Genomic DNA, 133560 nt, shown 5'->3' on the forward strand with positions numbered 1-133560 from the left:
GGTTATCTTTCCTTCGCATTGCATGCCCTGCCCAAGCCCACTATTAGAATAACACAAATATGCATGTACGAGCAGTGTGAGGACTGCAGTCTGGTTACAACACACAAGCAACCCGGACCCATGTGATGATTACTTACTATCACTCTACCTGAATGAGACTAGGAAGTGATTTCGGGCTTCTTACGCTTGTCTGAGCAAAACAACTTGAGAAACAAAAGCTTTCCCTGCTTCCTTCAGTAATAACAAAAAACAAACGGAAATCGCCGCCGCGGTGGCTCAGTGGCTATGGTGCTCGGCTGCTGACCCAAAAGACGCGGGTTCGATCCCGGCCGCGGCGGCTAGAATTTCTTTGGAGGAGAAATTCTAGAGGCCCGTGTACTGTGCGATGTCAGTGCACGTTAAAGAACCCCTGGTGGTCGAAATTTCCGGAGCCCTCCACTACGGCGTCTCTCATAGCCTCAGTCGCTTTGGGACGTTAAACCCCATAAACCAACCAACCAACCAAACGGAAATCCCCCAACTGTGGGAAGTTCACGAAGTTTCATGATGGGAAATGCCAATCCAATCGGCACTGGCTGAAATGCTGTGGTGCCTCTCCATAAGGCCAAGTCATCCGATGGGAAGAGAAGAAGGGGGCAAAGGAAGGCACCCAGCTTTGCTGTAGCGATATGTGTTACAAGGCAGGCAGGAAAACTGCTACGCCACTAATCTCGCGACCACTGCGTTTCGAAAAGTTCGCACTATACTATGAAACACTGAAAATTAGCAACCTTCAAAAAAAGCAACCTTCTTTTCCAGAACACACTCACCCGAGCAGCTTTCATTCATTTATCATCATCATCAGCCTGACTACACCCACTGCAGGGCAAAGGCATGTTTCTCCAATTAACCCTGTCCTTGGCCAGTTGCAGTCACCAAATTCCCACAAAACTCCCAATCTCATCCGACCCACCTAACTCTCTGCCGTCCCCTGCTACGTTTGCTTTCTCTTGGAATCCACTCCGTTACCCTTAAGGACCAGCGGTTATCTTGCCTTCGCATTACATGCCCTGCCCAAGCCCATTTCTTCCTCTTGATCTCAACTAGGATGTCATTGACCCGCGTTTGTTCCCTCACCCACTCCGCCCGCTTCCGATCTCTTAACGTTACACCTATCATTTTTCTTTCCATAGCTCGCTGCGTTGTCCTTAAGCTGAACCCTCTTTGTTAGCCTCCACGTTTCTGCCCCATAGGTGAGTACCGGTAAGATACAGCTGTTGTGTACTTTTCTCTTCAGGGATATTGGTAAGCTGCCATTCATGATCCGAGAGAACCTGCCATATCCGCTCCACCCAATTCTTCCTTACTGTTCTAGTTATTTCCCTCTCGTGTTCCATGTTCACTACCTGCCCTATGTAGATGTATTTCCTTGCACACTTCCAGTGTTTCGCTAGCAATCGTAAAAGTGTTGTTCTCTTCCAAGACTGTCCAACATTACTCCGTAAACCGAACCCACACACACAGTGCGTCTCATTGGCTGTGCAATGTTCTCAAAGATATTCATCATCCAATTTCAGGCAGTGAGTTTGTTTCCTGCAGCTACCCAGCAATTAAAATGCGGCAAGTTTTTTTTTTTTTCTCCAGACATTGGTTTTGTTGGACTGATAACATTTTGATCCTGTTGTAGAACCCATCAAGCCTGAAAAACGTGTTGGAGACTGAGTGGAAGCAACGACATCATCTGATGATCAATCTGCACCACTCTTTTATTGACTGGGAGCACATGGCACATCCAGTTGACCAACCCTGCAATGCGTTTCATGTTCACCTCATCAGCAGGACGGGCAAAGGAACCAAATTTTTCCACTTTTACTTCTGGGCTGCCTGCAGTACCACATTTCACAAGCAGGACCGAGCGCAATACAGTTGCCTCTTTTGGAAGAAACTTCAGGTTCCTTCATTTTTTCTTTCCCTTGCATTTAATCACCACATTTGGCAAGGCATAACTCTGCCTTTTCTTTAATGCAAATAAGGTGCATGTTGATAGACAGTTGCTGCATCATGTCCTTTGCTGAAAAACTCATTTTCCTATAAAATTTATGATGCAAGCATTCATCGTACAGCATTTCACGGTGGTGTAATATGTGCACACGTCTGTGGATGGGTAGGTGTTAATGCACCGAGGCACAGTTACGCTTTACATGTGAGCACCTTAAGTGTCTCTGATGAATTTTTTAGTCTTTTAAATAACCTGAGTGCTTTGAAAACAGTAAATCCCTCTTTGAAGAATAAGTCATGACCATCAAATGATCACAAACACCTTGAAAAAGCTATTACATTCTTACCTAGAAACCGACATTGAAATCCAAACTTTGACATCATCGAAGCTCATCTCGCTTTTGAAAGATATCATTTAAATCAGCCTGGTATATAATGTAACCATGTTGTTTATGTTTTCCTCAGTTCCAGCATTCTGCCAATCTACAAATGGGGCCAAGCACAACTCAAGCGGCGAATTTGCAGCTTTTACCTTGGCTTCCTTTATTTTCTAGTAAATGGGCCTAAATAAATGAAAAATAATAAAATGAAACTACAGTTCCAGGACTAGTTGTGTACTGCAGTCAATTTCACGCACATTACTGCCCAAACAGCCGGCAGTCGTCATTGCACCTGCAAAGTCAGGGTTGCCAGATGCCAACTACCAAGGAGAAGAAAACTTTCTGTGCCCAAAAATTAGTATGTTCTTAGTAATGAGGAGGAGGGTGATGAAATCGTTTATCATTAGACTGAATTGTAAACAGGCAGCCATATAAAGAAAGGTGACGACACAGGAGTGCTTTCTTTAATCGCCATCAAAAGACATAACAGAGAGGCTTACGGCTTATAAGATTTTCATTCAAGCAATAAAACTTCCCTCAAAAAGCTTCAGCTAAAAATAACAATAAAATAAAGCGCAGCTGAAAAATGGGTATCGAACAAGCGGTGAATCTAGAGCCACAAGACATGGCTGTACGGCTTGCACTGTCCATCACCGACTTGGGTTGACTCGAATGATGCGAAGTTACTGGTCACAATTTCCACGAAATAAGCAAGAGTCCATTTCTGGGCTTCGCAGTGTTTGCAAACGCTACTACAGTCGCAAAAGCCCTCTACATCACAGTGATGCAACACACTGCAGAGGCAATCCGAAAATAACGCGCACACACATCCTTCTACCGAAATCCTCTCCAACTCTGGCAAGCAGTTGAGAGATCTACACCCCACAGTTGCCAGCTGAAGGCTTTCCCTCGTGGCACACTTCCTCCAAGGCAATGGGTCTGTTGCAGAGGGGAGTTAGGCTTGCTCTCGATGGAAACACTTTGCGTCAAATCTTTGAACACTGAGTCACGTGCAATCTCATGTCCTTCTGAAAATAAAAAAAAATTTCTAACAGAAGGAGAAAGCGACACTCCAGCCTCGCATTGGTCAACAACAAAATCCCCTGAAGAGCAACGTTTGGCAGGTAGGCGTCATTTCGCAATAACAATAATAATAATAAACAAACGAGAAACTTAGTACTACTACTGTCCTGAAGTGCACCAGGAGTGGCCAATGACCCACCACTCTGATCCATTAGCTGTTTAAAAAGCCACGCGACAGTTAGGAAGCGAGAGCAGAAGGTGGGGTAACATCCAGCACAGCATTTGTCTCTCGCATGCGTCCATGCCATTTGTCACAATCACGCGGCAAATAGGTCCACACATCCAAATAGGCCCACAATTGTGTGAGCCAAATAGGCCTATACAAATAGGCCAAATAGGCCCACATTCAAATACGCTCACACAAATAGGGCCACATTTGTGTGAGCCAAATAGGCCCACACCAATCGGCCAAATAGGTCCACACATCCAAATACCGTATTTACCCAATTCCAACGCGCACCTTTTTTCGGGGAAAATACGTCTCAAAATCGCATGCACGTTGGATTCGAGTAAAAACCGAAACTGCCCCATAGCTGCCCATTGTCATCACCATTATACAATGTGGGAGCTCACTAACTACTGGCAACCATGGGAGCACGTTTGCTCGTCGTTTTCTGCGTCGCAGGACCGGTATGGTGCTTGTCATTTCTGTCGGTGAGCATGGCACAAAAAATTCATGGGACGAAACACCTCGCCTCGGTTTTGCTACGTTTAAGACGTGAGTAGCAAGCTATAGCGTTGTCCGTAGCACACGGTGGTGTTCTCTGGCAGGCTCTCCGTGCGATATCGTTTTTGAGAATGGATGCAGCGGCCACGAAGAGACGTCGTGTCCGCCACGAGAATAGCTGTAAGCACAAAGTTATTCTGCACGCAGAACAAAGCGGCAATAGGCATGCTGCCCGTCATTTTGGTGTGCCAGAGACTTGCGTTTGCGACTGGCGAAGACTGAAAAAGTCAATCTTAGAGTGCAAAATGTCAAGCAAAGGTCGCCACGGTCCACAAGCAGGGAGGTTTCCCGACCTTGAAGATGAGCTGGCTGACTTGACGTGGCAGCTTCGTGTGGACCACAAGCCCGTCAGCACCGAGGTGCTTTCAAGAAATGCGGAATTTCTAATGCCATGGACGGCACTCAAGATGAGACGTTGTGGTCGGAGAGTGAGAAGGAGCTGTCTGAGAGTGACAGTGAATGAAGTTCGGGTGAATAAAAAGCCTGTTCTCACCTCAAAATATAAAAACGGTTTCAAATTATTTTCATTCGTGGAAATCACATGCATGTTAGAAGCGGCGGGGCTTGTAGTTTATTTTTCGTTACCGATATCGGGTGCGCGTTAGGATCGGGGCTTGAAATTTTTTTTTGTGCCGTAAATTGGGTGCGCGTTGAAATTGGGTAAATACGGTAGGCCCACATTTGTGTGGGCCAAAAAGGCCCACATCCAAATACGCCCAACAAATAGGCCCACATTTATGTGAGCCAAATAGGCCCACACCAATAGACCAAATAGATCCACACATCCAAATAGGCCCACATTTGTGTGGGCCAAACAGGCCCACACATATAGACCAAATAGGCGCACATCCAAATACGCTCACACAAATAGGCCCACATTTGTGTGAGCCAAACAGGCCCACAAAAATCGGCCAAATAGGTCCACACATCCAAATAGGCCCACATTTGTGTAGGCCAAATGGGCCCACATCCAAATAGGCCCACATTTGTGTAGGCCAAATGGGCCCACATCCAAACAGGCCCACATTTGTGTAGGCCAAATGGGCCCACATCCAAATAGGCCAAATAGGCCCACATCTGCACACCGTGTTGCGCACTGTGTTTGTGCAATGCTCACTTCCGTGGCAGTCCCGTCTGCAATGACAGATAGAGGAAGTCGACAGTCCCACGGAGTCAAACACACGTGCGAACAAAAAACACAGCCAGCTGTGATTTCCGGCCAAGAAACGCCAGAGACGATACCGAGATCCTCTGTCACACTATCCGTTTGTCCTCTCATCACGGGTGTTGTGACAGCTTCTGCTGGGAGAGGTCGCTGTCGTGGCTGGACGATGACGAACTGCGCCGGTCGGTGTTGGCGCTGCTGCTGCCGTGCTTGGAGGTCGCCGGTGCGGCCGTCGAGCCGGGCGTCTCGAGGCACTGAGCTGGGCACTCAAAGTGGACACAGTGGAACACCTGCAAGGGGGGGGGGGGGGGGGGGGCACAGGCCGGACTTCATCTTCTCTTCAGTTTTTGTACTTTCACTGCACTGACAGCTGCTAAGGGCACATTTCCTGCTTCTGCAGTGTTGGTGCAACACAAAGGACAAACATTTTTCATGTGCACCGAGCTCATTAAAACTATTACTTTACAAAACATTGGTCCACTCTAAATTGGAATATGCTTCATCGGTGTGGAACCCTGGGGTCGAATCTCTCATTTCTGACTTAGAATCAATTCAAAACCGTGGTTGTCGCTTCATTCTTTCCAACTATCATCGTACTAGTAGTGTAACTGCCATGAAAGCTCACCTTTCCCTACAGCTTCTTTCCCATCGCAGGTCAATAGCCTCAGTATGTACTTTTCACAAAATTTATCACAATCCTCATCTTAAAGAGAAGTTATTAAAAAGACCACCCTATATTTCAGCACGCATTGATCACCGCCACAAAGTTTGGATCCCTCCGTGTCGCACAAGATGTTTTCATGATTCATTCATACCCAGAACTTGTGTCAGCTGGAATCACCTTCCCCACAATATTGCTGTAATTACTGATACTGCTGCATTTCGTAACACTGTTATTAATTTTATATAAGTATCTGTCCATAACTTTGTTAATTTATTAGCTGCTGTTTTCGTTTGTGTTTTGTTTTGTGAAATGCTGCCTTTTGTTATATCTGTAATTGATTTTATGCCAGTGTTTGCTGTAAATATATTCAATTTTTCTAGCTGCTGTTTTGTTTTTGGTACTTGCATGTACTCCCACTCCCCTCTGTAACGCCTAACGGCCCTGAGGGTAAATAAGTAAATAAGGAGGAAAGGCCAGTGGTGCCCTCTGGGTGCAGTAGTGGGAACTAGTGTTGTTTTATGTTGGGTTTAATGGCGCATAGGCATCTAAGGCCATCATGCGCCAAGCGCAAGGTATAGGAAATGTTTTCTGTGGGATTTAATAAAAATGCAGAAAGCAATCAGTGCTGTGAAGGGCCTAGTAATAAAGGAGAAAACGAGATTTAGGAATGGCTAATGGCAAAAGGTTTAAAGAAAAGGGTCAGGCAGCCTCAGCGGCCATCCTTGGCTGGCCAAGGATGTCGAGGATCCCAACCAATCAAATAAAAGCCTCAGCCTCCTTCTCAGGAATGAGAAAGTGGCTGAGGTGTATCATGCAATAAAGCGAGCCAGTGGTTCAATATTTACACTTTTTCGTGTACACCTGCTTCTTTTAAAAAGCTAAAAATAGAAGGTATGTTAACAATGGCATTATCATCTAAAAGCAGTACTGGATGAAAAGGAATGCATTCATTATAAAATTGACTAAAGTAATTTTTTTCTTTGTTTTTCAAGTTTAACACAAGAGATTAAAATATGGTTAACCGTAAGTTCATCTCCGCATTCTTTGCAAACAGGTTTTTCTTGTTTGGTTAACAGGAAGTTGTGCGTAAGGTGTGTGTGGCCTATTCGGAGACGGCATAGGATCACTTCCTTGAAACGTTCCTGGTGCACGCACGACTTAATTTCGCCTAAAACCAGTTTTACCAAGTGTAGTTTATTATTTTCTTCACTGTTCCAAGCCGACTGCCATTTTCCCCTTATTTTCCTCTCTACTAATTTCATACAATCATTAAAAGGTGTATCTACTTTTTTTATTTCCATGGCACGAGCTTTAGCAGCACACATATCTGCTCTCTCATTGCCTTTTATTCTGACATGACTCGGGACCCAGCAGAGTTTTATGTTTTGTCCTCGAGCTGTGGCTGTTACTATCTTGTGTATGATGTCACCAAGTATAGGAGTGATTGCGTTTCCAGAGTGGAGAGCTGTAAGTATGCTTAAAAATAATACTGTTTGGGAGGTTCTCGTGTACTATTTTTTCTACGGCCACACAGACTGCGTAACTTTCTGTATGGTGGCAACTAGTGTTTGCACCGTTAACGCATGCCATCAATCCTGGTGAGACGGCGCAAAGAAACGTGAAGGCATACTGAAGCCGTCACTGCATCTTTTTTTTTTTTTGATGTTTCGGCGTCGAGCCGAAACATCAAACATCAAAGTGTTTGAGTTGATGGGATGCAGCGGCCGGATCGCACAAAGACACTTGCACCAAATGCCCTTTTCCCTACCTGGCGTAATAATGCACAAAAATTTGTCACTTTGAGTTTCCAACTCTGATGCTGAGCATGTGCTCTCCTGTGTTAACATGGGAAAAAATAGATGCGCAACAAAATGAAACTCAAGAGCCTAATGGCGATTCCAAAAGTTCAATCCACACCTTCAAGACAAAACAGCTTCAATGTCCCACTGGGTTGTAGACTAGAACCTGACAGAATTACTCTGGCAAGATCACACTACCTACACGCACTGAGCGTTTCATAATTCATTTGTTTACCTGCAACGTACCTCGGCCTTGAAGACCCGAGAAAAAGGGCCAGAATTCTGTGCTCTTTATTCCGTTCGTTGCACTGGTTCAAAACGCTGACATTTATTGCTCTTTGATAACAGCTGTATTCATAATATCACTTCTGTTCTATCTGGCCACAAATGTGGTGCTAAGATTGCATGGCAAGGCTGCTTTTAGCTACTTTCAAGCTCAAGTTTTGGCTCCTTTTAAAATGTACCCAATGGCAACCCTACAAATTATATTCGTAGCCATGTTGTATTCGTGCAAATGCGGTAAAAGACAAACAAAATAAAAAAACACAGTAGTACAAAATGTGACAAATGAAAACAAATGATTATCAGAAAAGAAACAATAACAGCAGGATAGAAGGCATTTCTGAGTGTCTCTTTTATAGCTGAATATATATGTGCTCAAAATAACCAGACAGCACCCTCGAAACCAGACCATCACCAAAAACTGATATACAGTGAAGAAGACACTGACATAGTAAATATTCTGGAACTCCAAAACATGGAAACACCAAAACTCCGAAAATCTAAAACTCCGAAACTCCAAACTTCAATAACTCCAAACTCCAAAACTGCGCAACTCCAAACTCCGAAAATCTAAAACTCTGAAACTCCAAACCTCAGTAACTCCGAACTCCAAAATTTCACAGCTCTGAACTTCGAAACTCCAAAACTCCGAAAATCTAAAACTCCAAAACTCCAAACCTCATAACTCCAAAAGGCGTACTAGTGCTAAAAAATGGAGACGAAGAAATACGTTCCAGAAATACTTTGATTTGAGCTAGTTGGTTGTAGTATGACATGTTTATGCAAAAGGTGTACTAGCGGTCCGTTTTTTGTTTCCGTTTTTTAGCGCCAGTACGCCTTTTGCGTAAACATGTCATGCTACAACCAACTAGCTCAAATCAAAGTATTGCTTATAACTCCAAATTCCAAAACTTCACAGCTCCAAACTCTAAAAGTCCAAACTCTGAAAGATTTCTGCTGGTCCAAGTGTCTCTGCTATAGAGAGGGGTTGTACTGTACACTCATTGTGAGACTCAAATTCGTTTACTTAGCTCGACTCCCTGCCATCTTTCCCGCAGTCCACATCCCCCACCACGATGATACTCTGCAAAGACCCCTGTCGTCAGTGGACACCCACCTCGTTGGCGGTGTTGTGGGTCCCCACGATGCGCACAAACACCACGGGCTGCCGGGGAAACCGCAAGAGCTGCCACGACCTGCACACACACACACCCACACCCTAAACACACACACTGCAAGCATCTCCCGACTCTCCTTTGAGGAAAAACGAGGGAAAGAAAAAATGGGACGGATGTTGCTGGGATGGGCACAGGAAAATTCAGGGGGCACACTTTGGCTCTCTGAAGCGCTGCAAGGCAAAAAGTGGCGCACTGTTGGGCATTGATTTCTTCATGTTTTTTTTTAATTATTTTTTTTTTATTTTTTATTCTTTTTTTTTAATTTTCGCATTTTTATTAATTTTTGTTGCTTTTTAATTTTTTCATAAGGAGAAGGGAGGAAGATGGGAGTGAATGAAGACGCCGTATTCACTAGACGCGCCTTTGTTCATTCCAAACCATCGAGCTGGCATGGCGGAGTGGATAGCATGCTCGACTCGCACTCCGAAGACCGGGGTTCGATGCCCCAACTCGACCAATATCCTACTCGGTTTTATTTATTTATTTATTTATTTATGAAATTAAATTACATGTAGAGCAAGTCCTTGCGCACTTATGCATTATGTTGGGTAACTTGTACCGAGAGTTTGAAAGAAATTCTGCTGCAGGGAACTTGTTAAGACTGCATGCCATTGGTTTCTCTTGACATCAGGCTATGCAGTAAGGGTAGAATTATCATCCTGCCTGTTATAGAAGGTGAGTTATAGGATTTTGAACTCACCAGTTCCTTCCCGTTTGTGAAGTGGCAAATTCAAAACCTTGTGACTCAACTCCTATGATAGGCAGGATGATAATTTTGCCCTTATTGAACAGGCTGATGTCAAGACAAGCCAATGGCATGTGTCCTAGCAAGTTTCCTGCAGCAAAATTCATCGAAACCTCCCGGCAAAAAGTTAACTAACATATTGCACAAGTGCACAAGGACTTTTTTCACATGAAATAAAGTTACATATTTGGAATCAGCACGAAAAAATGCGTGTTCCTTGGAGATTCCATTATTGCGACTTCGTTAACAAAAGTTTCTTTTCTAAGGCCCTCTTCCCCCCTTGAATCATCATCGTCTGTGGTGATGGTGAATTGAACTAACCAGCTTCCACAGTGATGGTACAGGTGGCGCCATCTTGTGGCCAATGCAGGAATGAGCACTCTATCACAACAGTCAAAGGGCAAAAATGCCACTGGGGCCGTTCTTGCAGCAACTGCAACGAACTGGCATTTGCTTCTGGCATTTCAACCAAACAGATGTCGCGAAGAACGATGCTTCTGAAATATCACAACTTTGGAATAAAGCCCTGATGCGCTTTTGCCTGACAATAACTTCTTGACAAGGTAAGTTGCTGGGCTGAAGGGAAGAGGTTATTCCATGACTACAGCGCAACGAACAGGACAAGAAGAAGGACACGGGCAGAGACACAACACAGCGCTGTGTTGTGTCCCTGCCCGTGTTTTCCTTGTTGCCCCGTTCGTTGCAATGTAGTCATGGAATAACCTCTTCCCTTCAGCGCAGTTTATTTTTTTTCCTCTCATTTTGTTGCTGTCGCGAGTGAGTGGGATCTTGGACATTTGCAAAAGCATAGACGGGGGCAAGAGGCCATGCCACAAAAGAGAAACAAGATGGAAAGCACATTTTTCCAGTACGTCTTTTGTCCAAGAACAACCGGAGAATGGAATATAAACTGTTACCTCCAGTGATGCGTTTTCTGCACTGGTGGAATATCCCCTGTACTTGAAAGACCTTGTTTTTTGAAAAATTAGAATTTCTATCTGCAGGGAAGTAATGCTGCTGTATCACTTTGGTTTTTTGTGTGCATGGACAAGTAGGCATCACCCCTGTGTTTTCTTTTTGTTGTTTGGAGCCTCATCTATTTATTTCCGCGTTCCGAGCAATAAACCTTTAGTTGCAAGTCAGCGCCTGTCTGTGTGTATTTTCCGTTAGTCCTAGTCTATTTCGCGCTGTTCTTATTGAACTTGTTTTTTGACAATGCTGCAAGTTTTGCTGGTTGCTTACCACCTTTTTTTGCTACCTTTTGAATTCTTTTCTTGACCTTAATCCTCCTCTGTTGTGCCACATAACACTGGGGCAACTGTGAAAAGTAAGCATTACTGACTAATCCAGGCCACGCCCTAAAATATCTCACCACAGCTGATGCGTCCTTCTACAATGGTGTGCCTCCATTTTGCTCTTTTGAGGGGGAGATGTGGGGATCAGATCACAAAAATTATGAAAAAAGTCGATTTCTGAAAAGTACACTTTTTGGCATCATCTCCAACACTGTTTCTATGTTGCACTGAAATATTTCACCCAAAAATAAACTCCAAGTGCTCCAAATAAATATATTTGTCGGCATCTACACATAGACAGTGTGTGCTAGCTTAGAACTTCCAGGATTGTTTTCTCCAAAGTTTGTTCTGAGCTTAATACCTTGCTCGTGGAAAGCGTAGCACAGCAATGGGTGCATGGATTTTTACCCCGTTTGTTTTGTTGTGATCACTGCAATGTGGTCTGCGTCAAGACAGTCTCAGATTTACGATTTAGGCTCACATGTTTTTATTACAAGATAATTAGAGCATGATACATTCTAAACATAAAAGAAGGTGCATATTGTGTCCTTTATAAAAAAGAGCAGAGAGATTTAAAAAAAAAATTAAGAGAGTCTTGATTTACACCACATTTCTTAGTAAATATTACAAGCATTTACAGACCTGTAGCCTGTTTTTTTTTTGTCATGCTAGGCTGTCCACAAGCAAGCAACATGGGGACAACACATAAACAATGATAAAAAGGAAACTACTAAAGCTGTCATTGTGAAACTCTGTATCTGATTGTTTGATGCTGTTTTAAGCCAGTCTGCAACATTTCATCGCTCTAAGTCAAAAAACAGAAAAGTTGCCCTCAATCCCCTCATACCCCCTTAACCTCACTTGTAAAATAAATACAAATACCATATAAACATGTGCAAGGGCTATACTACATTTCCCAGATTCAAGGGACAATTTTCGGGGTGCGGTCCACGTACGCGATGTGCGAAAATGATTTTTTTTTTTCCCTCAATGCATCGTTTGGATTGCATGATCGTCGAATGCACTTCTCATAAATGTACAATTCCCTGTCCATCGCACACTTGCCATGCTTGAAAGCAAACTCTAATACTTTCAATTTACCACATAAGCGCGTGTAAAGGCCGCACCCTGTTTTCCCAAAGGAAATATTAGAAAAAATAAAACAAGATCCGTGCAAGGGCCGCACCCCAACTTTGTACGACCCACGCGGGAATAGGCTTCTAAATGCAAGGAACGTGGCCTCCGTGATCAGGTCCGGATGTGAGCGACACGATCCTTGATCACGGAGGCCATGCATGTGCACGGAAGCTTCCAGATGCCGCCCACAGATGGTGCCCGAGGCCACAGCTCATCATCATCATTGTCAACTTTTTCCCCCGCCACGAGCTTCCTCTATCCATATTGGCATCACTATCACCAGCTCCAGCTGCCAAAGGCACGGGAATTACAGTGGCATGTTAGTTGACCATAGTTGTGGGCTTCGTGTACTGCCGCCAAGCGTAATAGTTTTAGCACGATGTGAAAGCACCTTAATAACCACGCGGCTGGGAGTTTGCTCTCAAGCACGGCAAGCGTGCGGCAGGCAGGAAATTAGGTGTCACCGAGAAGTGCGTCCGACGATGGTGCAACCAAAAGGATGCATTCAAGAACACAAGCTGCGTAAAGCGTGCTTTCCGAGGCAAGCCGTGCGAGGTTCCCGAACTGGAAGAAGAGCTGCTCCTCTACACGATGGAAGTGCAGAACAAGGGCTTTGCATTGACAGCGGATGTGCTGCATGGCTTCTTTTGGGATGGTCGCGCACCAGAGCACAGCACCAGCTGAGAGTTGAAATACTCCGCGAGGGACCAGTGAATGTAGAATAAACGCCGCTCATTTCGCACATCACACATATGCGCTGCACCCAAAAAATTGGCCCTCGAATTTGGAAGAAAAAAGTGCAGCCCTTACAGGCATTTATACGAAAATTGCAGCCATGCAGCTATTAAGATGCTTGCACATCGTGCTAAAAGTTCAACGCCCAGCGGCAGTGCATGAAAAAAAAAAAACAGCCCACAAAAGCCACAAAAAACTAGACAGAACACCAGCTTGGGTTTGTTGGTTATTCATCTTCAAGTAGCAGCGCAAAAACACAGACGGGACACACATAACGAGAACACACAACAAGCACTCGTTGTGTGTTCTCGTTATGTGTGTCCCGTCTGTGTTCTCGTTCTTGCGCAAACACACAGACGGGAGTCTGTGTGTTTGCGCTGCTACCTGAAGAAGAAACTAGAGCTGATGATAGCCGATATGAATAGCGGGAGTTCGTGAAGGGGGAAAAAAGAATTCACAGAGATAATCATGATGATGCTGATGACCTCCACACCCTTGTACCATACGTGGGCCGTTCCTCGAAGCTCCTGAGTGCGCGCATTTCGAAGGCTACTAGTGGGTCGTGGAAAGGTTGGGTGCGGCCTTTACAAGAATCCTTTAGTTATTTATTTCCTTCGGGCAAACAGGGTGCACCTCGTACATGCGTTCATATGGCACGTAACAAAGGGAACACCAAGGACAAGAACCGAGACCAAATCACCTGCAGAGCTCGTTGCGCTTGTCGGCCACCATGTTCCAGTTCTGCTGGTCGACGGACACCTCCACGTAGTAGCTGTACTGGCGCGAGTCACAGTCCCACAGCAGGAGCCTGCACAGGGGATGCCAGTGACGCAACCTCACACCACCGAGCCAGGCTGTGAAACAGTCCGACCCCCAGCAAACAACCAAAGAACCTTATCAGGTCCTCGGGGGGCAAACAAAAAAGGTTTGGTTTCATATGGTCTAACGTCCCAGAGCAACTCAGGCTGTGAAGGACACCATACTGGATATTGCTCTGGAATAATTTCGACCACCTGGGGTTCTTTAATGAGCACTCACATTGCACAGCACACAGGACTCGAGCCTTTCTGTGCACCTTCTCTGTCTGTACCACTACAAGAGAAAAATACAGTCGCCGACCGATTTTTCGGACTCGACGGGACCTGAAAAATGGTCCGAATAATCGAACAGTTTGAACAATCTGCGAAATTAAAAAAAAGCAACTTTTCTGCGAAAAACCGGCTTTAAAAATAGTGAAAATTGCGACTCCCCATGTTCCGTCCACAAGCGATAATATTAGACTCTATCTGAGTCATAATCCTTGCTTTCTTCATGTCCGCGCCCTATCACACCATGATACCAGATTGTGCGACGCGGCCACGGTCATGCCGTGAATGAATGCACTCGTTGCGCAAAGCAAGAACAGTCAGTTTGCATGGGGCAATGACGTACGCAAAGACCGAGAGGTAACCCATGGGTAACCCACGGGAAGACATGAGCGCAAGAGAGTGCCTCCGCATGCAGTCTCCCCCCTCCCCCCCATCTACCGTGTTTGCTGCCCCGCACCGTGGGGGGGGGGGGGGGCGTCGTCCAAGCCGCTGCGGACACTGGCCGCATTTGTTTTTCCAGTCCCGGACTACTTGCTGGCAGGTCTCGGCTTCCGCTCGGACAGGAAAAGCGTCATGGTCACATGACCTACTTGCCATAGGCTGCTTTCGAACACGGCGCCAGAGCCGGGCTCCCCCTCGGTTACTGTACAAGGACGCTGTCATCTGCTAGCAGACGATGCAAGCCACGGCCACTACGACGCCGAAGCAACGCCGTGCGCTCGATCATGATACTGAGTCGATTTAAAGACTGTACTGTCAGCTTAGCGTAGGTGCATTACAGAACTCTGCTTCGGAGGTATGCTCGCCGCTACTGCTTGCGGCGAAGTTCGCACAAAGTAGCCCAACTCGTTGCGGAAAGGCGGATAGACGAAAGCCTCCGCAAAAATGTTGACAACAAGCTCTATAGCTGCTCCAGTATACGAGTGGTTCACCTGCGACGCTTTCAGGTAACCGTACAGACAGCATGTGGCAAAACAAGCGAACAAGAACCTCTTGACGACACGAGCAAACAATACGCGCTCGCAGCTCCGAACGCGCGTCCGTGTGCGGTGGATTTCAAGAAAATAAACGAAGATGCAAGAACAAAAAGTCTTGCGATGGCTCAGAGAGGAGCTACGGAGCTCATGTGGAGGTTTAACGCATGATATCGACCTCCAGGAACACGAAAAGCACTCAAAATGCACACGGAGTCTAACTTAATATGGCTGCCAGCGCGGCGCGCAGCTATCGTCTGCTGCCTTCTCAGCAGCCCCAAGCAGCCCGCGGACTGCCATAGGCTAAAAACGAACGCGTTGCTATGGCGATGCAAGCAGGTGGGCGGAGCTTTCGGGCTGCCCGAGAAAAACAAATACCGGACTCGAGTCCGCAAGTAGTCCCGGACAGTCCGGGACTGAAAAACAAATGCGCCCACTGCAGCTTCCCCTCGTTGAACCTTATCCTACGTCGTTCTTCAGCTGTGTGTGCGTGTTTTTTCGGCGCTACTGTTTTCCTTTCACGAGAACAACGAGCAAGGCACATGGAGAGCAACACAGCAGCACAGCAAAGTGCCGACTGCCGACAGAGGAGACTGACTGACCGCATGGAGTCGACGCGGTAGGGCTGTGCCAGCTGCACCACGATGGCCCCGTTGCCCAGCTGGTGGCAGGTGTAGCCAGAGTCCCAGTCGTACTTGGCCGTGTCCCCATTGATGAGGGCATTGCGGCTGCGGCTCACCCCCTCCACCACGTAGGCCGACCGGGCCACGGTGGCCACGTTCTCCCGGGGCACCACCAGGCCCTCTTCCAGCTCCGGGAAGGGCTCCTCTGCGTCCTCTGGGGACAGGGCCACTCCTCCGCCGCCTCCGACATGCTTGCACTCGAGGGACACCGCGTGGAACACCCGGTTCACCGTGTTGTGTGTGCCCTGTGCGGACGGGGGATGTGTCACTGGAGGCGGGTGCCATAGAGTTTCTTACTACAGTTGAACCCCTCAAGAACGAAATTCTCGCAGCAACGAAAAGTTCTGGCTCCCCCGGCGAACCCCCATAGGGTTCAATGCATTTGTCCCCTCTCAACAGTGAAGGGTTTTAAAAAGCAGTCCCGCATTAACGAAAGTTTGAGTTAGTGATCTCCAACATTTTTTCGGCACATCAGCCAGTTGAGAACATAGAATGGGCAAAACTGCAGCAGCACACTCATCCGACAAGTCGGGCCCGCTCATTTCACCTGCCAACAAGCACCAGCGCAGCCATTTTTGTTTACTTTCGGTTGGTTCGGTAATGATGATGATAGCAAAGCAATTTTTTTTTTTTTGCCCACTGAAAGCTGCTTTTTGCTAGCCCGTCTGGAAGGTAATGGGTGTGCTTATTTGTCCATTTTCGCGACAGCGAAATTCTCACGACAACGAAAAGGTTTTCCTTCCCCGGCGGTTTCGTTATTGCGGGGTTCGACTGTATTTCATACTAAAGCTGGTGGCGCTGCACTTCAGCCACCATGGACGCCCAAAGCATCACGGGGCGGTGAGCTACTTGTTGCGGCGCAGTCGTAATTTTTTGGTAACATGGAGTGGCATTACTGAGACGTTTCATTCCGAAAACGTTGTTCGTGCATGCGCAGACAACTTTCACACGAACGCAGTGTGCAAAAGCCATAGTAGTGAAAACGCAACGACACACGACGCCAATGAAAGGTTTCGCTTTTCTGAAATGCCATTAAAAAACCTTTTAAAGTATCTAAGCAACAACATTTTTTTTTTGAAAACATATTACCTTTAAAATATGCACCTGTTAATTACGAAATATTAGTTTTTGTAGATGTTCATTACTTGACCAACAGGAAAGCTTAGCCATCTCTTATTATGGGCGAACTTTGCATTTAGATGCTTTTCTGCTCGTTTGTTGCAATCTACAGGTAGGATATCGAATGTTAGGACATTCGTAGTTATCGAACAGTGTTTATTTCTGCATTATTTTTTGGCCAAAAGTTGTGCTTCTGCAGTCAGTAGCTCACCGTCCCATGATGCCTTGAGCGTCCATGGTGGCTGAAGTGGTCTCGAGGGGCCTCCATGCAAACTCCCATAGACGGGTTGTCAGCTTTCCCTCTAGGTAATAGTAGGAAACTCTATGGGCGTGCAGCACAAAGGGCTGCCTCACAGGAGGCCATCACCACTGAGCCATGGACACCATTTGGGAGTAGCTTCAGCTACCCACAAAGGAGCAGGCAGCCACAAGCCAATTACACATGCACGCAGCCTTCCACTGAGTGCCGTGTACCATAGAGTTTCTTACTATTACCTAGAGGGAAAGCTGGCAGCCCGTCTATGGGAGTTTGCGTGGCGACCCCTCGAGACCACTTCAGCCACCATGGGCGCTCAAAGCATCATGGGGCGGTGAGCTACTTGTTGCGGAACTGCAACTTTTGGCCACAAAATAATAGAAAAATAAAGTTGTTTGATAACTACAAACGTCCTAACATTCAATATCTTGTCTAATGATTGCAACAAACGAGCAGAAAAGCATATAAGTGCAAAGTTTGCCCAAAATAAGAGACGACTCGCTCTCCTATTGGCCAAGTAGTGAACACTATAAAAACTAATATTTCGTAATTAACAGGCGCGTTTTTAAAAGTAAATATGTTTTCAAAAAAGATGTTGCTTAAATACTATAAGAGGTTTTTTAATGGCATTTCGGAAAAGACAAACCTTTTATTGGCGTCGTGTGTCGTCGCGTTTTCACTACTATGGGTTTTGACCACTACGTTCGCGCGAAAGTCGTCTGCGCACACACGAACAGCGTTTTCGGAATGGAACGTCTTAGTAGTGCCACTCCATGTTACCAAAAAATTACGACTGTGCCGCAACAAGTAGCTCATCGCCCCATGATGCTTTGGGCGTCCATGGTGGCTGAAGTGCAGCGCCGCCAGCTTTCCCTCTAGGTAATAGTAAGAAACTCTATGCCGTGTACGCCTAAATGGCAGCCACAGTCGCTTGATGGATTAGGTTTGGTTTATGGGGGTTTACCGTCCCAAAGCAATTCAGGCTATGTGAGACGCCGTAGTGAAGATGTCAGGATATTGTGGGCGGCTTGATGTTTGATTGGCGCCGAAGTTATAATTATTCGGGCCAACCTGCCCACTGCTGCACTCTCCGTAAGTTTGGAGGGGGAGGAGCAACAAACCTCTCCACCCCGCGTGCGGAAGAAGAGGTTCGACTGCTGACCGGCGATAGGGGCCACGCCTGATTAGCCCTTGACCGGAGGCATGAGGCGTAGGAAAGTTTCTTTAGTAAGCAAGCACCTTTACTTGGGCAAAGAACAATACGAAAGTTACAAAACAAAGCCCAACGAAGTAGCGTCAATACATAAGCGCGACGCAAATTACAAACACAGAATGAGAAAGCAGCACAAACAACTATTAACAAGAAGAAGGAAAACAACAGGGCGATTACTATACAGCACGTTACAACAACAAAGCAATACTGTACAAAAGAATAGGACGAGAACAGCGACAAAACAAAGAAAAGAGCAAAGCGAGTGGTGAGAAACGGTGGCTTAGCTGCGTAGTGGCAAGGTCCGGTCGCAGGGAGTGTCGGGCTGCGGAAGCGCGCGGGGCTGATGGGGGGTTGCGGATACGGGCGAACTTGGGCCACGCGTCTTCGGGCCGCCGTTGCCGCGCTCTACGCGTCAGACCCCCGCCTTAGCTCGCTTGCCGACCACTTCCCTGGCTGACCTCACACACGTCCGCACGCACCGAAATCTCCAAGCCAACTCCTCGCTCGCGGTTTTCCCGCCACCGTGTTCCAGTGACAAACAACAAAAAACAAACAAAAACAAACGAATCCTCTCGGCCCCGTGCACCAACGATTTACAGATGTTGAGAAGGGGGAAGAAACACGAAGAAACTGAAGGGGACGCAAAGGAGAGCTACGGTCCTAACGAGACGCCTTCGAAGGTTGGGAATCGGGAATAGGGGGTGGGGGCATTCAACCGGCCGCTTCCCGTCTGTACCTCGTGAAAGCACTCGCTTCCCGGCAATAATCCCAGGGAGGGGGCGGAGTAGCCTTGACCCTCCCATGTCTCGAGCAGTCAACTGGCCCCGCGAGGGGTGCAAAATTATCGCCGCTGCGTCGCGACATGCTTGCGAAGAACGGGCGCCGTGGCCACTTCGGTCGCAAAAGAAAAAAGGAAGACAAGCATGCACGCACTTTGTGACAGAAGAGCTCCGGAAATTTCGACCACCTGGGGTTCTTTAACATGCACTGACATAACGCACAGAACACGGGCCTCTAGAATTTCACCTCCATTGAAATTCAACCACCGTGGCCGGGATCAAACCCCCGTCTTTCGGGTCAGCAGTCGAACGCCGTAACCACTGAGCCACCGCGGCCCACAGTCGCTTGAGGAAAAACTCCTACACACACAGTCAAGCCGACTCACAACAAACATGACGGCGGCAGAAAGTAAGGTGGGTGGATGAGATTAAGAAGCTTGCGGGGACACGGTGGCTGCAACTGGCAAGGGACAGGGGAGGAACAGTACAAAGGCCTCTCCAATGTCTCTCCATTTAACCCGGTCCTTTGCCAGCTGCGGCCACCGTATCCCCGCAAACTTCTTAATCTCACCCGCCCACCTAACTTTCTGCCGTCCCCTGCTACGTTTGCTTTCTCTTGGAATCCACTCCGTTACCCTTAAGGACCAGCGGTTATCTTGCCTTCGCATTACATGCCCAGCCCAAGCCCATTTCTTCCTCTCGATTTCAACTAGGATGTCATTAACCCGCGTTTGTTCTCTCACCCACTCCGCCCTCTTCCGATTTCTTAATGTTACACCTATCATTTTTCTTTTCCACAGCTCGCTGCATTGTCCCTAACATAAGCTGAACCCTCTTCGTTAGCCTCCCTGTTTCTGCCCCATAGGTGAGTACCATAAATTAGATTCCTTTTTCTGCTGGAAGTGCTTGGGACAGGGTGCTCCACATATTGATCACTCATATCGTTCTACGGCACAACACTGCGGCTCGAAGCGGCCGTCACTTATCAGTTTGTGGCGAAATGGGGATCGGGCATAACTTGCATAGCGCCCCAGATCTTCAAATCAACCGAGCTGTTGCAGGCCCTCACCTCAAATTATCCAGTCAAATTTACCTAAGAAGTTATGAGACCCAAGATATCCTTCGAGTTATCCAGGATAACAGAGTTGGGATTATTGAGGCTTCACTCTACATGCGCCTCACTGGGCGCAGGAATTTGCAATGTGCAGGCATACTTGAGGTAGGGAAAAACTAGAGCCAAGCCATGCACACCACGAGAAAAGAACAAGGACGAGACACAAGTGCCTGCGTCTCGTGCTCGTTCTTTTCTCGTGGTGTGCATGGTTTGGCTCTAGTTTTTCCCTACCTCAAGTACAGTCTAGCCCGGTTCACTGCATGTGATGCAGTCAAGCAACCTTTCGCTCTGCAGGAGAGCAGACGACGCCACGAAAGGACGCCGTCAGCCGAATTTTGCTCTTATTTTCGCGGAAAAAATCGCCTCAAGGACGCAAAAATGTGTTGATTGGCAGATTATTTTTCGGTTGGTATTAAATCTCTTCGTTATATCCGCTGACGCGCTCTTATTTACTTCCGTTAAAACCGGACCCAAAATGTATTGAAAATGCAAAAATGGGAATGGGAAATTGAAATCCCTTCGTTATAACCGCTATTTCGCTATAAGTGGCTTCGTTATAAACGGGCTAGACTGTATATGCCCCAACTAGCCCAAGAAGAGGGGTTAGTGCAGGCACAACAACCGCAAGTGCCCAAAGCCTCAGAGGAGGAGGGAGGAACGCACCACGATGTGGATGTACTGCACCACGCGGGGCTTGAAGTAGAGCCGCTGCCAGGAGCGGCAGAGGTAGCGCGAGTGGTCGACCACGCGCACCCAGTCCTGCTGGTCGACGGAGACCTCGACGTAGTAGGAGTAGGCCCGGTTGTCCTTGTCCCACAGCAGCAGCAGCAGGTGGCTGAGGATGCAGGGGGCCCCGAGGCGCACCAGGATCCCCTGCTGGGCGGCCTCGTCGATGGGGTGTCGGGTGAAGCCCCGCTCCATGTCGTAGCCCTGGGTGTCCCCGTCCAGCAGGGCCGACCGCATCTCCCCCTGCAGCACCTGGGCCCCGTGCAGCTGGGTGGCCACGTTCTCCCCCGGCACTGCAGCACAGGCACAGGCACAAACCCTTACTCACTCTTAGGGAAAACCCAGAAAATGGATTAAGGTGGATTACAGTGGGGGATTAAGTAGGACCACCCCAGAAAATGGATTAAGGTGAATTAGAGGGGATTAAGTAGGCCGACCCCAGAAAATGAAGGTCGATTAGTGGGGGATTAAGTAGGTCCACCCCAGAAAATGAATTAGAGTATATTACAGTGGGGGATTAAGTAGGCCCACCAAAGAAAATTGATTAAGGTGGATTAGTGTTAATTAAGTAGGCCCACCCCAGAAAATGAAGGTCAATTAGTGGAAGATTAAGTAGGCCCACCCCAGAAAATGGATTAAGGTGAATTATAGTGGGGGATTAAGGAGGACTACCCCAGAAAATGGATTAAGGTGGATTAGAGGGGATTTGTAGGCCCACCCCAGAAAATGGATTAAAGTGGATTACTGGGGGGATTAGGTGGTTAAGGTGGATTCCCAGGGATTCAAGGGTGAACTGGGGTGGATTAGTCGGTGGATTAAAGTGGAAGAGGGGTCAAGTTAGTATAATCCCGCACGATAATCCAATGGAAGGTACTTGAAGGTTTTAGTCCTCAGAATTTCAAATTTGGCAGTGCTGATGACGTCAAGGACCCTCTCGACTAATCAGGGAATTTCGTTATGCAGAAACCCGCTGGTTTATGCAGACAATAACCGAAGTGCTATCGTACTAAAACATTACCGCTATCATAGCAAACTGCACTGGTCCCCTTTGCTTGTTTGTGCTGGGCTTTGAGCCCCTGAGACGTGTGCAGTTCAGCCCTTACTGCAATTCAGAAACATCACCGCTGCAAATGCTGATGTTTCCGCAAGAGAGGAAGCTACAAGCAAGCTGCCTTTGGTGAAACCGACATAGTTTCCTTCTTGTTGACCCTTCACTAAAATGGCATTTGGATAAGCTGGCATTTCTCCCAAAGCAAGCAGAGTTGATAATGGATGCAATCGAATTGTTTATATCATAGTCAAAATATTCCCTTGGAAAACCCGTGCAAAAGGCTACCACTACTGTTTGCATTCATTGAGCTTCCGTTCAGTGCAACACTGGATATATCGAACAGTGCGCTGCACCCCTATAAGTAGTACTTCACCTAACGACACTCCCACAATCACTTTTTGTGCATGCGGTCAATGCACCTGTGTGCCTTCAGGCACCTGCTGACAGCACTGGCGACATGGAGATGTAAAACAGCGCGATGTGGAGAATGTGGGGTGTAGTTGTGGATAGCCAAAAGTGAGTGCGCATATTTTTAACGCAACACTGCTGCCATGCAGCGAATCCACCCTGGCCAAACGAAGGATTGCAGTGCCTCTCGCATGGCTTCCATCGCTGAAGGTGCTGCGGATATCAAATGTAAGTTAACTTTAATGAGATGTTGTACAGCTAACAGGACAGGCCAAAGCATCGTTCATCGCGACTTTGATACAAAATGAGTTAGGCGCGGTGTTGCAAGCTGCCTCCTAAATCCTGGAAAATATGGGTGGGCCACTCCCACGTTCGAACATGTTCCAAAAGCGTCCTCAGAGCACTGACGTGACAGCTCGTGGCCTTGACAGCCACGCTGCACAACCTTGATGAACACACTAAAAACTAATATGCTAAAAACATTATATTGTGACGAAGACGAAGCTGGCAGTGGCGCGGGACGGAGCGCCCGCGCTAGGCCAGCGGCCATTAAATCATCTCATAGCCATCGTTCACCACGTCTCATTCTTCGGCTGGCCGCCACGTTACATTTGGTGTGAGGTGCGGGGGTCCCTTCATCGCCATCCTGGTCACGGAGCTTCGGCGTCCGGGGCCTGCCGTGGACGTCGGCCATGAGTACCTGGTCAGCGCCGCACGGCCGTGCCCCAGCCCCGTCCCCCGCCCAGACCACACGACACGACGACCCAAGACCCGACGGACCCAAGACCCCACCGCCCCAAGACCCCACCGACCCAAGACCGCACTGACCCAAGACACAAACGTGAAGGCACCGCCCCCCTGCCCCCGCTGTTCGGTGCGTCCAGAGACCTCGGCCGTCAGCTCCTGGCACCGTACGGCGCGGATGCTTCGTGGACCGGGACTCATTCTCTCATCTTTCTCATCGTGGCGGCCAGCACTGCACCATCTTCGACATCCTGTTCAACCCCCCACTCAAGACCATCGCCATTTCGCCGTCTGTTCGTCACCGATCGGGACGATCGCTCGGAGGCCCCGGGTAGTGTGACGAAGACGAAGCTGGCAGTGGCGCGGGACGGAGCGCCCGCGCTAGGCCAGCGGCCATTAAATCATTTCATAGCCATCGTTCACCACGTCTCATTCTTCGGCTGGCCGCCACGTAACAATATTTCAGTTTGTTTCAGTCACAGCTGACATACTGTATTGAGGCCTGGGGCCTTACATACCCATCGTATATTGATCCCGTGGTAAGGCTGCAAAAAAGGGCTCTTAGAATGATCAATTCTGATGCACCTAGAACTCCATTGCAGCCTTTATTTAAACAAAATAACATTATGCCACTAACTAACCTAACAGACTATAGTTTAGCAATTTTTGTAAACAATGTTATTTGCAACCCTAACACCTTTCCTTTAGTTTCATACGAGGCCCCTGCATTCAGTTCTCGTTCAGCCGCTCACGGAAACCTCTTACAGTTAAAACTCGATTTAACGAAGTTGAGGGGAGCCGTGAATTATTTCGTTAAATCGAGAACTTCGTTAAATTGAATGAGGCATTTCTTGGGCACATAATTCGGTACATTCAATTATATGGTATGGCGGCATCCAGAAAGCTACCGCAGCATCATATTTGTGAAGCGTAAATGCTCCCAAAATGAAACTGCAGACCGCGGAAACGACCGGCGCCGCTAGCGCGTATGAAAAGAAACAACAAAAATTGTTACTCAACAAGAAAGGCCCGAGGGGACTACAAATTTATTTTCCGCCAAAGAAGTCGGTGATCTTTGCCTGCGTGCGCTTTGTGAGCAACGGCCGCACCGATTTCTCGTAGGTCTGAAGTGCGTCCAGCGCGTCTTCCGTCCCCTCGTGTGCGCCGGCAAAATGTCGCAGCAGATCGAGAGCATCCATCACCTGACCTGGTGTCGGCACGGGAGCTTCGGCACCTGCAGGGTCGTCGTCAGCGTCTTCAGCCGTCACTCCCTCCACGCTTCCTACAAGCCGCAACATATCGGCATCAGTCAAAACTTCCGTTGTGACTGCGTTTGCGTCGGCGTTCACGTAGTCGGAGAAACTTATGCCTGTGGGCACTTCATCCACTGAGTGAAGGTGTTCCCGAGCATCTTCATCCTCGTGCACGGCGCTCGCGCAGTCCGGACCAGCTTCGGCAGTTTCAGGGCCTAGCGTACAGAAACCGGCAGTCCTGAAGCAGTTGACAATTATCGACGGCCTCAGTGCTCCCCAAGCCGCCGCCACCATCTCAATCGCCATAAAAATATATATTTTCGTCTCGTGCTTCAGCTCCAGGTTGAGGAGAACTCTGTCGACGACTCGACGCTTGTATGCGCACTTCACGCTATTAGTTATCCCTTGATCCAAGGGCTGAACCACGGACGTTGCGTTTGGGGGGAAGTAGCGGAGCTCCACGCTGGTCAGCTCGACCTCTGAAACGTAGTGGGCCGTGCAGTTACCCAGCAACAGGCACACTTTCCTTTTTTGGCGACACATGTCGCTGTCAAATTCCTTCAGCCATGTAGCGAAAATGGCCCGCGACATCCAAGCCTTTGAATTGGCAACATACTTCACAGGAAGCTTTTTGGTGCCTTTAAAACAGCGCGGCCTCGCACTCTTTCCGATGACAAGCGGGCCTCGTTTGTCGGTGCCGTCCATGTTGACGCACAGCAAAAGAGTCAGCCTTTGTTTGCTGTGTTTGCCGCCGTGGCACGCCTGCCCCTTCAGGGCGAGTGTTTTTTTAGGCAGCAATTGGTAGAACAGACCGCTCTCGTCGGCGTTGTAGACGTCGCTGGGGGCATATTTTCCCAGAATGTCGGGCACGTTTTCAGACTGCCAGTCGCCGGCTACAGCCATGCTTACGCTGCTCGCTTCATCGCTGAGCACTTTCCCGACGATGCCGTGTCGTTCTTTGAATCGCGACAGCCAGCCGGGACTTGCCTTGAACTCGTTGTCGCCCAGCAAGCACGCAAAAGAGCGAGCTTTTTGGTTTGGTTTGGTTTGTTGGGGTTTAACGTCCCAAAGCGACTGAGGCTATGAGAGACGCCGTAGTGAAGGGCTCCGGAAATTTCGACCACCTGGGGTTCTTTAACGTGCACTGATATCGCACAGCACACGGGCCTCTAGAATTTCGCCTTCATCGAAATTCAGCCGCCGCGGCCGGGATCGAACCCGCGTCCTTCGGGTCAGCAGCCGAGCACCGTAACCACTGAGCCACCGCAGCGGGGCAGAGCGAGCTTTTTGTTGGAGCAGGTCTCCCCTCACGGGAATATTCTTCGCCCGCAAATCCATAAACCAGGCGAAGAGGGCCTCTTCCATTTTGCTTTGAGGAGTAGTCTTCAGCGTTTTTTTGCGCAAGAGATTCCCCGACAAAGTGGCGCGGAGGATGTCATCTTTCCCTTTCAATATTGTGGAGAGAGTACTCGCTGGAATGCCACGTGCTGCAGCCACGTCACATTTCTTCTGTCCACTTGTCACAGCACAAATCATGTCCGCTTTCTCGTCCAGGGTAAGCCTTTTTCGTTTCTTGCAGGGCTCCATCTGCTAGTCAGGACGGTTAGCGGCGCGCTTGCTCGCACACACCACGTCCGCGTTCACGATAGCAAGGCTAGACTGATGGAGGCCTAACAAGCTGAGCTTGACAAAGACGTGCGTTCAAAGGCACGGGGAAATATCCGCACAAGAGCGAACACAGAGCACAACACACAAACACACACAAAAAAAAACGCGAACTGCAACAGCGCCATCTATGAAATGTGGCACGAAACTTTTTTACTGCTGGCGTCATCTCATGAGCTCAACTCAAAATTAAAACTCGTTTTGCGCCGCGCAGTTTGAAAAAAGCGGCGGGCCGAAGATGCTCCGCGCTGTTACCGCTGACTCGCAATCAATAAATTTTGGGGTGCTGTCTACAAAATAGACCAAAAATTAACACTTTTTCACCTTTATTTCTCGAAAAAAGGTTCATTAAATCGGGACAGATCACGGAATCGGTTTCGTTATTTCGGGTTAGTCAAAGCATTGAACCCTATGGGCGTCTGAGGGGGAATTAGGATACCTTCGTTAAATGGACTTTTGACTGTACTTCCAATACCTAACAATCATTATGGTCATCGATGTCTCAGTTTTGGTGGTGTCAAAATTTGGAATGCTATCCCATGCTCAGCCACATTTTCACCTAATACATTTGAGCATTGAAGAATTTTTTCGTTCGCATAGAAGTGTCTCAGTGAAGCGACACTATATGCGTCTGTGGCGTGGCATATTACGGTTAATCTATTGAATGTGGCAGTCTGAATGTAGAATGACCTTTCTTTTTTCTTTGGTAATATGTATGTCATTCGATAGTGTTTCAGTTTGTATAATGTTGATTTGTATTGCAATTTTCTACACCGACAAATATGTACCGTATTTACACGATTGTAAGTCGACTCGAATGTAAGTCGACCCCCCCACATCACAATTCTGAAAAAAAAAAAAAACAAACTTGGAGGTGATTTAAATTTGACCTTTAATAGTAGAACGCGACAGTACTATTCTGTGGCCTCCGCTTACCACCAGCCGCTATCGGCTGCCGCACAGGGAGTGCCCGCGGGCACATTCCAAAACAAAAATGTATTAGTCACTGGTCTACTCGTCCACACTTGCGCCATCGTCCTCGCTAGTGCTGCCGTCGTAATCGCTGCTGCGGTCCCACAGCTCGTCGTTCTAACATCGTCATGCAGCGAAATCCTGCACTTCGCAAACAGCCACATCATGACGTCGCGCGGAACAGCTGAAAATTTTGCCTCGTTGTAGCTGCCACTCCTGTATCACTCAGTGCGAAAGTCGAACTTGCGGCCCGGCGTGCAGTTTGTTTCTTCGGCATAAAGAATGACAGACATCTTGAATGTAGCCGTGAACGGGCACCGGTCGCTCACCAGACCTGGAGCACAAATGACGAATGACGAAGCACTACATTAAAAACTTGTGAAACGCAGCCGGCAGTAGTCGAATGCATCAGAGCCAAAGAGAAACTACGCGCGAGCGCCGTCGGCTATTACGTCGGCTACTGACACTCCCTGGCGCCGCTGAGGTTCCGAGTGGGCATGCCGCCACGATTGGAACAGCAGCCCTTCCATCAACTACTGACACTCCCTTGGGCGCTGAGTGCGTGGTTGAAAGTAAAAAAAAAAAAAAAAAAACTTGGACGACGCCTATTACGAGTAGAACGTGAATGCGTTATCGGTCCGCCGCCGCTTATCAGCAAACGCAATCTGCGTCCACGTGTGGGGAGTGGATTGGTGCTGGTTTGCTGCTTATCGACAGCTACCATCGGCCGGCCGCCTCGCGCGGGGCGGGGATGCCGGTTCTGCGCGTTGACACAGCAGCTGCTCAAGGTCAGCACCAAGAGCGATGCAACAGAGCCGGGTAGCAAAAATGCAACCACACTGATATCTCGTTTGTCTCGCCTTTAATTTATAGTGCGATGCTTTGGTTTCGATTGCAAGTCGACCCCCCAACTTCGGATTTTCAAAATTTGAAAAATAGGTCGACTTACAATCGTGCAAATACGGTATGTCTTTTTTTTTATCTCCTGAGTCGTCAGTAGACTTATTTGTATTCATTTTGGGATCCATGACTAGCCTCTGGCTAAGGATTCTTGAGGGTCTTTGTGTAATTACATGTGTGCTTTGAAAGAAAGAAAGAAAGAAGTCTTCGGAGCAATAGCGCAAACCGGACAAGGGACCAAGAACGAGAACACACACACAGCGAGAAGAACGGGAAGACACACAGCGCTGTGTGTGTCTTCTCGTTCTCGGTCCCTTGTCCGGTTTGCGCTATTGCTCCGAAGTATGAACCAACAAGCCCGAATTTCAACGTTGTTAAAGAAAGAAGGGTTTAAAAGGGTGGGCTTCAACCCGTACAGGCAGTTGGGGAATTCAGCCCCTCGGGTACCTCACGTGAATGTGATCGTCTGCCGTCCCTTGTACACGTCTCTGCTGCAACTGCACTGCCGTCAACTCCAATCACCACCGTGACCACGAGGTGCGAGATAACCTTTTTTTTTTGTCTCACACATATATTCCTGATAAGCTTTGTGTGTGTAAACTGCAGTTTGTGAACTTCTCTCAATCCGCATGACACACAGGCCATTCGGCTGAACTAAATTACTGCATCTCAAGGCTGCGTAAAAATTACGAGGAACTTTAGCGGCGAAAGTGGTGAAAGGCGAAAGCCTGAGTGCTGCATTCTGCTACGCGATTGTTCACTTCACATTTTGTTGGTTCAATGATTAATCAATTAATGACGCTTAAGCTTCGCCTTTAGGAGTGGAACGCGACAGGAGTGGAACGCGAACGCGACAGCGACAGCGCTACCAGGCAGCCCAGGGAACACCACCACCCGTTCGGCGCGATGCGTTGCCCTTTGAATGCAACGCTTTTTGAGGAAAGGTTCTACACCTTGCTCGTGGGTAAATTGGTTTTTGAGGAAAGGAAATGTATCTGTCTCTCATATCTCGGTGGACACCTAAACCTCGCCGTAACGGGAAGGGAGGAAGATGGGAGTGAACGAAGACACCATATTCCCTAGACACGCCTTTGTTCATTCCAAACCATCGAGCTGGCATGGCGGAGTGGTAGCGCGCTCGTCTCGCACTCCGGACTCCGGGGTTCGATTCCCGAGCTCGGCCAATTTCCTACTCGGTTTTATTTATCTGGTCTGACTAGAAAGGTTATTTAGGCTAATTGGTTAAGTAAGTCCCACTAACTTGGAGCATCACTATACAATCCCTTTAATTGGTGGCATGGTTAGTAGCCAAAGTACAATTGGCCCCGTTTGAAATTCGCGCACTGTGACGTCACGACCGTTTCTACCAATTGAAAAGCGTGACATTTCTGTCGACAACTTCTGCTTACAACTATGAGGCATTAAAGGCTTCTGCCTTAAAAGGAAGGCAAGGATCTGTGCCTTGAAAAGGCACACCGGTCTTAGATCTATTTTTCCTTATTTTTTGTTCAATCCTAATGAAACTGCACCACCTTACTCAGTTTATCTATACTGATTTCAACAATGAAATTACCTTTCTCATAAATTAGTCTGTTCGAAAGATAATTAATTTTATTCAGTCAGTTATCAGTACCTCGGTGGAATAAAAACTGGCCTATAAAAAATAATTTTAATTTATGCCTACATAGTGTGGTGAGTAAAGGGTGCAATAATCAAAACCACTTTTCCATTTTACCCTCATTGGTAGTTTTACAGCACTTGGAATATCTATGTTCAAGGTGTGCATGTAGTGCATCGATAAACTTTGCGAAATTATATAAATTTTTGAAGTGCGATTGAACAAATCTGCTTCGATTATGGCACACACTGTGCCTTCAGCTTCCCTTAGCAAACAGTATGACATCTCTGTCTGTCCTAGATGTTGAGACATCGACACACTGAGACAGCCAGAAGCCCAAAATTTCCACGCCATTAAACTGACTGCTGCAGCATAAATCCAGCGCACATGATGATAAGAACGGTAAACTGGGCTAGTTGGTAGGAATTCATTGAAAACTGCGCAAAAAAAAAAAAAAAACGAAGACACAGAACGACACAGACACAGAACGTGTCATGCCTTCTCGTTCTGTGTCTTCGGTTTTTTTTGCGCAGTTTTCAGTATGAACCACATGATGTGAATTTAATGTTGTAGCCAAAATGCTGATTTCTTGAAGGAAAAAATTGGTACAGTTGGAAGATAATGGCTGTACATCCCATGAATGTCCTTTTTTGAGAATCGATTTTTCTGTCATTTCTTTGTCTCAAAGACCAGTGTCCCCCTTTAACCCGCTTGAGGCAGACGTTCGTGAGGACTGGTGTGCTGGCTGGAGGCACGTTGCTAGCGTGTGTGCACCGTACTCGGGCTTCTAGGTAACACATCAGCTTGTCTGCTCCCACACATCGAACTACTTCGCAGTCTCCTGATAAATACTATGGGGTGGTCCACAGTAGCTGCGCAAGAGGGAGGACAGAAAAGTGAGGAGAGAGGAAGAAGAGAGGGAGACTGACGCAGGCACCCCCGGTAGGGGCGGTCGGCATCGCGTGTCTCCGTGCGGAGCTTGATGGCGTCCAGCAGGGTGTTGGGGCAGACCAGCCCCGTGGGGCGCACCACGTTGAGCAGCTCCTGCACCGTCAGCAGGGGAAGCCGAACCTGCAGGGGAAGAAGACCACCCACTCAAAACAAGAACACTGCACCCCCCCAAACTTGACAGAGAGACTCCGTTGCGCTCTCATATAGTGTGCAGATTAAACACCTTAAAGGTTCAAAAGAAAACATTCAGTGCACCTTAAAGGTGCACTGAAGAGGAATCTGAACTTGTCTTTTTGCCACGGGAACTCGATCTACACGTTCCCAGCATTCTTAGAAACTTCGATTTATTGCCCTGTGTGGCCAATTTCCCTAATTAAATCGAATTAACGTCTGGCTCCCGCCTTTTTTTTTTTTAATTCTGCCTCGTATGGTGGGCGGAGTCGACCAACGCGTGGAGTGCCTTTCACCCAGTCCCGTGGCGGCTTGCCGCTCTGCCATCGGCGGAGTAATACGTAGTAGTCCGTAGTAGCAAATAGTCCGCACGTATTTTTTATTTCTGTGGGCTTATTTTGCGGCTATATTATCTGCGAATGAAACTATTTATTCATGGAAAGCTAAAAAACAAAATAAAGCGAAAGCAAAGCCTCCACGGAGCTGGCTGAAAGGTACTTCACGCGTTGGTCGACTCCGCCCATCGTACGAGGCAGAATTAAAAAAAAAAGGGCGGGAGCCGGACGTTAATTCGATTCAATTAGGGAAATCGGCCATACAGGGCAATAAGTCACAGTTTCTAAGAATGCTAGGAGCGTGTAGATCGAGTTCCTGCGGCAAAAAGACAAGTTCAGAATCCTCTTCAGTGCACCTTTAAAGGGGGGATGAGGGGATCAAAGGCAACTTTTCTAGTTTTCCACTTGGAGCGATGAAATTTGGCAGACTGGCTAACATTGACCGTCAGTCTACAGCAAGACATTTATTTGCAGAATATGATATTGTTAGCTTTGACCATCACTGTGAACATCGCTTGTTGCATGTTTTCTATTTTTCTCAACATGACACTCAAAGTTTCCTTCTTTCTCTAGCGCTGCTGCAGCCTAGAGCTACTTCTTCAACTCGAATTTCCCAACCCTGGTTCGTTCCATTTTTTCGCACTCAGTACAAACTGCAATCATTAAAACACAACCTACCGGTCTTGCTAAATAAACTCAAACAAGTAACCTTCAAATCGCCAAAGCAACTACGAATACACTTTTCACAGTTGTAAATGAGAGTATCATTGCAATAACAAATATTCTACCATGTCTCTATTTCCTCGTGCATTTTTGTTCATAGCGTTGTGAATATTTTCTTGTGCTGCTCGAAACCGACGTCTGCTGTTGCCTTTGTAGACGGCTCCAGGGCCCAGTCAAGTTGCTGGCTGCAACTTTTAGCCCTGGAGACCGTCCAGTATTCTGGTAAATAAATATGAATTGAATTGAAAACAGCATCATACAATCAGGTATAAAGTTTCACAATTACACCTCTAATAGGTTCCCTCTGATCACTGTTCATGTGTTGTCCCCATGTTGCTTACTTGTGGAATGCCTCGCATGACAAAAAAAGCAGGCTACAGGTCTGTAGATGCTTGCAATATATTTACTAAGACGTGTGGCGTAAACAAGACACTCTAAATTTTTTTTTAGCTTCTCTGCTCTTTTTTTTAACCCTTTGAGGGACAAATTATTTTGAAGAAAACTTTCCCAGGTGGTCAAATTACTTTATTGCGGATCTTGAATCTACAAAATGTATATAATCGAGAATAAATAGTAACAAAAATTAGGAACAGTACTTTGGTGACAGCATCACTCACAACTGGAAAATGTTCAATAGAATAGAATAGCAACGGTGATAAGCAAGCTAAGAGCAGCACCAATAAAGATAGAAATCAACTTTCGCCGCCTCTGCAAAACAGTGCCCACAAAGAGAAAACACGTTTCGCGTGACTCCGTTGCGATCCCGCGGCGGAATCGAAACCGCGTAGGCGCGTTGCCACAGAGGGCGAGAATACCTCGCGAGCAACGGTGGCAAGCAAGCTAAGAGCAGCGCCAATAAAGATAGAAATCAACTTCGGCAGCCCCTGCAAGATAGTGCTGACAAAAAGAAAACTCAAATTTCGCGTGACTCCGTTGCGATCACGCGGCGAAACCAAAACTACAAAAGGGTGTGTTGCCGCAGTGTGTGCCACCGCGCTAAAGCTAGACATAAGTTCTGCTTATCTCCGTAAGAAGGCAGCACAAAATTCAAACACTTCTTGTAAGTCCCAAGAGGTGGCAGCACCCCCCAGTGAGCACACATTGTTCTTTTGGCGCAAAATTTCAAACGGAAGATCGAAACCGTACCCGTACGGCAAAGACCTTGTGGGACATATTCGGCAAAAACCTTCAAAGGGTTAAAGGAGACAATATGCACCTTCTCTTCATGTCTAGAATGTATCATGCTCTAATTACCATGCAATAAAAACATGCGAGCCTAAATAGTAATTCTGAGACTCTCGACGCAGACCACATTTCAGTGATCACAACAAACCAAACGGGGTAAAATTCCATGCTTTCCATGCTTTCCACGGGCAAGGTATTAAGCTCAGAACAAACTTTCGAGAAAACAAGCCTGAAAATTCTAAGCGAGCACACACTCTCTACGTGTAGATTTTGTTTGGAGCGCTTAAAGTTTATTTCTGCGTGAAATATTTCAGTACAACATAGAAACAGTGCTGGAGATGCCAAAAAGTGTACTGCTCACAAATCAATTTATCCTAATTGTATATCATAAGACAAACAAATTTTCTGCTCCCTTCAAATTTTCTGCACCGTATTCTTGTCGGATCCTTGCGTTGCAACGCAACTAGTCCTTCCCAGACCAAATGACTTTCTGGGACGGGGGACGGGGTACTCGGAACGCTGGTCCTTTACCTTGTCCAGGATTGGCCGGGGCTGGACGTTCGGGTTGTGACCGGCCCAGGAACAGACGGCCCGGAAGATGTCCACCTCCGGAGCAAAGAACGAGTCCCGCCCAATCATCTCCTCCAGGACCGACTGCAGTGCAGGTAAACAGGAAGTCAGGGCAGGTTTTGGCAAAAAATTTTAAAACCGAATTCTCTCGGCAATAAACTCATTTTCGTCTCCCAGACAAATTCTACGCGTGTCAGGGGAAAACCATGTAGCTCTTCCTCACTGTGTTCACACACCGAGCGTTGTGTCACTGAAAGGAGACGCCTCATTTTATTTGCACCGTTTCTTCATCATCATCATCGTCATTTATTTATTTATTTGTTTATCACACCCTCAGGGCCATTACGGCATTACAGAGAGGAGTGGTTACAAAACAAAAAAAATTTAACCAACAAACAGGAGTTAAGGAAACAGACAAGGTACAAGCATGACTTCTACACATACTTTATTAGCTAAGGCATTCAAGAAAATAGAAAAAAGGGGGGAAAAAACGATAACACTGTATAAAATGAATCTTAGTTAGACAATGTTAGCTATGACATTCTTGAATAAATGATGATGGGTGATGGCGGCCGTCAAAGGAAGGAAGGTGAAGTTGAATGAGTGGTCATTCAATGTGCATGGTACGAATGACTGGAAAAAAGTTTTTGATCTGCAGAAAGGGATGTCAACCTCATGAATGTGATTTAGTTTGGTGATAGGTCCTGAGGTGGTGAGATAAGTTCAGCATGAAACTGCAGGTGATAGAATAATTTGTGAAAAAAGCCGCCGCGGTGGCTTAGTGGTTATGGTGCTCGGCTGCTGACCCGAAAGACGCGGGTTCGATCCCGGCCGCGGCGGCTAGAATTTCTTTGGAGGAGAGATTCTAGAGGCCCGTGTACTGTGCGATGGTCAGTGCACGTTAAAGAACCCCAGGTGGTTGAAATTTCCGGAGCCCTTCACTACGGCGTCTCTCATAGCCTTAGCCGCTTTGGGACGTTAAACCCCATAAACCAACCAACCAACCAATTTGTGAAAAAGGCACAGGCGAAAAATTTTGCGACATGATGATAAGGATGGGCTTGGGCAGGGCATGTAATGCAAAGGCAAGATAACCGCTGGTCCTTGAGGGTAACGGAGTGGATTCCAAGAGAAGGCAAGCATAGCAGGGGGCGGCAGAAAGTTAGGGGGTCGGATGAGATTAAGGAGTTTGCGCGGGCACGGTGGCCGCAACTGGCGAAGGACAGCAGCGTCAATTGGAGAGAAATGGGAGAGGCCTTTGCCCTGCAGTGGGTGTAGTCAGGCTGATGATGATGATGATAAGGATGGTAAGTTACGGCTAGATTTCATGGCACTGATGCTTGCTGTTCTGGCATAGTTTGAAAGAATGAAGCGACTAGAATTGTACCCTTAAAGGTCCCACCTGGGACATTACATAAGGGTTGGTTGGTTGGTTTATGGGGTTTAACGTCCCAAAGCGACTAAGGCTATGAGAGACGCCGTAGTGGAGGGCTCCGGAAATTTCGACCACCTGGGGTTCTTTAACGTGCACTGACATCGCACAGTACACAGGCCTCTAGAATTTTTCCTCCACAGAAATTCAACCGCCGCGGCCGGGATCGAACCCGCGTCTTTCGGGTCAGCAGCCGAGCACCATAACCACTGAGCCACCGCGGCGGCATTACATAAGGGGTGGGGAAAGACAGTGGTGTGAAGCTAGCATACAAAAGCATGTTAACATAAAAAAGAACGAAAATAACAAGTTTGACATCAAATTAACATCAGGTAACCCAAATAATACGAAATATGTGACAAACAAAGTAGTAGGATATAAAATTAAACCTAAAATGCGCGGAAATTCTTTCAAATGATGCATTAGATATTAGAATACACAGATCCTGATGTGGTGTTTGCTGCGACAGCGAAACAATTCCCAACTGAATTTCTTCTCTCATCCTGTTTCAGTTTCGTCAAGTGAACGATGGCTTTGATGTGCAGTTGATCTCTGTCATGTGACACATGAAAAAAACCTGCAATATGAACATGGATATGCAGTTTGAATTCACTCACTTAGACCAGCCTGCTTGAAGAGCTGGAATGAAAACAGACCAAGTATCAGCAGTTGGATATCAGCTTTTTTTCGTGCCTCAAGTGACCAACTACACGTCACAGGCATCGTTTGGTTCATCATCATCATCAGCCTGACTACGCCCACTGCAGGGCCTCTCCCATGTCTCTCCAATTAACCCTGCCCTTTGCCAGCTGCGGCCACCGTATCCCCGCAAACTTCATAATATCATCCGCCCACCTAACTTTCTGCCGCCCCCTGCTATGCTTGCCTTCTCTTGGGATCCACTCCGTTACCCTTAAAGGACCAGCGGTTATCTTGCCTTCGCATTACATGCCCTGCCCAAGCCCCCATTTCTTCCTCTTCATTTCAACTAGGATGTCATTAACCCGTGTTTGTTCTCTCACCCACTTCGCCCTGTTGGGAATGGGTGTCCGAGCCAGGAAACGGTCGAGGCGACGGAGAGTCAAATGACTTTTATGTACAGTATGTACAAGGGCTTTTACATGATAAAAGGGTCAAGAGCACCACGGGCTAGCACAAAGAAGAAGGGCGGCCCCGGCGGCGAGCGTAGCTCCGGCGTGATGGCTCTTCTGCTGCCCGTCTGCTGCGCGGGTTCACCGTGGCTCCGTTTTTAAAGCCGCCCGTGTCCGTTGCGGCAGCCAGCAGTTCAAATCCTCCAATCAGGTCACGGCACTGGCCACCGTTCAAATTAGACCAATGGTCGAGAGGCGCCGGAGGAGCCCGCACCGACGGAGAGGAGGGGAGGAGGAAGGGTCCGTGTCGGCGCCGCGGGGGCGGTATGAGTCACACTGCAAGCCGGGACATGTCCGCTAGAGTCTGGGCCTGCTTGGAGCGTCGGCAAGCGCGCAGCACTGGTTTCCAGAGAAGCTAGCCAGCGAAATGGGAGCTCCGGCACTACAGCTTGCTTTGGTTGATGGAACCAAAACTGAAACTGTGTCAGCACGAGATTCAATTATAAACTACTTAGTGGCCGAAAGCAAATACCATGTGGTGATCCATGTACTATATTGATGAATTATTTGAAATAAGAAAACATGGAAGCAAAAATTTGGCGTCTACAATGCCTAAAAAAATTTTTTAACCGACGCTGGTGTTCTTATGTTACCGATGCTGGTGTTCTTAATCTTCTGCTCGGTCTGGACAGTAAAAAAGCAAGTGGCCCAGATGAAATTCCAAACGCTTTTCTAAAACGATATGCTGAACCCTGCAGCAGGTACCTAGGTCTAATCTATCGTAAATCTCTTGCCACCTCCAGACTACCAGAGGACTGGAAAGTCGCCAAGGTATTACCGATCCATAAATGAGGCAATACTTCTTTGGTTTCTAACTTCAGGCCTATATCAGTCACTAGTACTGCATGTAAACTACTAGAACATATAATTTCAAAGCACCGAACAGAGTTTCTAGAGCACAACAACTTACTATCGCCTCATCAGCATGGATTTTGCCGCGGCTTATCAACAGTTACTCAATTAACTGAAGTTGTGCATGGCCTAGCTTTAGGTATTGACAATAACAGCCAAACTGACATCATATTACTCGACTTTGCCAAAGCCTTCAACTGCGTATGCCATTCCAAACTAATCGTAAAACTACGGGGTTACATCGGTGATGGGGAACTTATGGCTTGGATTGAAGATTTCTTGCAGCAACGTTCTCAACTCGTTTTGTATCACAACATTCAATCTGAAACGGTACCAGTTACATCCGGAGTTCCTCAAGGCTCTGTCCTTGGGCCACTGTTGTTTCTTATATTTATTAACGACATTACCACCGACACTACCTGTAACATGAAACTCTTTGCAGACGATTGTATAATTTACAGAGAAATCATAAGCCATGAAGATCATGCCATACTTAACAGATCACTGCAAAAACTTTTGGACTGGTGTAATGACTGGCAAATGTCAATTAACAAGGTGAAATCTGTAGCAATTGCAGTAACTAGAAAAAAACAACCATCAAATTTCTCGTATAACATCAATGGTACTCCACTGGCCTTCGTCAACGAACACAAATACTTAGGAGTTACATTAACTAACGATCTTAGGTGGGGCAAACACATTGACAACATCACTTCAACTGCATTACGAAAGCTGTTTTTTCTTAAAAGGTGTCTTCGTCTTACGCCAACTGAGACTAAACTTTTAGCTTATAAAACGTTTGCCAGACCTGTTCTAGAATATGCTAACACTGTTTGGTTTCCTCAGTCTGTAACCAATATTTCACGACTTGAAAAAATTCAACATAAAGCAGTGAGATTTATTCACAACAAGTACAAAAAATGGCCTGGCTTAGCTTATGGTTAAACCTAGGATGCGAAGCATAGTAGCCTAAAAGTTCCCGCTGTTCAGGAGTTTCTTCAGCACGCACTTTCCGTTTGGTAGCATTTCGCCGCTCGAACCGAGTAGAAGTACTCGAAGCTTCATCCTTCACCTCGGCATCGGTTGTCGAACGCTGCCGTCTAGCTGCATACTGTGCACGTCGCTTGGCAAGCCGTACTTCTCGTTCTTCTCCCGTTCCCGTGGCTCTTTGTAACTTGCGCTTTGCGGTCTGGCGAGCCGCCCTCTCCCTGGCCGACATGTCGCTGCTCAACTGACTCAACGAGTGCGTCGCCTTTTGCGTGACGTCAGTATCTCCTAGCAATAGGAGCGGGAGTTAGGCCGCCGGCGGAGGCTGCGCGTCCGCACGAGGCCCCAGCTTTCACAGCTCTTGTGACGTCATATCACGTGGTGCGCCGATGAAGGTCAAGTGGTAGCAACGCGGCCGTGCGCGGCGCAGCAAGGAAGAGCTCGGTTGTGCGAGTAATATGCTTCGCATAAAAACTGACTCGCCAACACAACTAGCTCACCAACACAACGGGCTCGAAACACTATCAACAAGGGCAAAGCGCACGCGACTAAAATTCCTTTATCAGCTTCTTAACAACACTTTTAAGATTGATTCATCAAAGTACATTTCATTGTCACAAAAACGTGCATTAAGAAACCAGCACGCGTATATGCTAACCGAATATCCTTATCACAGTAACACTTTCAAATATTCTTTCTTCACGCTAGCAACAAGGGAATGGAACCGTCTAGACGCATCTATAACTAACGCTGATTCATTTTCAAATTTTTGTTCTGAACTAGAAGGCGCGTTTTAAAACTAGAGTTGTGGTTAGAAAGCTTTTTTTTTTTCAACTTCAAGGAGTATACGATGTGTTATGTCCATGTTTATATTATGTTTATGTTTCTGAACTAGCATGCTTTTTTCTTTGAATTGCTTGTGGAAATCTGTCAAACTTCTTTTCAGTTTTTTTTGAGCTATGAATTGTCTACATTGTTGTTGTCCTTTGTACAGCCGCTTTTTGAAATGTTTATCCTTTACCCTGTATTATACATGTAATGCCCACCTGCTAAGGTCTCAACCAGAGACTGGCAGTATTTCAAATAAATATCAGCTAACCTGTTCACTTGTTCTGGTTCAGATTTCACACAGAAGTGGGTTTAGTGGTATGCTTTGTTTTATACTACATCTGGGACACGTACTTGCTGGACCAGTGAGAACTGATTGAAAGTCCGCATCGTATGCAGCGACGCCAGAACAAAAAAAACAATTTTGTAATGGCTGTACTGGCAAGACTTTCAATTCGCACCGATTCAGGCAAGAACCACACCCAAACGCACCACAAAAAAAAAGAAAAAACCTTACCACTAAATGCCACCTGTGCACAATTTTAGCCTAAACAAGCAGCATTTAAATCGAGGTATTTTTTGTTTTGTTTTTCTTTTTTTATTTTCAGTTTTCTTTAAGCCACACAACACTCAGTACGAACACATACGAAGGAAGCCAACAGCTATCAAAACCAAGGAGCGAAAGGGAATTTTTTTTTTTTATTGGCCACTGTGAAGGGCGCCATCTTGGATTTAAACGGAATCGGCGGGCGCAATCGGACTGGCTTGGCTAGGCTTGGCTATTTGTTCTCCATCGTTGCCATTCGAGATAATGGGATGCTCTCCGTTGCTATCGAGATGGCCTACAAAGGACGTGTGATTGCATTGAAAACAGTACAGCGGGACAGCTGCAGTGTCTGCCACGGCTTGGACGACGCCCCCCACAGTGCAGGGCTGCAAATGCGGTAGACGGGGGGAGGGACTGCATTTGAAGGCGCTCACTTTCGCCCGGGTCTTCCTGTGGGTTACCTCTTGGTCTTTGCGAACGTCATTGCCCCATGCAAACTGACTGTTCTTGCTTTGCACAACGAATTCATTCATTAACGAATTCATTCATTCGAGGCATGACCGCGGAGCGAGGACCTCGGTTCTGGCAGCCTTGATGCCATAGGAAGCATAAGAGGGTTCTCACACAGCTTCCACCCTCTCCGTTCGATGACGTTCTACGTCACACCTGCGGTAACTCAGGACGTTCTACGTCCGCCGCTTACGAATGTGGGTGGCGCTGATGAACACTCTCAAGGTTAGGTTACTTGTAAACATAAATACCCCCAAAAGCAGAAGAGCTGACAGCCGTCGCCGTAGCTCAGAGGTAGAGCACTGGACGCGTAATTCGGAGGTCGTGGGTTCGGATCCCACCGGCGGCATGTGGTTGTTTTTTCTTCTGCTTTTCTAATCAATTAGCTTTAAGCGACAACATATTCAGTAATATTCTTACTTGATCAACACCACAAAAAAAAATAAATTAAAAAAAATCCCCTGTGCTCCTTGGTTTCTGTGGCTGTTGGCTCTCTCATATTTATAACGAGCCCCTCATTCCCCTTCCCTTGTTTGCTTATCTGGTATCAAGGTGTGCTAGGGCGCGGACATGAAGAAAGCACGGACTATGACTCAGATAGAGTCTAATATTATCGCTTGTGGACGGAACATGGGGAGCGACGATTTTCATAATTTTGAAAGGTGGTTTTACGCAGAGAAGTTTCTTTTTTAAGTTCGCGGATTTTTTGGACTGTTCGATTATCGGACCATTTTTCGGGTCCCGCCGAGTCCGAAAAATCGGTTGGCGACTGTAACCAGATTAACGATGAGTCAAGACGACTGATCCATGCCATCGGCTGGAAGGTGTCCTTTGAGGGGCCCTATGTTCTTGAGTTGTATCCAAACATAGCTGGTCTGCGAAGCGACTGTCAAAGTGACACATGGGGCTGCCACTTATACAACACCAATAGCCACAGTAGGCTATAAGTAATTGGGCAGATTCGTGGCCGGGGGGAAGTGTACACTGCATCAGGGCCACGGGATGGCACCTCTGGTCCAAATAAAGCTGGCCTTCGCAGGATGGTGAGCACAGTACAGAGCAGCTGTGCCCCCGAGCTGACAACTTGTACAGTACGGTCCACTGTTAAAGGGAACATGGGATCGCGTTACCCCCACGCTTCGCGAAGCCCTGCTGCCTAGAAGCGGCTAGAATGGGCAGAATCAGATGCATGAACTGAAAGACCAGCCGCCATGCTTACTGCACAAGCGCATTTTGCCGGCAGTTTCCGCAAGTCCTCGGCGGGAGCACTTCGCCAAGTGCGGAGGCCACGCAATTGCATGTTCCCTTTAGTAGTAGACTGTACTGTACAAATGTACAGAGCTGTCTACTTGTGCCATGCGGAATAGGGCGTGCAGACGGGACGATGTTGACAACAAAGCCTGATACAGCTATACTCCATTTCATACATAGCAGGCAACCGCTGCCAAAGCTAGCGCGAGTGTTCGCGCCGGCTAAGTATGTGCGCAAAAAGTAGTTCGCCATACAACCAAAGCGAACACAAGCATATTTCGTAGCAACAAATCTTAAGTGCCTTGACTGGCACCTCCCGGACTTCATTTTACCTCTTGCCACATTTTCGTCCAGCGACTCGTTGAGATTTCGAGAAGCAAACAGTACATGTGGTGGTATGATACGCGGTTGGTAGGGCGAATCGCTTCTACTAAATCCGCGACCAAAAAGCAGTTCACTCTCCGTGAAAATTATGGCCAGAGATCCCGAACACTTAGCGCCTCACAGCTTCGACCAACCATCATTTTCAATGCTACCACATCTTTTACTGCGAAAGCAATACTCCCATGAATGGCCTTTCGCGTAGCGGGGGCCACTTGGCACGTCTGACCTTTAGAATGACCCCTGACGTCATACCATGCCTATTGAGGTCACAGCGTGATGTCATACCAGGAGTGAGAGACGGGCTACCAACTCGGCTCGTCGGGTAATGGCGGCCGCTTGGCACGGTGCGCTGCGCTCCTCCCACTGGAGGCGCTGCATATTGCCACCTAGCATTGCCAGATGGTGCATACAAAGCAGGGCGACGACGACGAAGTAGGGCTCGCAGGTACCCGGCACCTCCACCAGACTGCAGCGTACTTGCTGACGAAGGGGGCTTTAATAGCAGGCACGAAGACAGAGAGGGCCAGGCAAGCTGGGGCAGCAAAGGCGACAGATTCCTCACGGCGCGAGCCCTACTTCGCCGTCCATTACAATACGCCGTTACTTCGCCGTTACAATATGCAGTATAAAACACCTGCTTTCGCAACCTACCAGGCTTAACCAAAGCTAAGCCCCCGCCAATTTTTTATACCGCTCTTTGTATTTGTGCAAACAATGATCGGAGTTTCGAGAAGAATGAATGATGCGTGGCGGAGTAATATGGTAGTTTCGCGGATGCACTACTTCAGCAACCTCCGCAGTGTTGCCTGCTGGAACAGAGTACAGTGCTGTGATACGAGCGAGGAGGACGCACGGGCGACAGCTGCAGGAAGGCGTCGCTCTGCAGGATGGCCGGGGCGTGGCGGTCGGCGAAGCGGCGGCACGCCCTGGCCAGTGGCGCCAGCTGGTAGAGGCAGGCCCGGTCGTAGATGCGGCACACGTTGCGCACGCCCAGCACCCGCTCCAGGTAGCCCGAGACGCCCGCCTCCAGCTCGAGGAAGCCGTACTGGTGGGCCAGCTCGAGCACCTCGAGCACCACGCACTCCTGCAGCCCCGAGAGGCGCAGCTGCCCCGTGTAGATGTAGCGCAGCAGCAGCTCAAAGGCCCGCAGGGGGGTGTCCTGCAGCACCACCTCCGGCTGCTTGGACTCCCGCATGCCCCCGTACAGCAGGGCCCTGCACAGCAGCGACAGCAACGATGAAGGAGGTTGTGCCCAGTTTCTCTCCCGCATGTCCGGCATCATATGTAACGCACATCCTGCGTATCTACTACGGATGCACAACAGCAACGACAATGAAGACGCATGTTTCCTGTCCTGTATGACCCGCATCATGTGTATCGTACATCCTGCGTATCTACTACGGATGCAGAACTACCTGTATTATCAGAATAAACTAACAATAGAGGAAAGAATTTTAGTTGAGCACATATCTCGACGCCCGACACGCTCTTACCATACTAAGAAAGTTGCCGCGTTTTCATGTAAAACAAATGTTTTTAAGTACTCGTTCTTTCCCCATACTATCACTAAGTGGAATGGTTTACCTGCTGACGTTGTCAATTGCGAATCGGTAAGTTTATTTTTACAAGCTCCAAAGGATGTATAGGGCTCTTATCTATCCTTGTTTTGGGCCAAGTCCGATACCTTCGTTCGCTGCCAGGTTCGATGTCATTACATGTTCTCTGCCTTTGTAATCGATTTTATGTTGTATATTCTGGTTTTTGCTCTGTTCACTAGCTGCTTCTTTTGCAACGCACTTGTCATTTTTGTCGATATGTCTGTACCCCACTCCTGCCTAAGAACTGTAACACAGGACGGCAGTATTTGCTAAATAAACAAATGAATTCAAAATTTTGAATATCCGAAATACACTTAGAATATTAATCAAGTACGTTTTTTTTTGTTCACATTCAATAACAGGCGTAGACAGCAACGATGAAGATGGATGTTGTGCTAAGTTTTCTTGTAAAAGCAACACTACTGGAGCCCAGCTCGGCTCGTTGCGTATGCTCGTGGCGGTGCGACCACCAAACGACCTTGAGTCGCCGTTGCCTAGCAACCGCTTCAGCTGCGCTCCAACAGATGGCGCCGCTGCCGCCTACACACCCAGAGGGCACCACCACGGCCGCTTGATGCAAAGCGCAAAGCGAGGTGCGGCCAGCCACGTCGCGCCGCCGACAATGGGTGAGCATGTCCTGGCGGAGTTTACAGTCGCGGCCGCTGTGTTCGGTGGGGGTGCCACTGTTCGGGGACAAGTCGCCCGGTTTCCTGGGAGTGGACTCCCAAAGCGCTCTTTGCTTCGTCGTGTTTGAGCGCGTTTGCCTCTTGTAAAACCGCGTTTGCCTTCCATATTCAATGCAAAATAAAAACCACTACTACTACTACTCACGTTCCTCATGTCTGCAGTGCTTTCTTTGGATTTTCTGCTGTGCGCGTGAGTGAGCACGTTTGCCTCGCGTCTGCAGTGCTGTATTTGGACTGTTCGTGTGCACGTGAATGAGTGTTTGCCTCGTGTCTACCGTGCACGCTTTGGGCTTTTCGTGCATGCGTGTGTGGAGGTCAGTGACGTGTATGGGGCCCGATGCCGCGCATCTGCTGTGTGCCACTGTCCGTCACAAACTCCAGAAAACAGCCAACTGTGAGATATCATGAGTTTCCCTCCGAACTACAGCGTCAAGAAGCGTGGCTGAAAACATCGCTTGCCAAGGACTGTCAGCGAAAGGAAGCAAGTGGGTGCCAAGCGACAGGTCTCTGGTATGTTCTTTGCATTTTACAGAGAATGACTACAAAAAGTAAGGTCAAGGAAGGTTCTTCGTCTGTGAATGGTTCCTTCTTTTCTTGTATGACCATGCAATAAAAGTGTCAAGTACTTGGTGGTTTTCTCGGCTGCAGGTGGGCTTATGAAGTTCAACAACTTCAGCTATAATGACTGTTTTATTTTCTTTTTTATAAATTGCAATAACTTGTGTATATAAGAGCCAAAATTCGACGAGACACGAAGCGAAAATTTACTCCATGTGACCAGATGTGAGTGTCCGTCTCATTCACCGTCTACATGGGGTAGCGAGAAGTGAATAAAAATCAGGGAACACTTTGACGATCTAAAGTGCGAATAGGCGAAAGCCTTTAACCGCCTCTGTCGCTGCCCTCTGCTTGGCGACTGTTGAAGATCGTTTGGCGACTCGCGCTTCCGTACGGCATCGCAGGCGCGTTTCGTAGCGGGCGACATTGGAGCGCGCGCGGGCTGCATCCTTCCTCGATCAACGTTCAGAGACCACCTGAGAGAGCTCTGGGTGATGCACGTCAGTGTACATGCGCCGTTGTTAAACCACCTGAGGATTGCGCATGGGGCACTGCGCATGCGCAGTGTGCGCGTTTAGTGGGTATCATTAACTAATCACCATTACTGTTCGTACATCTACTACTACACCATTAACTATCATTACTGACTTTTCAAGTAACCATTATTGACAGCTGCCGCGGACGCATGGACGGACGGACACGCTGGCGAGTCAAGGGCCATAAAAGGTTTTCGCCTTAAAAATAGAATGAAAGCTTCAGGCGCATTAACGCTACATCCTGAGGTAGAGCCGCTGGCCCGGTCGTGCATAGTACAGGCGGCCGTTATGGACAGCGTTCAGGCATACACTAGAAGGGGGATTCCCACCTGCTGCCGTGATTTGTGGCATAATCGGCGCTTTCAATGACGACTTAAAAATGCAGTCTTCAATGAGGCACTAGGAAGCGCACTGTTTACGCCCTCATGCAGTGAGCAACGGGCGTACCGACGCAGCTGTCGCGGCGTTTCCCTGCGAGCAGTTGTCCCCAAGCAGTGGCGCCGTGGCGGGCGCACGGAGAACTAGGCCCAAGACGCCGTTTCTGTGTGACGTGGCAGGCTGCACCTTGCTTTGTGCTTTGTATCTAGCGGCCGTGGCACCACCCTCGCACAGGCGCTGGGTTTCACAGCCCATGACAGCGTCCCCTGGCCGGCACGAGCTAAACCAGGTGCTTAACCACAAGCGTATTGGCAAAAACGACACATACGATCTGGTGCCATTGCCTAGCAACCCGAGTTTCTACCCGAGCTTACAAGAGTTACTCGGGTAGTAACTCGGGTAATTTCGGACAAGGGTCGTGCCATCTGTGCGAGAGGTTGCTGGGGAAGAGCAACATGGGTCGCATTATGTTATCTTGTAACATGATTATGTTATCCTGTCTTCAACTAACTGTACAATCCGACGATCCTATTGCTGTACCCGTGACTCTTATGTATTGAACCTTAATTAAGTGCGACACTGTAGTCGTTTTATATTGCCCTTCAATCCTTCTTCTTGTTCCCTCTTTGTGTGCATTATTCATTGACGTTGTTGTAGTTTATACTTTGATATGCCTTATTCCAGCGCCCTTCCTGTTAAAATCCCCAGTGGATTGGCAGTATCTCTAAATAAATAAATGAATAAATAAATAATCCCGATGTCTGGCTGGGATAGAAACAGCCACCTACCAGTGCAGTGGTGCATCGCTTAACCGCTGCGCCACTGAAAGTGGTATATGAGGACTCGCCGCCATCTATGTATCTCAAGCAGGAATTGCCAATTCAGCATACATGGGCATTGACCCACTACAGATATCGTGCCACGCCCCTAAGGCGGAGCTCAAGTGCCCCCTCCAACTAAAGAATGAACACCTGCTTTCGCAGGTCCACTCGGTTTAACTACGCTAAGCCCCTATTTTCTGTCCTGCATGTCCCACATCATGTGTATCGTATACCTTGTGTATCTACTTTGGGTGCGGAACTATTTAAAATTTCAAATATTCGAAATACACTTAGAATATGAATCAAGTACATCTTTTTTTGTTCACATTCAATAACAGAAACTGATATTCAAAAATTTCCAAATATTCAGTGGCAAATGAATACTGCCAACTTTCATTCATCCAAAGTATGCCGAAACCACTATATCCAGGCAAATTATCCGAAGGTCGAGTTCAGAGTGCCAGGAAACCAGAACAAGGGTATTCTCTTTGCCTCCTTTTTTCCTATCGTTTATCGCGTGGACCAGTCACAATCGCATGTCAGGCTTCACTTTCATAATCGTCACCATCATCAGCCTAACTTTGCCCGGAGCCCTTCACTACGGCGTCTCTCATAGCCTTAGTTGCTTCGGGACATTAAACCCCACAAAACCAAACCAAACCTAACTATGCCAAGTACATGACAAAGGCCCCTTCGACATCTCTCCAATTAGTAACCCTGCCCTGTGCCAGCTTATCCTGCTAACGTCCTAACCTGATGTGGTCACCTGAATTTTGGCTTTCCCCTGCAATCCTTGCCCTCTCTTGGAGTCTACTCCATCAACCTTAACGACCATCGGTTATCTTGCCTTAGCATTATATGCCCTGCCCAAGCCCATTGGCTGCTGACCCAAAAGACGCAGGTTCGATCCCGGCCGCGGCAGTCGAATTTCGATGAAGGCGAAATTCTGGAGGCCCGTGTGCTGTGCAATGTCAGTGAACGTTGAAGAACCCCAGGTGGTCGAAATTTCCGGAGCCCTCCACTACGGCATCCCTCATGGGCTGAGTCGCTTTGGGACGGTACACCCCCTAAACCAAATCAAACCATTTCCTCTCGATTTCGACTAGGACGTCAGTAACCCGTGTCTGTTCCCTGACCTACTTTGCTCCCTTCCAGTCTCCTCTCATTTCCTTTCCAGCAGACTTGGCCCTAGCTTAGAAGTACCGCACACGCTCGCCTAATGAACCCACTTTTTTCCCAGAAAAGGTGATATCAGTTTGGGGGAAGGGTTCATTACGCGGGGAAAAAAAGTTTCGACAGACTTTTTTGGGAGCGTTGAAATTTATATCCTTCCTTCCGTCATCAACAAACCCAGGTGGTCAGATGCATTTTGTGTCGCTGGTGATCTTAAATTTGACCCAATTAACAATTTTGTGGTTTAGACAGCGGTGCCAGCCAATCCCAGCAGCCAGCATGCTGAGCACCCGCCCTAAAGGTCAGGTGCATATTAATGTGAGGTTAAAAAAAAACACACAAAAACAAGAAGTACGACGGGACAAGGCAATCGTCCCATCGTACTTCTTGTTCTTGTGCTTCGTCCTTAGTGCACTGCTAGCATGGATCCTTTGTTCTACCACTTGTTGGAGGTCTGTTTTTCGGCTGTGTTTTTGTGCTTCAAAAATGACATGTAGTTTGAGGAACTGGACTCTAGAAAACTGTTCCCTAATATGTCTACGTGTTTGTCAGTACTTGTTTGTGCACCCAGAGGCTGTCAGAAAAGGAACTGTGTGGGAAAAGAAGCTGTCCTTTAGCTTATGAACTTGCTACAGTCGAACCCGGATATATCAAATTCAAAGGGGATCGGAAAACAGTTCGATATAGCGAATATTCGATATACAGATATAGGCTAAAACTGCACTCCTGATCATAACAAATTGTAGCTTACCATTTGAAACAGCCGCGAATCACATAGTATGGGCACGCAATGTGAAAGCGCTTTATTTCGCAGAAAAAAATCACTAATTTTGGGCTGCTTTTTCCCCTGGGAAACGAAGTTCAAAACACTGGTCTCGATCTTCTCGAGACTGTCCAGGTGCGAGAGCCCAGTGCCTTCCATTTCGCCACAACAGCACCGAATCAGGCTGAACACTGACGCCAGTTCAGTGGCTGTGCACGGACGCGTTTCTTCAACAACACAGTTGCCCTCGTCGTCGCTAGAATCGGCGTCTTGAACGCCAGCTATTCCGGCCACAATGTCCTCAACAGTCACTTCGGACAGAACGGCACCGGGAAAATTGAAAACGCGTCGTCCAAGCACTCGTCGTCGTCTATATCTTCCGGACATTCATCTCCGGCAACTTCAAGGCCAGGCTTGCCAAAACAGTTGGCTCCTGTGGCCTGCTTCACTTCGCGCGTTGAAACATAGGCACACACAAGAAAAGCACGCGAGGCACAGATGCAGCGGTCCGAGCGAAGCCTATGCGAGCGGCAGTCAACGCGGCTGCGAAGGAATGACAGAGGGAAAAGAAAGAGCAGGGAGAAATATCAACGCTCTGGGCTTCATTTTTTTTTTTTTTCTGAGCTCTCCTTCTCACCAGACCCACGAGCGACTGTTTTCCCTCTCCTCCTTTTCCCCAGGAAGCATGGCTTGGAAACGTCGCCGCGCGTCTCCATGCCACGCACTCTCTTCGCTGAGCTCCAATGACCTTGACCAAGCACACGCCGGCGGTACAGGAGGAGCGGGAAAGCTCGCGCTGGTGGGACGCAAAAACGGGAACAAAAAAAAAAAAAAAGCCCTGCGCCTGCTGACTGACTGCGGAAATGTTCTCCGCTGAGGCGGCTGAGGACCGGACAGGAATGTCTTTGGGGAAAGCGCGGCGTTCTATATATCCAATGTCCGGCGAAAATGGAATTCGGTATTCAACGCAACTGTCCTATACTTTTACATAGTATTTTCAAGGACGTAATCTGTGTGTTCGATAGAGCCAATAATTCGAAATATGCGGGTTCGATATATCCGGGTTTGACTGTATCATGTTTCTTTCAATGCGAATGAACTGTTTATGCATGACATATAGCTTTGCCAGCAAGTTCTCTCACAACACTGCGATGGATTTACCATGCTTTAGCTCCAATGGTTTTAAATTGCTAGGCGAGGAGATGCCAGTGAAAAGAAGATGCTTTTTCTCCTTTGTCCTAGAGCGGAAAAAGGCTGTCAGTGTGGCTGTTTTCATCGGCAATTTTAAGGGAGCAGAGAAAGCTAAAGTAAATGTACGAAAACTGCAAGCAAAAATTGAAGGTGTTGGTCAGCACAGCAGAAGAACAGGCCAGTTGAGCATCTTCAACAGCCAAGAAGTGCATGAAAGTTGGCATGTAGCTACATGGGACCCCGCTTGGTGAAAACACTCATGCATGCAGGATGCATGTGGCGATTCGAACATACTAATTCTTTGGCATCCTTATAAAGGAGGAACACACAAATCTCTACCCCTTCATGATTTGGGCCATTTCGAACTTTTGCTTCACGCTGTGGGGCGGGAATGTTGAGGCTAACAAAGAGGGTTCAGCTTAAGTTAAGAACAACGCAGGGAGCTATGGAAAGGAAAATGATAGGTGCAACGCTAAGAGATCGGAAGCGGGCGGAGTGGGTGAGGGAACAAACGCGGGTTAATGACATCCTAGTGGAAATCAAGAGGAAGAAGGCAAGCGTAGCAGGGGACGGCAGAAAGTTAGGTGGGTGGATCAGATTAAGAAGTTTGCGGGGATACAGGGTGGCCGCAACTGGAGAAGAAGGACAGGGTTAATTGGGGAGACATGGAAGAGGCCCTGCAGTGGGCGTAGTCAGGCTGATGATGATGATGTGGAGTGCCTCACCGGAAGTAGCTACTGCAGGAGGCCAACACAAGCCGGTGTGCTGGCAGGCGGACATCCTCGACAACCAGCGTGACGTCGCTGTACTCGGGCTGCAGGCAGAGGCGCCCAATGTGCTCGGCCAGCCAGCCCACATGGTTCAGCTCCCCGTAGGAGGACTCCCCACCGGCATTGTTGGCAAGGCCTTCGCCACCCACCCGGCCGCCACCCAGGAGCCGCTCTTCGGTGGGGCTGGAGGGACGTCCCCCCCGTGACCCTCCGCCCAGGGACGCCGGCAACCCGCCCCCTTCAGGGCAGTGGCTGTCTCCCATTGGTCGGCTGGCTGCCAATCACACCTCCTCGCCAAGGCAACCCTGCGTCTGGGTGTGGAGACAAAGAACACTGAACATGCAAGCCAGTCGGGGTAAAGCCTTCAGTAGTCATTGTAGTCTGTGTATTGTGGGGTTTTAATAATTGGAAGGAGATAAATACGTTCTCCCCACTTAACCGCGGCTGACCCAGTTAAAAACCGCGCGGACCCCACAACGTGGTCGCGTATGCTACCGAGCACACGCCAACCACGGTGAGCCTTGCTCTGCAGGAACAAGGGAACGACACACTGGCTGACACAAACAAGGCATTTATTGCTAACACAACAATAACGCCAGCTAGCAACAAAATACGCTGAGGAATCGAGGACATCTGACTCACCAGAACGGTTACGAGCGAATGTTTGCCCATGGTAGGGCAGAGGGAAACTACGAGGCCGGACAGGACGAGATGCGGGGGGGAGCGTTCCTCCTCATGAGGGTTTGCGCCAGCCGGCGAAGAGCGGAGCCTCGCACCAAACATCAACGTGCTTCCCCGGCCCCAAGTAGAAAAGGACCGTCTCTCTCCCCCGTGCGCGCGCAGCAAACACGCCATCAGTGGCGCTCGTGTCGCTGCGACGCCAGCACCCTCCTTTGCTAGTTAAAGTAACCCAACTAAGGAGGGTGCATTGCGGAGAAGCGAACCACCAGGGAGGAGTTGAGGGTGTATTGTGGGGAAGCGAACCACAGGGAACGAGTAAGTGCGTCCCCACAGTATGCATCGGTGTCCTTTTCCCGTTTGTCATCGACCTACCAGTGTGTCACTTTCAAATGCATTTTGTTTTGTTGTAATGTTTTTGCTAGTTTCAAAACTACTTCTCTGTGTAACAATCTCTCCAACCATAAATATTATAATTTGTTTTCTATAGTGTGCTCGTATGCGACCTGAAACCGTTGTATGTGTTTGTTTTATTCTTTTTTGCAATGGCTTTTAGATGAGCTACAGGCGTCTTCAAGCTATTTTCTTTAGCTTTTGTCCTGAAGCTTATTCTAAAGAGTGTTAGCACTTTTCCAAAATAAAGTGAATTTATGAACAATGCCTGTTGCAAGCCCTGCAGATTTGAATGCGCCAACTCCCCTATCATTTTGCTTTCCATACCTTCACAGCATTGTCCCCAATTTAATTTCAAGCTTCTGGCTAAAAAAGGCCTGAAAAAAAAAAAGCACTCACTGACATCAGACATATCTTCGCTGTAAGCTGAGACAGACACGAGGGAAGACACAACGCGGCCTCTGCTACATGAGTAGAATCCTCATTTCTTTTCCAAGTTACCCCCGGGCAGGCGGTAAAAATATGTCCGAGCAAACACAAAAAATTGCGAGGACACTTTGGCAACTAAAGTGTTGAGAGGCGAAAGCCAAGGACACCATGCCGTGACGACTTCCGATGGATGTGACATCACACCGTTCCCGTGGCTATATCTATACCCAAATTATACATCTTTCGTGGATCTTAAGTGTTTATTATGCTTCATTACACATTTTTCCATCTAATTTGACACACACCCGACGTTTTTCTGACCATTCTATGACAATTTTCACTATGCCGTGACGACTTCCGGTGGATGTGACATCACACCATTCCCGTGGCTATATCTATACCCAAATTATACATCTTTCGTGGATCTTAAGTGTTTATTACGCTTCATTACACATTTTTCCATCTAATTTTACACAAACCCGACGTTTTTCCAACCATTCTGAGACAACGTTCACTATGACGTGACGACTTCCGGTGGATGTGACGTCACACCGTTCCCGTGGCTATATCGGCGTTCGCGCTATTTCGACACAATTTTGACATTTTTGACTATAATTAATTGACTAATTACTCTACAGTCATAAAACGTGGCTTCTAGGTTCATTTTTTTCCTCCTCTATCTGAAGCAACCATTCGTTTCCTCCTATCCTTTTTAGTTCCCAAGTCAACAAGAGTTAAACGCTAACGGATGACAGTATGAGCCATTAAAGGGAAACTGCATAGGTTTTAGAAATCAATGAGCTGAAGAGGGTCTAATGTGTGAAACTTGCAGGTCAAGCATACGAAGTCTTTTTGGGCTAGCACTTGAAACAGTGAAGTAATCGCCGATTAAAATCCGGACGCTCTTCAAGCTTCTCCGCAGCGCAAAATGCCAAGTGGGGGGTGCATGATGACATCATCGAAGGTATCGGTACATTTCCAATGCACAAATGCCTGCTTTGAAGGAAAAAAAACCAATGCCGCCGAAGGCGAACCCTGCCGAGAGTTGTTTGGCAGCATCTAACGAGTCAGGGCAGGGTGTGGCTGACGACAGCGGTAATTTGAAATCATACCTTCCCCGACGTGACGCTGAGTTTCGCTGCACACCTCCGGTGCATTGAGGAGAAGCACAAATTTCAATCATTGATTACATCCCTATTTTAAATGCTAGTGCAAAAAAACTTGGCATGCTTAACCTACTGCCTACAGAGATTGGAATCCTTGAATATCGTGAAATTCTCAAAAAAGTGCTGCAGTTGACCTTTAAATAAAGGCTTTGGCCTTAATAAGAAGTGGAGGACTCACATGGCAGTCCGGATGTAAGAAACATGCTATATCCATCCAGTGTTTTCAGCCAGCTGGGAACTGAACCTACTCATGCACTGCAGAAGAAACTTGGCCACAGCCGCAGCTGATCCCTGCTTCAATCACTGTCTATGGACGAGCAAAACACCCCACAGTACTCTAAAGTTATAGTGTACTGCTACTGGCAATGTAAAAGTGCCACGATACGACTAATACCCCTGTCAGACGAGCAAGTTTAGTGTCATTTTCAACGAGTGACACTCGCCTGTAGTGTCATTCGCATCGTGTCACACGATGAACTTTAATGACACTCGCTGCTCAACGCACTCGGCAAGAAGTGAGTTTGGGGAACTCACTTCACTTTTCCCGAGGGGCGAAGTGTATAGCCTCGGTAGCAGCGTTTCGAAATTAGAGTACAACGTTGGCAATAAAAATGGCGTTTTATTGAAGGCAGCTAATTTTTTTTTGCCCTCTTGTTCATGTAAACTTATTTGTGTTGCCATTAAATATATATACTGCACATATTCCGACATTCTTGTTTTCAGCTGCAATAATTTTTTAGGCAGCCGCAGCGGTATGGCTATGGCGGCTAGCATGGCGACCGTATAGCAACCATCTGCAACCGTTTCGGTGTGACGGTGCAACAGAGCAATGTTTGCAATCCAACGAGGTTCTTTGTCAGTGCAGTGAGTGTGTGCAACATGGAGTTCTGCGCAGCGGCTGATGCAAGACGAGAGCGGGCGTCAGCTGCGCAGAAACGTTATCGCCGTGGGTCGCCATGATGCTTCAAAAAGTGAAGTACTGCTCCTGGCTTGTCTCGTCTTGCGAAGCCTTTTTTTGTAATCGCCAATATTGCACAAAGCTCCTTGATAATCATAAAAAATTGCTTGCAGTTTGGAATCTACTGTACATTAACTGTACATTAAAGCTCTGAAGTGCGAAAAGTAATATTTTTCGTACCTTACTTGAAAAGCCATCGTCATCACCATCAATTCCGAATGACACTTTATTTATCCGTGTAGCAGCACGCCCCGAAAGTGTCACTCGTTCTGGAGAAGTGCACTTCATGAAAGTGTCACTAAACTTGCCCGTGTGACAGGGGTATAAGACATACACAAAATGATTGTACTAAGAAAACTTCATGGGCTCACTATGCCCGCTTCTATTCAAAAACACTCCAATGAACTATGTTGTATCACCGATCAAAGTGCCCTACCCACATGCAATTTTCAAAAATTAGAAGCCCCATTTGCTCCTCGAGATTGGTCCAACACTGTTAATGTTCACTTACACAATATTTTGTTCAATGCAGATAACATTAAACTGAAATTCGAAATCAACGGTTCCCAATTAGGGATCCACGTGTCCCTTAGAGTCCCCAATGATATCCACAGGGTCCCTGGCACTTCCAATATTTAATTCTTATGTCCCTACATTTGTTGGACGGATGACAAGACGATGCCCCCACGTACCAGACCACACCTATGCAAGCAGGCAATGGAATACGCAACACACAGCTGACCCCGCAAAGCAAGCAACTGATGGTACTTAGTGGCATGCTTTCGCGATTCTAAACTAATTCAATTCTCAGCCAAATTCAGCAAAACAATAGGGGATATTCAAAATTCCACAAGTGCGCTTTCCCGCAAAACAATGTTGTCCCAAACAAGATGGCTGACCATGCGTTTCCAGCTGAAACAAAGCAAGAAAGACTGGTTTTTTGTTTGATTGTTCCAAAATACGTTTCTTACATTCTATCCACACCTTCAGCGCCTGTCCTGTAGCCCACGTAGTTCCTTTATAGCGAAGTCGGCCATCTTGTTTGGGGCAACATAGTTATGTGAGAAAGCGCACTTGCGGAATTTTGAATATCCCCTATTCTTAAACGGGATGCAACCGTAAAAAGCAACGTCAATCAGCTCACTTTAACAACTTGCTTGACTCGCATAACACTATATGTTGTAACATTCAAACCCACACTTCATCGGTGTGCTGGTGTAGTCTATACGTGTTGTTAATGTTGTGGGGACGCCTTCGTCCCCTGCGTTCGCTTTCCCGCAACGCACTAGTTCCCTGTGGTTAGCTTCCCCGCAACGCACTCCCCTTAGTTGTGTTTAACTAACAGGGGAGGGCGCTCGCGTCGCAGCGACACCAGCGCCACGGACGGCGTTTTGCTGCGCGCGCGCGGGGAGCGACGGGGTCTCTTCTCCCTGGGACCGGGATAGCAAGCGGACGTTTAGCTCGCGGCTCCGCTCTTCATCGACGGGCGCCTCGTGGTCGGAACTTGCTCCCGCCACCCCGTCCCGTCTGGCCTCTGAGTTTTCCCCTGCCCTACGGTGGGTGAACGTTCGCTCGTAACCGTGATGGTGAGTCGGACATCCTCGATTCCTCAGTGTATTTTGTTGCTAGCTGGCGTTATTGTTGTTGTAGCAATAATTGCCTTGTTTGTGTCAGCCAGTGCGTCGTTCCTTTGTTCCCGCAGAGCAAGGCCCGCCGTGGTTCGGCGTGCGCTCGGTAGCGCTCGCGACCACGGGGTGGGGTCCGCGCGGTTTTGAACTGTGTCAGCCGCGGTTAAGCGGGGAGAATGTGTTTATCTCCCCTATTTAAAACCCCATAACGTAAAAGGAGCAGAAGAAGACATAGGCACTGCTACAGTCAAAATTTTTACTTCAAGAAGCGTGTACATAAGTACAGATACTGTAAAACACCGAACAAGTGTTCAAAAAGAATAGCGCGAAATAGACAAGGACTAAAGGAAGATACACACAGACTGGCGCTGACTTGCAAATAAAGGTTTACTGCTCAGAATGCAGAAATAAATAGATGAGGCTCCAAACAACAAAAAGAAAACACAGGGGTGATACACACTTGTCCATGCACACAAAAAACCAAAGTGATACAGCAGCATCACTTTCCTGCAGATAGAAATTCTGATTCTTTTGTTGACAACGCTGAGGAGGGCCTACTGACACATGCGTCCTTTAGCCAGGCGATTTCAGTGGCTTCAGTAATTTCCCGAGTCAGCGTGTTGTGGTGTCTACTCAACACTTTTGCTTGTTGGAAGTATGGCTGGCAAGTTTTGCTTTCACAATCACCCCACAACTGGTGGTGCCATCTCTAGGAAGCAAAGAGTACCAGTGTCCAGCGGCTGCGCACAGGAGGCTCAGCCAGCTCCGTGGACGCCGTGTTTATGAATGGCGGCACACCACTTCGCAGCAGGGCTCCACAGTGCTCTGTTTGTGTGGACTTTCTTTACTAATTTAACCAGTGAATGAAACTCTCGCTGTACTTTCAAAATACCATCCCGAGCTACCTTTCTAATTACTGCGATAATTGTTTGAGAAATTGCAACAACCCAGCTTAAATACTCAAAGGACTATTTGCTGTCTTCCTTGGCCCTGATTGGACGAGAGAGCTCTACCTTCCACAGTACAGAAAGACACATGCGAGATAAGTGCGGTATTCTGTAGGTGAGAAACCTTCACTGAGTGTTGCTTTTCGGCATGCGCGTTAAGGACATCCTAATTGAAATCAAGAGGAAAAGGTGGGCTTGGGGCAGGGCATGCAATGCGAAGGCAAGACAACCGCTGGTCCTCAAGGGTAACGGAGTGGATTCCAAGAGAAGGCAAATAGTAGCAGGGGACGGCAGAAAGTTATGTGGGCGGATGAGATCAAGAAGTCTGCGGGGAGACGGCCGGTGGCCGGAACTGACAAAGAAGGACAGGATAAGTTGGAGAGACATGGGAGAGGCCTTTGCCCTGCAGTGGGCGTAGTCAGGCTGATGATGATGATTGCAAACCATCCTCTTCCACAACTCTTTAGTGTTGTGAGCTGAAGCTCAGAAAAGATTTTGCTACTTTTTGGGTCCACTGTCAGCCCACACGCCGTGCAGTGAAAAAAACAGAAAGGTCCAAAAATTACAATTAATGACTTCCGTGCGACCTGCTCAGTCCCAAGTTGGCTGGAACAGTGACCCACGTCATTGAGGCACCACATGGACGAGGACAGAGACGTAGAAAGACAGAACAGTGCCTCCATAACATGGATCTGTACCAAACCACCCAATTTCCCACCCTTTCGGAACAGTGAGCGGTGGCGGGCACGCGCGGGCCGGACACAGCAGGTCACGTGGTACCTGTAGCTGTAGGCACTGCTGCTTGCGATCCACTGTCATACATTTGTCAAAACGAATGGAAATGGCCAAAATTTGTTCAGCCACAGGAAATTGCATTCTCAAAGTTCTGAAAACTGATACGGCTAATCCTAATGAGCAGCTACACGTCTCTTATTGCAACCAGGCAATTAACTGCAACAGCGACAAAGGCAACTATCAGAAATAGATTTAGCAGCTTAGTAGTCAATATGATTGACTTGATTTCTAATGGCTACAGACACAGATAGTATATGCCGTAGGAACCATCTTTACATCTCAAAATGAGTACTTTGTAAAAATTAGTCACAAGCTTTGGTGAAACACCTGCTACAAAAAAAAAAAAAAAGAATGTTTGTGTCTGCCCTCATTTGTGGCCTCAAAGCATCCAAAGCCCGATAGTCACCTTGGGATGACATCCTGAGATGTCATGTTGGCCAAAAGTGCAGTTCAAAATGAGGATGGCCACAGGGCTGCTTCTATGAAATACGTAAAATACACCTACCTCTCTAAGGCCCATGCATTAGAAATGTCTGATAAAAGCTACAAATGCCTAGGATTGATGAAACTTGCAGCGCCAACTTTGTATCTCTCTTTGAGGTGCTACAAGTTACGTCACGACGAACCAACTCCCACGAACAGCCACCCTGATCAAGTCCAGAGTTTCATCACTAATCATCACTTCATTGCAAAAATGTAAAAAACTGGGAGATTTATGAAGAAAAAGTTATTACTGTATAATTAAACTAAGCTGATTTTGATGATTTCTGAGCATCCGAGCATACCTCGGCACCAATAGAGGTGGCTCAATTACACTCACACTCAGGGCCACTCGCACTCACATCCACTCATTCACACTCACACTCATGTCCACTCACACTCGCAACCACTCACTCACATTCCCACTCATGACTACTCGCACTCACAACCACTCACTCACATTCACGCTCATGACTACTCGCACTCACTCGCACTCATGACCACTCGCACTCGCAACCACTAACTCACATTCCCACTCATGACTACTCGCACTCACAACCACTCACTCGCATTCACGCTCATGACTACTCGCACTCACAAGCACTCACTCGCACTCATGACTACTCGCACTCATGACCACTCGCACTCGCAACCACTCACTCACATTCCCACCCATGACTACTCGCACTCACAACCACTCACTCGCATTCACGGTCATGACTACTCGCACTCAAAACCACTCACTCGCATTCACACTCATGACTACTCGCACTCACAACCACTCACTCACACTCGCACTCATGTCCACTCACACTCATGACCACTCGCCCTCCCAACCACTCACTCACACTCACAACCACTCACTCTCATTCATGCTCACTCACTCCTTCCTTGTTTGCTAACAACGGAGGGGTTGAGAGATTTACTGCTGCAGCCGACTGCCCTCATGGCTCCCCTAGCATAGCCTGTGTCGCAAAGATGTGGTGCTGAGCGGCCCAGGCTTTGTCGGGCCATTTGGCCAATTTTCACAGCTTCACTGCTCGATGAAAGTGGTCACTGATCACGCATATTCCATGCACTGAATGGCATGCACATGCACTCCCGGGCTTGCTTCTGAGACGATGAGTGCCTGTTCAGCCTCAGCTAAGATGCTTAGAGAAGTTTTTGAATGGTGTCCATAGGCGTGCGCAGGGTTCTTTATGAAAATGAGCCATGTTTCAGCGCAGTGTCCCCCCACCCCCACCCCAACCTTCTCTCCTAGGCCCTTACGGCCAGAACGGAGCGCAAAGGTGAGGAATGATTACAGAACATTTATTTCCATGCGATGTAATTTCAAACTTGAAGGAATTGTTGAGCGCTAAAAAACCACGGAAAAAGGACGAACACACGGGACGAAGCGCTTCGTCCCGTGTGTTCGTCCTTTTTCCGTGGTTTTTTAGCGCTCAACAATTCCTTCAAGTATGTATTTCCAACTAGCCCCAGTAGTAGCTCTTTTGACTGTAATTTCAAAACATACAAGATATTATTCAGCAGTAGTTTTTATTTTAATCTGTAACATCGGCAGAGGAGTACATGGTATAGAGAAGATAAGCTGCTGGTTCCTTCACACTCAAAATGTGAACGAAGGGAGGGTTTGGTTTGGTTTATGGGGTTTAACGTCCCAAAGCGACTAAGGCTATGAGAGACGCCGTAGTGAAGGGCTCCGGAAATTTCGACCACCTGGGGTTCTTTAACGTGCACTGACATCGCACAGTACACGGGCCTCTAGAATTTCTCCTCCAAAGAAATTCCAGCCGCCGCGGCCGGGATCGAACCCGCGTCTTTTGGGTCAGCAGCCGAGTACCATAGCCACTGAGCCACCGCGGCGGCCGAAGGGAGGGGAAAGGTTTCCACAAGAGGTCTTGTCTTCATCCTAAGACAGCCCTCTTGTTGAAACGTTCGCAAGCTCACTGTGGCTTTCGGCTCCCTTGTTCACCACGTGAGTACCGGCAGAGGAAGGCATGCCACGGCGTCGCTGAAGTATCAATGTAACATCCCGCTTCCAGAGTAATTTCCATTCTCTCTGAACCCCAGCAAAAGTGACAGATTTGTTTTTTTTTCATTGTCACAGCAAAAAAAGAACCTGAAAAGCTTGCCTCAAAATGACCCGGCCAGTAAACAGTTCTTGAACGCAACATCATGGTTCTTCGGCCACTAAAAAACCTGATTGGACATAGCACTGCACTGTAAACTGTGACGGAACAGGTCCGACAAGTAATTGTATGAGGGAGACTTGGCGATTAGGGGGCTTAGACGATTGAGGGTGGGGGGGGGGGCACCTACCTCCCTTGTGCGCGCCTATGACGATGTCTAAGTAACAATAATGATTTTGTCTTGACAATAGTATTGGAATAGTATTGCATGAACACATTGGAGTCAAATGGCAACTATGAATACTTTTCGCGGCATGGAAAATGGAGTGTGTTTTTCAAACGATCGAGTGATTTCCTCACGCAAAGGAAAATGGCTGCAATGGGCCGCAAGTAGAGGATTTCCCTGCATAATAACGATGCTAGGGGGAGTTGTCATTAGCAATCTATTTACATAACCTCCTAAGTGACTATGTGTGACCGATCTGTGGACATGTCTGCAGTGCAGAAAGTTTTCTGCATTGCACATAATCCCTGTCTGGAGGAGGTTTTACAAACCAGCGCGATGTTTTTGAGGCTGGTGCGTGCAGAGACCACGTGCGCATCTGCGTGGTTATAGGGGGCGCTTACATTTCACCTGATTATTCTTCAACGTCGTTTGTGGAAGAATACGTATGCAGGTAACTTGTGAGCCATTTTGTAGCACGCGTTCTTCTGAAACTAAAGGACTTTAGTGGGAAAAAGCGCTATCCAGAAGTTCTCAGAGGAAATCGTAGTATCCGGTTCAAAAGATACCTCATGCTGTCCAGATATCAGTGTGGGTAGGATTGCGGAAACCGATGCGTGCAAAGAGAAGCTAATTCACTTACTTCACTAAAAACACGAAAAATAAACAAAATTGCATTTCACAAGCTTCTTTCGATTTCACTCCCCCAGTGACAAACCTTAGGCGCCAAGTAGGTCAGGTTTTCGCGTGGGTCCGGCCCAATCAACAAATTACAGCCAGAGCAGAGCTCTGCAATGCACACACCTGGGCACACACAAAAAAAAAAAACTAAGAGACCACTGCAGCACTCGAGATCCCATCTTACGGTAGTTATTGCCAAGAAGCGGACAGTCGTTGTTTCAGCAGTAACCATCGTAACTCTTGTGTATATGAGGTCGAGCTGAGCGGGGAGCGTGGCAAGATACACCTGTCTATATTTTCAGGACTGGCAATGCGAAATTCGATAAAGGATCTCACAAAACTTGTAGCGGCTCATTGCATCTGTGAAGTGTCTGCGCCCGTGCCAATGGTGAACTACAAATGCAACGAAATATTGCCGTTCCTGTGCCAGCGGAATCCTCTGCTTCGGTTGTCCAAAGACACGAGCATGATGCCTTATGCTGCCTCGAGCGCCCTCAGTATTTGCTTCCCTCAGCTGTCAACAACATGAAAATAGCTAAGCGGGTATCGTCTTCGCGAAACATACGTGACAGGCCGCTGTCGCGTCCACCCACCACTCACATCCACTCATTGCCACTCACAACCACTCATTGCCACTCACAACCACTCACATCTACTCATCAAACATGTCCACTCACCACTCACCTCTACTCACGCTCACATCCGCTCACTCGCACTCACACTCATCTCTACTTACACTCACGACCACTCACTCGCACTCACACTCGCGTCTACTCAAACTCACAACCACTCACTTGCACTCACACTTGTGACCACCGACACTCAAATCCACTCACTCACACTCGCACTCACGACCACTCACTCACACTCACTGACGTAGGTGTGAGGCGATATGAGTGCACTCATGAGTGAGTGTGCCGACCTATGCATCCGAGGTTGATAAAACTGGACGTAACCATGCAGGTACATACAGTAAATTATGAACAAAATTTAAAAACGCTACAAAACTGCCCATGTCGCAGTATGACCACGAAATAAATTTCAGGCTGTTGTGCCGTTAGGGTTCACTTTTGTTTCAAATTATCTTCCAGCAAACCTCCTGCCTGTCTGCGGCAGCTGACAAAGTACTTTGCTTTGGTAAAAACGGCGAGAAGGACGTTTCGGCAAGTATGTGAGCAGTTCATGTAGCACTGTAACCAGAAATTAAAATTATTTGCTTTTTTACATCCTACAGTACACTCTAAATGGAGAGGAGTGAAGTGAGAGTAATACCCGTGCCACACGCGCACAAGAAATGGCAGTAAATGCTTAAGGCCTTAAGTTTGTTAATGCCATTATTTTCGGGGTTGGTGCGACACGTCCACTTTTAATGCCATTATCGAAAGTGACAATGACGATAACGCTTGCAAGGTAGTCAAAAGTTTCATCTTAATATAAACATTCCTATTGAGCAGAATATATCGGGAATGATGTTCAAATGCAATGTAAAAACGATTTTCCAGAAAATACAGACTGTTCCTGCTTTACAAGTAAAAAAAGTAGCCATAAACTCGCATGTCAGCACACAAGCCGAGAGTACCAGTCAATAAGGCTGGTTAAAATGGCGCTCTTCGCATCGAAAATGCAGTTTAGGTGCCTCATCTGGCTGAAAGTTAAGAATTAACCATTTTATAGTGGGCTAGGCAGCTGTAACTGACAAAGCTGCATGCTTTTCTGCGTGTGGAATGGGAATGAGAGTACACATTGCACGGGCGAATGAGTTGTGGCGAACTCAGTAGGTCGCGAATGGCAGTAAGGCTAATGCCATGAAATTTATGCGTGTGGAACCGCACGAATGCCATTAAAACTTAAGGCAGTAAGCACTTAATGGCATTAAGTCTGTCCGTGTGGCACGGGTATAAGCTGTCCTCCAGCGCATCCGCTTTTACAGAAGAGAATGTGCTAGTTTACTCCCTTTCACTCCCATACAGGCGTATTCATGTTTAGAATGCGATACGCTGCAATCCTTGTAATGTGCCGGGCACTACAGTACTAACAACGCACTCCACATCCTTGTTGCTTTATTGGGGTTCAACGTCCCAAAGTAACTCAGACTATGAGGGACACCGTAGTGAAGGGCTCCGGATAATTTCGACCACCTGGGGTTCTTTAACGTGCACTGACATCGCACAGTACACGGGCCTCTAGAATTTCGCCTCCAACGAAATTCGGCCACTGTGGCCGGGATCGAAACCGCGTCTTTCGGGTCAGCAGCCGAGCGCCGTAACCACTGAGCCACCGCGGCGGGTTACAGAACTAATAAGAAAGGAACAATATCATAAATAAATAATATGAGTGTGGCTTCAAGAAAATTCATCTGACTATTCCACTGACAGACCAAAGTGTTGCTGATGCAATCTGTTAATTTGTTTCAATAAAATAAGATTTAATATGCAGATGGATGGATGAAACTTCTTAGACCTTACTTGTCTGTCTGTGACAATGCATTGTGTTCTCCTACCTGTGGTGTTCATTTTGAACGTTATGCACCCAAGACCTTTCCACACCTAGCTTTTGTCCTCGAACAAAATTCAGTCGAAAGCTCGCCTGCCTGTCTCATGAGTGCCTGAAATGCGCATCCCATCTCACTGTTTCGACGGAGATAGCTTCTCCAGCAGGTTATTATTATTAATTAATTTATTGAAACAGCAGGCCAAAAAACTGGCCCTAGCAGGACGGACAATACAGTAAAAGGTGTGACAATGCAAAACAACAATAAACAGTAATGAGAAATAATGCTGGGTGTAGCAGTGTTACTGAGTCAAGTACCGTCTTTGTCAAAAGTAACCAGGCTGCATGGTTTACTTCTAGTTTGCATAGTGGAGCCCTTGGGGCTTTCCTAAAGATCAAAAGGTGTTGGAAGGTAAGAAGACCTCCAGTCCGTCCCTTTAACGACCATTTAAGCTTCAGGGAAGCTGTAAGGGCTCCATTGTACGAGCTAGACGCAAACCATGCAGCCTGGTTACTTTTGACAAAGACTGTACATTCTGGCACTAGAACAGTAACTAACAAAACATGGAGTCGCACATGCGAAATTACAAAGAGGCAGGCAATTTTTACGTGAAACAGCAGACTGTTTTGGGGGAAAAAAAGACGTCACAGAGTGAAGAAATCAGGAAAACGTAGTAAATGGCAAACACTGCTTTTGTTTCAGTTAGTTTATAGAAGAAAAATGATTTTCTAGCTCTTCTGCAAAGTTTTGTGATTGCAATACCTCGACAGGTATGGAATTCTATTCGTGTATAGCACACGAAAAAAAACTATTCATACGGAATTTTGTTTTAGAAAATATTTTTAGAAATATTTTTAGCACGTGCACTACCTGGGCTGAGTTCCTAATAGCAGGCTTCTACTCTAACACATTTAAACATTCATCCCGCTATAATCCCATGGGTTAAAAGTTTTCTTTCATCCAGAGTCCAACCTGTGTCAATAATTCTAATCCCAGTTTAGTCAACATGACTTCTGGTGTACCTCAGGGCAGTGTACTGGGTCATTTGCTGTTTGTAATTTATATTAATGATTCACCCAACTCTCAGTCATTCCGAGTTCGACTGTTTGCAGACGACAGCGTAATATATTGTAACATTTTTTTTTTCATCATCATCATCATTTTATATTGTGAAACCAATACATCAAAACTTGATTGACACCCATAGCCAGCTCGACTAGTGAAAGGTCCAAATACAAGATATTCACACAAGAAATGGCAGACATTCAAACTACATGTAGAAAAAGAGGTGAGATACTACAATCATGGCATTGCAAATATGTAAGTGCATACATATTCTGAAATGTACAAACCCAAACACAAACGTATTTAGTCCCACAGCTCTGGAAAGAGAAGAAATATGTTTTTCATCATTATCAGCCTGACTACACCCACTGCAGGGCAAAGGCCTCTCCCATGTCTCTCCAATTAACCCTGTCCTTTGTCAGTTGCCGCCACTGTATCACCGCAAACTTCTTAATCTCATCCGCCCACCTAACTTTCTGCCGTCCCCTGCTACACTTGCCTTCTCTTGGAATCCACTCCGTTACCCTTAAGAACCAGCGGTTATCTTGCCTTCGCATTACATGCCCTGCCCAAGCCCATTTCTTCCTCTTGATTTCAACTAGGATGTCATTAACCCGCGTTTGTTCCCTCACCCACTCCACTCTCTTCCGATCTCTTAACGTTACACCTATCATTTTCCTTTCCATAGCTCGCTGTGTTGTTCTTAACTTAAGCTGAACCCTCTTTGTTAGCCTCCACGTTTCTGCCCCATAGGTGAGTACCGGTAGGATACAGCTGTTGTATACTTTTCTCTTCAGGGATATTGGTAAGCTACCATTCATGACCTGAGAGAACCTGCCATATGCGCTCCACCCCATTCTATTCAATGTTTTTCAATAAGGCCGAAAAATTATGTTTGAGTTTGATGTCATCGGGGATCTCATTCTGTATCTGAGCACCATTGTACTCTAATGGCCTTTGACCGTAAGTGTTGTGACAAGGTGGTAGGACACTGCGACACTGACCACCATTCCTGACGAACTGGCCTCAACACCATGGTTGCACAGTGCTCGTCCTGGCGCATTTAATGCAAGCAGCAATGCAGTCGCACTGGCATGATTTGAGTCATCAACAGGACCGCGTCTGTAAGCTTGATGCTGGCTCACGATTACATTTGCCATCTATGGTGGTGCGACGTCATGGGACTTTACTCCACCGGCTACGGTTTGGCGTTGCCTACACCAAACACTATCTTCACAAGATCGGCATCGAAAGTAACCCAAATTGCGCACAGTGCCACACTCCAGAGACTATTGGACACCTTCTTTGCGAGTGCCCGAACTATACTGCTGAAAGAAGAACATTGGAGGCGACCGTGAAACAACTGGACTCTCGCCCTCTCTCTCAGGAAACTCTACTGGGCGCCAGGACGAGACGTTCTGATTGGTGGCGTGTGTGATAAAGGCCCTGCTCAACTTTTTGTGTGAAACAGGCCTGGATACTCGTCTGTGACTGCCTGTGCACAACCTACATGGGTAGTGACATGTGTCGGTGTTTGTGTTGCAGACACCAGTTTTATGTGCGTCTACTAACCGCGATGCCAGTGCCAGCCAGTGTGGTGTGTGTGTGTGTGTAGACATCAGCCGTGAAAGTCATTGTATTATGCCATCATCAGCCTTCATTCGCACTTTCCTTTTCCTCCTCTTCCCTTTCCCCTGTGTGGAGTAGCAGGCCAGGGCTATGTTACCACCGGCCGACCTCTCCGCCTTTTCCTCATTAAAATTCCTTTCTCTCTCTCTGGCTTTTTTGGCACTTAATGTCCCCAAAACTAAAGTCATGACTTCCACCAACTAGTCCTCTCTGATTCCTATCACTTGAATGGAAGCACTACCGATCATACCAGTACGTATGAATATCTTGGAGTTCACTTTTCACCTGACCAAGCATGGAATCACCATATTAACCTTACGCTAGCTTCGGTTAATATCTCTCTTGGTCTTTTAAAACAAGATCTTAAACAAGCCCTTTCACAGCTTTCGTCATCTTTCTACGCTGTGGTCACCCCTTCAAAACAAGGGGTGTCGCATTCCGCATATCCCTGTGTTCTAAGTCATTTATTCCATGCACAATAGTCGATTGGAATAACCTGCCATCAACCAATGACAGCGAATTAAACATATGCAAACTTTAAGAGCTCTAAAGCTCATTTTCTTAGGTTCAATGTTTGCCAGCTTTTTTATTTTTTGTTTTACTGCTGGTTATGTTCTACTTTTTTTTTTTTTTTGTAGGCTGTACATATTCTGCATTGATGCATACGTTGTCTGTTGTCTATTACTGGATTGTTATCACGTTCTTTTTATGTAATAAGTATATTTATATATTATGTATTGTCCCCCCTCCCCCCCTTTGTAACTCCCTCCGTCGAGGGCCTGTAAGGGTATACGGAACAAATAAATACCCCGCAATCAATATCCGACGGAGAAAAGTCACCGGCGTTGGGGCCATTTTTCCCACACTGGTTCCCGAGACCAAAATGCGTTGCGTCACTGCCTTCAGTTGCGTCACTGACGCTTCAAAATGTGCCACTTCTGGGTCCCGGCGACGGACTTCGAAAAAGTCGGGGAGACTTCGACTACTACCGGGTTTCGGGCTGCCTCCGAGGGACGCGAAAAAGGCCAAGCGAAGTTAACACACTCGGATTAGCGACAGGAACTGAATGTAGCCGCCGCGGCTGAGTCAACCCCGTGTCTCCGGCCTATTTTCCTCGGGCGCTCAACGCTATCACGCCTCCAAAGCGTGTTCGACTACAGGACGGAAGCACTCTCACAAACCTGACACATCCGTTTATCACTTTCGGAACGCTGCGGAAGAGAGAAACGAGATACAGCGGAAAGCAAGGTAGTGGCTCAAGCGTGTCACAAAACCGGCACACCACATATGTGGATGCTAGATTGAAAAGAAACTTGCTGTGTCGTCAGCGCGTCACCAAGCGCTTTCTGAGTACAATTCGCGAACCAGCAGCGGCGCGTCGAAACAAGCGACTATGCAGCTAACGGTCCCGAAACTTCCCGGTTGTGCCGCCGGCGGTAAGCGACTTGTCAGCGCATCAAAACATGGCTCCAAGTTTTGCGTCAGGGGAAACGACAGCTCGAGGAGAGAGCGTGACACTCACCATGCGAAGTGCCCAGACAACTGCAGAGGTGTAGCGACGCACAAGCTAGCGAATCCTGCGACCGGACCCAACACGGTAGCTCAAATGTGGACTTCGATGGCACACGCACGGAACACCTAATCCAAGATTTCTCCGTGTGATTTGCATGGATACAAGCAATACAAACACAGGCTGATTTGCTGGGTCGACTTGGCTTGATTGCGACTTGCTGCAATCAAAGCAGAACCGACCTGTTTTTAAAGCAACGCCAAAACATAATTAAAAAGTAAAAATTGACAATATTGTATTAAGAATAAATTCTTTACGACTTCATTTTTCGAGTTCTGTCAGCTTTATTCGCAGCACGCATCCACCATCCACACCAAAGCCGGCCAATTAGAAAACAATATGGCGGCGGAGAATGGCTCGTCTCCGGCCGCGCCACCTTCAGTGCCCGAAATAGGCACGCGCAAACTGGGACCACGCGTGTCTCCGCGGCAGATGGAGATTCTGCTGGAGTTTCTCACCGAGCACCCGTACCTGGCGAGTACCTCCAAGGAGAAGAGCAAGGAAGTCGAGCCGTGGGAGCGCGAACGGCTCTGGGAAGAGGCAGCCAACAAACTCAACGCCAAGGGGCCGGCTGTCAAGTCGCGCTCTTCGTGGCGCAAGTTCTGGTCCAGCCGATCGACGCAGATCAAGAGGACCGTCGCGCGGATCGCCAAGATGAGGTGAGGCCCCGCTGGGACCACGGAGGGACCGAGACAATGGTCGGGCCCATAGCTCGCTACTCTGCGCGGCATCTCGCGCTTTTGAAATTGCCTCCTCGGGACCTCCGCGGTTCGTCGCGCTACTGGCCACGGTATGCGTCCCGCGTTCGTCCCGGTGGAGTACGACGTTTATTGCATTTCGTAGCCGCCGCTGTTGCGGCGATCGTGGCCGAGTCCCGTTAACATGGAGTCTTCGTCGCAGATGCAGTCTTGTCCGCCGCTCGTTGGTCGGCACGCCCTTGGCGTCACTGGGGCCGACTGACGTCAGAGGTGGACCGGCCAATGGGAGCGTCGCAGTGTGGCCACAAACTGGCAGTTGTCAGAATGCGGGCATGAGGTGTCGTCGCGTTGTGTTCCTCGTCGCCGCCAAGTGATGCGGAGCAGCCGCGCCGAGTCCTACTGGGATCATGTGTCCCGCCGTCACCCGATTTACGTGGCGTGTGCTCGGTGCGGGAATTTCAAATACGGTCCCGTGTTTCAAATGGTCATAGAAATAATTTCTAATATGGAAAAGCAATAGACCGCGTGTTGACAGCGCGTTCATGTTGTTGTTGTTGTTGCCATGGTGGCATGGCACATACCCACGGGGGGTGGGGGGGGTGGGGAGGGGGTAGGTAGAATAGACATAGCTTCACCAGCGAAAGCACGAGACACCAGGAATAGACGAACGCAGGACAACGCTGGACTAACAACTGAAGCTTAATCGAGAAACGGCCAACCTAGGTCACCAGAAGATGCATGCGTATCAGACACACTAAAAAAACAAACAAATACTTAAGTGGCAAAATACCAAGGAGTATATTGTTGCGGAAGCGACACTACGCGAGTCACCGAGCCATTTCGCGGAGCTGAGCAAAGCCATACTGCGCATGCGCGAGGAGCAGTGACGTCACACGGCGGACAGCTGGCGCGCCGCCGCCGCGCTCGCCAGTTTTGCGTCGGCGTTGTGATTTTCAATCAGTGTATCCATGCCTTGTGTAAACCTTTCTAAGTGTAAGACCACTTGTGTATTTGTCATTGTTTACGGTATTTCTAGCAGGGCTACGTGCTTCGAAAGTTTGACTAAAGCTATCAAAGCTCAAATTAATGGAACTAACATATCTGCAGCATAGGCAGTGAATGCTGAAGCTTTCGATTGCATTTGGAAATTGTTGAGGCCTGAGGAACTCTGAGTCTGAACACTCCGAAATGTTTCGGCATGTGCCTGAAGCATGGATGTTTCCAGCTGTCAATAAATGCCTCATACATAGCCATCAAAGTTTGTTAGGAATCAGTGTCATGGTATTTGCTGTGGCATATTCCTGACGTATAAGTTATGATTAAGCCATTTAAGGGCTGTAGACACCTAATTTCATTACGTGTTTTCTCATAATAAATGATGTGTTAGACATTAGAATACATGGATCACAGCATGTATTCAATGGCTAAATATTTTATAATTGAATGTCTTCTCACATGCTGTTTCGGTTTCATCAACCGAACAATGGATGTAGTTGAACTTGTCACGTGAGGCACGGAAAAACTGCAATAGAAGTGCTGATGCATAATTTTGAATCAATACAGCAGTTAAACCAGCCTGCTGGAAGAGCTAGAATTACAACAAAGGATGTATCAGCAATTATGTTTGCTTTTTCATGCTTCATGTGACCTAAAGTTCAACTACACGTCGCAGTCATCGCTCAGTTGATGAAACTGAAATGGCGTCAAGAAGAAATTCAATTATAAATTATTTAGGGGTCGTAGGCGAATACCACGGGCTGCTAAATGTATACCAATGTCTAACGCATCGTTTGAAAGAAGAAAACACAATAATTTGCTGTCTGTAGTCCTTGAAGATTTGCAGGTGTACCCAGTGCGATTCAGTCATCCATTCGTATCAGGAAGTATGTTTGCAAAAAGTACTGTCCTTACATGTCTGATCAGGAAACTATCCAGCCTACGAAAAGTGTTATTCGTGTTCTCTGTTATAACCACTAACATCAGCAGAACTTTTTCCTTAGCATGTCAGGGATGATCTCTCCTGTGTAACCAAAAATCTTGCACCTAATCAATTTTTGCGAGAAGTACCTAATCAAGTACTTTCTTAATACTGTTCTATTTTATGATGAAAATTTCTGTTGCAACTCCTGCAGTGTTCCAATGTTATGGGATAGGATTATTTGTATGCTGAGAAATAAAATAAAAATATACATAACAAGACAGATGTGGAATTGGCTGCCTTAGGCACTTTTCTGGTGCACCGAAAAAAACTGGGTCCATTAAGTTTCGTTGTGGGTCCCTTCAACACTCCACGCTTCTTGTGAACAATGTTTGAGCACTGTTCTTTTGTATTTGGTGGCAAAAGAATGGCAGTAAACATTTATTGATGAATTTTTAATGTTTGTGCAGAACAAGCTGTTTTCACATTGTTGGAAGAAAAAAGAAAGTTGATGCCTTTCTGGTCATTAGAAAACGTTTTACAGCTACATGTATAACTTTTTAATCAGTAGTGTATTGTTTATTCGTGATGCTTCTAAGGTTACACGAGTACTGTCGTGGAGCAGAGGCAAAAGGCGATATCAGAGGTTGCCCTAGTGCCATGAGAAACTTGCAACATTTCTCGCGCAGTAGGGAAAATGTAGTTTTAACAAAAACAGCAAAAGACAGGATTGCTGTATACAGTTGCTATTAGTTTGGTTTGGTTTATGGGGTTTAACGTCCCAAAGCGACTAAGGCTATGAGAGACGCCGTAGTGGAGTGCTCCGGAAATTTCGACCACCTGGGGTTCTTTAACGTGCACTTGCTATTAAGTTGCTATTAAGTAAAAAAAAAACATTATACATTAATATATTAACCCATTCTTTAAACATTGATGTCAGCCCATCAATAAGCAAACATTGCATATAAAATAAAAAACTTTGATGGAAGGGAGAATCAGTACTGTACACAGAAAAATACAGGGGGCACTTTGGCTCTCTAAAGTGCCACAAGGCGAAAGACTTTCCTGACGCACTGGTTTGCATTGTTTTTTTTTTCTAATTTTTAATTTTCACTTTCTAACTTTTTATTTTTCTTAATTATTTATTTAGTTTTTTATTTTATAATTTCCCGTTACGGGAAAGGAGGAAGATGGGAGTGAACGAAGACCACGTATTCACTAGACGCGCCTTTGTTCATTCCAAACCACCGAGCTGGCATGGCGGAGTGGTTAGCGTGCTCGTCTCGCTCTCCGGAGACCCTGGTTCGATTCCCCAACTCGACCTATTTCCTACTTGGTTTTATTTCTTTATTTATTTACTTTATTTATTTATTTTACTTGGAGCATCACTACACCATCCCTTTAATGGGTTGCATGGTTACTAGCCTTGCTAAGCCACTCAGTACAAGAACTGCAAAGCATGATCAATCGGCTAGACAGGCAGAGTAGAATGGTGGGGCTAAGAATTAACATGCAGAAAACCAAAGTAATGTTCAATAGCCTTGCAAGGGAACAGCAGTTCGTAATTGGTAGCGAGGTGCTGGAAGTAGTAAGAGAATATGTCTACTTAGGGCAGGTAGTGACCGCAGATCAGGATCATGAGAAGGAAATAACTAGAGGAATAAGAATGGGGTGGAGCGCATACGGCAGATTCTCTCAGATGATGAATGGTAGCTTACCAATATCCATGAAGAGAAAAGTATAAAACAGCTGTATCTTACCGGTACTCACCTATGGGGCAGAATCGTGGAGGCTAACAAAGAGGGTTCAGCTTAACTTAAGAACAACGCAGCTAGCTATGGAAAGGAAAATGATAGGTGTAACGTTAAGAGATCGGAAGAGGGCGGAGTGGGTGGGGGAACAAATGCGGGTTAATGACATCCTAGTTGAAATGAAGAGGAAGAAATGGGCTTGGGCAGGGCATGTAATGCGAAGGCAAGATAACCACTGGTCCTTAAGGGTAACGGAGTGGATTCCAAGAGAAAGCAAACGTAGTAGGGGACAGCAGAACGTTAGTTGGGCGGATGAGATCAAGAAGTTTGTGGGGATACAGTGGCGGCAACTGACAACTGACAAAGGACAGGGTTAATTGGAGAGACATGGGAGAGGCCTTTCCCCTGCAGTGGGTGTAGTCAGGCTGATGATGATGATGATGGTTAGTAGCCAAAGTACAATTGTCCCTGTTTGAAATCCGTGCACTGTGACGTCACGATCATTTCGACCAATTGAACAGCGTGACATTTCTGTGGAAAACTCCTGCTTACAAGGAGGAGGCAGTAAAGGCTTCCCGCAATGGGCCTCACCGCAGAAAGTGGATTTCTGTCACTCAAAGGCAATCTGAAATGGTTTTTTGAGAATTCGAGGTTATTCAAGAATTTGTATCTATGAAGCTTCTAGGTAAAGCATGCAGAGTGTTCTTGCGCTAGTGTTTAAAGTGGTGACTTAATCGGATATAAGCAGGAAATGAGCATTGCCCTTTTTTTGTGATAGACTGTTAATGGTTTAGTGGTTAGTTAGTTGGGGTTGGATTTTTCGGCTTCAGCCGACATAAGCTATCAAAGTACGCCAAATTCAGTTTCGGAAATTTGGTTTTAACTAAAAAAAGGTCAGTATCCTTGGCTTGCACTCTGCAGCTAGCTGGCTATTGGGTAAGGGTTGCTTTCATTGGAAGGGGAAAATTGATGATTGCTTAAGCGAGGGGCGTGGTGAGATGAGGCACTCTTCTACTAAGTAACGCAGTTGTGGGTTTCAAGGGATTGGTGTGCAGACAGGGAGGCTCCATCTTGTCACTAAACTTCATCCGCTAGTGTGTAGCACTGTTGATTTTGAGCTCCTGCTTTTTGGCAGTTGCTTAGTTAAAGGGGGATAATGGGATAGAAAGCAACTTATTTATTTTTCCACTTAGTGTGATGAAATGTGCCAGACTGGCTTAGAACAGCATCAAACAATCAGATATAAAGTTCCACAGTGACAGCTTCACTAGGTTCCGTTTTATCAGTGCTTATGTGTTGTCCCCTTGTTGCTTGCTTGTGGAAAGCCTAGCATGACAAAAAAACAACAGGCTACAGGTCTCTAAATGCTTTTAATATTTACTAAGAAGTGTGGTGTAAATCAAGACTCTCTTAATTTTTTTTTTGATTCTCTGCTCTTTTTTTTAAAGGAGACAATATGCACCTTCTCTTCATGTTTAGAATGTATCATGCTCTAATTACCATGCACTAAAAACATGCGAGCCTAAGTGGTAAATCTGAGACTGTCTTGATGCAGACCACATTTCAGTGATCACAACAAAACAAACAGGATAAAAATCCATGCACCCATTGCTGTGCTACGCTTTCCACAAACAAGGTATTAAGCCCAAAACAAACTTTCGAGAAAACAAGCCTGAAAGTTCTGATCTAGCGCACACTGTGTATGTGTAGATGCCGAGAAATATATTTATTTGGAGCGCTCAAAGTTTATTTTTGGGTGAAATATTTCAGTACAACGTAGAAACAGTGTTGGAGGTGCCAAAAAGTGTACTTTTCAAAAATCGACTTTTTTCGCGATTTTTGCAATCTGATCCCCGCATCCCCCCTTAAGCAGCTTTTTCTCCACAGTGTTAAGGATGCATGAGTGCATATAAGTGTCATAAAATAGTCTCATGTTTTTGCTGCTGTATCAGTTTCATCACTGATGTCAACACACAGACCACGTGATGCCTCGCTCTTTCACTCAACCTAATGCCACTACACAACTCACTTTTAACCCATATATACCGAAACGGCGGAAATTAGAAGAAAAAAAGAACAAGTACTTTTAGATATAAAATGTTTATTTCACTTCACAATTCAGAATCATCCTTTTAATGTTTGGAATATTTATCTCAGCACCGACTTTAAAGCCATCCTACTATGTAGGATACTATGCAGATTCGAGTAATGGAAGTGAGTTGGCAAGTTAGTTTTCCATTCTGACTGTGAAAGTGCTCAAAAACACAAGGATGACAGAGAAGGAGAGACATACAAAGTGCTTACTTTCAACTCTGTAAGTGCTTTGTATGTCTCTCCTTTTCCGTCGTCCTTGTCTTTTTGAGCACTTTCACTGTCAGAATATACATATTCACTACCTGTTACGTGTGGTAAAGCTTGAAGCATTTAACATGAGCTTTAAAATTGCATTTCTCATCACGCACGGTGGTTTTCTTATGACAATGCGCAAAAATTATTTGTTGTTCTTGCAGAATTACAATGTACACAGTGGGGTCAAATTTAAAAAATGGTGTCCAGAGAAGACTGGCAGATCTTTCTGAGCACACACAAAACTGAATGCACACAACACAAACCTTATGCAGGAAACTTTTAGTCCCTCTTGCACCCAAGGTAGGGAGTTCAAGCTTTTACACAATGAACTTTTAGAGTTACTGCACCAAAAATTGGTGTCCTACATATAAGACACTAGGAATACATGGGTTAAGAAATCAACTGCCACTGGCGTTTTTGTGTTATGGCCCCAGTATTTACCTTCAGTTACTTTTCTTATTGGTGATAACATTGCTTTCTGCTAACACAGCTGATATTTATTTATTTATTTCATACTGCAGAGTCGCTCGACTCCAAGCAGGCATGAGCACGGGCATGGGCAGAGATACAAATAAAAAAAACACAAGATATGCACAAACTTCATGCAAGAGCAAACGATAATGCGAAAAAAAGAAACCAAAAAGACATGGGTTTCACATAGAAAAGGCTCTGAAATTATCGACAAAGGTTTCCACATTTGGGCTGTTCACTACACACTTCGGCAATTCATTCCACTCTGCTATTGATTTGAAAAAAAATGAGTGTTTTACTGTGTTAGAGTATGCACGAAATTCTTGCAGCATTTTTCCATGGTTATAACGCGTGCTTGCTCGTGAAACAGGAGTAATATAATCATGGGTGTTTATTCTAATCAGATTATTATATATTAGGAACAAAAATTTCAATCTTGCTTCAGTGCGCCTTGTCTGAAGAGATTCTAGGCCAATAGAATTGATCATAGCTGATACACTATCTGTTCGTTTGTATCGATTGCAAATGAAACGGGCCGCTGTCCTCTGCACTCTTTCTAATTTGGAGATATTCTTGGCCGTAAATGGGTCCCATAAGCAACAAGCATATTCCAGACGAGGCCGCACCAAAGCCTTATACGCTGCCAGTTTGACATGTTTTGGGGCCTTTGAAAGCTTACGCCTCAAACACCACAGAGTCTTCAGAGCTTTCCCGCATGTAATATTGATGTGAGCATCCCAGTTTAGGCAATTAGTTATCTGAACTCCAAGGTATTTCACAGACGAGGTTTCTGGAAGTGGTACGCCAGCTATACAATATGGATGTATCAGAACAGTTTTCTTTTTACAAATTCTAAGTACGGAACATTTATTAACGTTAAGAAACATACCCCATTGGTTACACCAGTTTGAGATCTTCTGCAGGTTACTGTTAAGCTTAATTTGGTCCGGTGTGGAGTTAACTAAGGAATATAAAACGCAGTCATCTGCAAATAGTTTAACTTTAACTTCGGAATCAACCACGTTAATGATGTCATTTACGTAAACTAAAAATAGGATAGGCCCCAGAACTGATCCTTGCGGAACACCAGATGAAACCGGAAGTTCATCAGAGTACTCATCGTTAACACGAACATATTGAAATCTATCTTCTAAATAGGCTCTAATAAGGTCAATAATATTAGGATTGATTCCGGCAGTGTAAAGCTTTTGAATGAGTTTAGTGTGCGGAACCTTATCAAAGGCTTTGGCGAAGTCAAGAAAAACAGCGTCTATTTGTTGTTTGTTATTAACTGCAATAAAAAAATCATGGCAAGTGGTTATCAGTTGTGAGACCGTAGATAAACCACGCCTAAATCCATGCTGCTCATCACATAAAAAATGGGTCGATTCCAAAAATTCCGTCAGAGCTCGGCAGATCACATGCTCGAACATTTTGCAGCTGGTCGAGATCAAAGATATTGGGCGATAATTAGATACGCGAGATGGGTCACTGCCTTTAAAAACAGGTACGACACGTGCGGTTTTCCATTCCGATGGGACTGCGCACTGAGACAGACAGACAGACAAGACAGACAGATATAAGTGCTTTCTGAATAATTACTCAACATTTTTGTTTATTTATTGCAAAATTGATGCAGATTGCATCACTAAGAAATAAAAAGTTATTCAACAGTGGAAAATAATATTGGCAAAAAGAGCAGTGAAAATTGCATTCTGAAATAAACGTGAAAATGAGTCCTCGAAATAAAAAAAAATAAAAGCCGAAAAGTCCAACTTGCAGTAGGAAAGTTAGCGCTTGTTTCACGTCTTCCTTCTTTGTGTTTTTCTAGTATGTGCTCTCAGATCATGAATGGCAGTTTACCAATATCCCTCAAGAGAACAGTACACAACAGGTGTATCTTACCGATACTCACCTGTGGGGCAGAAACGTGGAGGCTGACAAAGAGGGTTCAGCTTAAGTTAAGGACAACGCAGCGAGCTATGGAAAGGAAAATGATGGGTGTAACGTTAAGAGATCGGAAGAGGGCGGAGTGGGTGAGGGAAGAAACGCGGTTTAATGACATCCTAGTTGAAATCAAGAGGAAGAAATGGGCTTGGGCAGGGCATGTAATGCGAAGGCAAGATAACCGCTGGTCCTTAAGGGTAACGGAGTGGATTCCAAGAGAAAGCAAACGTAGCAGGGAACGACAGAAAGTTAGGTGGGCGGATGAGATTGAGAAGTTTGCGGGGATAGGGTGGCCGCAACTGGCTCAGGACAGGGTTAATTGGAGAGACATGGGAGAGGCCTTTGCCCTGCAGAGGGCATGGTCAGGCTGATAATGATGATGAGTATGTGCTTTGTGCTCCTTTTGAGGCAGGGAGGGAGAACACTCATTAATTTCAATTAAGGCAGAGGAAAGGTTTCAAAGACGAACTTTCCAGTAAGGAGCCGCGTGCCATATCTTGTGTTCTAGTCACAGGTTTCAAGGAGGAGGGATACGGTTCTTGTAATGCGGATACCAACGAATACAAATACAAATACCTTTATTTCAACATCAGGGATGTTAGGGGTACACCCAAAAAGCCTATGACTGTCTTGACAGAGGGGCGCACCCCCGTACATAAAAACCGGCAGCAACAGAACAGGGACAGAACAATAAAAAAGATTACAGTGCATAGGTAATCATCCTATTCAATAAAAATTAGTGAACATCCTCTTGGAATAATAGATAGGTGATGTTGGCAAAATTAACACGAAACGCTCAGAAACACTGAAAAATGAAAAATGAAGAATAACGATCAGAAAAGAAAAAGAGAGAAAGGAGGAGAAAACTTGCTGTAAGAAAAAAAAAAGCTGTACCGTTAGGTCCTCAGGGCTCCTTGCGCCGATTAAGAAGAGTTGGAATTATATGTCGGTGCATTTGACGACCGTAATTAGCACGGAAGGATGGCACATACCAGACGTCGTTGTTACCTGTCGGGTAGTAATTAGCTTTGGGCCGTAAGTTAGCTGTGCCGTCAAAGAATGCGTCGTCATGATTTTTCCGTTTTCTTTCATATCGTGTACTTAGCAATGGGACTGTTGCAGCTCTTACGACTGTTTCCTTGTTTGCAGTGTTGTTGGGTACAATGCCACCCTCTTGTGAACTGTGAGTCCGTGATGTGTGCCCCTTCCCTTGGTGTTCAAACCCACCCCCAAACCGTTCTTGTCTGTTCAGTTTCCACCTGCTGCCTACTTCCCACAGGGAGCAGCCCCTCGAAAGATGAACTACTACTTGCTGTGAGTTGTATATCCTCCTGAGACACCCGCAAAGTAAACTGTATCTGTGGTCTTTTTTTTTTCAAATGCTTAGGTTATGGTCATTTGCGTTCTTAAGTGTGGTTAAAATGTCTTTGGTTGCATTTCAAACAACTTTGGTCTGTGTTCTAGAAAGTGACCAATGCAGGGGGGAAGATATGCAACTTCCAAGGCACAGAGGAAAGTTAAACACACCTCTTAGCTCAGATGTGTGCTTATATGCATCGGTGGCCTGTTACGAGTGCTTACAATAAGTGCTTGAAAGCGATAAGTGCATCAGGAGACGCACGTGACTTCACTCTTTCTGCTTTCTTTTTCTTTCTTTGGCCGTCCCCATAAAGTATGCTTGTACTGAATCCCGCCTCTTGAAGAGCTCCTCAAGACGAAGGAAATGATATGACTTTGACCACACTCACTAGACGGCAGCACAGGCTCCAAAAGTAGCTGAGAAGCGGCTTCTTGCGGCACTAAGCATCCTTGCATGGTTGCTGTACCTGCGATATCTTTGTTCAGTATACTGGAAAAAGTTTCCATTGCTGGGTCTCAGGAGAATATAAGCGAAAAAAAACAACAAAAAAACACTAACCAGTTTTGATTGAGTTACCTCCTCACAGCACTGCAGTCAGATACAACTCGAGAACGCAGTCGCAAATGTTACTCAAAGGGGTCTGCCATCCTGTGGTGTCAACCAATTGCTATGACATCGTGGTTAACCCAGTGAATCGGTTTATCTGTGGTTAGTCCCCTTGCTCCCGTCAGCCTCCTGGGATGTCAAGCTGGCAGATGCTAGGGGATCAATCGCGATGTCATGAGAGTCGGTCGATGCTGTTGGCTGCAGGGCCTCTTTTGAGGGGCATTTGCCACTGCATTCTTGAGTTGCATCCATGGCTGACATTCGTGCACCTCTGCAGCTGGCGCCATCTGGTGGCCACCAGTAGTGAACGCTCTGTAGCACAGTGGGGATATTGTAAACTTGTCATTCTGAGAAAACTAGAGAGCAATTCTGTGTGAAGATGGTGAACATCATGGCTGACTCTTCCTTATTGTTGCAAAATCTGACCTATAAAGTGCTATCTGCACTCACACCAGCCAAACTAGGTGGAGAAACAAGGCAGTCTCAGAGTGTCGTGTCCGAGCAGTAAGGACAAGGCGGGCTTAGACTAACTGGGTTTATTAAGCTTTACATCGTAACCACCGGGACAAACGTCTTCTGCGTATTGGCGTCGGCCTTCGAGTCCCCTGCGCGTTCTGGCTGCCCGCGCATGTGGCGCCATCTGTCAGTCCTGCCGCTCACCACACAGGCTGACATACAGCCACCTTGATCACGCCCGCGCGGCGGTGCTTGCTCCGGCCGTCCCGTTCAGCGCGCACCCCATTGTAAAAGTGTAATCGTAGAAGTTCCCTCGCGCACCGCGGAGCGGTGCTGTTCTCCCCCTGCCGACGGCGTCGCGGCATGGCACACGCTTGGAGAAGCGCATACATCGGAGGGTGCACGTGCCCAATCTGGCGTCAGCTTCGCTTTAAAATGTGTTGGCAGCTGGAGGAAACCGCAAGGGAATCAAAGTATGCCGCTGTATATCCCCAAATCAGGTTTACACAGTGCACATTGTTTTTTGTAGCATAATACGATCGAGACGCAGCTAAGGCAGCGTTGATGCATGACTTGATGTGCCGCATTGCACCTGTCTTGATATATCTATTCTGGTAGTGAGTTGCCGCTGTGCCTAAACACTGCCCCTACAACGCTCGTCTTCCTTTTTTTTATCTCTCTTTTCCCTAGAAAAAGAAAAAAAAAACATTACTGTTTACGAGCTTTCCTTTCAGTGTGGCCCCTGACTGTCTTCTGGGTCTGTCTTTTGAGGTACATGTTCTCTAACCTCTTGCTGGACAAATTATATGCTCAGGGCCCTTACACATGGCTTCTTTTCTACATTTTGTAGCTTCAAGCAAACTTGAGTGGTGTTGGGAGTAGGCTTCCCAGTCCTCAAGTGTTGCTGCTGAAGGGGCTCTGCTACTGTCACCCATGTGTTATGTATTATCGCGTTGATCGAATCACTTCAATTCAGACAAAATATTAGTTTGATAATCAGGGACTTTGACCTCCTTCCTCGAGGAAAGATTGTACTCCGAATGACAAGTCCGCCAGCAGTGTCATCTGCTCTGTGCACTCCTTGGGCAATGACTACCATTCTGAATCCGCAAAGATCCGACGTCTGAAGTGGACTGCTGCACCCAGTAATTTTCCTGGATACCCGAGCTATATGCAGCCGAAAATAGCAAAAAAACGGCGAAGGTTGGAGTGGGAGCAACCACCTTGCGCAGTTCCTTGATTTCAGTCGAATGAACTGCATTAGTGAGAAAAATGGGAAAACAACCGAGGGCCGTGAAGAAAGCAGCCGTCTGTTCCTGCCTGCTGTAAACAGCCAAACGCTGAATTGTGTTGTTCAGGCTAATCCTCAAGACTTCCAAAATCATCGCCCAGCTACTTCAATAGTTGAATGTGCTACTCAAACAAGTGATGATATTGTTACATGATGGCAAGCCGATGAAGACAGGACTACATGACATATGGCAATGATATGATCTTAATGGCGGCGGGCCTAGCGCGAGCGCTCCATGCCGCGCCACTGCCCACTTTGTCGTCTTGAAGTCCATGGCAATATTGTCCCCCATAAACATTCGGATGTAAGAGAAATAAAGCAGTTAAGGGTGAACCTTTTCAGGAAAAGTAAAGCAAATGCGAAAACTTCGCACAGAAAATGAAAGCTTGAAAAAACACCATGATTTTAAGTCCAATACAGTGCAATCTGCATGGAGCAAATGCTTACAAAAAGTGGGCGCAGCAAAGTTCTGCGTGGAAGACTGTATATTTGAGCAGCTAACAAACGCTTCAAGGCAGCGTTCTTCTTGATCACAATAGGAACCGTGATGAGCTTGCCTAATGAACAGAAAATAAAAATTGACAGCTCAGCGTGCAACATTGCCTGCCTGTTTTCATAATAGTACAATTGCCATTTTCCTTCCAGGCCGTTTTTGACTGGTAAACGCGTTCTGACCGAGCTAGTACAAACATTCATTAATTCACTGGAAAAAATTTTATTACTGCTTTGACGCGTCAGTCGCAGCACTTCTTTCATAAAGAAGTAATGCCTTTTCATACTTTCATGCTTTCATTGGCCTGCTGCGCCCAAACCCGCAGATGTGATTGTTTTCCGGGAAGCTCTCGTTTCGCATAGCATCATGACTGCCTGCTCCGGGCAACATGAGGCCGCAGCGTCTGGAGCTTAGTAATAAAAAAATTACCTAGCCGCTGGAGGCATTAGTGTTCTTGTGTAGATTTTCTTCGTCGTGCTTTACCACCACTCCTCATCACGCAATACGTCTAAGGCACCGCGAACTGCCTCGTGCAAAGCCATAGCAGGGGAGGCGAGGAGTTGGGGACACATGCCGCGGTGCGGCAAAAAGAGTGGCCAAGCCCCTCTCCGCTATCACACCCTCTCTGTCCGAATGGAACGGCCGGATCAATCTCGCCGCATGCTCGATCCATGTGACCGTGACTGACATTGAGAATGAGATGGACAGCCTATGGGGCAGAAGCGTGGAGGCTAACATAGAGGGTCCAGCTTAAGTTAAGGACAGCGCAGCGAGCTATGGAAAGGAAAATGATAGGTGTAACGTGAAGAGATCGGAAGAGGGCGGAGTGGGTGAGGGAACAAACACGGGTTAATGACATCTTACTTGAAATCAAGAGGAAGAAATGGGCTTGGGCAGGGCATGTAATGGGAAGGCAAGATAACCGCTGGTCCTTAAGGGTAACGGAGTGGATTCCAAGAGAAAGAAAACGTAGCAGGAGACGGCAGAAAGTTAGGTGGGCGGATGAGATTAAGAAGTTCGCGGGGATACGGTGGCCGCAAATGGCAAAGGACAGGGTTAATTGGGGAGACATGGGAGAGGCCTCTGCCCTGCAGTGGGCGTAGCCAGGCTGATGATGATGATGACGCATTGATCTGGGTATTCTGATGTCTAATGCTTGATTTGAAAGAAGAAAACACGCAACTAAAATTAGGTGTTGATAGCCCTTTAATGCAACTGTGGACCACAGTCCATTGCAAGGGACGAAAGGGCGTGTTTCGACTCCATATGTGTTGCTCCATTGCTGAGAAAAGTTGTTGCGGAGTATGGGTGGTCTTTGCATGCACTGCACCACAGCAAGATTGAGTGGTTCCCATTGGGAACTGTGTTGGGGTGCAGCATGGCACTAAGATATGCCACCGCACGGTTTGCACAGGGAGGAGAGCAGGCAGCCTCCGCGGCCCCCTCCGCCGCCTCCGCCTCCGCGCCCTCCGACCGATCAGATCCTGCTGCTGGTCAAGCAGGACGGGACTCCGGCCATCAATGCCCAGGGGCGCATTCTGCTGCCCAGGCCTGGACCCTCGCCACACCACCAGGTGATGACTGACTGCCAGTGGCCTGAGCTGTGGCGAAATGGAATGCAAGCCTACAGACACATGCTGTGGTCGGGTTACACTTAGGGGGGGGACGTTGGTCTTCGAGACCAAAAAAATGTCCAAAGAGTCGATCTTCAAAAAATGACATTTGTGGAATCTACAACTATTATTTTCCAACTGAACCAGTTTTTTGCCTTCCAGAAAACAGTATTATGACCACAATATCAAATTCACATTATCATGTGAGCTGATTTATGCAGGAGCAGACAATTTAATGGCATGGAAATTTTGGGCGTCTGGCTGCCTTAGTATGTCGATACCAACATCTAGGACAGACGAAAATCCAATACTGTTTGCTAAGGGAAGCTGGAGGCACAGTGTGTGTGCAATAATCGAAGCAGATTTGTTCAATCACACTTCAAAAATTTATCACAAAGGTTATTGATGCATTACATTCACACCTTGAACATTGACATTCCAAGTGCTGTAAAATTACTAATGAGGGTAAAACGGAAAAATGGTTTTGATTATTGCACTCTGTACTCACCATACTGTGTAGCCATAGGTTACAAATGATTTTTTACACTGACTGTTTTACACTGCTCTTTGTATTCGTCCAAACAATCACTGGAGTTTTGAGAAGATTGAATGATACGTGGCGGAGTAATATGTTTTCGCGGACGCACTACTTCAGCAACCTCTGCAGCGTTGCCTGCTATGTATGAAACGGAGTATAGGTGGTGGCTTGAGTGGTCTGATGATGATGATGACACGGGGATGTTCTCTCTGTGTCTGCTAGGTCCTGCTGCACATGGGAGCCCCTGGTGAGCCACCCACCATGTTCATGGCCACTGCCGACTGCCCCCCTCCACCACCAGCCGTCCACAAGGAGGTCACCACAGCAGCACGTGAGTGGGTGGTGCTGCTCTCGCACCGCTTCTGGTGCAGTTGAGTCATCATCATCATCAGCCTGACTACGCCCACTGCAGGGCAAAGGCCTCTCTCACGTCTCCCCAGTTGACCCTGTCCTCCTTCGCCAGCTGCGGGCACCCTGTATCCCCGCAAACTTCTTAATCTCATCCGCCCACCTAACTTTCTCTCGCCCTCTGCTACGCTTGCTTTCTCTTGGAATCCACTCTGTCACCCTTAAGGACCAGCGGTTATCTTGCCTTCGCATTACCTGCCCTGCCCAAGCCCACTTCTTCTTGATTTCAACTAGGATGTCATTAACGCACGTTTGTTCCCTCACCCACTCCGCCCGCATCCGATCTCTTAACGTTCCACCTATCATTTTTCTTTCCATAGCTCGCTGCGTTGTCCTTAACTTAAGTTGAACCCTCTTTGTTAGCCTCCACGTTTCTGCCCCATAGGTGAGTACCGGTAGGATACAGCTGTTGCATGCAGTTAAACCTGGATGTAACGAACCTCCATGTAGCGAATTCCTCGATATAACGAAGTTTTTCAATTTCCCAACGCTGCCCCCATTGAAGCGCATGTATTTGAGACCTCCATGTAATGAAAGCCTAGCGGCGGCTGACCTTGATAACTCGCAGGGCCGACTGTCTGTTAGCTTGTGCTGAGTTACGCAAATTTGGCTGAAAAGTAAAGCGCAAACTGACATGAGAGGAGCGTCTGTCAGCGCATCTCCGTTGCTTTCGCCGCCTGGTGGTTGCTCATGTAGCCCGGGATACATGCGACGTTTTTGATGTGAAAGCTTCGCTAGGCCAGTCAACACCACGCTTCGCGCGAGCCGGAGGCCAGATTTGCCACTTCTTGACATGTGCGATACCGAGCGACGTGAGGCATGGCGGAGGTGGCCGTCGTCGCCGCTCTGCCGCTGACTCCGTTGCCGCCGCTGACTCCATCGCCTGACCTTTCGCCACCGCCACGAACTACTGTGCATGTGCGCCACCGCTTCTCCTCCTCGCCACCGTTTGACCTTTTGCCACAGCCGTGTGCAGTGCGCATTTGAAAGGAGGGGTATACAAGGCGTGCTTGCCCATAGAACAGGCGCAGACACTCGCCATGGAAGGAGAAGAAGAAGCAACAGTGAGACGGCGCAGAAACACCCATCCAGAAGTGGTAGCTTGGGAGTTGGCTGAAAAGCAGCGAGAGCTTTTCGCTCCGAGATATCCAGGCTTAACCTTAGCTGTGCTACAGTCAATTTTTATTTTATTTTTTTTTTCCCCCGGCGATATTCGCGGAGTAGAAAACATCGTGGAAGCGAGGCGCTCGGCTGGAGATAACATAGAGCGAAGCGGCGGCGCACCGCTGTGTATCTCACGACTCGAAAGCAATTGTGATCAGCAAGTGGCAAACACCACTGTGCAATTAGGTGTGTGAGAGCAGCGACGCTGACTCTTCTGTTAAAATCACAAAAGTGTTCACTTCGATGCCAATGTGCTTGCTTTAGCACGCGTGCATAAGTTTGATTTTTATTTTGTGCTCACCTTGGTTGGAGTCCGGTGACTGTGAGGTATATAATCAATAAATAAACAGTGTCGCTTTGGCCCTCACTGCTCAAGGAGGAGGATGAGAAGGTAAATTACTGGGCAAGTGAGAGGTGTGGCACATGTCATGCAGAGGGCTCAAGGGAGGGGGCACTTACTGTGATGGAGTAACTGCTGACAGCACTGTGCTGGCTTTGCTCAACCTGTTGCTTCCCCCTTCAGAGGACATAGAGGAAATCACCCAGGTGGAAAGAGGCAGGACTGCTCTTGGCAGGACTTAAGGGGCCACCCAAAGGCAACTTCATTCTCAGCAGGCATCGCTCTTTATGATATTTGTCTGGCACCAAAAGATGCCTCTCTTGCCAAGACAAATCTGACTTGGGAAAGGAACATCTTTTTTTTTTTTTTGTGCCTCAAATCAAACTTGTGGCATCAACATCAGCAAGGATTCTGTGATCACCGTTTGGAAGTGAATGGCGGTGTAGCCTGGCCTCCAGGATCCGTGAGAAAAAAAATCAGTGGAGGATTGCGATGCCTGGTAGTGCAAAATTTGAGTGCAGCTGTTGACGTATTTCAACCACGGTAACCTCAGAACGTGCAGTGCAGATCGGTGGTTTACCCGCTGCGGTGGCCCAGTGGTTAAGGCTTGTCTACCGAGCTGGAGCACCCGGATTTGAACCCGACCGTGGCGGTCGCGTTTGGATGGAGGCGAAATTCTTGACGCCCGTGTGCTGTGCGATGTCGGTGCACATTAAAGATCCCCAGGTGGTCGAAATTATTTCGGAGGTCTCCTCTTCCTCTTTTTCTTCTTTCACTCCTACCTTCCTCCCTGCACTTACAGTGTGGTTCAGGTGTCCACCCAGATATGTGAGATAGATATACTGTGGCATTTCTTTTCCTCAAAAACCAATTTACCAATTTTAGAAGGGTGGCTGTGCCTAACCTCTGCAATGGTCTGCTTGGCTGAGGCAGTTCACAGCAAACCCTCTATGCACCCTCCTTTTCCTTCTTCTTCCTCGCACTCCTGCCTGCCCTCGTTTGCTTCTCATGCTCTCTTCACATCCCTCATTTTCCTTCTAGTTTGCTGCGCCATTTAAGTCGATGAAGAGCGAGGCCAACACTCAGCCCAGAAACGGACGCGTAACAGCTATACTCTCAAACTTCCTCAGCTCCATAGTTTGTGCTTATCAGTGTTTGGCTGGAAGTAGTAAGAGAATATGTCTACTTAGGGCAGGTAGTGACCGCAGATCCTGATGATGAGAGGGAAATAACTAGAAGAATAAGAATGGGGTGGAGCGCATATGGCAGGTTCTCTCAGATCATGAATGGAAGTTTACCAATATCCCTGAAGAGAAAAGTATACAACAGGTGTATCCTACCGGTACTCACCTGTGGGGCAGAAACGTGAGGCTAACAAAGAGGGTTCGGATTAAGTTAAGGACAGCGCAGCGAGCTATGGAAAGGAAAATGATAGGTGTAACGTTAAGAGATCGGAAGAGGGCAGAGTGGGTGAGGGAACAAACGTGGGTTAATGACATCCCAGTCGAAATCCAGAGGAAGAAATGGGCTTGGACAGGGCATGTAATGCGGAGGCAAGATAACCGCTGGTCCTTAATAAGGGTAACGGAGTGGATTCCAAGAGAAAGCAAACGTAGCAGGGGACGGCAGAAAGTTAGGTGGGCGGATGAGATTAAGAAGTTTGCGGGGATAGGGTGGCCGCAACTGGCAAAAAAGGACAGGGTCAGTTGGAGAGAGACATGGAAGAGGCCTTTGCCCTGCAGTGGGCGTAGTCGGGCTGATGATGATTAGAGCTATTGTCACAAAACCCCCCCATCGTATGTCACAGAATTTTTATTCCGAAAATGACCGAGGTTGGCCTACTCTGAAATTTAGGACCCCAAAATATAAGATGGCGGGAAAACCTGCAATAGACTAGACTGTGGCAGGAAAGGTTTATGTACGGGCAGCACGGTGGCAGCAAGCTGCGGAAACATCCTCGAACAAAGCGGGTTCTTTCACCTGCAAAACAGTAATGGAGCCAGGGTTGTCTGCAAGTGGGACCACGCCTGTGAGGGTGCCTGCAGATACTCCTGGACCATCGACTGGACCCACGGTGGGGCCACCCAAACGTCGGGGACGGCCTAGGAAGCATGCTGTTGTGGAAGGAGTCTCTCAAGCTGCGATACGGAAACGTGCTCAGCGTGCATCCATGACGAAAGGTGAGCAGGCCAAAGAAACGGCTGCAAGTGCGAATTCAAGCGGTTGCAGAGACGAGCGAATCCAGAGCTAAGATATGAAGGAGCAGGACAGCATACAGGTTGCGACACGTAGAGGATGAAGAAGCGGCAGCAAAGGTCACGCAAGCAGAGGAGAGTAGGAGGTTTACAGAACAGCAGTGGTCTTCGATGGAAACGAATTGGGCGGCTACAATCGCAAGTTGCTCTCGGTCGAGAGAGGACGTGTCACAGTGGGCTGCACAACAGCTCCCCTAACGAAGCGGGTCCTTTCGCCTACAAAACAGTAATGGAGCCAGGGTCTTCATTGCCTTCCCGCATTTGGATTTCCGACATGGACGAGGACGTAGAGCCCGACTACGCTGAAGAAGTGGATGTAGATGAATTGTGTGCGTTAATAAAAGAGTTCAAACAATATAATCGATCGCAGCCTCTGTACTAAATGTATTGAGCGTACACACCAGCAGTTCTATCTGCGTGCTGCATGCAGCTTGGGAGTCCGAAATGTGGCCGGTGTGTGCACTTAGGTGTAAAAACGACACATAGAAACACCCGGATTCCAGAGACATTTATGAAGTAAATCGAAGCCAACGCTCTAATGCTAGCACGTTTCCTCTTCAAAATTGCTTAAGTGGCCCCATATTTTAGAGCGCAGCTCTTAGGCGCCCGTTGCCGTTGTCCGCTGTAACCAAGAGAGGGTAAAAGCGCAACCTCCTCCCCTCCTTAGCAAGAGACAAAAAAAAGCGCATCGTAAAACGGGGCAGAAGGAACCCCTGGAGAGTGACTAAGCCTTGCGTGTGTGGCTGCCCCCTCTCCCACCGCTCGCTGACACGGGGGGGATTGCTGTCGATTGTTCTAGACTGTCCGAGTTGTTTCTACGTGATGTTGACGGAGAGGGCGTAGCCTTGCCTGCGCTAAGAGATGCCCTCCACCTGTTCTCTCGCGCGACGGCAGCGGCGCCACGACAGAAAGTTCCAGATGCTGCTCGAAGCGACTCCCGGCCTTTGACCAATGAGGATGCGTGCCCAGCGCGAGAAGGAGCCTGCACAGCCGACGCTGTGTCTTTGTGCACGCCTGCCTTGGCACGAAGAACAGAGAGACGTGGAGCGAGCCTATATGAGAAGAGCGTTGGCCGCCCGAGCCCCCATGTAAACTTCACTGAACAAATTTTGAGGAAAGGAAATGCACAGTATCTGTCTCCCACATCTTGGTGGACACTTGAACCAGAGGGAAGGCACATAACTGCCCTCTTTGAACAGTGGACACCTCAATCTTGCTTTAAGCTATGTGGAGGCATGCTGGGTGGCATGCAGGGTGACAGGGTGGGTGGGGACTTCAATGTAGATATAAAGACAAACAGGAATTTCTTATCACTTATAGCTTGTAAGGGCTCCCACAGCTGTGACAGCCTTGCGAAATACTTGCGCAGGCCTCGTCTTTGAGAACCAAGCATTGGTGCAGCAAGTCGAGCATATATCCATCTATTTCTCTGTCCACAAAACTTCCTACCTGACAATCAAGAACTGTTAGTGGAGTGTTTCTTGAAGAAGGAATGTGTGTGAAAAATAACCAGTTGTACATATATGCCCTGCTCGAATTCTTTGCCTCAATCTATTGAAAAGCTAAAATAGCTGATGAGCTGCACTCAAATTTCGCATTAGGAAGTAACGTAATCATGAGCAGTTTTTGTTTTCTTTGTTTTGTTATCTAGCTTAAAGAACTCTGTTTTCAGTGTGAGTAGCAGTAATCTGCCGCTGCTGGCCCACTTCAATGTGTCTTTCGAGTTTCTTCAAGAAAAGCACTTAATAGCACCTAAGACCATTTCAGCCACTGCAAGAATGCCAGGAAGTGGACGCTTTGTATTTGGTTTCGCTAGTGCTAGGCCAGAAAACATCAGTTTTACTACAGCACTGTAGCGCACCCTCTGCTGTGCATGTATTAAATTCTTGTGATTGTGTGTTTTTCACTCCTTGTAATAAATTTCACGTGAGTGGATGTTTGGTGTTAGACTGGCATGAAAACTATCACATTTCTTCGATGTTTCTTCTGAGTGGAGTTGCATTGTCAAACTGAATTCACATCTCGGGCTCAACAGTAGCCAAGCAAAATAAGAAGCTTCCACTTCCTGGCACTCCTGTAAGCGTGCACATTGGATGTGTGTTTTTCCTCTGGGTCAGGAGCTCTCAAAGTGGGTCTCTTAAAGTGGTTCCCCTGGAACCTAAATCCGTCCATGCCAGAACTGCTGCCTTTCCTTTTACCCACTACTACATTTTGGTTCTAATCTCAGCTGCTAACCAGAAAGATCTGGGTTCGATCCTGGCTGTGGCAGCTGCGTTCTGGTAGAGGCAGCAATGCATGACACCCACGTGCTGTGCAATGTTGGCGCACATTCAATAACTCCAGGTGGTCTAAATTGACCTGAAATTGTGCTAACACAAAAGAGCGACGCAGGAAACGAGGTTGACAGGACTGGTGGAAACTTGCAACTTGGGTTCAGTTTGGGTTCAGTCCCATCAACCTTCTTTCTCTCCTGTGTCTTTTGTGTTAGCGCACTTTGCTGTTACTTTGAAACTGTGAACCATCACGCCCAGCAAGAAGCACTTCTGCATTGAACTGCAGCCCCTCCACTACGGTGTCCCCCGTAGCCATTGTGTCAGTTTAAGGTGTTACATTCCACATACACTAGCATACCATATTTTTGGAGTACGGTAATCAGTTACAACACACATTGCATAGCCACCATTGCAATGAAGCATTGCGTTGCTCATTGCACAGCCGGTTATTATTTATTGAATTTTGGCATTTTTTGACGCATTTTTTGAAAGCTGTTGGGGTTTCCTGGTGCTGGAAAAAATTGTCAACAATTGTGATTCTCGGTAATGCAAATGTACAGCAGTGGAGCTGAGGTGTGCACTGAATTGCTCCTCCTCCTCCTCGCCTGGTTTCCTCCTCATCCACTCATTCCATAGAAAAGGGCCGTAAGATAAGAAATTCAAATGTGTGTGTGCAGTTTACGTGGCTAGGCTTCTTCATATACGTGTCAGTGTGCTTTTGCCTTGTTAACTGTTACAGCTTCCGTTGTGCAGAAAATCGGCCATCGTCATTTTGAGCAAAAGGCGGGTGGCCCCCTTGTTGCCTAGCTCACGTGACCTCGTGGTGTCATTACCACAACCTGCTTACCAGATTGTGAGATAACTGCTCTCCATGACAGTTGGCAACCTACTCAGCGAACTGACCACTGTGGCAGGCAGCAGTGGAATCTGAACTAATTTTTTTACCGTTGGAACTCAATCTACACGTTCCCAGCATTCTTAAAAACTTCGATTTATTGCCCTGTGCGGCCGATTTCCCTAATTTAAATCAGATTAACGCCGGGCTCCTGCCTTTTCTTTTTTAATTCCCCGCATACCGTAGGACAAGTCGACCAATGCATGGAGTGCCTTTCAGGCAGTCGCGTGACAGCTTTGCTTTCACTTTTATTTTGTTTCTTTTAGGTTTCCGTGAATAAATACATCTAGTCAGAGACTACACAGCTGCAAATTAGGCCCACAGAAATAAAAATACGCGTGGACTCTTTGCTTTCGCCAATCACTACATATCACTCCGCCAATGGCAGAGTGGCAAGCCGCCACGGGACTGGGTGAAAGGTTGGTCGACTCCTCCCACAGTTTGCTGGAATTAAAAGAAAAAAGGCAGGAGCCCGGCGTTAATATGATTTAAATTAGGGAAATCGGCTGCACAGGGCAATAATTCGATGTTTCTAAGAATGCTGGGAATGTGTAGATCGAGTTCCAGCGGTAAAAATACGAGTTCAGACTCCTCTCCAGTGCACCTTTAAAGTAATGATTGGCTGCGAGAGGTTGCTCGGGAAGAGCAACCCTCTACCAATGGTAGCTGCTGCCATCACAGGACGCATCTCTTAATCTCTGCACCTCTGCACCAGGAGTGCCATGAGGGCTTCCAGGCTTCTATGAATTTAAAATGGAGAATAGCCCATACTGCATATATGGGTATTAACGCTATTATGTTATACACTTAAGGCAGCGTCCCCTAAAGTTTTAGTATTGTCGTTTCTTTTGAGCTTTGCTCATATTAAAGGTCAAATGTGACAGCAATGAGCAGTAACTGCCGTGCACCAAAGAATGCAGTCAGCATTTGTCGTCTTACTTTCTATCTTATTTTGGTACAGCCATGTCAGAAATGGAGGGCTATACTATCTTCCGATCTCTTAACGTTAGGTGCAACGTTAAAAGATCGGAAGTGGGCGGAGTGGTTGAGAGAGCAAACGCGGGTTAATGATATCCTAGTTGACATCAAGAGGAACAAGTGGGCTTGGGCAGGGCATGTAATGCAAAGGCAAGATAACCGCTGGTCCCTAAGGGTAACGGAGTGGATTCCAAGAGAAGGCAAGCGTAGCAGGGGGCGGCAGAGAGTCAGGTGGGCGGATGAGATTAAGAAGTTTGCGGGGATAAGGTGTCCGCAACTGACAAAGAACAGGGTTAATTGGAGAGGCACGGGAGAGGCCTTTGCCCTGCAGTGCGCGTAGTCAGGCTGATGATGATGATGACTATGAAAGGGTCCGAGCAGTGACCATTTGTGTGCTTGTGGTGTGCTTACAACTGCACCCTTGGCTGGTGCTTGCCGTGTGGGCCGCTACTAGGCAGATGTAAGCAGCACACCCTCTGTTCACACTCCTGTGCTTACCACATCACCACCGACACCTGGTGAAGTGGTGGTGACTGGTGCTGCCACCGCCCCGTGCAGCCCGTGGCGGAGGAGGAATGCCCCCCCTGCAGCCTCAGTCTCTGCTCAATGGGGTGCTGGTGGAGCGGCCGCCCCTGGCCTCCCAGCAGCAGCAGCAGCCGGAGCCCCCCAGGGCCGCTGCTCCCCCTCCGCCCCCTCCACCTCTTCAGCAGCAGCATGTTCTGGCCAATGGGGGTCCTCCACCAGACCCAGACAGCATCCCCGTGCTGGAGCCCATCACGGCTGAGGAGCACTTCCACGCCGAGATGCTGCACCAGACCATACGGGTGGGTGCAGACCTCCTCTCTTATCCGTTGCACACCCCCCTCCCTCTACCATTGTGCCACACGAGTGTATTTTAAGGTGGAAGCCTTTAATGCCTCATCGTTGACAGAAGGTTGTCAGCAGAGGTGTCACGCTTTTCGGTTGGCTGAAATGGTTATGACATGAGAGTGCGCAGATTCGCAGTAATGAGGTCACCCACGGATGCCTGACACCCCCTTTTGAAGCACACAGCAACTAACAAAATAGTTGTCGTCCACTCCGACAGGAGGTGTGAGGCGTCCGTAGGTGACCACATTACACACCTCATTACTGCGAACAGAGCCATGGGTACAACCAAACTCATCAAAGCAGAGAGAGAGTCGTGCTAAAGAAGCAGTCAAAGTGTGTAGTCAAATAAAGCGCTAGTACAGCACAAACAGTCAGTGCCAAACAGTGCACCAGAAAAGGCTTTCGCCTTGCAGCACCTTAGAGAGCCCTGAATTTTTTTGTGCACCCGGCTACTCTAGCAGTCTCTCGGCGAAAGAGTGCCTAGCCATGGCGCTAATGAGAGTGTGCCAGCATCCTAGCCCCTATCTGCTGGGTACCAAGCCATCTTGGAATTGGTGGCAACAAGAGAGCTGACGCATGCGCTGCTCAAGCTCACCATAAGGAAGTCGGGGCTGTAAGTATGCGCTATGCAGATTGCATAAAGGTAGGTAAAAAATAAACTTAAAGGAAAATGGCAGTCTACATGGAACAGTGAAGAAAAAAGAAACTACATTTAGTAAAACCCATTCTGGGAGAATGGAGGTCATGCAGGCATCAGGAACGTTTTGGACAGGTAATTTTATGCCACGTAAGCATCAAGCCAACGTGCAAGCCTCCACCAGCACACTGTAGTTGGTATGATTTCGGCATAAAGTCTAGCTCCCGGTGCTGTCTTATTCACAGTCTGAACTCACTCCCTTGGTTTTGAGGAAAGAAATGGCACAGTGGCCAGCTCAGTCACTCTGTGAGGATAGAGATGCATGATGTCCACCTGCAAGCGGAGGCAGTTGTGCACCTTTCCTTTTCTCAAAACTAACAAAGGGGTGTGGGCTCTGGACTCTGTTGGTTTTGAGGAAAGGCACATAACTGTGTTCCATGGTGCTCGGCTGCTGACCCGAAAGACGCGGGTTCGATCCCAACCGCGGCGGTTGAATTTCTTTGCAGGAGAAATTCTAGAGGCCCGTGTGCTGTGCGATGTCAGTGCACGTTAAAGAACCCCTGGTGGTCGAAATTTCCTGAGCCCTCCACTACGGCGTCTCTCAGCCTTAGTCGCTTTGGGACGCTAAACCCCATAAACCAACCAACCAGCATAACTGTGTTCCGTGGGGTTTCTGGGGTCCATATAGGGGATAAGGATTCTGCATCATGTGCGGAGCTTACCGCGTCACTGCTTTGAACGTTGAGAGAAGCCAACAGCCACAGAAACCAAGGGGCACAGGGGATATTTAATTTATTCATTTATTTTGTGGTGTTGATCAATTTATAATATTACTGAATATGTTATCGCTTAAAGTTAATTGATTAGAAAAGCAGAAGAAAAAACAACCACATGCCACCGGTGGGATCCGAACCCACGACCTCCGAATTACACGTCCGGTGCTCTACCGCTGAGCTACGGCGACGGCTGTCAAACCTTCTGCTTTCGGGGGTATTTATGTTTACAAATAACCTAACCTTGGGAGTGTTCACCAGCGCCACCCACGTTCTTAAGCGGCGGACGTAGCACGTCCTGAACAGCGCCACCCACGTTGTTCAGTTTCGTTTGGAAAGTTCATGCAGGAATTCCAGCGCACGAGTAGGCCGGAGTTTAACGGGACTGATTCAGAAACCTACTTAGTGCAATTTGTGTTCCTGTGAACCTTTTCAGCTGGGAAATGTATTGATGCGGCATGGAAAAGTGTGTCATTTCAGAAAAAGGGGAGTCATTGAAGTGGACTGAATATGTAACTCCCTGGGGTCAGTGGACACCTCAGTCATGGTTTGGGGTGCATGGCAGTCCACCTAATGTGTTTGACAGCTGCCTTTCTGTTGTTATTGTCTGTAATGTGTAATATTGTGTTGATCAGTTATCCTTGTTTTGGCACTTCATCATTCTTTGCTCTTGCTATGTATTTTGTCAGTGTTATTATGCATTACCAACTGCTATTTGTAATGCTTTTCCCTGAAGGCAAAATACATCTACTCCACCTTAGGGGATTCCCCTGAACATCTGACCAACACTGTTCCCACTTCGAGTTACTGATCAATTCGCTCTCGCCCTACCACAAGCTTGCCGTCCCGGTTAGCTCAGTTGGTAGAGCGACCGCTCCATTGAAGCGGTGATCCCGGGTTCGAACCCTGGACCAGGGCAAATTTCTCTTTAACTGCGAAGTTTCTGAGAAAGCTGTATAGCTTTCCTCTGTAGCCGTATGGCTGCGCTCGGGTGGATGTCAATGAGTACCGTATTTACTCGCATAATAGGCGCACTTTTTTTCCAGAAAATCCGGCTCAAAGTTCGGAGTGCGCCTATTACGCGGGGTAAAAGTTCCAGAAATTTTTCGACTCGCAAAATCGAACATACCACATAAGCGCACCCGTGAACGGGCGGCATCCTGTTTTCCCGAAGGAAATAATTTTTAAAAAATCCTTGTAAGGGCCGCACCCAAACTTACCACGATCCATGCGGGAATAGCCTTCGAAATGCACGCGCCATGGCCACGGCGATCATCTCAGTCTGCGAGCAACGCGCGCTTGGTCGCGGAGGAGCGGAGGCGCGCGCGTGATCAAGGCGGCCGTGCGCACGCACAGGAGCTTCCAGGTGCCGCCCACGGATGGCGCCCAAGGTCAAGCTTATCATCATCATCAACTTTTTCGTCCGCCGCGGGCTTTCGTTATCCTTATCGACATCAGCATCACCAGCTCCAGTGTTCTTTATGGCTGTCAAAGGGTCGGTTTCTGTCGTAGCCTGTTAGTTCATCGCAGATATGGCTTTCGTGCGCTGCCGCTGAGCGTTGCTATTTTAGCACGACGGACAAGCGCCCTAATAGGTACACGGCTGGTAGTTAGATCTCGAACACGGCAAGCGCGCGGTAGGGCGGAAATTCGATGTGGACGAGAAGTGCGGCAGTTGCGACTGCGGCGTGCCTAAATTTTCGTATGCTACTTCTATCGCCACGGTTTTCGGGGTCCTAAGTCGGGAAGCTTTCCGGCTGATGAAGCTTTCCAAACAGACGTTTAAAGTGAGCATCCCTGAAAACTGTGTGCGGCTGTTCCACGCGATGTCGTTGTACGTGCTGTGGGTCCGCAGCATCTGCGACGGCAGCAGCACTAGTGAGGACTAGTAGTCAGTTCAGAAAAACTTTGTTAAAATAAACATTGTGGGGGTGGGGAGGCGTCGCCTTGCAATCGTGTAAATACAGTACTGATCACAGTGCAAAGTTCGGGGTGCGCCTATTATGCGCGGAAATAAAAAAATCTGATTTTTTGCGACCGAATTGGGGTGCGCGTATTATGCGAGTAAATACGGTAATTACTCCCCTATTACATAAATAAATGGAGTTTCGTGAACTGACTGTGTTTATCGCAACGGCCCTTTTCGCAGCAAACGGCGCTGCTACAGGACCTGCTGAGTGCCCAGCAGCGGATCGCGCAGGCGGCTGAGCGGCAGGCGCAGGCAGCGGAGGACCAGAGCCACGCGCTGTCCCAGCTGGTGCTCTTCCTGGTGGAGAACCACCACTCGAACCGGAATCCCGGCAACGCGTCCTGCTCCGGAGACGAGTCGTGTCCCGAAACCGCCCTGCCGCTGTCCATCACTCCCGAGATCGTCCAGGGTGGCGGCAACTCGCCGTCGACGTGACCTTTTCCTCGCTAGGTGGATAGGAGGATGTGAACAGCGTGTGGCAACGAACAGTGTGCTGCAAGGATGGTACCACGGCTGTCCAATGATAGTACCACGGATGGTACCACAGTACCAGCTGGGTCCAATGATGGTACCACAGTACCAGCTGGTACCACGGCTGTTATAGTGTACTTATGCGAAGAGGACTGGGCTGTGGATAACGATCACTTCAATGCGAACGTACAGATGCACGTGTTCTGTGTGTGGTGCGAGCATCGTTGTGCCTGGTGTTTGTGTCTGCTACTGTTTGCCGGTCCGGTGAAGCGTCAAGGCGATGCTTGTTTGTTACACTGCCTCATTGACAGACAAGGAAATGGACGGCATGGAACGGTGAAGTTGACAAGCTGGACAGACCTTGAGCAGCGTACAGCGCCTTCCCACCCAAGGCCATTTTTTAAGGTATCGTGACACAGTGGAAAGGTGAAATCAGTGGACGCCAGTGCAGCTTTCACAACTGGTGGTACAGTGTCACATGAACTGTAGTTTAAATATTCCTGGTGTTTCCTATGTATTCTTTAAGGGATTTGAGTTATCTGTTGTCGTAAGATGGCTGTGGAGTCATACGAATGACGTTTCAAAGTGTTGGTGATTTTAGGCAGTTCATATACCGAGTTAAGGGCAGCCTTCAATGTAGAAAGACTGCGTGCTTTTAAGCTCTGCCAAGCAGTGTAAAAACTGTCACGGAGTGTTTCTATTTTTTCATGAATACGCTGTGTGATTTGTGTTGTGGAACTGTTTTTTTTCCTTTTTTTATATAAATATGTTATTGATTTGTGTTGTGCAACTGTGCACTCTGATTTTCTGCTTGCGTGGCGGAATTTTGGGAAGCCTTTTCTGGATCTCATACAGATCTTGGTGCGTAGCTGCAAAGAAGCATCGTCGGTGGCCGTAATTTTGACCTGCAGGTTTTCACATTTGGTGCGACGTGGCTGCAGTGTGGATTTTGGTGTGGTGCTCTTTCAGCTCGTGGGACGCTGTCGTCGTATGTACTCTGTTCAGCTTATAATTACGTAAGTCTAGGAAGTGACCTGTGATTTTTGCCATTGCAGTTTTCCATGCCTTGCTCCGTTCACTCTTATGCACTGAGTTGCCATTTTGTTTGGTTCCTTATTGATCAGTCACAGGCAACTCTTTAGACCAATCACTGCAGTTTGCCCCTTGTAGGTAACAAACTGGCGCGTAGCACACACGCATGGCGATACCAAGGGCATGACCAATTCAGCGAAGAGTGCAGATAGATATGCAGCGGCCAGCTGATTTCTGGAACTCTAGTTATTTGGACTTGTGCTTCATTTTGTACTTCGCAGAGGAACTGCCGTGCTCCTCAAAGGAAAGCATGCATCTTCACAAGCAGTATTTTGTATCTGTATAGTCCAAAAGTTGTATTTGTCGGCTTAACAAAGACGTGCACGGGCATTGCTGTCCCAACCAGGTGACTCTTGGCTTCCGTGGAAGGCGTCATCTGGGATTCAAACAAATTCAATCCGACGGATTAGCCAAGATAGCCTTAGCCTCACTGGTGCCACTCAAATTACCAGCGCAGTCTTCATTCCCATGTAAGTACCGTAAAAAACAGAATATAGGTCAGACTGGAATATAGGTCGACCCCCCCAACTAAGCAGTTCTAAAAATGAAAAAAATCTTTTTCAATGGCAAAAGTACTGATAGACAACCTTACCTTGGAGCAAATGCGGTTCAGCCGGTTGCACAATGGTGAGAGTATTTATTTTCATTTAGATGCTGCTTGTATGTACACCTGGACAATTCCTTAAACACTATCGCATGAGCATCAACCTGCATGCTTGTCAGCGCCTTATTAACGGCGTTGAGTGGTGAAACAAGCGAGATGCGCGCATGTGTACACATGCGCTTACTCTCGCTTCTTTCGCCGCTCCGTGATAAGGTGCTGACAAACACGCGAGGCAATGGTCGCGCGATACTCTTAAAGAATTGGCTGGGTGTACAGCACAGAGAAGGGCACGAAGTGTGCGTTACTTCGAGTCATCAGAGCCGTCTGAACTCGAGTCGGATGACACTTGCTTCTCGCTGCCCCCGTCCCATAGGGCATCATCCTCTGTGGCGCATTGCTTATGCTGCATTTTCTAAGGGGACAGATTTCCACACCCGCAACACCCAGCCACAAGCCAAAATAACTTTGTGACAAAGGAAATGCAAAACGGTGGTGTCACAACGTTGCCATACTACGCTGCTGCTGATAGCAATGGTGATGGAGGATGTTGACTTCAGCCGCCCATTGTTGCATGTCTTCTGTAGTTTTTCTGCCAATGACCGGTAATAAGACGGGGGGTCGACTTTTTGCCGTGGTTATTTTGAAAAAAAATTCGACCTATATTCTCGTTTTTATGGTAGCCCCTTAGGTCACGCACGATGGTGATGTAACCCTGGGCGTGCAATTGCGCTGATAACGGAGCAGTGACAGTATCTGCTGCAGCTCAGGGATAAAGCAGGCTGTTAGGGAGGGGATAATGGGAGATGTGCACTTCTCACTGCAAGCTTCGTCGCAGTCTCCGGGACCATTGTCTCTGCCCTCACCATTGTGCATCGACGGAGGAGAAAAGGGGGGGGGGGGGGGCATTGCGGCGCAATATGGTCCGTGACATAGCTCACGGCATGATTTGCTGCCACATTCTGTATCCCTTTCAGGCGCCATTTTTTTGTTTTATTTAAATCGGTTATTTTTTTCACCTAAGTAGTATATTCAGGCCTCAAGAAAGGGAGTTTGTTAGTTTTTGAGTGTGAAAAGCCAGCAGGTCAGTTTTGCAACGATGTGGAGAATTCCGTACAAAGTGTCAGATTTGTTAGAAATAGTACCATCGAAATATTCTCATGTGTCAGGTAAACACCCCAGGGATCGTGGAATCGCCGTGTTTGGGAGATGCACATTACGCTCGAAATCGAGCAAAAACAATCGTTGTTCTCACTCGCGGCAAAATCTGTTTGCACAGAAACGGTGGACAAAGTGCTGCCTAGCTCACTGTTATGTGAAATATTACTTACGGCGCTTGCTACATGGTGCAAAAAAGCAACTCATTTGCAACAAGAAGGGTGCTTAATTTGACTGAAATAATGAAGTCACTGTAAAGTGCTCCATCTTCTCAGAAAAAGCTGTAAGTCTGCCGCTTACACAATAGTGTACAAAGCGCCTGAAAGGGATATTGGCCCGTGACATGGCTCATTGTGTGACCTGCTGACACGTTGCATATTCTAGTGTCACTGACACGAAATGTGGGCTGGACAAGTGCAGTGCTGTGACAAAAGCATGACTCTTGGCAGAAGTAATGCTATCGCCTGCTAGGAGAACATCAGAAATGGCAAAATTAGTGATTTTTTCTAGCCACTATGATGGTTTTTGACTGCCTAGCTGGTTATGAAGGATCATGAAGTGAACAACGCGAACTGAGACGCATATGGTGGGATGAAGAAGCAGAGAAATGAACGCTGACTAACAACTGAAGTTTTATTTCGGTTTGGTTTGGTTTATTGGGGTTTAACGTCCAAAAGCGACTCAGGCTATGAGGGACGCCGTAGTGAAGGGCTCCGGAAATTTCGACCACCTGGGGTTCTTTAACGTGCACTGACAACGCACAGTACACGGGCCTCTAGAATTTCGCCTGCATCGAAATTCGGCCACCGCGGCCATGATCGAACCCATGGTGGCCAAAATTTCGAAGGAGGCGAAATTCTAGAGGCCCGTGTGCTGTGCGTTATGTCAGTGCACGTTAAAGAACCCCAGGTGGTCGAAATTCCCGGAGCCCTCCACTACGGCGTCCCTAATAGCCTGAGTTGCTTATGACATCACGTATAAATACAATCCATATAAATGTCATCTGTACACCAAAGAGATTCCAGAACACATGCCAAGGACAAACAAAAAACAGCAAACAAATGCTGTATATTTCTTTTTTGTCTGTTCTCGGCGTGTGTGTTCCGGGATCTCTTTTGCGCCGTGTGTGTGCTATTAATAGCAACTACGTTAAAGTTTCCATTCTGTAGAAAAACGACGTCTGTCCATTGGTTTCATGAAAAACCAGGTGGTCAGCCTGCCCAGCATGAAAGGTGGCAGTGAAATTAATACAAATAAATTCAGTGCAATTGGCACCTGTCCACTGTGGGGCTTCCTTTGCATCAGCTCATTGGTCGAGAGAGACGCAGCCTGACAGGAGCTCACAATCTATGAATTTACAAAAACAGGAGGAGTACTTGCGCGCGATTGATCTCTAATGCTATCAAACTGTGTACTCTTAAGGGTTGGTTATGTTTTGTCGAAGTTCTTTATACGTGATGTGGCAGAATGAAACTTCAGTCGTTAGTCAGCACTGTGTTTGTCTGTTCCTTCTTCCTACTATGTGAGCCTCAGATCACACTTTTTGAGCTTATTTTTCTCAGCAATGGGATTATTTTTTAAGTTCGACACTTTTTTGGGGTGTTTTAATATTTAAACCATCTTTGGGGTTTCGCCAAGCCTAAAAAATAGGTCAGCAACTACACAAGAGATGTGGCTGGGTGTTTCCAGTCTGCAAGTGTGTGCCGGTTGTGCCTCCACGTTTTTTTTATGAAGGCCATTAGCCACTCTCGTGCTTCTCGAACTCTCCCAAACCTGTTGCCATTTCCTGTTAGGACGACACTTCTTGAGTTGCGCCTTCATCATTCATGTTGACCTACAGAGAGCAGCTTGCTACCAGGCCAGGCCAGCTTGATCATCTTGATTGGTTGCAACTCTGTGCTGTATATTTTTAAAGGGCCACAGAGGGCAACTCCATCTGTTAACAGTTCTCAATAAAAGTTGATTCCCTGGCTCCTCCTGGATGTGTTCACTTTTTTCCGGCAACAAAAGATCCATTGAACTCTGGGAAAATCGTATTAGAAATGTTCCTGGCAGCTGATTCAAACTCGACGTCACTGAGAGCGCAGGTATAGACTGTTTACAGCGCGCAGTTCTTCCTTTTCAGACCAGATGGCACCACAGGTGTGCTCAGAACACGACGCCATTTGCGGGCCTCGCAAGTCGCCGGCGTGTATGCCTTGACGCTGCAGTGGAAATGTCGCAGGTGGCTGCCGAATATGTTCTTCCTACAAAGATGTGAAAATGCAGAGAAAATACGTGCTGTGTTGGAAATTGCAAGAATTGCGACTGAGAGTTCAAGGTGCGCGATGCGATCACTAGCGAGCTTCACGGAACCGAACTGCACAAGGACGTACTGCCCCTGTTCGCGCCCGTTCGCGATGCACTCTTTCCGAACGGGCGAATCCAACGAACATGTTCGCCAACGCTAGATAGCCGATATAGAAAGAAAGGTGTTTCGATCTTGGAAAATCTGCGAGAGTAAGTGCACAACATAGCCGCATGAACACGCTGTTCCGCCACCGAAACCGTCACTTTGTGCTTTTCATTTGCTGTGCAGTGTGCTGAGATCCCACTGCTCGTAAGTTAAGGTGTGTGATCATTCATAAAAGGAGTGCCCAAGGCCAAATTAGGAACGAAAAAAAAAGACTATACGCTCCTACATACCGCTACTGCATAATGTGCAGTACATAGCCGTGCGAGCAGACAACGGTTACTGTCAGTCTTGATGCTAATTCGCTCCAAGTAGTGCGGTATACTTGGACTACAGTCAGGCCCACTTATAACAATACTGGTTATAACAATATATCGGATATAACAATGGTCATTCGTGGCACCATCAGCTTTACCACATGTTCTATGGTAAAATAAACTGCTTATAACAATGCTGTTAAGGCACATTATTGGTTATAACAATTAAATCTGGTAATTGAGTGTCAACCATAATAGAAAAGAAAACATGGAAATGCTATAAACGCACCAGCAAAACCATGCTTACGACAAAAAATTGGCCTGGCTTAGCTTATGGTTAAGCCTAGGATGCGAAGCATACCGCCTGCGGAGGCTGCGCGTCCGCAAGCGAGCGCACTAGTTGAGCCCCAGCTTTCGCAGCTGTTGTGACGTCAGCGCCCCTAGCGGAAGGAGCGGGAGCTAGGCCGCTGGTGGAGGCTGCGCGTCCGCAAGCGAGCGCACGAGTTGAGCCCCCGCTTTCACAGCTGTTGTGACGTCATATCACGTGGTGCGCCGATGTAGGTCAAGTGGTAGCTGCGCGGCGCAGCAAGGAAGAGCTCGGTTGTGCGGCTAGTATGCTTCGCATTAAAGCGCGCACGTGTGGGGCCGAACAACGGACTGAGCCGGCGCAGAGACACCACGAAAGCAAAAGAACCCCTGATCAAGCACTTGGAAACGCTGCCACCGGGCGCGCCGAAGATGCTTGCGTGTCGCAATGACACGGGCAGGAGAAACGATGGATGCAAAAGGCCCATGCAGAGAAGGAAGTAGGGAGCCTTGGCAGAGCATTCCATTATAACGTTTCCGAGGGGTGCGCCGCTCGCAGAAAAAAATGCGCAGACGCGTTTTTCTTTGTTTTTACACTCCGAGTCGCGGTTGGCACTGGCAGTGCGTACGTTGCCCCATCTTCCCCTGTTCTTCGCAAACTTCCCCACGGTCCCCTACGCGCTCCATGCGTACTCCCAATCAGTCGGCGCAGTGTGCGCGCGTGCAGCCAGCGCGGTTTTTCTCTTGTCAGCTGTCACCACACCTTTAGTTCTGCATGCTTCTTGAATTTCCCATAAGAATCGCTTCCGGAAAGCCGGCTTGACTCCTGTGACGTGGAGGTGTGCGAAGCTCCCCGCAAGTGATGGTGGTGCTTTGGTCGTCGGTGAACGTTTTTCCGGTCCCCTGAGGTTCGAATTAACAAGCTTTTACAGGCATTAGAACAATCAAACCCCTCCGGGTATTTACGGTCAATAAATGCTCTGAAGTCTGTCATATTTTCTTTTTTTCGGCACAACCATGTTGTAACAATTATGGTTATAACAATGGTAATTCCATGGCACTTGAATATTGTTATATGGGTTTGACTGTACAATCGGAATAAAGCATTTGCGTCACGGCTGTTGTGCTGGGTGGTTGTCACTTCCTTGTGGTCTGTGCAAGACAGTCATTAAAAGTGACTCTGGCCAATTACTTACAACCAACGAGACCTGAAGCATTTTCATGAGGGCATATCGAGCATGGAGCGTACCACAGTTTTATATGTGAGGCTGACATAACTGTGAACTTCGTGTAGCATGAACGCATTGCCATGCGGGCGTTATAATAATTATATCGCGGAATTCTCGGAAACGATTCCATGCCAGCTTGTGAAGGCTGCTTCATGCATGGTACTGCTTACATGATTAGGTAAGATTTGTGTGTCTATTTCTGTCGCTTTCCTGTGTTTAGCGAACTAGCAGAAAATATTTAGGTTTCCTAAGCACCTTTAGCAGGTTGTAAACAAATGCATACGATGCACATGTGAGCGTTTTAGACCGGTGTCTGCATGCATGTACACAATACGACAACGACCTGTGCTGCCGCAGGAGCATTAAACCTTGCCATTTTAGATAATAACAAAAAATACCGAGGAAAGCCTTCAGTGGATGTAAAGACAAGCATTCAGGCGATCCACCCGTTGCCTCGAACAGCCAGAGAGCTCAGCGGCACTCCGCGACATGAAGCTCGATAACGTTTTCATGCCTAAAGGGATCAACTGAGGGTTCTCACAGGTCCTTTGAAGCTTTGGCCAAACCCCAGTGTCGTCTTCCCACTCCTTTACAACCGTATCAGCTGAAACACTGCCTGCCGGAACCGAACCATCAAGGCGGGGACACATGTCAGGCGGGCGCTCCGAATCCGGTCCGGCTCGCCGCGTCCGGCGGCGCCGCTCCGGCCAGCCGGCGACCGCCGGACGCGTCAAACCGCGTAGATATGTCCGGTGCACCGCGTCCGGCGAATGTCCGGCACGCCGCTCCGGCGGGCAGCGGCAGCCAATGCGAGCGCGCAGAGCGCCAACGTCACGATGACGTCGAGTTCGCGACGTCACAGGTGAGCACGACAGAGGTACCGTGGTGAGCGGTGTGTCGGCTGCTCAATTGTACGGTTAGTTTGACAGCGCTGTTTTCACCGAACACCATGTCTTCGTTCAAACAGTCCCGGATTTGGGAGAACGAACAAGGGGTGCCGAGTGTAGCACCTTTTTTGAGCGCTGGCCAGTCCCGAAGAGCCCGCGGCTGCGGCGTCGATACTAAACCACTAGGCCTAGCGACGACTAGGGCAGTCGGGGACTAGCGCGCAGTTCGTCGCCCGGCGTTGCCGCAGGCGATGTCGTTGCCGAAAGCTCCACTCTAGCACAGGCATGCTGTCGTTGCTCGAATCTAGGAAGCATCCTTTCTGGTAGCATGGCTGTTCTGTATTTTCTTGTGCGAACGTGAAGTAAGCCGAGCCTGCCGGTCGACCAGCCTGGATCGCGTCTGCTGGCGTCATAAAAACGAGCTAATGAGGGTTCTTGACGTAAATAATAAACCCTGGGATAGGGAAATGAGAAAATTATATCATTTTTCTGGTTCATTGGCCAATACCGAGTTGCTGGTAAAAGTAACAACTGTGGTACGAGCGAATTAGTTGCGAGAACCGCCTCGCAGCTGCCGCTAGCTGGCCCGACGCTGGGGTCCGGCTCGACTGGCGCCCGCTAGCCGCTGCTGAAGGCGCCACGGAAACTGACCATACTATTATTTTATTGTGTGATGATGCTGTTGACAGCAAAGCGGAGTGAAGAATAGGCCTTGAATTATAGCGCAGGCGACTTCCGAAGCGCCGGCCCCTGCCGCTTCGATGCGGAGCAGGCTATAGGCCTAGCGACGACCACGGCAGACAGGCAGCAGCAGAGCTCGTCGCCCGGAGCGCCCGCGAGCGGTGCCGTTGCCGAAAGCTCGCAACATAAGCAGGCATGCTTTGTCGCCGCTCGAGTATAGCATGCAGTCTTTCTGATAACAAGGCGATGCCGTCTTTTCTTGCAATATTTGTACACCAAGCCAAGCAGCGCTCAGGCACCGCTGCGCGGCGGCGAAGTGCGACGCCGGTTGTGGGCGGAGCTTGGGTTGAGCGGCGCAGCGATGTTCACCGCTCCTTGTGTGTCCCTGCTTGCTGTGGTGCGGCAGTTCGGAAGCGGCGACCGGAGCGGCGCGCCGGACGCGTTGCCGGACATGTGTTCCCTGCTTCAGACGCAGCAGCCTACACGGCGAGGCGCGCGCGATGGCGGCGTGATCACGTGATCAAAGATGGCAGCCCCCATGATAAGGCGCTGTAAAGCGTCTACCCACGACCGGCTTTATTACTTCGAGTATATATTCTAGGCACTATACTTCGAGTAATAAAGCCGGTCGTGCGTCTACCAAAGGCAAGCGTAGCAGGGGGCGGCAGAAAGTTAGGTGGGCAGATGAGATTAAGAAGTTTGACGGAATTACGGTGGCCTCAACTGGCAAAGAAGGACAGCGTTGAGTGGAGGGGCATGGGAGGGAGGCCTTTGCCCTGCAGTGGGCGTAGTCAGGCTGATGATGATGATGATGAAAGCGTGTGGAAGAGGGTACGGCGAGAGCGGTGTTCTGTCTGCGGCGGCTTCTGCCACGAAATGCACTGCCCGAGGAGAGGCTGGGCGAATAGCGATGCGCGCTGCAGAAGCCGAAACGCAGAGCCGCCTCTATTCGGCACTGCGTGTTCCGTAGCCTGTGGTTCAAATACCGCAGCGGCTGCGCCTAAAAATCGCATTAACGGGAAGCGTAAACGTCGGCCATTTTTTTGTTTTGGTATTGTCTAGCTTGTAAAAGCGATCGTTTTTGGGGTCAATGGGCTCTTTATGATCACAGAGAAGAATCATTTCAAGGTTAAAGTTTTTGTTCCAACTTCTTCACGGTCATTTCAAAATAGCCAGTTCACAATACTTACACACGCCATTCAAACACTCGTCTAGAACAAACCATAGTAAAACACTTCGTCAACCAGTCAGCTGTGTAAATATCCACAAGTACTCCCTGTTTCCAGATGCTATATCATATTGGAATAAATTGCCTGAAGATGCGGTGAAGTGTACGTCCGTGGAACTATTTCTTAATTGTATCGAAAAAATTGACTTTTCTGTTTAATTCTCTCCTACTGTTTTTGTGTTTGGGTCAGAGAACATCTCTGTGTTTTTGAATTTTTGTTCTTTTTGTTTTTACTCTGTTTGATCAATGATGCATTGTAAACACTCCTGCATGCGCCCGAAAAGGGCCTACAGTATGTTCACAAAAATAAATAAATAATAAGACGGGGTACCCTGTCGGTAACGGACAATGTTGTTAGGGGCACCGGGCCGGAAGAGAAAAGCGCACATATATATATCAAAGGGCGGCGAAAGTTCAGTGGGCGGATGAGATCAAGGATCTTGCAGGAAAAAGTGATCATAGCTGGCACAGGACAGGCTAATCGGAGAAATGTCGCAGTAAGCAACGTACTTCCCCATGTGCGCCCAAAAAGGATGGAATGTCCCAGTCTCAGTAGCACATTTATCAAACGTTTCCAGACTTTAGAGGCAAGACATACAGGTACATGCAAACACAAGCAAAAAGGCACTGCTCCCACTAAGGTCTAGAAACGTTTTTCGGGAGTTTTAAGCAGCAACAAAAACGAAAAAAAGCATTTTGGTCTCAGAAAGGTAACTGGGCATAACGTTTTGGAACCGATGATTTTCAACAAAAAATAAAAATGGACTGCTCGCTCTCTTTTCTCTCTCCCTCGCGCCACAAGCATCGGGCTGAGAAGGGTTTTTGCTCTTGAACTCGTCGTTTTGAGAGATCAGTTTCGTTCGAACAGCCGAAGGAAGCAGTTACCCCGGCACATGGAGGAAATGCCCCCGCATCTCTGTCGGCACATGCGTTTCTCGCACGTGGGCCGTCGGCTTCATGCTGCAGGCAGGTGACGGCGGTCTGCATTTTCATCGCGCCGCCAGAAGCGGTGGTCACCAGCTTTCTCGTTTTCTAGCGTTTTCCCTGCTGCCTCCTAACTCCAACGTTGTGTGGTGGTCCCTCCAGGCATCTCCGACTATCGGCACTCCTCACTGCGCCGCTGTCTAGCAGGTGAAGTAATGGTAGTAATGGCCTCCCGCCGCCCACCCGGCTTCCTCGCTGAACGGGCGCCATTTTGCGCGCTCTTATTCGAGCTGCCTCAAGCCTTTCAAGCACAAGCCCCAGCGCGCGGCAGTTCTCGCCCTCATGATTTCGCCAACTGCGCTGTCGTGGACTTCGTAGCTACGGATTCACGGCAGCTTTCCCACGCATGTCGGCGTGCCTACCATTCCTTTTGGAATTGATGGAGCGGCGGCGCATTGCAAGTCCATTGCGCAGCTTCACGGCCCTACTGATGCCGCTGTTCGAGGCGGCGTTCGCGGCTGCGGAGTTCGTGGCAATAGGCGACTCCTCACATGCACCCTGCATTCCTCAGCACATCCGACGACTGCAGCGTGTTGGTGGTGGCAGCATGGCCGGTCATAGGCGGGACGGACCTTCGGATACCCAACCTCTCCTTCTGCGAGTGCCCATGGATTAGCCTGCGCTACCTACTTCGCCACCACCCCAGGCAGCACAACAACATTGGTCGAACGTCGGGCAATTGTCAAAAACTTGCACGAACATCGGTCCTACACAGCCATTTTGACCGAGCGTTACCATTTTGACACATTGGCCCTACTTTCATGCCAGTTTAGGGCCAACGTTCGGCCGATCGAGCGGCCAACGCAGGCCCGGCGTTCGTTCTGCAGCATGGGCCAGTAAAGGTCTCATGCTGGAATCCACGTTTCTGCCCCATAGGTGAGTACCGGTAGGATACAGCTGTTGTATACTTTTCTCTTCAGGGATATTGGTAAGCTACCATTCATGATCTGAGAGAACCTGCCGTATGCGCTCCACCCCATTCTTATTCTTCTAGTTATTTCCCTCTCATGATCCGGATCTGCGGTCACTACCTGCCCTAAGTAGACATATTCTCTTACTACTTCCAGCACCTCGCTACCAATTGCGAACTGCTGTTCCCTTGCTAGGCTTTTGAACATTACTTTGGTTTTCTGCATGTTAATTCTTAGCCCCACCGTTCTGCTCTGCCTGTCTAACTGACTGATCATGCTTTGCAGTTCTTGTCCTGAGTGGCTTAGCAAGGCAATGTCATCAGCGAATCGCAAATTACTCAGGTATTCACCATTAACTCTTATCCCCAACTGTTCCCATTCCAGTCCCCGGAATACCTCCTGTAAGCAGGAAGGGAAGAGCATTGACGAGATCGTGTCTCCCTGCCTGACACCTTTCCGTATTCGAATTTTATTGCTCACTTTATGGAGAACTATAGTAGCTGTGCAATCGTTATAAATATCTTCCAATAATTTCACATAACACTCTTCTACACCCTGATTCCGCAATGCCTGTATGACAGCTGAGGTTTCCACTGAGTCAAATGCTTTCTCGTAATCAATGAAGGCTATTAATAGGGGTTGGTTATATTCTGCGCATTTCTCTAACAAAGAGGCTAACAAAGAGGGTTCAGCTTAAGTTAAGAACAACGCAGCGAGATATGGAAAGGAAAATTATAGGTGTAACGTTAAGAGATCGGAAGAGGGCGGAGTGGGTGAGGGAACAAACGCGGGTTAATGACATCTTAGTTGAAATCAAGAGGAAGAAATGGGCTTGGGCAGGGCATGTAATGCGAAGGCAAGATAACCGCTGGTCCTTAAGGGTAACGGAGTGGATTCCAAGAGAAAGCAAACGTAGCAGGGGACGGCAGAAAGTTAAGTTTGCGGGGATACAGTGGCGTCAACTGACAAAGGACAGGGTTAATTGGAGAGATATGGGAGAGGCCTTTGCCCTGCAGTGGGTGTAGTCAGGCTGATGATGATGATGACTGGAATCTAACTTTCAAACACTGATATCCAGCTTTCGAGCATTGGTTATCCTGCTTTCGAAGATTGACACATGCAATATAACCCACTCGCCAATGACCGGCACTGTGTACCATTCTACCAAGCAAATATTCATAAATGAATCGTCTTTTCTTGGGCTAGTTGGTTTTTCATGCTGTAGGTGTGGGGGACAATCTGCGCAAGAGAAACATACGAGAAGGAAATCTCGCTGTGCACTGCAGCGAATGCAATAAGTGCATACCACGGTTCCAGGAAACTACGATTTTAAGTAGAAGCAGCGATCAGACCACGAGGGAGATTATCGAGACAAAAGCCATCGAACAGAAAGGGGACATGTGCGTCAGCGCTGCGTCCATAGTGCTCCTGGATAAAGAACTTGGATTCTTGCAGGCCGCAGGAGCGCACCCGTAAAGTTGGACACTCTTTAACGGGTGGGATAATATGGGTTTTATGCTGTTTTAGTTAATGTGTTTTTATGCCGTTTCAGTCCTGTCTTTTGACATTTTATTTTCTTTTACTTTTTTGACAACGGGAGCCCATATACAGCTTCACCCTGCTTTTGCATTTTGGTATCAAAAATTTTTTGAGAGGGTTTTCCATTCTTGTTTCTTCACCTTTGTTGATCATGACACCCTTCAGATGGTTTTAAGCGGCACGTGTCTCAAGGAAAAAGGTGGGCGTTGCACAAATCTATCCCGTTTCATCTGATTGTCTTCTCAGGGTTCCTCAGTGTTTTCAATCACGTTCTTTATCAGGGTTTATCTAGAGTAGCAGTGATTTTGGATGGCACATGTAGTAGGACGCTTTGACATCTTTTGAGTCACATGTTCAAAATTCTTAGAGTCGCTTATTTTTCCAATAAAGCTCAGTTGAAAGACAGCGCTGTGTTTCGTTCCCTTCTCTGTCCGTCCTTGTTTCGTGTGCGCTGCTAACACCTACTTCATAAATGAGGGTGCCAAAGAATTCCAGGAAAAAGACCAGTTTGTTGCATCGAGTTACAAGGATCACGCTTCTAGTGCACAAAAGATGGCTTGCGCATCAGCCACCCTGGGGAGTAAGGAAAGGTGGGCCCAAGAGCATGGTGGCAGATGCTGTGGCAAAATAATTTATTTTCAAGTTTGGTGCGTGCCGATCGTTCAGGTTGGACAAAGCGCTCGGCAAGCTGCTGTGGCACGGCTACGGCATCCATAAAGTTCTTAACGGAGCTGTCCTCCAGTGAACTGATCAGTCATATCCGAAATAATCGTGGCACTTCTCTTGCGAGAGAACTGTTGGACTGCATTAAAACAAATTCCTCGTCCAGCTCTTGCACGATGACCTCACGAAGTACCGAGCCTGCAAAGAGATGCATGATGTCATGATAAGCCTAATTATGGCCGTCATAGGACAAAAACAAAAATGATTAAATAACACTGAATTTTTTTAGACATAGTCTGCGTGAAGGCACTAGCAACATAATTTGCAGGATAATTTTTAATTTATGCTTAAGAACTAACAACATATTAGTGGCACAAAGTGGAATTTAATTTACTAAACTTCTCTTGTACCAAATGTTTCATTTTTAGTTTAGTGCGCTGTGTCGCACCCAGTAAACATATTCAATGCCACAAAAGAAAATTAATATTAAAAACAAATTTATGTACTATTTTGTTTTAATATCATAACACGTATCTATAAATTGCGAGCTCATTTTTTATTCAAGTAAAGATGCACACGTTGTAGCAACTCTTCCATATGGACGTCAAAAGAACGCTTTTGCTCAGTTTTTGTAATGGGGTTAGAAACATTGCGATTTTTTTGCGAAATACGCTGAACAAAAGAAACTCAGGGCACCTTTGTTTTTTTTTTAATTCTAACAGTTTATCTTAGTCGCTTCGAGTGCATGCTATATGGGATTCGAAACTGCGACTTGAAAACAAAACAAAAACACTCACTGATCTCCACTAGGTGGCTGGATGCCGCATTCCCGCTTTCCGAGACGAGCGCGAGTGAAGCCACGGGAAGTTGGACCGCTTGTCCCGGAAGTCCGGTGTCTGCTGTGTATTTCAATGCAAAAAGTCGTGTCTTTCGCCCTTTCGTTCTCAGTTTCTTGCGTTGTTTTCGTGTGATGTCTGCTGTTTTATGAAAGGAACAAGCAAGCTGAACGCGAGAAATGTGAGCATTGTGTGCAGAACCCTGTAATTTCTGCGAAAGCGAAGAAAACAGGCATGCAGGTCTGACCCTGCCTCGGCAAAGGGGTACGTGCATTAAACACTATGTTCTTGCCTGGTTCTTGTATTCCGAGCATAAAGGAGAAGTAGTGGAATGACGATGACCTTAAAACCGAATTTTCGTGCAGTAAAGAAAAGGCACAGCGCGAGAGGAACGACTGACAAGAAAGGCGAATGGTGCAGTGCGCGTGAGAAGCGCTGTTAGAAGTCAACTGCACCAAGCACCACGAATTAAAGACCATTCAGGCTTAACTTGCAACAACACGAAACAGTACATGACACGCTCCGTCGAAAAAGCAGTACCATACCTTTTGGAGGCGCTAATATGAACCAACCGAACACCGTCGACACCTCACAAGATAGTAGCCTAGCCCTCGCTCCGGTTCGGTCTAAATATAATTCGGTAAAATGGTCGCTGCAAAGTAAGCTGCCTGGGGAATGTTTCAACCTATTCTTTCTTATATTTATCCCCCATTGATAGCATAACTTGGGCTTGAGCGTGGGAACAAGCATCGCAGTAAAGAGCAGAGTTGGCGAAGCTAGGCAAACGAGACGACACCGAGCCGAGTAGACGAGGCTCCATACTTGCTGTGTGTAGCGACGTCCTGTCGTCTGCTAGTGTCGCCCCATTGAAATGCAATGGGCCCTTATTTTTGAAACGTCCTTCCCGAAGACTTCGCTGGTCTCCTCGCTCAGTTGGCGGCGCAAAAGGTGGGCATTGTCATGGAAAAAGACGAGAACGGCGAAAAGACGAAATGCTAAGTGGGAAAACAAAACTGGAACTGAAAAACCGTGCTGAGGTCCGATTTCATGCACTGCCAAAGGCTGACTTCCGGGACAAGGCCGCTTACTTCCGGTGGCTTCACTTTCGGGCGCCCGATGCGGCATCCAGCTCCCCTAGTGGAGATCAGTGAAAACACTCGTCTGATAGTCTAGAGTAATGCCCTTTTTTCATTGAGAGACAACTTGGGCAAAAGCTTTAACCAGAAATTGGGATTTTTTTTATTGCGCCTGCAAGTGCGGAAGCAAAAAAGAAACAGTACGGAAGTGTTACGCATATTCTTACCGACTGGTTTACAGTGGAAAATCAATTAAGCGGTTCTGATTCCTGTCGCACATAAGCGATAATTGACAAACGTATTCCCGAACGCAAGATCACAGGTCACATGAATTCAAACCTACTGTCAGACAATGTTAGACAAAGTAGTAAACAAATCTAAAAACCTGACGCTGTCCTTCACGGGCAACTCATGAGTAGACATTAGGGCCTAAAGCACTCATTAAAAGAGTCTTAAATACGCGATACATTAGGTCAGTAAAAAGATGTCCACCTAAAACAATAAAAAAATCACCAACATACCTAAAAATCAAAAGGGCATCTAGCCGCTAAAAGAGAGCCTTGCCAGAATGAGCTAAAACAGATCGCTCAAAATACGCGCAATACACGATCCACGAATGACAATCACATTTTCCTGCAAAAGTGTTTGCATTGGACAGCATCAGGTTTTTAGATCTGCTTCTGCGTTTCAACCACGATCACACCTGCTGGATGTATGAGCCTAGAACCAACTTGTCTCCTTTGCCATAAAATCTGCACACTCAAAGTTGGTAAAAAGGGGCATTGTTCTTTCCTTCTTGTCGAGCGCTCTCTGCAAGTCATGCGAACATGCTGTGGAAGAAAGTGTACAAAAGCAGGTAGAACGTCTGGAGGCGGCGAGTTATCCCAAACATGATTTCTGGCAGCGGCGGCAGCTACAGAGGGACGTGGCCTGATTCTTCGTCTGTTTCTACCTTTTTGCAGTTTACACCAGCCGCTGATTTTGTTTTTCCCTGCGTAGCCTCAGGCCTGGATTTCTGCCGCCTTTTGTTGTCTTCAGCCTGACGCACAGATAGGCGTATCAAGTTTATGCGTACAACTGCACCGAAATCCACCACCCCTCGGCGTTATCGGCGGAATCCCCTGAAAGCGAACTTGTCGACCGGTGTCGTGCTGCGGAACATTTCATTTCTGGCAGCGGCGGCAGCGACAGAGGGACGTGGCCTGATTCCTCGTCTGTTTCTACCTTTTCAAAGGTTGGTGATATTGTTTTCCGCACTTTCCGAGCAGTCCTCGCGTGTCTTTTTCTTCCCTTTGATGAAAATCCGCTGCAGTGTATTTTTAATTTTTTCTGTTGACTCTGAAAGTGACCACTTCATTATGTCCACTGACAATGACGAAGTATGCCTGGCCTGCAATGTACTGCTCCCACAGACTGGGTTCCTAAAATGCACGGAGTATAGTCACCGGTATCACACAGGAAAATGTTCTGGCGCGACCGAGCCGATGTTAAAATCGAAGAAACTTCCCCTAAATGATCCGTGGAAGTGCACTACTTGTAGTACTGCAAGACGATGTTAAAATCGAAGAAACTTCCCCTAAATGATTCGTGGAAGTGCCCTACTTGTAGTACTGCAAGACGATGTTAAAATCGAAGAAACTTCCCCTAAATGATCCGTCGAAATGCCCTACTTGTAGTACTGCAAGACGATGTTAAAATCGAAGAAACTTCCCCTAAATGATCCGTGGAAGTGCCCTACTTGTAGTAGTTGTAGCAGCACAAAGCAATTATGCCAGGAGCTTGATGTTCAAACCGCACTTGCCAACATTATCACTAAGCTTGAGTAACTGGGGCCCCTGTCGTGGAAGGTTGACAACACTGAATATTCTATTGCCCTGATGTATTCGAAATACGATGAAATTCTCGCAACCATGGCGAGGTAGCATCAGGACATTCAGCAACTTAATAAACGAGTTGAACAAATTGAGAGGAAGAGCAATACTTCAAATATTGCCGACCTCCATGCAACTGTTGACGAGCTGGAAAGGCGAGGAGGATGCACGAACCTAGAGATTCATGGGATCCCTAACGTTGATGGTGAGAATGAGGACTCAGCCTGATGAAAGAATCTGCTGCCGCGGTGCACAACGTCCTTACAGGGGCATGCATCACCAACAGTTCTCTCTTTGCGAAGCTTTGTCTCGACGGAGAGCTTTCGAAAGTGAATTCACGCCAGCTACAATTATACAATCCAACATACTTTGAGCACGCTTACCGTGGTCCGCTTCCTCTTGACAGCTGCGCTTCGTTCTGCTGGCCGCTGGGATGGGCGGTTGTCCTCGAATAACGTTGGCACAGAATCTGCCTTCAAGCGCCGGTTGAACGAAGGCATAGCGAGTCCAAAGCTCTCTCATAGGTACACGCTGTCTCCATAGCAATCTGGCGCGAAATGTTAAACGCTTTCTCGCGGTAATGCTTCCTCGGAGACCAGTTCACACGGCGGACAGCTCCTACCCACTTGCCGCGAAGGTTCTTATCGCTTGGAAACCTATGGTAGATCACGCCCGTTGTCACATATGAAGAATTTGTGCACCCCACGGCACAACAGAAGTTGTCGTGACCCTTCACTCTGGCGTACACATCACATTAAGCATGTTGAGGTGGCGCGAAATTGCATAGGTGGCTGAAATAATTCCGGAGACCTCCACTACGGCACCTCCTTTTTTTCCTTTCTTCTTCCACTGCTTCCTTTTTTCACTCCTCCCTTACGTCGCGGTTCGGGTGTCCGTTACTGTATCATTTACTTTCCTCAAAACCAATTTTCAGTTTTCCCCTGCACTGCCAACGCTAGCGCGCGCCCGACCAGCTTGACACGCCAGTGACGTAGTACAGGGTGGACTGTAGAAGTTGGTCAATCAATCGGTGCCGCTTGCGTAAGCTCGCGTCGAGGAGCGCTTGTCTTCAAAATTCGCTTGCGGAAAAACTACGCCGCTTTCAGGGGCGAAATTTTACATGAGACATAAGACTACCATAGAGAATAAAGACTTAAAATTTCATTTCGATCGATGAACATCGTGAAATCGCCGGAGTTGCCCTTTAAATACCTGGGGAAAGGATTTATCTTGACAATATTTGGCCCATTTCCCTCACTTCAAATTTGGCAAAACTTGTGGAACTGGTGGTGCACAGCCGCCTCACGAATCACGTATCGACTATACGTGCCTTCAGTGAGGCTCAGGTTGGTTTTCGCCGTGGGTGCTCAATTTGGTCCGCTCCACAAAGGCTTCGAGAGCCGAATTAAGGTTGCAGTGAAGCAGAAGGAGGTCTCAGCTCGAGTTACAATGGATATTGCAAAAGGCGCACGACAGCGTTGAGCGTAGTATTTTGCTCCACGAACTAGCTGACATCAATCCTCCTTCGTACCTCTTTGTGTGGATAAGACAGCTTTTAAACGATAGGCATCTGTTTTGCACTGATTTTATTTCCAGCACATATGCACAGTCGAGGGGCGTGCCTCAGGGTTCGGTGCTCCCGCCGTTGCTGCTTAATATACCCATGAGAGATATCCCTGCCTATCCTATTGTGAAGGTCTACGTGTACGCGGGCGGCAATGCATTGTTCGCTTCTGCCAAGGATGTTTATACTTTGTCTCAGATGTTGCAAGCATACCTCAACGCTCTGGAAGTCTGGCTGGACTGCCTCAGGTTAGCTTGTAGGCTTGTGACAGTTATACACAGGCTCAAGTTTGCAACCGAGCCTTTTGTGTCGACTGCCACTAAGCGTTTTTGCAGAGCTTTCCAAGTGCGCAGTCCACAAGGTTGAGCTGGGCTCCGGGCAGGGAAGGCACTTGTACTCTATTTTTGACGGGCGAGTGACCGGCGGTGGGTGTCGGACACACCACCTCCCGAAGCCGAGACCTGCCACGACTGCGGTCGCTCAGTGGTTGCGGAGCTCGGCTGCTGATCTGAAAGACGCGGGTGCGATCCCGGCCGCGGCGGCTGAATTTCGATGGAGGCGAAATTCTAAAGGCCCGTGAACTGCGCGATGTCAGTGCAAGCTAAAGAACCCCAGGTGGTCGAAATTTCCGGAGCCCTTCACTATGGCGTCCCTCATAGCCTGAGTCACTTGGGACGTTAGACCTCCATAAACCAAACCAAACTTTAAATGTTAATAAGAGTGCCCTTTTTTACGTTCCCGCTGGTATCCCCTCTTTACATCTTCTTGATGTACCGCTCTACCCCAATCTCAAAGGTTGATTCGGCAAAATACTTGGGTATTATCTACGACCCGCAGTTAGCCTGGCGGCTACAAATTAAAAGCTAGCTTAAGAATGAGAGCGATCTTGGCAGGTTGCTGCGAATCAGGCACACAAAAAAAAATCGGCTTGCGCCATGACACTTTGCTCTTTCTTTATAAATGTTACGCAAGGCCGCTACTTGAGTATTGTTGTGTTCTATTTTCTGGTTGTCCAAGGTACAAGCTTCAAGCTTTGATTATTTTGGAGAGGCGCGCTCTGTGCCTCTGTCTTGGACTCCCAAAACAATGGGAAATGCTGGGCTGCTCTTAGAGGCGTTGATACCTGGTTTAAATTCACGGTTTCAGCTTCTCACTGTTCTCACTTTTCTGAGAGCTTTAAAGCCTACTCCAAGATTGGCTACCCCAATATTTAAGACATATCCGGCTCTGTTTTCCAGTATTATTTGGCCCCTGTAAAAGTTTGCACAGATTGCGTTCACAGATTCTTTGCTGTCGTAAATCTCTATGGCAGTCAGTTTTGTAGTACAGGTTCGCAACCTGCGGCCTGATGTCGCAGTACGCTTTTGCTCCTTAATCTCATGAAATGCCAAGAATTTGCCTGCAAATGTGTTAAACGCGCTTATAGAGGTGCGTTTGGACAATTTTCCTAGTCATACTGTAGTTTTCACAGATGCCGCCCAGTGAAATGAAAAGGCGGCATTTGGCATTTATTTTGTAGTTATTCATTTCGGGCCCCTGATTATACGCCTATATTCGTTGCCGAATTTCTAGCGATTCAGTTGGCCTTACGAAAAATTCCTTGCAGTGTTAATCATTATACTTGCTGACAGCCTTTCTGTCCTGACTGCGCTTGAAGGCTTGAGGGACGATCTTCTGAGCTGCTCCGTAAGTTCAGTTCAGTTCAGTTCAGTTTATTTACCTTAAAGGCCCCCTTGTATCGGGGGTATTACATAAGGGGTGGGATTTTAATGAAATGAGCAAACGAAACAGCGAATATTATTTAGCACTGAAGGTGATCGGTTACATGTTTTTGAAAAGTAGAGGACGAAGCGATGTTGACGATGTCAGGGGGTAGGCCGTTCCAGTCCGTTGCTGCTGGAAAGTAAAATGAAGCAGAAAAGGTGGCAGTATGCGATTTTAAGATTTTTCATTTCACCACATGTTAAAGAATTGCGGTTTCACTGGGTACCTGGACATTGCGGCTTTGATGGTAATGTGATGGCTGATTTTTCGGGAAAGTCTTTCCTTCGCAGACCCGTGGTGCCATTTATTCCACGCAGTGTGCGTTTGACAGTAGCCCGCTTTCAACTTGAAAAAAAAAAAACACCAAGGGCCAAATAATTTCACAAGGACAAAAAGAGACGAGGAGACAACGGACAGGCGCCAACTTCCAACTGTTTATTGCTCGAAAAACATACATTTATAACCTCAGGCAACGCCCACATTTTCACACCACGTGCCTTATCGCAGCCGTGACTTATCGCCTCACAGCAAATCGTACTCTGGCGCATACAACTTAACTGACGTGTTACTCACGCACAAGGCTGCCTTTTTCTTTATGTGAGAGGCTTCCAATAAAACCCTCGCCTGCTTGATCTTGCTTCTGCCTGGAATCCTGCGGTACCTCTTTCCCTCTCCTTTCTCTCACTCCTACCTTCCACCCTTTCCTTACGGCGCGGTTCCGTTGTCCACCGATATGTGTGACAGTAACTGCTCCATTTACTCTCCTCAAAAAAGCAAAAACATAAAAAACAAGCTTTTTCACCAATGACTTTAACAATTTTCAACAATAGGCTTTCTGAATAAGAAGAGCGCTTTTTTTGGTATAGCATTGTGAGCGATGCAGTACATCTGAATACAGCTAAGACGTGCTAACTAGCAGGCTGGTTAACTAATACTGAATAATTAACTTTTTAACTATTACCTTTAGGCTCCTTAATTACTGACAAGTGTGTAGCCCACCGTATCAGTTTTTGGAATTTCAAAAAAGTGGCTACCCTGGGCGCTGTGGCGGATACAAATTTAGCTATTTCAACAAGTTACGTGCACTGGAGAGGTTGCTTTGCGAGCAAGTTTCTCTGAAGCGCATGTATTTTGGCGCGATGTAGCCAAAATTTGTTGGACCACAACGCCGAGGGTAACCATGTTTTCGCAATTCTAGAAACTGATATGGATTTCGCTCACGGTGGGCTACACGCCTCTCAATAAGTAAGGTGTCTAATAGTAATAGTTAAAAATTTAACCATATTCAATATTAGTTATCCATGCTGCTAGTTAGCACGTCTTAGCTGTGTTTTGATGTAGTACACCACTGACGATGCTACACCGAAAAAGCGCTCTTTTAACTGAAAAAGCCTGTTTTTAAAAACTGCGTAAAATCTTAGGTGAATCACTCTGTATAACAGCTGTCTTGCTGCTTACCTACTGGGCAGAAACGTGGAGGCTAACAAAGCAGCGAGCTATGGAAAGAAAAATGATAGGTGTAACGTTAAGAGATCGGAAACGGGCAGAGTGGGTAAGGGAACAAACGCGCATTGATAGCACCCTAGTCGAAATCAAGTAGAAATGGGCTGTGCATGTAATGCGAAGACAAACTAACCGATGGTAGTTGATGGTAACGGACTGGAATACAAGGGAAGGAAAGCGTAGCAGGGGGCGAAATGCTGCTATGATTTGGTTTCTGTGTTACTTGCACGTGGTTTAATGGGGATCGATGTGTGTACGTACCGAGCGGGACATCCAGGCTAATACGAGTGCTTTGCCCATGGCCGTCTGTGGCGCTATTCTCACTTTTTGGAGTGCTGCTGCTTTTTTCGGAGTATGTTGGAGCACAGCCTGGGCCAAAGATGGACGATGTTTTGGCACTTCTCAGCGAATGCCACAGTGAAACCTCAGCCACCGCAGCTGCCATTAAAGAAGAGTCAATGAGCCTAAAAGCCCGGGTTAATAACACTGAAGGCATCGGAAGTGCCTCCGATATTGGGAACAATGCCGAAGCAGTGGAATTAGGCATTTAAAAAACAAGTGAAGAGCTTGCAGTCGTTGTAGACGATATGAACAATCGCTTGATATGAACAATCAGATGAAATGAACAATCGCATGAAATAAGCGTCACCGACATTGGGCGTGCACACCGCATAGGTCAGCGCCGCTCCGGCGTTGATCGGCCATTAACAGTAAAATTTCTCAACACTAAAACAGAAACAGGTACTTTGAGCAATGCTGACAAACTGAAGGACTTGAAGCTATCGACAGCATGACAGGAGGAGGATTTCTCCCCCCAAATTCATTTAGCAAGAAAGATGTTGCATGACTGTGCCAATATTAACCGGAAGAAAAGGGACGGTTTCAGTATACGCCTCAACAAATTCGAGTTTCGAAGGTGCATCTTTATGTATGAAGTAGTGTAGTCGAAATCAACCAAAACAAGGCATGCAAAGCTGAAACCGAACAAGCTTCGGCGACAGCCAGCCAGAACAACACTGGGGCAAACAAAGAAAGATCAACGTGCACAAGGTACAGTCTTTGTCAAAAGTAACCAGGCTGCATGGATTGCTTCTAGATTGTACAGTGGAACTCTTGTGGCTTTCCTAAAGATCAAAAGGTGTTGGAAAGTAAGAAGACCCCCAGACCTTACCTTTAACAACAATTTCAGCTTCAGGGAAGCTTTAAGGGCTCCATTGAACGAGTTAGAAGCAAACCATGCAGCATGGTTACTTTTGACAAAGACTGTACCGGTTGACTCCCCTCCCCCCAGGCCCCAGCAACTTTGGGATTCAAATAACGTTTCGGTTGTCTTGGCAAGCTTTCGCACCATACTAATCAAGCTTCATGTTCTGAAATCCTTCATGGGCACGACATGTTCCGCACGACATGTTCCGCAGAGGTAACTGTCGGCACCGAAACGTGGCTTTCGGACGACATTCCTGATTCTGAACGGTCATTTTCGTCATTTGAAAATTTTTTTATACAGATAGGGCTGGTTCTCCGGGGAGGGGGGGGGATAAAGAACGAATATTGCCCAGACATCGTATCTATTGTCACAGCACTGGAAATGATTTGCGTGTCGGTGCATCTTGGAAACGGGAAACTGATAGTTGGAGTACTTTATCGACCGCCTGACTCTGCGTCAGATTTCACTGACTGCATGAATGAAGCATTAGAACAGATTACATTTAAATTTCTCAAATATATTCCTGTCCTGTCAGGGAATTTCAATTATCCTTCTATCAACTGGTTGAACTGTTCTATGATCCCTCGTAATAACGGAGCCGAATGCATTCGGTTTCATCGCCTATTGCAACTTTATCAACTAACGCAGGTAATTCATGAACCCACACGTGACGATAATGTCTTTTATCTAGTTTTCACCAACCATCCTGACCACGCGTTTCCTCGTGTGCTGGAGGAAATCAAACGACCACTAGATTATTCATTGCTGCTTCAGCTGGCCTCCTCCTCATAATGCTTAAGTCAGCAAAGAGGTACTGGACTATTCACGCGCAGACATACGTAATATGAACAGCTTTCTGACAAGGTTTGAAGCTGATTTCCAGCGTGATTTTACGAACCATACTACAACTGAAAACCGGTGTTTATTTTGTGATAAACTAAAAAATCGAGAATTGAAAGCGCTGAAAGCCTGCATCGCGGAAAGACAGTTGCTTAACGCATTAGTGACGAACAGAGAGTAGAGGAGAAGAGAAAGAAGGAAGAAAAGGCAAGAAAGAAAAGTTAGTTTAGTTTTAGTTGGTTTATTAGGGTTTAACGTCCCAAAGCGACTCAGGCTATGAGGGACGGCGCAGTAAAGGGCTCCTGAAAATTAGAACACCTGGGGTTCTTTAACGTGCACTGACACCGCACAGTACACGGGCCTCTAGAATTTCACCTTCATCGAAATTCGGCCGCCGCGGCCGGGATCGAGCCCGCGTCTTTAGGGTCAGCAGCCGAGCGCCGTAGCCACTGAGCCACCGCGGCGGGGCGCAAGAAAGAACAGGTTGCTGTGATTGCCTACCTACAGAAGGTTTCTGACAATCTAAGGAAGGCAGGGCAACGTTAATTCTGTCTTCAAGGTGTTGTTTACGGCGGAAAAAGGCTTTTGAGCTTGTGCAAAAAGAGCTGCCCCGCACAAACGCGGGAACCGGAGTGCCCCATTAAACACAAAGATCCCTATGTGCGCTGCAGCAGGGAGGTAGTGTACAAAATTCCACCCTCGTGTGGAAGCTACTACATAGGCCAAACCGGCAGATGTTTGAAGGTGCGTTTTCAAGAGCAGAATAAAAAAGTCTAACATTGCCAAACACATGACCATCTGGGTGCGCATTCTAAAAAAATGCGACGCGGAACCACCTTGTCGTTCCTTGCTCGATAAGACGATTACTTCGTATCGACACCGCAGTGATCTGACAATGGAAATCACGGAAGCTTTCGAGACAGCTCGGACAGGGGATAAACGTGTCAGCACACCGTCTTTGGCACCATCAAGGAAACAGCTTGATATCTTGGCCTAGCACGTGGCTTGTCTATTTCTGTCGTTTATTACCTTCCGCTATTTCAGAAGGGTATATATGCTCCTTTTCTGCAAGAAACGCTGTGCTGAAAGTTAGCACTTGTCCCGTCTCATCGTTGTGTTTTTGTTCGCGCGCCATGTTTCTTTAGTTGCGAAAAAAAAAGAAATTCAGGACGCATTCTTCAAGAGCTAACTATCGCAAACGGAATAAATGACCCTTTATTCACTAACGACTGCAAAATTATTTAAACAGGAAAAAGAAGGCATACAGAAGAGCTTCCAGAGCTAATGCACCACTCGGCTGGAATAAATACAACGAGCTTGCTACGGTTACTGCAAGCAAAATCGAAGAAGTGAAACAGAAATATTGCAGTGACATACTTCTGAACCTCTTAAAGAATGAACTCAAAATGTATTGGTGCACTAGAAATCCTAAAAGCAGCAACGCTTCACCTTCATTTACTACAGCAGACGGCTTGCCCTTACTTTTAGACGAGTGCGCCGGAATCTTCAACAAGACTTTCAGTAGCACATTCACATGTGAACTCCTTTTGATAGCATACTTCTTTCTTCACCAATCGTCCGGTTTCGATTCACACCTATCACTATCATAACAAACTGCGTCATCGGTGCAGTAGACAGGCTGGAAGTGAAAAACAAAAAGCCCAGGACATGATGGGATCAGCACCAAAATTCCACGAAATTAATATGGCATGCATACTGCTGTGGCACCACAAGGACAGGGACAGAGACTGACTCGCCCAATTCTCAACCCTTCTGAACTTAATATGGCATGAATCATCGGCTTTGCTCACACTGTCATTTCAACAATTTCTGGATACTGGATTCTTTCCGGACGACTCGAAGCGAGCACATTAACTCAAGTAGTAACACCGATCCAAGCAACTACAGGCCTATCTCGCTTACTTGTGCCTGCTGCAAACTACTGCAGCGTATCTTGTTTTCCCACATCATGAACCGCTTGAAACTAAATAGCCTACTTCTCATATTTACTTGTACCTGCTGCAAACTACTGCAGCGTATCTTGTTTTCCCACCTCATGAACCACTTAAACCTAAATAGCCTACTTCTCATGAATCAGCATCAATTCCGACGAAATCGATCGAGCCAGTCTCAAGCCAGTCGGAACTTTTTCAACTTTCGACCAACTTTCATCATGCCTGCACATGCCGCTTTTCACAGACGCCATTTTCAACGACTTCTCTAAAGCTTTTGACCGTGTCGCTCACAAACGTTTGCTATTAAAGACCTGTAATTTACAGCCAGTAGCTAAAAATTGGAGGGAAGTCTTAAGCTCCGCCTTAAGGTTATATCGAGATAGAGTAATGGTAAATTGCTTTATATGCAGAAGGTCATTCTCTGCTCTACATTCATAGATCCCTGGGAGTCCTCATGCCCCTCCTGGCTCAGCGGTGCAGCAGTTAAGCGACGCGATAGGCCACCCAGGTCACGTGATTCACGTAGGCGGCCGACCTGCCTCTTAGGTTGCCGACAATGTCGACAACGGATTTTCTGGTGACCAGGGACCTTAACGCTATCGCGTTAAAACTTAACCACAGGGATCGAGCTATAACCGATCGTCACCAGTCAGTCAAAATTGAGAGCTACGTTTCGAAACCGACTAGTGTCATATGCGGTGTCCCGAAGGGTTGAGTTGATTTTTTAGTTTGTATAAATGCGCCTCTAATATCTCTTCATCTATACGACTTTTCGCAGATGATTGCATAATTGCAGGAAATAACTACCCTGAAAGATGTTCTAGCACTTCAGTCCTATTTAGCAGAACGGAATGGTGTTGATGATGTCGGATGGATATTAGTGCAAGGAAAATTAAACATGTGTAGAGCGGTTTATTGGCACCTTCAAGCGCCGGCGACGATGACCCTGGCTCAAGAAGTCTAGGAACGAGCGAGGCGAGGGACCGGCACACAAGCGGCAGTTCTCCAGCACGAGCCTGCTACGGGCGGCGCTAGCGCTTCGTCGTCGTTGGTGGCGGTGCTGGATCATCATCTTCATTCCAACTGCCCCGGCGGAAAGAGGGAGCCATCCTGGCGACTCAAGGCGAGGAAACGACGACAGGGCTGTAATAGGGCTTCAAGCGGCTGACATGAACGACGTCGCGACCACGGCGGCGATGGTCCAAAGAAGGTGTCACCGGTTCGATGATATAGTTGACAGGTGACGTACGCTCTAAGATACGGTAGGGACCAATGTGCTCGGCCGAAAATTTGGACGCAGCCGGAACAGAGAGCCAGACCAATGATCCAGTGGAAAAGTGTGCAGCGGGCGTGTCTTGATCGGACTCATGTTTGCGGAGTCCTTGACGTTCGGCGGTGAAGGAGCGAGCCAACTGGCGGCACTGCTCAGCATGGCGGGTAATGTCAGAAAGGGAAGTATATTCTGAGCTGTCCGGGTTGTAGGGAAGGATGGTGTCCAGGAGGCAGGAAGGCTCGCGCCCGAATAAAAGAAAGAAAGGGTAAAAGCCGGTGGTTGCCTGGGATGCGGTGTTATATGCATAGGTCACGAACGGAAGGACTTGATCCCAATTAGAGCGGTCGGAGCTAATGTACATGGCGATCATGTCCCCAAGAGTCCGGTTGAATCGTTCGGTTAGGCCGTTAGTTTGAGGGTGGTAAGCAGTAGTGGTACGGTGGACTGAGTGGCATGCATCGAGAAGCTCGCGAACAACTTCAGACAAGAAAACACGGCCGCGGTCCCTGAGAAGTTCTCGCGGAGCGCCGTGACGCAGGACGAAGTGATGAAGAAGGAAGAGGGCGACGTCGCGAGCAGTGGCCGCAGGTAGGGCAGCGGTCTCAGCATACCGAGTGGGGTGGTCCACGGCAACTATAATCCATCGATTCCCGGCGGTCGTGAAGGGGAGCGGCCCATATAGGTCGATGCCCACACGATCGAAAGGGCGAGCCGGGCACGGTAATGGCTGTAACGGAGCAGTCGAGGGTCGAGGTGGCGACTTCCGCTGCTGACAGGCTGTGCAGGAGCGAACGTAGCGACGAACGAAGTTGTACATGCCTCGCCAGTAGTACCTTTGCCGTAGTCGCTCGTAGGTTTTTAGCGATCCAGCGTGAGCGCTCTGGGGGTCGGCATGGTAGTGTGCACAGATCTCAGACCGAAGGTGTCGGGGAATCACGAGGAGCCACTTTCGGCCGTCCGGACGATAGTTGCAGCGGTACAGGAGATCGTCGCGGATGGCAAAATGGGAAGCTTGGCGACGAAGAGCTCGAGGGAAGGGGGACGTAGAGTGTGCACGAAGGACATCGAGCAAGGACGAAATCCATGGATCCTGGCGTTGTTGATTGGACATGTCCATAGTAGTGAGCGCTGCGAGTAGGGGATCAGATAAGGGGGAAGAGGGCGCAGGAGAGGGCAGTGGCGAGCGTGACAAGGCGTCGGCGTAGGAGTGCTTGCGGCCCGACCGGTAGACTACGGTAATATCGAATTCCTGAAGACGGAGTGCCCAGCGGCCAAGGCGTCCTGAGGGATCTTTGAGGGAGGCCAACCAGCACAAGGCGTGGTGATCAGTAACGACCGTGAACGGGCGGCCATATAAGTATGGGCGGAATTTCGTGAGAGCCCACACTACGGCCAGACACTCCTTTTCAGTCACGGTGTAATTCGACTCTGCTTTGGTGAGAGCACGGCTGGCGTACGCAACAACGTATTCAGAAAATTCGGGCTTGCGCTAGGCCAGAACAGCACCGAGGCCGACTCCGCTTGCGTCGGTGTGCACCTCAGTAGGAGCACTGGGGTCATAGTGCCGAAGAATAGGGGGCGAAGTAAGAAGGCAACGGAGCGCAGCAAAAGCTTCATCGCAGGCAGAGTCCCACGTAGACAGGTCGGCGGGACCATTGAGGAGTTTCGTAAGGGGCGCGACGATAGAGGCGAAATTAGGGACAAAGCGCCGAAAATAGGAGCAGAGGCCCACAAATCGGCGCACCTGTTTCGTAGAGGTCGGTTTAGGAAAGTCAGCAACAGCACGGAGTTTGTCAGGATCAGGTAGGACGCCATCTTTGGATACGAGGTGGCCGAGTATTGTTAGTTGCCGGGCGCCAAAGTGACATTTCTTGAGGTTTAGTTGAAGGCCAGCACGGGTGAGGCAGTTCAATATCTGACGCAAGCGCTGGAGATTCGTCGGAAAATCTGGCGAAAACACAACAACATCATCTAAATAGCAAAGACAAATGTTCCACTTGAGGCCGCGCAAGATGTTGTCCATCATTCGTTCGAACGTGGCGGGAGCGTTACACAGACCGAATGGCATTACGGTGAATTGATATAGGCCGTCAGGCGTAACGAATGCCGTTTTAGGACGGTCGGACGCAGACATCGGGACTTGCCAATAGCCGGAACGAAGGTCCAGAGATGAGAAGAACTCGGCGCCTTGCAAGCAGTCAAGGGCGTCGTCAATACGGGGTAGCGGGTAGACGTCTTTCCGCGTAATTTTGTTGAGCCGGCGATAGTCCACGCAAAATCGTATCGAGCCGTCCTTCTTTTTCACCAGGACAACTGGGGATGACCAAGGACTGGCCGATGGTTGAATAATGCCGCGTTGTAGCATGTCGTCCACTTGCTCAGCGATGAGGCGGCGCTCGGGAAGTGACACACGGTAGGGGCGCTGGCGGAGAGGAGGATGTGTACCGGTTTCAATGTGGTGCTCGACAGTGGTCGCACGGCCCAAAGAAGAGGAGTGGTGGTCAAACGATGGGCGAAACTGATTGAGCAGGACAAGAAGCTGCGCGTGTTGAGCTGTGTCGAGGGCGGGATCAATAGAGCGGTCGAAAATGTCCGAAGACAGTGGGTGATCGTGAGGAGCGGCACGTGGGGGGAGGGCAGCGAGGTCGAGACTGGAGGAGGGCGCATAGGTGTCCAAGGAAGAGATGAAGTCAGTGGTTTCAATATGACCAAGGCACTCGCCACGAAGCAGGGGAAACGCAGATAATGAGGTGTTGGAGACTAGGATTGCGGCAGCACCGTGGTGTATGTCGATGACGGCGAAGGGAAGAGAGAGACGTCGGCGAGAAGCAAGGAGGGGGGAAGGCGTGAAGAGAACGGTGGCGTCAGAAACAGAGGCGGCGCACACAGGGACGAGCACAGCACTCTCAGAGGGAATGTCGGTGCCCTCGGCAACAACAAGTTTATCATCACAGCGAATCGGAGGTTCGTCGAAGAGTGCATCACAGAGCGGAGAAAAGACGACATGCGCACGGGCACAGTCAATGACGGCGCTATGGAGGGATAGAAAGTCCCAGCCAAGGATTACGTCATGGGAGCTTGCACGGAGGACGAAAAATTCGACAACGTATAAAACATCGGCGATGACGACGCGGGCTGTGCAAGCTGCAGAAGGATGAACGGGCTCGGCGCTAGCTGTACGGAGGGAGAGTCCAGAAGATGGGGTCGTAACTTTTCGAAGCGAACGGCAGAAGTTTTCGTTAATCACAGAAACGGTGGCCCCAGTGTCCACAAGCGCAAGTGTCGGGACGCCGTCCACAAACACGTCAAGAAGATTGGGCGGTGAAAGGCGAGGACTTGAACAGGGCGATGAGAGCGCAGTTCGTGCCCCAGGAACTGCGGCTGCTAGTTTTCCGAATCGGCGGTGACGGTGCGACGCCTCATGGGCGACAAGGAGCGGCGGCGAGGGGATGGCGATCGATAGGAAACGTAGGGCTGGCGACCAGGCGCGCGATCAGGTGAGGTGCCCCGATAGGGTGGTTCGAAAGGTGGGCGAAAGGTGCGATCCGTAGCGGGGTAATCCGGCATGGGGTGTAGAGGCGCAGGCACAGTACGTCGACAGAGGCGCGCGACGTGGCCGGGACGACCGCAGGCGTAGCAAATAGGTTTGTTGTCAGCTGTGCGCCAAGGATTGTAGGCAACGGGAGCGAAACGGTGCCGGGGAGCAGCAGGCGCAGACACCGCAGGAGGAGCGTATGCATAGGCCTGTGGCGGCGGTGGTCTTCGGACAACGTCGGCATATGTGAGAGGCACGGGTGCGGGCGCAGGCGGCACGGTTACTGCAGGATCGTAGCTCAACGGGGCGGCAACAGGAATGGGCTGGATTGGGAAAAGACCGGCCTGGGGAGCCAAGGGTGCCGGTTGCCGAAGACTAGGAAGTGCATCGGCGACCTCCTGCGTAATGGCGTGCCGGATCTCAGGACTTAGGACGGGCGGTGACGGGTGTTGGTGAGATAGGAGCGAGAGTTGCCTGGCGACCTCATCCCGCACGAAGTCTTTGATGGTAGCGAGTAATTCATTGTTAATGCCCAGGCCGCAGATGGAGTCGGCAGGTGGGGGAGAGCGACGAGCGCAAAGGCGTTGTTTCCGCAACTCGTCGAAACCTTGGCACAGGGTGTACACCGAGGCAACGGTGGTGGGGCTCTTCGCCAACATCTGAAAGGCGTCGTCGTCGATGCCTTTCAGGATGTGCTTGATCTTGTCAGCCTCGGTCATAGCCGGGTCAACACGCTTGCAAAGATCAACTACATCCTCAATGTAGCTCGTGAAAGTCTCATTGGTGTGCTGAGCTCGGACACGCAGGCTTTGCTCAGCGCGTAGTTTCCGCACGGCGGGACGACCGAAAACCTCCGCGAGTGTGGTCTTTATAACGGCCCAGGTGGGAATGTCGGCCTCGTGGTTCCGGAACCACAGGATTGCGACGTCGCTCAGGTAGAATATGACATTTGTGAGTTTGACGCGGTCTTCCCAGTTATTATGGCGGCTCACCCGTTCATACGACTCCAGCCAATCTTCCACATCTTGATCGCTGTGGCCGCTGAAAACAGCGGGGTCCCGCTGCCGGACGGCACCGGAGCAGACGACTGGCTCCGGCGGGGGGCTGGCTGTTGACTGGGGGGCTGCTGACCGGCCTTGGACATCGGGATGGTGCGACTGCGAAGTTCCACGATGAGGGGGAACGGTGGTGACCGCAGCAACCTCCTCCAAATGTAGAGCGGTTTATTGGCACCTTCAAGCGCCGGCGACGAAGACCCTGGCGCAAGAAGTCTAGGAACGAGCGAGGCGAGGGACCGGCACGCAAGCGGCAGTTGTTGTTGTTGTTGTTGTCCTCTAGAAAATGGCGCATACCCACTGCGGGGGATTGGCCAAGACACAGGCGGCAACTGATAGGTGTACAAAATGTTAAACAAGAAAATAATGGTGGGGAAAAATAAAATAATCATGATAATAATAGCAATTAGGAAATAAATGAAAGGATCTCAGATGAGTAATTGAAATAGGCTAAACAAATGCTGTGAGGTCGGTGACTGAAATAGAGAACGGGGCTAAATATTCCACGTTTCAGAAAGCTTTGATTCCAGAGAAATATTGATCATGAGAAAGAGCACAGCTTAAGACGGCAGCCGTTTAGTGTCTGTAAGGAAGTTTTGCATGGCGGAGAGCACATTCCAGTTGCTGTGCCCAAGGGAGGAAGCCCCAAGAGACAGAGCAACCCCAGCTGACAGACTTAAACCAAGCTGTCGTAACGGAAGCTCCAGCAGGCGGCTCCGTAAAGAGGAGAAACGGCGGCAGGTCAACAAGAAATGATCTATCGTTTCGGGTTCTCCGCAGAACGGGCACAATGGGGAGACCGCCAGACCAGATCTATAAAGGTAGAAGTTTAAAAGAGGCACGCGACGACGTAGACGCGTGAAGGAAACCTCAAGCTTGCGTGATCGCCATCCTTTACTGCACCACGGGTAAAGGAGATGCCGGAATTCGGGAGAGGAGGTCAGAGCTGATGCTGCGAATTCTTTCAAGAGCAGATACCTGCGAAACCTGGCCGCGGTAATATATGCGCTGGGTGGAAGCACAGATACGACTGGGCCTTGAAGAGATGCCTTCGCCAGGGTATCAGCAACCTCATTCAAATGGATTCCTCTGTGCCCAGGCACCCAGACCAACCGTAATGAACACACGTGGGGTGGAACCAAGGATTTGAGTAACCGAAGTGCCTGAGATGTTGTAGGCGCGGTGAGAGAGGAACACAACGATAATGAATCTGTCATAATTATGACAGAAGACAAGGAGCTGTTTAATTTGCGCAACGCTAAGACTACTGCTAGAAATTCGGCCAAATAAATAGGGGTGTAATCGGGAAGGCGGAGTGAGAATGACCAGTCAAGGGAGATGGAGAAAATGCCAACACCGGCCTTTTCTTCACACTGTGAGGCGTCTGTCGCTATGAGCACATGAGATTTAAAGCACAGCAGGTAATCCTGCAATAAACCGCTGAGCAAATGAAAAGGCATTAACTTTGCATGTTTTGGAAAGATGTCATCGAAGACAATCTGAATAGATGAGTTGGCGCATACCGGACGGATGTCCGAAATGCGGACGTTTAAGGGGTCCAGGAGGGATTGCACCAAACATATCTGAGGGGTACGGAAACGAGACCAGGTTTCGTTGAAAAATAGCCTAGGCTGACGAAGGAAGATCAAATTGGAGGCATAGAGCGAAGAATCGCACATTCTTACGAACGTTTTCACCGTTAAGAGCCGAAATCTAGAAATCAATGATGGAGTACGCGCTTCCAGGTACAAAACGGAATTCGCCACAAATTTTGGAAGGCCCAAACAAAGGCGCAACGCCTCCCGCTCCAAGAGAATCAAGGGGCGAAGTTTATACGCTGGTGCACCAGAGAATAAAACACAGCCGAACTCTAAGACTGGACGGACGTACATTCTATAAATCATAAGAAGTGAGTGCCTTCTCATGCCAGAACGAACACTGCTCAGCCTGCGCAGCATACCGACTGCTCGGACTCCTTTCACAGTGATCTGCTCGATATGGGCCCCCCAGGAAAGAGAAGGATCATAAATTACTCCGAGGTATTTGACACTTTGCACTTGAGGAATTACATGGTTCCGGTAAACAATAGAGATATTAACTGGACGAGAGAGCGGAAAAACCAATAAAGCACATTTATTGACATTAAGGGACAGATTAATGTCTCCTAACCATTGGTCTAGGACATTCAGGTAGGACTGTAAGGACTGGTACAAAGAGGAAATGTTCTCTGAAGCAAAAAAGGCGATGTCATCAGCATACACATAAGTGGACACCTGAGGACTGCAGGGAATACTGCTGAGTAAGATGTTAAAAAGTACAGGGGAGAGGACCGCCCCTTGGGGCACTCCTCTCGCTTGTCGAAATTTGCTTGATGAAACACCGTTCTGAAAGCAGTAAAATTCCCTGTCAGCAAGGAATTCAGCAACCCAAGCCACAAAGTATCTCGGAAGTTCTACTGCCTGCAGTCTTTGCAAGAGCGTCCTGTGCTCAACGCTGTCATAGGCTTTAGATACATCTAAAGTAACAAGCGCTGCGTATTGGTTTCGGCGCCGAGCTAACCGTATGCGGCTCTCCAGATCGGTATGGGCACACCATATAGAGCATCCTGGTCTGAAACCAATCTGGCAAGGGTTCAACAACCCAGTCTCTGAAATAACAGACATTATTCTATCATGCAACACCCTCTCAATTAACTTAACGAGATTCGAAGTTAAAGAAATTGGCCTTATATTGTCTAACACATAACCATCTCCCTGCTTTTTAAGCAACGGGATAATCTTTGCTAAACGCCACTCATTTGGAATCCATGGCCCCTTAAGAGAGTAATTTATAAGCGCCAGTAAGTCGGTGGGAGATTCCTCGAACAAAATTTTAATCATAGAAGAAGTCACACCATCAGGGCCAGGGGCCGCGGGTGGAAGGCGGGATACAGTGTTCGAGAACTCAGTGAGGGTGACCTCCTCGAAATCGTCCAAAGTGGCAAGAAATCTCTGAGGAGAAGGAAGAAGAGCCGTAAACCGGCGCTCAAGACCTCTGCCTATCTCTTCCAGGGACTGTGCAAGTTCAGCCGGTGACTGAACTAGGGAGACAGCGTTCATGGTGGACGAGATTAGTTTCCTGGATTTTAGGTAATTGAATAAAGCGCGCCTATTACCAGATTTTGAAAGGAATTCGTAGCGTTCAGTATCGTGCAACTCCTTTGCACGAGATACGGTGCGCTTAAACGTAGCTGCAACGAACTTATAATCGATCCAGTTTTTGGGACACTGATTATGGAGAAGTTTCTTCCAAGCAGCCTTTCGGCGCCTATAATCGCGAGCGCACTCTGCGTTCCACCAAAGGCACGGCGATGTTCCCTTATGTGCCTGAACCAAGAACTCCGATTTTTTACGAGCTCCATCTAAAATTGAACAAATGCGGATGGCATTATCTCCACTGTTGGAATGAGATAATTCCTGAAGGTCTGCTTTGAGGGCATTTTTAAAACTGTCGTAATTTATGAATGTGCGCCGTGTGCTGTTAGGAGAGGTCAACTGGCACATAACTTGGAAGCTGATCGGAAGGTGATCACTATTGGAGGCACAGTCAACTGGCGCCCAAGAGGACACAGTTCTCCAGCACGAGCCTGCTACGGGCGGCGCTAGCGCTTCGTCGTCGTTGGTGGCTGTGCTGGATCATCTTGTTCATTCCACATGTAAGATTTTCTTGCGCAGCAGAAACGTCACAAAATAATTAGATTAAATAATGACGGAATTCATTCTTTATCATACATCGAGCATTTGGGAGCATTTTTCAGTCTTATTCTAACATGGGACGCTGACACACAATACGTAACTAGGAAAGCTTTTAAATAACGGTCTTTTGAAACGCCTTTACCCTCCGCGAACGCTGAAACAAGGCCCAGAGCTTACTCCACGCTGATCAGGTCACCTGTTGAGTATGTTTCTCTATATGGCATCCTTCTCACGACATTCTTACAAATGCTCTCGAAGCAGAGCAAAAAGCAGCCAGATTCATACTGCCATCTTACGTCATCAAAGAGTGTGCATCACCAGTGAAGCACACCCTGAACCTTCAACTTCTATCCATGCGTAGAAAGCTTGCCCGGTTGTCATCCTTTCATAAGTTATACCATTGCGCCCAGCTATTCTCCCGAAATCATCTTTCCTGCGCCTCTTTGTTCAGTTCGTCTGGATCATGCGCATAATGTCCGCCCGATTTTCACTCGCACCATAAAATATCAGAATTCACCGCTGGTATTAGCAGCAAATGAATGGAACGCATTTCCGTCTAGCATCGTCAGACATATCGAATGATAGTCTTTTCAAACAGCTTTACTAACATTTTTGAACACAGAAAATGCTTCATATAGTGCTTGATTCCTGTGCGTGTTATGAATGCCGTTACATTTCTGCTGGCAGCTTTTCACTTCGCTTACGTTCTGCTATTCCCTTTGTGTTGCTGAACCATGCCAGAGCTTGCTTTGTGTACCAAGGTGTTTGCAGAGTTCTCCATTCGTCTCCTGTGCCAAACTTTTAACTCAACTTTGCCTATCAACTTTGCATATCATTTTTTATCATACTGCTACTTTCTTTGAAACATTCTCCCTTATGTGATGTCCAGTTCTGGCCCTTTATAGGGTAAATAAATAAATCTGTGAAGTTAGGTGGGTGGATCAAATTAAGAAGTTTGCAGGGATGCGGGGGACGCGACTGGCACAGGACAGGGTTAATTAATTGGAGAGGCATGGGAGAGGTCTTTGCCCTGGACCGACGTAGTCAGGCTGCTGATCTACGAATTGGAAAAACAGCGCAATGAAAGACGACACAAGAGAACGACAAAACACCAGCGCTGACTAATAACCAAATGGTTTATTGCTACAGGTGAGGTAGCATATAAATGAAAAGGCACGAGTAAAATCACAAAATAAGCATTAGAGAAAGATACCGCACATCTTTCTCTCATGCTTATTTTGTGTTTTTACTCGTGTGTTTTCATTGATATGCTACCTCACCTGCAGCAATAAATCAATCAATCAATCAATCAATCAATCAATCAATCAATCAATCAATCAATCAATCAATCAATCAATCAATCATTTTTTATTCAAGACAATAATACAAAACTATTGTCTTGGGGGACGTGACAAAAGGCGGAAAAGTGCCTGACGAGGTCACGCCACCCTGTGGCAAGCAGCGGTTTGACACTCATGCAGAGTTTCAA

The 133560-nt window shown here is 47.7% G+C and overlaps 2 protein-coding genes and 1 non-coding gene across 3 annotated transcripts; 1 reads left to right on the top strand and 2 right to left on the bottom strand.

The window, feature by feature from the left end:
• Nucleotides 1–1724: 1724 nt before the first annotated feature.
• LOC149326722 (BTB/POZ domain-containing protein 9-like) lies at nt 1725–67486 on the bottom strand. The gene is made up of 10 exons (XM_089562741.1): nt 67299–67486; nt 50037–50392; nt 42461–42821; nt 33627–33749; nt 30660–30801; nt 21057–21412; nt 15832–16157; nt 13868–13975; nt 9195–9273; nt 1725–5622 (listed from the first exon to the last, which is right to left on the bottom strand). Exons 2-10 carry the CDS (start codon nt 50342–50344, stop codon nt 5446–5448), a joined length of 1980 nt encoding a protein of 659 aa, XP_089418867.1. The 5' UTR covers nt 50345–50392; nt 67299–67486; the 3' UTR covers nt 1725–5445.
• Nucleotides 67487–67685: 199 nt separating this feature from the next.
• On the top strand, nt 67686–96660 carry LOC149326723 (uncharacterized). The gene is made up of 6 exons (XM_089563242.1): nt 67686–68005; nt 82101–82260; nt 83060–83168; nt 86741–86929; nt 91709–91974; nt 95580–96660. The coding sequence occupies exons 1-6, from the start codon at nt 67686–67688 to the stop codon at nt 95832–95834; spliced, it is 1299 nt and encodes a 432-aa protein (XP_089419368.1). The 3' UTR covers nt 95835–96660.
• Nucleotides 93550–93621, bottom strand: TRNAT-UGU (transfer RNA threonine (anticodon UGU)). The gene has a single exon. It is a non-coding gene; the product is annotated as a tRNA-Thr (tRNA).
• Nucleotides 96661–133560: the final 36900 nt, after the last annotated feature.

The sequence above is a fragment of the Amblyomma mixtum genome, chromosome 10, assembly GCF_055824585.1.
Source record: "Amblyomma mixtum isolate Tamu chromosome 10, ASM5582458v1, whole genome shotgun sequence".
In the NCBI taxonomy this organism is placed as follows: domain Eukaryota; kingdom Metazoa; phylum Arthropoda; class Arachnida; order Ixodida; family Ixodidae; genus Amblyomma; species Amblyomma mixtum.

Coding starts and splice junctions, on each gene's coding strand:
- LOC149326723 (XM_089563242.1), top strand. CDS start 67,686: ATGGCGGCGGAGAATGGCTCGTCTCCGGCCGCGCCACCTTCAGTGCCC. Junction 83,169..86,740: donor GGAGGTCACCACAGCAGCAC/GTGAGTGGGTGG, acceptor CCTGCAAAACAG/TAATGGAGCCAGGGTTGTCT. Junction 86,930..91,708: donor GCGTGCATCCATGACGAAAG/GTGAGCAGGCCA, acceptor CGCCCCGTGCAG/CCCGTGGCGGAGGAGGAATG.
- LOC149326722 (XM_089562741.1), bottom strand. CDS start 50,344: ATGGGAGACAGCCACTGCCCTGAAGGGGGCGGGTTGCCGGCGTCCCTG. Junction 33,750..42,460: donor CCTTCCTGCAGCTGTCGCCC/GTGCGTCCTCCT, acceptor CCTGCACTGCAG/TCGGTCCTGGAGGAGATGAT. Junction 21,413..30,659: donor CCCCTACCGGGGGTGCCTGC/GTCAGTCTCCCT, acceptor CCTGTGCTGCAG/TGCCGGGGGAGAACGTGGCC.